The following is a 134,866-nucleotide window of genomic DNA, read 5'->3' as shown; positions in this document are numbered from 1 at the left end:
AGAACGGCCGCCAATTTTCGCTCTGTGGACACGGGGGAGTTTGAATAGAGACATTCCTGAGGACCTAAGGTCTCTGGTTGGGCGGTGGATAGTTAGAAGATCTCTAAGATAGGTAGGACCTTTGTTATGGGCAATCTTATGGGCATAGCAGAGGCTCTTGAATTTGATTCTCTCCCTAACAGGGAGCCAGTGCAATTTGGACAATGCCACCTTGGATGATGTTCTTTTGGGAAGGCCCAATACCAAGCGAGCGGCCGCATTTTGTAAGCATTGAAGCTGGTGAAGATGTTTTTGGTTCAGTCCCAGAAGGAGAACATTCCCATAGTCCAAATGAGATGTGATAAGCGCATGTACGATGGTTTTTCTGGCTTCAGTAGGGATGAGATCGATGATTTTTCTTAGAATTCTTAGCGTACCGATGCATTTGCCTATTATTTTGTTGACTTGGGATTTTCCTGACAGATCAGAGTCGATCATAATCCCTAGGTTTTTGACCTTCTCAACGGGGCGAGGGCAATCGCCCAAGGTTGTGGGCCACCATGCCTGAGACCATAATGAGGTTTTATTCCCTATCACCAGCACCTCTGTTTTATCTCCATTCAGCCGTAGGCAGTTGCTATCCATCCACCTGGCGACAGCAGCCATGCATTCCGAGAAGTTGGAGGCATATTTCTCGGTGTCAGGAGTGAGCTTAAACATGAGCTGGGTGTCATCGGCGTAGCTGACAATGCCCACCCCGAAGTTCTCTACGACCTGAGCCAGGGGCTCCATATAGATGTTGAACAATGTGGGGCTCAAGCTAGAGCCCTGTGGAACCCCATAGCTCACGTCTCGAGAAGATGATTTGAAGGGTGGGCAGTGTATCTGGAAAGATCTTTTTGTAAGAAAAGATTTAATCCATGCCAGAGCATGGTCTCTCACTCCGATGTCTGAAAGACGGGACAGCAGCGTGGCATGTAGCACAGTATCAAAAGCTGCGCTTAAGTCTAGCATGACCAACGCTGCTGTCTCACCCTCGTCCACCATCTTGCGGATACATTCCGTGGAATACAAAACAGCTGTTTCCGTGGAATAATTAGGTCTAAAGCCGGATTGAGTGGGGTGGAGAATGTTTTCTGATTCTAAGAAGGCCATGAGTTGTTTATTAACTATTTTTTCAATTATCTTGGCGCATTGAGGCAGGAGGGATATCGGCCTAATATTTTGAAATTGGGTAACTGGAATGTTGGGTTTTTTTTTAAGAGGGATGACTTGAGCAGTTTTCCAAGCCTCCGGAACATAACATTCTTTGAAAGAGAGGGTTATCATCTGACTTATTTGATCCATAAGAGTATGGTCCATGATGTCTTTGCTCTTTTCTAGCGGGCACACATCATTAGGGGAGCCAGAATGGATACTGTTGATTATGCTGGACATGTTTTCTTTGTCGGGTGTATAGAATTGGGTGAGAATGGTTTTTTGAAGGGGGGATAGTTCCTTTCCGGATGTAGAGGGAGTGGGAAAAGTAGCATGAATTTTCTCTACTTTTTTGACAAAGAAGTCCGCAATTTGTTCGCATAAATCATTAGAGTATGTGTCCTGAGTATCCAAGCTAGAGGTGTCTGTAAGCTCCTTGTAGATCCGGAATAGTTCTTTAGTTGGATTTGTAGCCTCTTCGATTCTGTTCTGGTAAAAGAGACTTTTTTCCTCTCTTATTAATCTCTGATAAGATTTTAGTTCCAGTTTATAGGTTTCCTTGAGTTCCATAGAATAGTTCTTTCTCCATTTTCTTTCAGTCGCTTTGCATCGGGCTTTAGCTATTTTTAATTTTTCTGAAAACCACGGTTCAGATTTTGTTCTCCTGGCTGGTGGCTTGCAAGTCCATGGGGCAATTTTATCTAGTGCTTTGCTCAGCCATAATTCATAATTGTTCCAGGTGTCTTGTAAGGACTGTCCTTGGGGCGGGGGGTGAATTTTTAATTCGTTAATCAAACGTTCAGGGGTGTAATTTTTCCAGTTACGCCGCTTAGTGTACAGGGGTTTGTTCACATTATTCTTAGTCCTGTTCATAGGTATGTTAAAGGTGATCATATGGTGGTCCGACCAAATTATTGGGACGGGTGGTTGTATTTCAATACCTTCCCAGGTGGCAAAGATAGGGTCAAGAAGATGGCCATGTTGATGAGTGGGGAGGGTTGTGCATTTATAAAGCGCCTGGTTAATTGAATCCGTGTGTCCCCGCGCTGAGGTAACAGCTGAGAGAAAAGCAGCATCCAGGGTAACCTGGGAACAGAAAAATTAAACCACAGGGAACAAATAGGTCTTCAGCCCGTTCCGAAAGATGGATATGGACACTCCAGCCAGAGACTCTGAGGAAGAGTGTTCCACATCTGGGCCGCCAAGTACCGAAAAGAGCGGCCACCCATCCTGGATCTCATGATTTTGGGGATATGAACCTTTCCTTTTTCTCTCAATCTAAGCAGTCGGGTCTGTACATAGGGAGTCAGAAGGTCATGCAAATACAACAACCACTTCTTCTGTAGAATCCGATGACTCACACACAAGGCCTTAAACTTCACTCTCTCCCTGTTGGGAAAATACACCCAAATACAAGAAATTGCATTAATCCAGGCGAGAAGTCACCAAGGCATGCACCATGATCTTCCTAGGTGCCATGGGAAGGGTGTCAAGGGTCTTCCATAACCCCCATAAGATACCAAAACAGGCGCCTGCCACCTGCATGGTATGGTAATCAAAACACAACTTATTGTCCACCCATACCCCAAGATTCTTTGCCGTTCGCACAGTGTGGGGGTAGAGCCCAGAGTCTGAGGCCACCATGCCGATGATCATACTGACAGAGCCTTCCCTATCACCAACACCTCGGATTTGCTACCGTTCAGCTTCAGACAATTGTTTGCCATCCACCCAGCCAATTCTTGAAGGCAAGACATAAAGTTAGAGGTTGAGTCAAAGAGACCACCAGCTGGGTGTCATCAGCGTAGGAGAGGGCATTAATCCCAAATTTAGCCGAGATTTTTGCCAGGGGGGCGACATAGAGATTGAACAATGTCAGCTCAGGGTAGAACCCTGAGGCACCCCCTGAGTCAACTTGATGTTCCTGGAGGAGTAGTGATTACCTTGCATAACTTGAAAGCTACGCTCGGACAAAAAAGATTCCATCCACTTCAAGCCCTGCTGATGACACCGCCTCTCTTTAGATCCTTCAACTGGGTATGGTGGGCAACAGTGTTGAAAGCGGCACTAAGATGTAAAAGAATTAAGGCCCTGTTTGCCCTTCATTCACATACTTCATGTCTCCTGACCATACCTCTTGTTGTAACCTTCTTTTTCATTACCATTCACTGGTCTTCTTCATGGGACAATCACCGGCCTTATCTGTGAGGGCCTCCCATCAGCCCTCTCCTTGCGGGCCTCTCACAGGTCTTCCTTCTTCATGAACCTCTCACATGTCACCTCTACCTTGACCTCCCACATCTCATCCCTTTGTCGACCTCTCACAGGTCTTCTCATCATCTTCACTTGAGACCGCACTATTGCACCTTAAGGATACGTCATCATAGCAATCTCTCCTTCCTTCACTCAGACAGGGTTTGCCATGTCAGTCAAGCTGTGTGATGACTTTGCCTCTACTTCTCCTTGTGGCGATCTCTTTTGCTCCGGGATCCTGCCCGTGCAGTCAGCTACTCTGGTGTGGTCTTCGGCCGCTTCTGACTTTGCGCCCTCTGTCCTTCACTGTTGCTGTGCATTCTACTTGTGCCTTGCGCAGCTGGTTCCTCCTCGCTTTCGCCACAAGGGGGGCAGTCAGCACATATCTCATAAATGCAGTGGCAGTATAAAACCTCAATTGGCACTCATCACCCACCTATTTCTCATGGGCAACCAGTCTTTGGCTGTACTTGGGAGGATTTACAGTTCCTCTCTTTTAAAAATTCCTGGCAGTCTTCTAGGCCCGACACTGCTGCGGTGCCATTGGGCTATGCTTAGTCACTTCTCTGCCTTAGGCCACAGCAAGCACCCCTGAGTTGCTTCTCCAACTTCAAACTATGTTCTGGGTAGCTTTCTACATTTCATTATACTCTGCTATGTGGGGTTCAGTACTGTGATTTGACAGTCTCTCCTCTTTATTGAGAGAATTTCAGTTCACTTTAGAAACAATGCAGCCCAACATAACATTTCCTCATGACAGTCAAGCTTGGCACCTTAAACTCTACCTGTTGGGGTTTCTTCCATTGGGCCTCCAGCCTTGGGGTCGTTGTGACAACCAGCCGCTAGGGCCGCTGCAGTCATTTCCGGCAGGCGCCGCAGCTGTCTCAATACTGCAGGACTTTTCTCTTAGTAATGGTCCCTGTCCACTGGTGTGGTAACTACCAGTGGCAACTAAGTGGCAGAGTAGCACTAATTGTGGGTCCCAGCAGGTTTCCCATGTCTGCGGGCCTCAATGCTCTCACCAGCAACAAAGCCATCTCTTTCTCCATTCCACTGCAGCTCCTCCCATGCTGTTGCTATCACAACACGCAGGCCGAAAGCTGCTTCTCTGAGGCCGCAGACCTTCCAGCCGATTCAAGTGGCCTCCTGGGGGTCGCTGCAAGCAAGATTCTTTGCCAGCTCATGTCTCCCTTTACCGCTCTCAGACACTGTCAGCAAGTACAGGGGGTGCCCTCGACGTGGGCTACTTTCCCCTCTGATAAAACTAATCATGGAATGACAATTGCCAGAATCACCTGTCATCATAGAGTATCACAATGTTGAAATGTTATGTTATGTTATTTTTATACTTCTATAGCGCACGGCCACTCCACGGAGTATCCCGGCGCTTTATCGAAGGAAACCCAAAACCGAAGAAGGGAGAACATAACACTGAGAGGACGTGCAGACACAGGAAGCAGCATCAAATTAAGGGAAAAGCCATGTCTTAAGGGCCTTTCGGAAGGACAGAAGGCTAGAGGTCTGTCTCAAATAGATTGGGAGGTCATTCCAAGCATGAGGAGCTAAGTAGCGAAAAGACCGTCCTCCTGCTCTAGCACGCTTGATAATGGGAACACTCATTTTTGATAGGGACGAAGATCTGAGAGATCTGGGGGGGTTATACCAGGACAATCGTTTGGAAATATATTTGGGTCCTATGCCATGTAAGGCCTTGAAAGTCGTGGTCAAAGTTTTAAACAGAATCCTTTTAGCAATTGGAAGCCAGTGTAGTGTTGAGAGAAGATCAGTGGCTCTGGCTTTTCTTGGAAGACCAAAGATGGCTCGGGCTGCAGAATTCTGGGCGATTTGCAGACGCCTGACCAGATATTTGGGAAGTCCCAGAAACAAAACATTAGCATAATCCAGCCTAGAGCCAATCAGTGCCTGGACAATGATTTTTCTGTGCTGGATAGAAACTAGAGGGAGGAATTTACGAAGCATCCGAAGGATGCCGAAACATTTCCCAGTAAGAGATGAAATATGCGGTCCGAAAGATAGCTCGTTGTCAATCATAACTCCCAAATTTTTGGCTTTCAAAGACGAACTAGTGGGAGGAAACATATCTTGCGGCCACCAGGGTTTCCAATCAGGCTCAGAGGTACAGCCAAAGAAGAGCAACTCCGACTTGTCGGAGTTGCACTTCAGCCCATGACGTCCAAACCACTCAAAAACAGCGCTCAAACAGCCCTTGACCTGGGCACCGTCAAACAGGCCATCTTTGTTGCTTACATGCATTAATGCATTAAAGAAATCATTGTGGAGACAAGCATGTTGAATACTTGTTTGAAACAGCTGGTATAACATTGTATCTAATCATTTAGTTGAGAAGTTAAATACATACCGCAGTGCACACAGGTGATTCTGCCAATTGTCATTCCTGAATTTGTTTTATCGCATCCACCGAACTTATTCATAAAGAGGCCAGGCTAGAACATTTGACAGATTTAACGGGTTTGAGACCCATCATGGTCTGAAGGTCAATCTGGGCAAAGGATGAAACAGGATTTACCAGGCGAATTATCCAAGACTGTCTTCGGCTGGATAATGTTCGCAAGATCCCCTGGTTAAATTATGTTTTAACGTCCTACAAAGAAATCTTCGATTTGGATATTCTCGATGACCCCCTATGTGCTATTAACTTACCCAAACGGGAGATTAAAGATTTATTTTTGGGGATTAAATCTAATACGCGTAGAGTCCAATGTAGCAACTTTATAACCCATGTTTTTTACCATTCTAACAAGGAGGAAGGTCAGGGCATGCCTAAGTATCTAAAAGCAATCACCAAACAATCACATCAGTTTGTTCTCACTAGGTTGAGACTAGGCATCGTCCATAATTTGGTGGCATTTCCACGGATGAAAATCTATAGTTCAAGCCCTTGTCCGTGTGATGGCACCACCAAACAGAGCACTTTGCACTTTATGTTAATCTTTCCATTGTATTTGCACATTCGCCTATGTTATCTTAAACCTGTTTTTATGAAATACTCTGCGTATACAACTGCCCATGCCATGAAATTATTATTTGCACTTGACACTTTGGATATCTGTTTTTTTACAGCTACCATTATTCTAAAAGCTGTGTCCCATAGGAAAAATCTGGAATTTTAAGTCTGATTTATTGGTTCACCTTTTAATTGCCCGGTCGAATACTTGTCTCCAATTGAATTGCTCCATTTATTGTAACCTTTGTAATTTTTCCTGTTTTGTAATGTATTTTTATCAAATAACATTTTTATTATTGTATGCTTTTATGATTGTTCATGAATAATCGAATAAAGCTTATGAATTGAAATTGTTGTATCGTATCAGTTTAGGGAATCAGGCAGGTTGCTACACCAGTGTTGCACGCACTCAGTGAATAGATAGATTCTCGTAGTGGATAAAGAAAGTGCTCCACCCATCAAATCATTTTTTCAAGCTACTTTCCCCTATGCCACACTTGAAGATGCTGCCGCGCTCATCTCCAGTGTAAGGGATGGGGCCCTGGGCCCCCATGCCCCTAAAATGATCATACAGACACAGTGATATACTTTCTAAAACTAGCCCAGGGCATGTGTGCCCGGCCCCTTTTATTAGCAAGATCAACTGATCGGTGACACCTGTGATAGATGGATGTGGAGTGAGTGTGGAAGCCAGCCCGCAAGGAGTGGCTGGTGGCAACACATTTTTTATTTATTTTAATTTTATTTTATGCGATGTTATATAGTGCGAACATTACCTGAAGGTGTCAGAGCGTTTTACAGAAGAACCAGTTGCGTTACATCACGACATTGGACTACATGAGTTACATAAGAGATAAAAACAGGAAAAGAATTGCAAATGTACAAGTGGAGCGAAAGGAGGGAAAAAATTGCAAATGTACAAGTTGTAAAGTCACTCAAGGAAGAGATACAAATAGATAAACTCTGAAATGACATAGGAATGGTAGTAAGTACAAAGGTCTATTACATATACTTGTAGTTGGAGTTATATAAACAAGTGGAGTGAAAAGAGGGAGAAATTACAAATGTACAAGCAGTAAAGTCACTCAAGGAAGAGACACAAACAGAAACTCTAAAATGACATAGGAATGGTAGTAAGTACAAAGGTCTACTACATATACTAGTGGTTGGAGTTATATAAACAAGAGGAGTGAAAAGAGGGAAACATTGCAAATGTACAAGCTGTAAAGTCACTCAAGGAAGAGATACACACAGATAAACTATAAAAACACATAGGAATGGTGAGAAGTACAAAGGTCTACTACATATACTAGTGGTTAGAGATAAAAAATGTATACAAATTGCATTACTTAGGAACACTAGAACATGACCAGCTGGTCACTACAGCAAGGCTTCCATCCGGCCCATTAAGATCTGCTTTGAGGACAGGACTCACTTTTCTCCTTCAGTGCCACTGCCAGGGACTACTGTTGCATTGTGCGGTGTTGAAAACTAGAAATATTTAGCATTTAGCCAATGTTTTGCTTACAATTTGGAGAAGATACAGCAGTTCCACTATCCGTAACATTTTACAAAGACTGAAATCCACCAAACTCAGGCATATTGGTTTAGCCAAAACTAGTAGTGTTTGGTGTTATGATTGCCTCAAGATTTATTTGCTGTAGACAGATTAAGAACAACACAAGCATAAGCAGACTAAGATTGGCACGCAGAATGCTCCTCAATGTTCCATAGAGATATTTTGTTTGACATGAAAACTGAAAAGAATTTGCATCTGTTGGGTCACAACCCGAAAAGCAATGATGAAATGGCTAGTCTACTATTGCGATGCCCTCAAGCGGGCTTCCTTCTCAGACAGTGTATGTTAAAGCTTCTTTCTGTGTACCCACCTGACCCTTCCCATACCAGTGCCGACAAATGCATTGTATGTCTGCTCTGTGAGACTGCATGCGGGTCTGGACTTGTAAACATCCGCGTGTTGGTCTGTCTATGTTTCTCTGTCTGTCTTTGATAGTTTTTGGGTCGACCTTGGAATCGTGATGGTAGTCTCTGATTCTATGAACATGGCGGGTACCTATAGGCGCGTGTTCAGGTGGCTATATTGGTTTGTTGCTACATACACTTCTGTGGATGCTTAGGTGTCTGGAGATGTGTTGCTTGTGAGTATCGGTGTCTGTAAATTGTCTGCTTCTCCTGAGGTATTTTTTTATATTTATTTATTTATAAAGATTTATATAGCGCAAACTTGATCCCAAAGGATATCAGAGCGCTTTACAATTTGAGGTAAAGGTAACAAATCAGAACATTAGTCTTTACCTGTGACCTGCAGTTTCCGTGGCACTGGCTCCATTAGATTTCCGGCAAATAATGTGGTTTGGGTGTGCATGTATCATTGTGTTTGTGTGCATGCACCATAAAACTCTAACGCAATGGATTAGTGAATGGATCCTAATGAAAATAAGGAGAATTGACCACCTAGCCAATGGCTAGATAGAAATAAAAGCATATTTATGGTGCAGAGGGTCCCCTGAGATCCATGGGCCCGATACCACTGCACCTGCGGTAATGCAGTCAGGCATGGCCAAGGATGGACTGCAGTCATTCTAGCACTGAATTACTCATATTATTGCTGCACTGTGAGCCTGGAGATGGGTATTTTTAAAACACATGTCAGATTGGAATAACACTTATCAGTGGAGCTAAGATGGGCCGCAATGGACACTCACCTCTGCACCGAGCTGTGTAAACGCTCCACCTCTGGCCAGAAATGTGATAAACATCTGCAACCCTTTGTCAAATCACTAAACAATCGGAATCTACGTACTGCTTTTTGGTGTAGTGGCACCGGGCCTCAGGGGATGACGGGCGTACTGGAATCCAATTATATGCTGGATTTTTACTCTTAAAACATGGGAATAGGATGCCACATTTTCTTGTTAAAATTAAGCCAAGGGATACCTTGCTGCTCCACTGCGAGCAGCACTGTAGTGCATTTACAATAAAGCAACATTGCATGGTCACTCAGGGTAACTACATGTGTTAACCATTTCAGACATGCCCATTGGCACCGTAAAGATCTGCTTGATGTGTTGCGGCGATCAAGATTTGTATACAACGAACAAAAAAGGTATGGGACAGAACTTCAAGCCACTATGTTGTAACCATGTAATCTCAAACTCTTTGAGTAAACACATGTGTATTCCATAAAACAAAATCTAATACGCTTTTTAAATATAACACTTTTTTATTTTTTATTTAACAGATATAATTTGAAAAGCATATATTAAATATATCAAACAATTTTGCCTGTAAGCTCAAAAATGTCCAGAGCAAGAAAGAAATCCCAAAAGGTTTACTTGGTTACTCAATTTGAACAGTGATGCATAAGTGCCTGCGAGTGGCACTGGCAGAGCCAAGGGTTGCTTTTTAGAGGCTGTAATACTGATTACAGCCAAGTAGTACCTACTTCAATAATAGGTGAAGTCTGAGGAATCACTGTACACAGGGGGCGCCTGCACCCTGGTCTGCGGCTGCGTGTAGGCCTTGTAAGGGTCCATGGGATACAGGGAAGAGGGCAGCATTGTTGCGTGGGCCGTGCCTGTCGCGTACTGAAACAAGCATTTACAATGCAATGGTCTCTTCTTTGTTGAAGTTAGAGCTATTGGCATTGCAAATGTAATTTTTTTCATTTATTGTTTGTTTTTTTAAACCGATAAATATATGGTATTTTCATTTACAATGACAATAGGTAAGCATTAGAGAGTAGTAGAGATTAATAGCTTAATCTCTCGTACATGCAAGACCTATTGCATTTGCACCCACACACACACAGCCACACACACACACAGAACCCCACACACAGAGTCACCTGCACACACACAGAGCCAACCCACACAGAGCCCCAGACACACAGCCCCACAAAGAGCCCCACACACACTACCAGAGCCACTCACACACAGAGCCACAAACACACAGAGCCACACACACACACACAGAGCCATACAAACACGCAGAGCCACACACACACAGAGCCACACACGCACACTGAGCCACACACACACACACAGAGCCACACACACGCACAGAGACACACACACACACGCTAGCGCTAAAGTAATTGAAGTGAAGTGCTGATCTTCTATACCTAGTTTTGTTATTTGTTTTATATCTCGCATTGACGTACACATGCACTTAGTATTGTCAGAACTGTCTCCAGCTAAGACCAATCTACTGTTTTACATGATTATATTCTTTCACATGCGGAACTACTCAAATAGATTATACTACATATTTGTGATAGGCCGTGCCCGTGTACGTTTTACCCAACCGTGTTTATTTTATGTATACACCCTTGCTCCATTTTTTGCAATCGATTTTAGAGCACAACCAGGGAACAGAGGCAGGAAAAACGAGCATAACCAGGGGGCAGAGGCAAGAAAGGCGAGCTCAAGCAGGGAACAGAGGCAAGAAAAGCGAGCACTACCAGGGAACATAGGCAAGAAAAACGAGCACAACCAGGGAACAGAGGCAAGAAAAACGAGCACAACCAGGGGGCAGAGGCAAGAAAAGCGAGCACTACCAGGGAACATAGGCAAGAAAAACGATCACAACCAGGCGACAGAGGCAAGAAAAACGAGCACAACCAGGGGGCAGAGGCAAGAAAAACGAGTACAACCAGGGAACAGAGTCAAGAAAAATGAGCACAATCAGGGGGCAGAGGCAAGAAAAGCTAGCACACCCAGGGAACAGAGGCAATAAAAAAAGAGCACAATCAGGGCATAGAGGCAAGAAAACAAGCACAATCAGGGAACAGAGGCAAGAAAAACGATCACAATCAGGGAACAGAGGCAAGAAAACGATCACAACTAAGGAACAGAGGCAAGAAAAATTAGCACAATCAGGTTGCAGAAGGAAAGAAAACGGGCAAAACCAGAGCCACACATTATGATGCTTTTGTGATTTAATAAAATCTACTTTCACCGTGGCTTGTCCCGACACTTTTAGAGATATTTATTAAGCCACACTGGAAAATTAACGCAAAATACACCTTTATTTTTTATATCGATGTGAAAACAATAGCCAAAGCAGAAGTGATGGCATGCTCCGCATTACTGACTTCCATCAGGTCAAAAATTCCAGGCATTGTTCCCCAGGGAGCCCCACATTCGCACAGGACCCCAAGAGGTTGTTAGGCCACCTCACCCATCGCCATTGTCCAGACCTCCCTGAGCACGCCCAGCCAAGGCTCTTCACCCACCACCTTACCCTATCACACGGCAGTAACATAAACTCACTAATGCACACCTGCTCCATAGGAAGCGACACAAACATCTAGGGACAGTTAGTGGAAAGTTGTAATAAGACACCTACAACTTTTAACCCAACATTGCAGAGACTCGTGCCTGAAGATGCTACTTCATGGAAATATTATGGAAATAGCGCATCCCGGCAGGGACTAGCCAGAGATAAGGGATTGGCAACTGTGTCTAATTCTCGGCCCACTAGCCACCCGTTTACACCCATTTGGTTTAACAACTTGTTAAAATAGCTACGTAGAACCAACTATGTTCACAGATGTTTGATCAAAAGGCAGAGTTGAAACAAAGTTACTGAATATTTATTTTTTATTTATTTTTGGAGTTTTCTATAGCGCTGGCCAGACCCGAGGGTATCGGAGCGCTTTACATTGGGAGTGACAAGTGAGAAATGGTACAGTAAATATATATGGATTGGTGGGGGAGGGGCGAGAACAATCTGGGGGTAGTACTGAATGACAGGTTCTATAAATTTGATTTGCAGTGCACCCGCAACGTTGTGTTTATTCCAGTCCTACAATTTCGAGGACCCACCTCGTCAGATAGTGTTCCAAAGGTAATGCATTGTGCTGGCCTCTTCGAGGCAGACTAACCGGGTGGTAGGATTTGCCGTGCCATGTTTTCCACAGTTACCATGGAGAGTCCAGTGCAGGATCCGTTCCTGGAGGTGCATAGGCGGCGGAGAGGCACAGGCAGACACAGATGTACAGCTTCATGGTTATGCAACACCTGGAAGTGAAGATACAAACGCAGATGAAAAATGGAGGCCAGAGTAAACAGATAGGAAAGTAAGCGAGGGGCAGCTCATCCAAGAATGTGGGGCCCGGATCATCCAGGAAGGCTCGGTCGGGATAACAAAATGCGGAGTCAGGGCAGGAGAGTAAAGGTGGTTCTTCCACAGAGATCTACAGTTGTTTTAAGGAGGGTCCGTCGTCAGCGGCAATAAGCCCCCCAAAAAACCTCGCACGTGACCCCCAAACTAACACTGAATTCCAACCACCCAACTCTAATTTGTACGTTTTAAAAATTGATCACATTTCTCGCTCCAGTTCACGCTGTGAGTGAACCTCGGCCCCCGATAAAGGTGTCTCAATGTTAGAAACTAGAGCTTCCAGCAACATTTGAAGTGGTATTTGTACCCCATTATTGACCAGCAGTATAAACACTGCGCTACTCAGGCGCCGATGCATGCACATTTAAACTGGAGAGTAAAGGGTTGGGTGGCTGGGGCACGTTTCACTGCAGCTTAAACCATTGACCTGAGTGCCGCTCTTGTACAAGGAACCAACCCCCAGAAGAATGCCACACAGCTCCGCCTAGCAAGCCTGTCTCTGGAACCAAGGGGCAAGCTCTGGAACCAAAGCGGTTAGCCCACCCGCCTGAATCAACTGGTGAGTATGAGCAGAAAACAGTGGAGCACCCCGAGCTAGCAGACAGGGAACGCAGAGACCCAAAGCACATAGTCCCAGCGAATGCCACGCCGAGGGGGACAGAGACCTCGCGCATGACTCCGCACCTTCAGCTGCCTCGGTACAAGGGGGGAGGAGGGGGATAGGCACATGACACGGGGTGGGGAGATACCGAGGTACCCCAGAGTCAACAAGCAGTACCCCCAGAGAACACACAGCACTAGAACCTACCATGGCACCAAAAGGAGGTCACGCTATACTGACTGACTTCCAGTCATTCCAATCAAAAGCCACAACTTCCCATTGGGAGGGCACCGCCGGCCTTTCACACAGTCCTGAACGATGAAAACTACCCTCAAAGTATGGACAGAAACAAGGTTCGCAGACATGGAAACTCCGCTCGTTCGTACGCAAGGCGCCTCACAGCTTCTCTTCTTCTTCCGGCGCCGGGCGCAGTACTTTCTCTTTGGAAATCGGAAGTCCTGCACGCAGTGCCTGACTTCCTGTGATCCCCGGCCGCAATTCCCTGCAGTCCCGGGCTGCGCCGGTGAAAACGGGGCAGATGATGGGTAGGCTCCATCCAAATTGAAAATAAACAGCGGGGTGGGCACCTCTTAGGAATTAAAAATGTAAATGCGGGCAAAGTCGCAGGGTGGGCACCCACGATGATCATATTCAGCTGAACATCGGACCACGTCATGAACACCAACATGTTTCTCCAAGGTCAAGCAGAAATGGATCAGAGAAACGCCCCGTCATTTTCAGACTGGGGGGCGTGTTTTTCTTTCTCCCCTCTTCCCATTGCCTGGAATGTAAACAACGGACGTGTTTTGACTTGTTGTTGTTTACATTCCAGCCAATGGGAAGAGGAGAGAAAGAAGCGAAAAAACACACCCCTCAATCTGAAGAAGACGGGGCTTGAATTGACAAACAAACCTCTTCTCCAATGGCTGGCCAGCATTTAGGAGGCCAGCCAATGGAGAAGAGGGGCGGTTCAAGCACCACTACTAGAAAACGTAAAATCTTGCCAGGGTGACTGCGCAAGCGCAGCCTATGCTAGCCGAGACCTAAAAAGGGTGCACTGATCAGCTCTCCATAAGGTAGCGCCTTACAAAAGGGGGCCACTATATATGGGTCCGGCTGCATGTCCTGCTACTGTCTTTTGGGCTTCGTCCAAAGGTCTTAGAACCAGATCTTGATCTATACAGATACGAGAATCACATTGAGTATCCAAAGCCGGAGAGGACCATCATCTGAACCCCCAGCTAAATACCTCAAGGATACAGGTTACGTAGGGCTGGAGCGACATACCAACCAAACATTCAATACAGTGCCAGGCTCAGCATGTGCTCGCAAAAGCAGGAGAAATAAAAACACACACAAAACCAGACATGACTGCACAATAACACGCCACACAGTCTGTCTATCAGCATATTGAACAGCAGATCTATAGACATTTAAAGTACCTTAAAGCCCTTTCCTACCAACTAGGGAAGCAAGCACCTTCAAACTGTCATACTGCGCTACCCCCAAGCTTACATGTTGATATCGGTAAAGGGTTTTTGGAGCCCAACCCTGGCTGGCCATGGCAGACATCTACCTGCATTTCTGAAAGCTGTAGTTTAGCCACCAACCTACGCCTCTCCTGGGCACTGAGGTACTTTTCCTGCATGAATGTCTTCTGAAGGCTGTTGATCAGCTCACTGTTGAAGACCATCCTGATCCTGTGGCTCAGCCTGCTGTCCATTTCTTTTGTTTTGGCTAAGTCCTGGGACCGCAAGGTCCTCCCCTCTTCTTCGCGCAGACGCTGCTGTACTCCTCGTGGCTGTCACTGTCATCGGGAACACGTGCCGGTCCTCCTGCACAGGCTGAGGAGCGTTGTCCGCAGGGGAAAACCGGCTATCTTTCTGGCTGGCACAGCTCAAAGCACACTGACTGTAGAGCTCCTGATCTCAGCACAATTTATAGGGCTGCAGCCTGCTGTCCAAGGCAGGTGAAACCGAGGGACATTGCCTGCTTTCCGTGTCCTGAGGGGAGACACAGTCTAAGCGGCCAGCTTCAGTCTCCTATCCTGAGTCAATGCCACATGGAACAACCGTAAACATTAGTCCAAGCTGCAAAAAGGCCTGTAACTGACATAGTTTCTAAGTAACACACCACCCGTACCATGTCACAACACGCATACAACAGTTGCAGATGCAACTACAAGCTAAAGTTGTGGCTAACTTGCCGATAATTCCTCACTATGAAACAAATTTTATGTTTATTGCGCGCCACTTATTAGCATTCAAATGGTGCCTCACTGATAATGAAGAGTCAGCCGGCCCCCGGGGATGGGTTCCCCAGGGCCCAAATTTGCATGAAGAGGGGGATCACGTACCCCCTTTCCTGATTATAATTGTCATTATCCCAACAGGACCTGGTGCACCCGCGGGGCATTATAAAACAAAATTGTGGAATCCCACATTTGATTTTTACAAAAAAAATGGTCTCAAATTTGTGAATCTGCTGCGATTTTTGCCGCAAAACGTTTAAAAAAAAGGCTTTTTGCCCCTGACGGGCTCCCTGGTGAACCCCCTCCTATTTTTTAAATGTTTTTGTTTGGAACTCGCAAGCAAAACAGGTGATGGACAGAATGTGGATCAATGTCACACATTCACCCCAGTCCAAAGATCTGGGCCCAAATCTATCGTTTTTTTGCACTCCACACCACCCTGGGTTAGACAATGGCGATATGCAAATCAGCTCTGACCCTGTGCCCCATGGGAACAGTCCAGTCCGAACTACAAAAGCCATGTCCTTCCCAGAACGGAATCAAGCATCCGAGGACCGGACCGGTTTCGAGGTAACACCTCTCATCAGCCCGGCTAGCTTGACTCCAGTGGTGTGGAGTGCCTGGGACCCACGTCTGAGCATCCCCAGCGCACTTATGGAGGCAATTGCAAACAAAACAGGTGATGGACAGAATGTGGATCAATGTCACACATTCACCCCAGTCCAAAGATCTGGGCCCAAATCCATCGGTTTTTTTTTTGCACTCCAGACCACCCTGGGTTAGACAATGGCGATATGCAAATCAGCTCTGACCCTGTGCCCCATGGGAACAGTCCAGTCCGAACTACAAAAGCCATGTCCTTCCCAGAATGGAATCAAGCATCCGAGGACCGGACTGGTTTCGAGGTAACACCTCTCATCAGCCCGGCTAGCTTGACTCCAGTGGTGTGGAGTGCCTGGGACCCACGTCTGAGCATCCCCAGCGCACTTATGGCGGCAATTGCAAACAAAACAGGTGATGGACAGAATGTGGATCAATGTCACACATTCACCCCAGTCCAAGGATCTGGGCCCAAATCCATCGTTTTTTTGCACTCCACACCACCCTGGGTTAGACAATGGCGATATGCAAATCAGCTCTGACCCTGTGCCCCATGGGAACAGTCCAGTCCGAAATACAAAAGCCATGTCCTTCCCAGAACGGAATCAAGCATCCGAGGACCGGACCGGTTTTGAGGTAACACCTCTCATCAGCCCGGCTAGCTTGACTCCAGTGGTGTGGAGTGCCTGGGACCCACGTCTGAGCATCCCCAGCGCACTTATGGCGGCAATTGCAAACAAAACAGGTGATGGACAGAATGTGGATCAATGTCACACATTCACCCCAGTCCAAAGATCTGGGCCCAAATCCATCGTTTTTTTGCACTCCACACCACCCTGGGTTAGACAATGGTGATATGCAAATCAGCTCTGACCCTGTGCCCCATGGGAACAGTCCAGTCCGAACTACAAAAGCCATGTCCTTCACAGAACGGAATCAAGCATCCGAGGACTGGACCGGTTTCGCGGTAACACCTCTCATAAGCCTGGCTAGCTTGACTCCAGTGGTGTGGAGTGCCTGGGACCCACGTCTGAACATACCCAGCGCACTTATGGCGGCAATTGAAAACAAAACAGATGATGGACAGAATGTGGATCAATGTCACACATTCACCCCAGTCCATGGATCTGGACCCAAAGCCATCGATTTTTTGCACTCCACACAACCCTGGGTTAGACAATGGCGATATGCAAATCAGCTCTGACCCTGTGCCCCATGGGAACAGTCCAGTCCGAACTACAAAAGCCATGTCCTTCCCAGAACGGAATCAAGCATCCGAGGACCGGACCGGTTTCGAGGTAACACCTCTCATCAGCCCGGCTAGCTTGACTCCAGTGGTGTGGAGTGCCTGGGACCCACGTCTGAGCATCCCCAGCGCACTTATGGCGGCAATTGCAAACAAAACAGGTGATGGACAGAATGTGGATCAATGTCACACATTCACCCCAGTCCAAAGATCTGGGCCCAAATCCATCGTTTTTCTGCACTCCACACCACCCTGGGTTAGACAATGGCGATATGCAAATCAGCTCTGACCCTGTGCCCCATGGGAACAGTCCAGTCCGAACTACAAAAGCCATGTCCTTCCCAGAACGGAATCAAGCATCCGAGGACCGGACCGGTTTCGAGGTAACACCTCTCATCAGCCAGGCTAGCTTGACTCCAGTGGTGTGGAGTGCCTGGGACCCACGTCTGAGCATCCCCAGCGCACTTATGGCGGCAATTGCAAACAAAACAGGTGATGGACAGAATGTGGATCAATGTCACACATTCACTCCAGTCCACCAGGCACTCCACACCACTGGAGTCAAGCTAGCCGGGCTGATGAGAGGTGTTACCTCGAAACCGGTCCGGTCCTCGGATGCTTGATTCCGTTCTGGGAAGGACATGGCTTTTGTAGTTCAGACTGGACTGTTCCCATGGGGCACAGGGTCAGAGCTGATTTGCATATCGCCATTGTCTAACCAAGGGTGGTGTGGAGTGCAAAAAAACGATGGATTTGGGCCCAGATCTTTGGACTGGGGTGAGTGTGTGACATTGATCCACATTCGGTCCATCACCTGTTTTGTTTGCATATTCCGCCCTAAGTGCGACGGGGATGCCCAGACGTGGGTCCCAGGCACTCCACACCACTGGAGTCAAGCTAGCCGGGCTGATGAGAGGTGTTACCTCGAAACCGGTCCGGTCCTCGGATGCTTGATTCCGTTCTGGGAAGGACATGGCTTTTGTAGTTCGGACTGGACTGTTCCCATGGGGCGCAGGGTCAGAGCTGATTTGCATATCACCATTGTCTAACCCAGGGTGGTGTGGAGTGCAAAAAAACAATGGATTTGGGCCCAGATCTTTGGACTGGGGTGAGTGTGTGACATTGATCCACATTCGGTCAATCACCTGTTTAGTTTGCATATTCCGCCCTAAGTGCGCTGGGGATGCCCAGACGTGGGTCCCAGGCACTCCACACCACTGGAGTCAAGCTAGCCGGGCTGATGAGAGGTGTTACCTCGAAACCGGTCCGGTCCTCGGATGCTTGATTCCGTTCTGGGAAGGACATGGCTTTGTAGTTCGGACTGGACTGTTCCCATGGGGCACAGGGTCAGAGCTGATTTGCATATCGCCATTGTCTAACCCAGGGTGGTGTGGAGTGCAAAAAATCGATGGATTTGGGCCCAGATCTTTGGACTGGGGTGAGTGTGTGACATTGATCCACATTCGGTCCATTACCTGTTTTGTTTGCATATTCCGCACTAAGTGCGCTGGGGATGCCCAGACGTGGGTCCCAGGCACTCCACACCACTGGAGTCAAGCTAGCCGGGCTGATGAGAGGTGTTACCTCGAAACCGATCCGGTCCTCGGATGCTTGATTCCGTTCTGGGAAGGACATGGCTTTTGTAGTTCGGACTGGACTGTTCCCATGGGGCACAGGGTCAGAGCTGATTTGCATATCGCCATTGTCTAACGCAGGGTGGTGTGGAGTGCAAAAAAACGATGGATTTGGGCCCAGATCTTTGGACTGGGGTGAGGGTGTGACATTGATCCACATTCGGTCCATCACCTGTTTTGTTTGCATATTCCGCCCTAAGTGCGCTGGGGATGCCCAGACGTGGGTCCCAGGCACTCCACACCACTGGAGTCAAGCTAGCCGGGCTGATGAGAGGTGTTACCTCGAAACCGGTCCGGTCCTCGGATGCTTGATTCCGTTCTGGGAAGAACATGGCTTTTGTAGTTCGGACTGGACTGTTCCCATGGGGCACAGGGTCAGAGCTGATTTGCATATCGCCATTGTCTAACCCAGGGTGGTGTGGAGTGCAAAAAAACGATGGATTTGGGCCCAGATCTTTGGACTGGGGTGAGTGTGTGACATTGATCCACATTCGGTTTATCACCTGTTTTGTTTGCATATTCCACCCTAAGTGCGCTGGGGATGCCCAGACGTGGGTCCCAGGCACTCCACACCACTGGAGTCAAGCTAGATGAGAGGTGTTACCTCGAAACCGGTCCGGTCCTCGGATGCTTGATTCCGTTCTGGGAAGGACATGGCTTTTGTAGTTCGGACTGGACTGTTCCCATGGGGCACAGGGTCAGAGCTGATTTGCATATCACCATTGTCTAACCCAGGGTGGTGTGGAGTGCAAAAAAACGATGGATTTGGGCCCAGATCTTTGGACTGGGGTGAGTGTGTGACATTGATCCACATTCGGTCCATCACCTGTTTTGTTTGCATATTCCGCCCTAAGTGCGCTGGGGATGCCCAGACGTGGGTCCCAGGAACTCCACACAACTGGAGTCAAGCTAGCCGGGCTGATGAGAGGTGTTACCTCGAAACCGGTCCGGTCCTCTGATGCTTGATTCCGTTCTGGGAAGGACATGGCTTTTGTAGTTCGGACTGGACTGTTCTCATGGGGCACAGGGTCAGAGCTGATTTGCATATCGCCATTGTCTAACCCAGGGTGGTGTGGAGTGCAAAAAAACAATGGATTTGGGCCCAGATCTTTGGACTGGGGTGAGTGTGTGACATTGATCCACATTCGGTCCATCACCTGTTTTGTTTGCATATTCCGCCCTAAGTGCGCTGGGGATGCCCAGACGTGGGTCCCAGGCACTCCACACCACTGGAGTCAAGCTAGCCGGGCTGATGAGAGGTGTTACCTCGAAACCGGTCCGGTCCTCGGATGCTTGATTCCGTTCTGGGAAGGACATGGCTTTTGTAGTTCGGACTGGACTGTTCCCATGGGGCACAGGGTCAGAGCTGATTTGCATATCACCATTGTCTAACCCAGGGTGGTGTGGAGTGCAAAAAAACGATGGATTTGGGCCCAGATCTTTGGACTGGGGTGAGTGTGTGACATTGATCCACATTCGGTCCATCACCTGTTTTGTTTGCAAATTCCGCCCTAAGTGCGCTGGGGATGCCCAGACGTGGGTCCCAGGCACTCCACACCACTGGAGTCAAGCTAGCCGGGCTGATGAGAGGTGTTACCTCGAAACCGGTGCGGTCCTCTGATGCTTGATTCCGTTCTGGGAAGGACATGGCTTTTGTAGTTCGGACTGGACTGTTCCCATGGGGCACAGGGTCAGAGCTGATTTGCATATCGCCATTGTCTAACCCAGGGTGGTGTGGAGTGCAAAAAAACGATGGATTTGGGCCCAGATCTTTGGACTGGGGTAAGTGTGTGACATTGATCCACATTCGGTCCATCACCTGTTTTGTTTGCATATTCCGCCCTAAGTGCGCTGGGGATGCCCAGACGTGGGTCCCAGGTACTCCACACCACTGGAGTCAAGCTAGCCGGGCTGATGAGAGGTGTTACCTTGAAACCGGTCCGGTCCTCGGATGCTTGATTCCGTTCTGGGAAGGACATGGCTTTGTAGTTCGGACTGGACTGTTCCCATGGGGCACAGGGTCAGAGCTGATTTGCATATCGCCATTGTCTAACCCAGGGTGGTGTGGAGTGCAAAAAAACGATGGATTTGGGCCCAGATCTTTGGACGGGGGTGAGTGTGTGACATTGATCCACATTCGGTCCATCACCTGTTTTGTTTGCATATTCCGCCCTAAGTGCGCTGGGGATGCCCAGACGTGGGTCCCAGGCACTCCACACCACTGGAGTCAAGCTAGCCGGGCTGATGAGAGGTGTTACCTCGAAACCGGTCCGGTCCTCGGATGCTTGATTTTGTTCTGGGAAGGACATGGCTTTTGTAGTTCGGACTGGACTGTTCCCATGGGGCACAGGGTCAGAGCTTATTTGCATATCGCCATTGTCTAACCCAGGGTGGTGTGGAGTGCAAAAAATGGATGGATTTGGGCCCAGATCTTTGGACTGGGGTGAGTGTGTGACATTGATCCACATTCGGTCCATCACCTGTTTTGTTTGCATCTTCCGCCCTAAGTGCGCTGGGGATGCCCAGACGTGGGTCCCAGGCACTCCACACCACTGGAGTCAAGCTAGCCGGGCTGATGAGAGGTGTTACCTCGAAACCGGTCCGGTCCTCGGATGCTTGATTCCGTTCTGGGAAGGACATGGCTTTTGTAGTTCGGACAGGACTGTTCCCATGGGGCACAGGGTCAGAGCTGATTTGCATATCGCCATTGTCTAAGGCAGGGTGGTGTGGAGTGCAAAAAAACGATGGATTTGGGCCCAGATCTTTGGACTGGGGTGAGTGTGTGACATTGATCCACATTCGGTCCATCACCTGTTTTGTTTGCATATTCCGCCCTAAGTGCGCTGGGGATGCCCAGACGTGGGTCCCAGGCACTCCACACCACTGGAGTCAAGCTAGCCGGGCTGATGAGGGGTGTTACCTCAAAACCGGTCCGGTCCTCGGATGCTTGATTCCGTTCTGGGAAGGACATGGCTTTTGTAGTTCGGACTGGACTGTTCCCATGGGGCACAGGGTCAGAGCTGATTTGCATATCGCCATTGTCTAACCCAGGGTGGTGTGGAGTGCAAAAAAATGATGGATTTGGGCCCAGATCTTTGGACTTGGGTGAGTGTGTGACATTGATCCACATTCGGTCCATCACCTGTTTTGTTTGCATATTCCGCCCTAAGTGCGCTGGGGATGCCCAGACGTGGGTCCCAGGCACTCCACACCACTGGAGTCAAGCTAGCCGGGCTGATGAGAGGTGTTACCTCGAAACCGGTCCGGTCCTCGGATGCTTGATTCCGTTCTGGGAAGGACATGGCTTTTGTAGTTTGGACTGGACTGTTCCCATGGGGCACAGGGTCAGAGCTGATTTGCATATTGCCATTGTCTAACCCAGGGTGGTGTGGAGTGCAAAAAAACGATGGATTTGGGCCCAGATCTTTGGACTGGGGTGAGTGTGTGACATTGATCCACATTCGGTCCATCACCTGTTTTGTTTCCCAATTCCGCCCTAAGTGCGCTGGGGATGCCCAGACGTGGGTCCCAGGCACTCCACACCACTGGAGTCAAGCTAGCCGGGCTGATGAGAGGTGTTACCTCGAAACCGGTCCGGTCCTCGGATGCTTGATTTTGTTCTGGGAAGGACATGGCTTTTGTAGTTCGGACTGGACTGTTCCCATGGGGCACAGGGTCAGAGCTTATTTGCATATCGCCATTGTCTAACCCAGGGTGGTGTGGAGTGCAAAAAATGGATGGATTTGGGCCCAGATCTTTGGACTGGGGTGAGTGTGTGACATTGATCCACATTCGGTCCATCACCTGTTTTGTTTGCATCTTCCGCCCTAAGTGCGCTGGGGATGCCCAGACGTGGGTCCCAGGCACTCCACACCACTGGAGTCAAGCTAGCCGGGCTGATGAGAGGTGTTACCTCGAAACCGGTCCGGTCCTCGGATGCTTGATTCCGTTCTGGGAAGGACATGGCTTTTGTAGTTCGGACTGGACTGTTCCCATGGGGCACAGGGTCAGAGCTGATTTGCATATCGCCATTGTCTAACGCAGGGTGGTGTGGAGTGCAAAAAAACGATGGATTTGGGCCCAGATCTTTGGACTGGGGTGAGTGTGTGACATTGATCCACATTCGGTCCATCACCTGTTTTGTTTGCATATTCCGCCCTAAGTGCGCTGGGGATGCCCAGACGTGGGTCCCAGGCACTCCACACCACTGGAGTCAAGCTAGCCGGGCTGATGAGAGGTGTTACCTCGAAACCGGTCCGGTCCTCGGATGCTTGATTCCGTTCTGGGAAGGACATGGCTTTTGTAGTTCGGACTGGACTGTTCCCATGGGGCACAGGGTCAGAGCTGATTTGCATATCGCCATTGTCTAACCCAGGGTGGTGTGGAGTGCAAAAAAATGATGGATTTGGGCCCAGATCTTTGGACTTGGGTGAGTGTGTGACATTGATCCACATTCGGTCCATCACCTGTTTTGTTTGCATATTCCGCCCTAAGTGCGCTGGGGATGCCCAGACGTGGGTCCCAGGCACTCCACACCACTGGAGTCAAGCTAGCCGGGCCGATGAGAGGTGTTACCTCGAAACCGGTCCGGTCCTCGGATGCTTGATTCCGTTCTGGGAAGGACATGGCTTTTGTAGTTCGGACTGGACTGTTCCCATGGGGCACAGGGTCAGAGCTGATTTGCATATTGCCATTGTCTAACCCAGGGTGGTGTGGAGTGCAAAAAAACGATGGATTTGGGCCCAGATCTTTGGACTGGGGTGAGTGTGTGACATTGATCCACATTCGGTCCATCACCTGTTTTGTTTCCCAATTCCGCCCTAAGTGCGCTGGGGATGCCCAGACGTGGGTCCCAGGCACTCCACACCACTGGAGTCAAGCTAGCCGGGCTGATGAGAGGTGTTACCTCGAAACCGGTCCGGTCCTCGGATGCTTGATTCCGTTCTGGGAAGGACATGGCTTTTGTAGTTCGGACTGGACTGTTCCCATGGGGCACAGGGTCAGAGCTGATTTGCATATCGCCATTGTCTAACCCAGGGTGGTGTGGAGTGCAAAAAAACGATGGATTTGGGCCCAGATCTTTGGACTGGGGTGAGTGTGTGACATTGATCCACATTCGGTTTATCACCTGTTTTGTTTGCATATTCCACCCTAAGTGCGCTGGGGATGCCCAGACGTGGGTCCCAGGCACTCCACACCACTGGAGTCAAGCTAGCCGGGCTGATGAGAGGTGTTACCTCGAAACCGGTCCGGTCCTCAGATGCTTGATTCCGTTCTGGGAAGGACATGGCTTTTGTAGTTCGGACTGGACTGTTCCCATGGGGCACAGGGTCAGAGCTGATTTGCATATCACTATTGTCTAACCCAGGGTGGTGTGGAGTGCAAAAAAATGATGGATTTGGGCCCAGATCTTTGGACTGGGGTGAGTGTGTGACATTGATCCATATTCGGTCCATCACCTGTTTTGTTTGCATATTCCGCCCTAAGTGCGCTGGGGATGCCCAGACATGGGTCCCAGGCACTCCACACCACTGGAGTCAAGCTAGCCGGGCTGATGAGAGGTGTTACCTCGAAACCGGTCCGGTCCTCTGATGCTTGATTCCGTTCTGGGAAGGACATGGCTTTTGTAGTTCGGACTGGACCGTTCCCATGGGGCAAAGCGTCAGAGCTGATTTGCATATCGCCATTGTCTAACCCAGGGTGGTGTGGAGTGCAAAAAAACGATGGATTTGGGCCCAGATCTTTGGACTGGGGTGAGTGTGTGACATTGATCCACATTCAGTCCATCACCTGTTTTGTTTGCATATTCCGCCCTAAGTGCGCTGGGGATGCCCAGACGTGGGTCCCAGGCACTCCACACCACTGGAGTCAAGCTAGCCGGGCTGATGAGAGGTGTTACCTTGAAACCGGTCCGGTCCTCGGATGCTTGATTCCGTTCTGGGAAGGACATGGCTTTGTAGTTCAGACTGGACTGTTCCCATGGGGCACAGGGTCAGAGCTGATTTGCATATCGCCATTGTCTAACCCAGGGTGGTGTGGAGTGCAAAAAAACGATGGATTTGGGCATAGATCTTTGGACTGGGGTGAGTGTGTGACATTGATCCACATTCGGTCCATCACCTGTTTTGTTTGCATTTTCCACCCTAAGTGCGCTGGGGATGCCCAGACGTGGGTCCCAGGCACTCCACACCACTGGAGTCAAGCTAGCCGGGCTGATGAGAGGTGTTACCTCGAAACCGGTCCGGTCCTCAGATGCTTGATTCCGTTCTGGGAAGGACATGGCTTTTGTAGATCGGACTGGACTGTTCCCATGGGGCACAGGGTCAGAGCTGATTTGCATATCGCCATTGTCTAACCCAGGGTGGTGTGGAGTGCAAAAAATCGATGGATTTGGGCCCAGATCTTTGGACTGGGGTGAGTGTGTGACATTGATCCACATTCGGTCCATCACCTGTTTTATTTGCATATTCCGCCCTAAGTGCGCTGGGGATGCCCAGACGTGGGTCCCAGGCACTCCACACCACTGGAGTCAAGCTAGCCGGGCTGATGAGAGGTGTTACCTCGAAACCGGTCCGGTCCTCGGATGCTTGATTCCGTTCTGGGAAGGACATGGCTTTTGTAGTTCGGACTGGACTGTTCCCATGGGGCACAGGGTCAGAGCTGATTTGCATATCGCCATTGTCTAACGCAGGGTGGTGTGGAGTGCAAAAAAACAATTGATTTGGGCCCAGATCTTTGGACTGGGGTGAGTGTGTGACATTGATCCACATTCGGTCCATCACCTGTTTTGTTTGCATATTCCGCCCTAAGTGCGCTGGGGATGCCCAGACGTGGGTCCCAGGCACTCCACACCACTGGAGTCAAGCTAGCCGGGCTGATGGGAGGTGTTACCTCGAAACCGGTCCGGTCCTCGGATGCTTGATTCCGTTCTGGGAAGGACATGGCTTTTGTAGTTCGGCCTGGACTGTTCCCATGGGGCACAGGGTCAGAGCTGATTTGCATATCGCCATTGTCTAACCCAGGGTGGTGTGGAGTGCAAAAAAACAATGGATTTGGGCCCAGATCTTTGGACTGGGGTGAGTGTGTGACATTGATCCACATTCGGTCCATCACCTGTTTTGTTTGCATATTCCGCCCTAAGTGGGCTGGGGATGCCCAGACGTGGGTCCCAGGCACTCCACACCACTGGAGTCAAGCTAGCCGGGCTGATGAGAGGTGTTACCTCGAAACCGGTCCGGTCCTCGGATGCTTGATTCCGTTCTGGGAAGGACATGGCTTTTGTAGTTCGGACTGGACTGTTCCCATGGGGCACAGGGTCAGAGCTGATTTGCATATCGCCATTGTCTAACCCAGGGTGGTGTGGAGTGCAAAAAAACGATGGATTTGGGCCCAGATCTTTGGACTGGGGTGAGTGTGTGACATTGATCCACATTCGGTCCATCACCTGTTTTGTTTGCATATTCCGCCCTAAGTGCGCTGGGGATGCCCAGACGTGGGTCCCAGGCACTCCACACCACTGGAGTCAAGCTAGCCGGGCTGATGAGAGGTGTTACCTCAAAACCGGTCCGGTCCTCGGATGCTTGATTCCGTTCTGGGAAGGACATGGATTTTGTAGTTCGGACTGGACTGTTCCCATGGGGCACAGGGTCAGAGCTGATTTGCATATCGCCATTGTCTAACGCAGGGTGGTGTGGAGTGCAAAAAAACGATGGATTTGGGCCCAGATCTTTGGACTGGGGTGAGTGTGTGACATTGATCCATATTCGGTCTATCACCTGTTTTGTTTGCATATTCCGCCCTAAGTGCGCTGGGGATGCCCAGACATGGGTCCCAGGCACTCCACACCACTGGAGTCAAACTAGCCGGGCTGATGAGAGGTGTTACCTCGAAACCGGTCCGGTCCTCTGATGCTTGATTCCGTTCTGGGAAGGACATGGCTTTTGTAGTTCGGACTCGACCGTTCCCATGGGGCAAAGGGTCAGAGCTGATTTGCATATCGCCATTGTCTAACCCAGGGTGGTGTGGAGTGCAAAAAAACGATGGATTTGGGCCCAGATCTTTGGACTGGGGTGAGTGTGTGACATTGATCCACATTCGGTCCATCACCTGTTTTGTTTGCATATTCCGCCCTAAGTGCGCTAGGGATGCCCAGACGTGGGTCCCAGGCACTCCACACCACTGGAGTCAAGCTAGCCGGGCTGATGAGAGGTGTTACCTTGAAACCGGTCCGGTCCTCGGATGCTTGATTCCGTTCTGGGAAGGACATGGCTTTGTAGTTCGGACTGGACTGTTCCCATGGGGCACAGGGTCAGAGCTGATTTGCATATTGCCATTGTCTAACCCAGGGTGGTGTGGAGTGCAAAAAAACGATGGATTCGGGCCCAGATCTTTGGACTGGGGTGAGTGTGTGACATTGATCCACATTCGGTCCATCACCTGTTTTGTGTGCATATTCCGCCCTAAGTGCGCTGGGGATGCCCAGACGTGGGTCCCAGGCACTCCACACCACTGGAGTCAAGCTAGCCGGGCTGATGAGAGGTGTTACCTCGAAACCGGTCCGGTCCTCGGATGCTTGATTTCGTTCTGGGAAGGACATGGCTTTTGTAGTTCGGACTGGACTGTTCCCATGGGGCACAGGGTCAGAGCTGATTTGCATATCGCCATTGTCTAATGCAGGTTGGTGTGGAGTGCAAAAAAACAATTGATTTGGGCCCAGATCTTTGGACTGGGGTGAGTGTGTGACATTGATCCACATTCGGTCCATCACCTGTTTTGTTTGCATATTCCGCCCTAAGTGCGCTGGGGATGCCCAGACGTGGGTCCCAGGCACTCCACACCACTGGAGTCAAGCTAGCCGGGCTGATGAGAGGTGTTACCTCGAAACCGGTCCGGTCCTCGGATGCTTGATTCCGTTCTGGGAAGGACATGGCTTTTGTAGTTCGGCCTGGACTGTTCCCATGGGGCACAGGGTCAGAGCTGATTTGCATATCGCCATTGTCTAACCCAGGGTGGTGTGGAGTGCAAAAAAACAATGGATTTGGGCCCAGATCTTTGGACTGGGGTGAGTGTGTGACATTGATCCACATTCGGTCCATCACCTGTTTTGTTTGCATATTCCGCCCTAAGTGCGCTGGGGATGCTCAGACGTGGGTCCCAGGCACTCCACACCACTGGAGTCAAGCTAGCCGGGCTGATGAGAGGTGTTACCTCGAAACCGGTCCGGTCCTCGGATGCTTGATTCCGTTCTGGGAAGGAAATGGCTTTTGTAGTTCGGACTGGACTGTTCCCATGGGGCACAGGGTCAGAGCTGATTTGCATATCGCCATTGTCTAACCCAGGGTGGTGTGGAGTGCAAAAAAACGATGGATTTGGGCCCAGATCTTTGGACTGGGGTGAGTGTGTGACATTGATCCACATTCAGTCCATCACCTGTTTTGTTTGCATATTCCGCCCTAAGTGCGCTGGGGATGCCCAGACGTGGGTCCCAGGCACTCCACACCACTGGAGTCAAGCTAGCCGGGCTGATGAGAGGTGTTACCTTGAAACCGGTCCGGTCCTCGGATGCTTGATTCCGTTCTGGGAAGGACATGGCTTTGTAGTTCAGACTGGACTGTTCCCATGGGGCACAGGGTCAGAGCTGATTTGCATATCGCCATTGTCTAACCCAGGGTGGTGTGGAGTGCAAAAAAACGATGGATTTGGGCATAGATCTTTGGACTGGGGTGAGTGTGTGACATTGATCCACATTCGGTCCATCACCTGTTTTGTTTGCATTTTCCACCCTAAGTGCGCTGGGGATGCCCAGACGTGGGTCCCAGGCACTCCACACCACTGGAGTCAAGCTAGCCGGGCTGATGAGAGGTGTTACCTCGAAACCGGTCCGGTCCTCGGATGCTTGATTCCGTTCTGGGAAGGACATGGCTTTTGTAGATCGGACTGGACTGTTCCCATGGGGCACAGGGTCAGAGCTGATTTGCATATCGCCATTGTCTAACCCAGGGTGGTGTGGAGTGCAAAAAATCGATGGATTTGGGCCCAGATCTTTGGACTGGGGTGAGTGTGTGACATTGATCCACATTCGGTCCATCACCTGTTTTGTTTGCATATTCCGCCCTAAGTGCGCTGGGGATGCCCAGACGTGGGTCCCAGGCACTCCACACCACTGGAGTCAAGCTAGCCGGGCTGATGAGAGGTGTTACCTCGAAACCGGTCCGGTCCTCGGATGCTTGATTCCGTTCTGGGAAGGACATGGCTTTTGTAGTTCGGACTGGACTGTTCCCATGGGGCACAGGGTCAGAGCTGATTTGCATAACGCCATTGTCTAACGCAGGGTGGTGTGGAGTGCAAAAAAACAATTGATTTGGGCCCAGATCTTTGGACTGGGGTGAGTGTGTGACATTGATCCACATTCGGTCCATCACCTGTTTTGTTTGCATATTCCGCCCTAAGTGCGCTGGGGATGCCCAGACGTGGGTCCCAGGCACTCCACACCACTGGAGTCAAGCTAGCCGGGCTGATGGGAGGTGTTACCTCGAAACCGGTCCGGTCCTCGGATGCTTGATTCCGTTCTGGGAAGGACATGGCTTTTGTAGTTCGGCCTGGACTGTTCCCATGGGGCACAGGGTCAGAGCTGATTTGCATATCGCCATTGTCTAACCCAGGGTGGTGTGGAGTGCAAAAAAACAATGGATTTGGGCCCAGATCTTTGGACTGGGGTGAGTGTGTGACATTGATCTACATTCGGTCCATCACCTGTTTTGTTTGCATATTCCGCCCTAAGTGGGCTGGGGATGCCCAGACGTGGGTCCCAGGCACTCCACACCACTGGAGTCAAGCTAGCCGGGCTGATGAGAGGTGTTACCTCGAAACCGGTCCGGTCCTCGGATGCTTGATTCCGTTCTGGGAAGGACATGGCTTTTGTAGTTCGGACTGGACTGTTCCCATGGGGCACAGGGTCAGAGCTGATTTGCATATCGCCATTGTCTAACCCAGGGTGGTGTGGAGTGCAAAAAAACGATGGATTTGGGCCCAGATCTTTGGACTGGGGTGAGTGTGTGACATTGATCCACATTCGGTCCATCACCTGTTTTGTTTGCATATTCCGCCCTAAGTGCGCTGGGGATGCCCAGACGTGGGTCCCAGGCACTCCACACCACTGGAGTCAAGCTAGCCGGGCTGATGAGAGGTGTTACCTTGAAACCGGTCCGGTCCTCGGATGCTTGATTCCGTTCTGGGAAGGACATGGCTTTGTAGTTCGGACTGGACTGTTCCCATGGGGCACAGGGTCAGAGCTGATTTGCATATCGCCATTGTCTAACCCAGGGTGGTGTGGAGTGCAAAAAAACGATGGATTCGGGCCCAGATCTTTGGACTGGGGTGAGTGTGTGACATTGATCCACATTCGGTCCATCACCTGTTTTGTTTGCATATTCCGCCCTAAGTGCGCTGGGGATGCCCAGACGTGGGTCCCAGGCACTCCACACCACTGGAGTCAAGCTAGCCGGGCTGATGAGAGGTGTTACCTCGAAACCGGTCCGGTCCTCGGATGCTTGATTCCGTTCTGGGAAGGACATGGCTTTTGTAGTTCGGACTGGACTGTTCCCATGGGGCACAGGGTCAGAGCTGATTTGCATATCGCCATTGTCTAATGCAGGTTGGTGTGGAGTGCAAAAAAACAATTGATTTGGGCCCAGATCTTTGGACTGGGGTGAGTGTGTGACATTGATCCACATTCGGTCCATCACCTGTTTTGTTTGCATATTCCGCCCTAAGTGCGCTGGGGATGCCCAGACGTGGGTCCCAGGCACTCCACACCACGGGAGTCAAGCTAGCCGGGCTGATGAGAGGTGTTACCTCGAAACCGGTCCGGTCCTCGGATGCTTGATTCCGTTCTGGGAAGGACATGGCTTTTGTAGTTCGGCCTGGACTGTTCCCATGGGGCACAGGGTCAGAGCTGATTTGCATATCGCCATTGTCTAACCCAGGGTGGTGTGGAGTGCAAAAAAACAATGGATTTGGGCCCAGATCTTTGGACTGGGGTGAGTGTGTGACATTGATCCACATTCGGTCCATCACCTGTTTTGTTTGCATATTCCGCCCTAAGTGCGCTGGGGATGCCCAGACGTGGGTCCCAGGCACTCCACACCACTGGAGTCAAGCTAGCCGGGCTGATGAGAGGTGTTACCTCGAAACCGGTCCGGTCCTCGGATGCTTGATTCCGTTCTGGGAAGGAAATGGCTTTTGTAGTTCGGACTGGACTGTTCCCATGGGGCACAGGGTCAGAGCTGATTTGCATATCGCCATTGTCTAACCCAGGGTGGTGTGGAGTGCAAAAAAACGATGGATTTGGGCCCAGATCTTTGGACTGGGGTGAGTGTGTGACATTGATCCACATTCGGTCCATCACCTGTTTTGTTTGCATATTCCGCCCTAAGTGCGCTGGGGATGCCCAGACGTGGGTCCCAGGCACTCCACACCACTGGAGTCAAGCTAGCCGGGCTGATGAGAGGTGTTACCTCAAAACCGGTCCGGTCCTCGGATGCTTGATTCCGTTCTGGGAAGGACATGGATTTTGTAGTTCGGACTGGACTGTTCCCATGGGGCACAGGGTCAGAGCTGATTTGCATATCGCCATTGTCTAACCCAGGGTGGTTTGGAGTGCAAAAAAACGATGGATTTGGGCCCAGATCTTTGGACTGGGGTGAGTGTGTGACATTGATCCACATTCGGTCCATCACCTGTTTTGTTTCCCAATTCCGCCCTAAGTGCGCTGGGGATGCCCAGACGTGGGTCCCAGGCACTCCACACCACTGGAGTCAAGCTAGCCGGGCTGATGAGAGGTGTTACCTCGAAACCGGTCCGGTCCTCGGATGCTTGATTTTGTTCTGGGAAGGACATGGCTTTTGTAGTTCGGACTGGACTGTTCCCATGGGGCACAGGGTCAGAGCTTATTTGCATATCGCCATTGTCTAACCCAGGGTGGTGTGGAGTGCAAAAAATGGATGGATTTGGGCCCAGATCTTTGGACTGGGGTGAGTGTGTGACATTGATCCTCATTCGGTCCATCACCTGTTTTGTTTGCATCTTCCGCCCTAAGTGCGCTGGGGATGCCCAGACGTGGGTCCCAGGCACTCCACACCACTGGAGTCAAGCTAGCCGGGCTGATGAGAGGTGTTACCTCGAAACCGGTCCGGTCCTCAGATGCTTGATTCCGTTCTGGGAAGGACATGGCTTTTGTAGTTCGGACTGGACTGTTCCCATGGGGCACAGGGTCAGAGCTGATTTGCATATCGCCATTGTCTAACGCAGGGTGGTGTGGAGTGCAAAAAAACGATGGATTTGGGCCCAGATCTTTGGACTGGGGTGAGTGTGTGACATTGATCCACATTCGGTCCATCACCTGTTTTGTTTGCATATTCCGCCCTAAGTGCGCTGGGGATGCCCAGACGTGGGTCCCAGGCACTCCACACCACTGGAGTCAAGCTAGCCGGGCTGATGAGAGGTGTTACCTCAAAACCGGTCCGGTCCTCGGATGCTTGATTCCGTTCTGGGAAGGACATGGATTTTGTAGTTCGGACTGGACTGTTCCCATGGGGCACAGGGTCAGAGCTGATTTGCATATCGCCATTGTCTAACCCAGGGTGGTTTGGAGTGCAAAAAAACGATGGATTTGGGCCCAGATCTTTGGACTGGGGTGAGTGTGTGACATTGATCCACATTCGGTCCATCACCTGTTTTGTTTCCCAATTCCGCCCTAAGTGCGCTGGGGATGCCCAGACGTGGGTCCCAGGCACTCCACACCACTGGAGTCAAGCTAGCCGGGCTGATGAGAGGTGTTACCTCGAAACCGGTCCGGTCCTCGGATGCTTGATTTTGTTCTGGGAAGGACATGGCTTTTGTAGTTCGGACTGGACTGTTCCCATGGGGCACAGGGTCAGAGCTTATTTGCATATCGCCATTGTCTAACCCAGGGTGGTGTGGAGTGCAAAAAATGGATGGATTTGGGCCCAGATCTTTGGACTGGGGTGAGTGTGTGACATTGATCCACATTCGGTCCATCACCTGTTTTGTTTGCATCTTCCGCCCTAAGTGCGCTGGGGATGCCCAGACGTGGGTCCCAGGCACTCCACACCACTGGAGTCAAGCTAGCCGGGCTGATGAGAGGTGTTACCTCGAAACCGGTCCGGTCCTCAGATGCTTGATCCCGTTCTGGGAAGGACATGGCTTTTGTAGTTCGGACTGGACTGTTCCCATGGGGCACAGGGTCAGAGCTGATTTGCATATCGCCATTGTCTAACGCAGGGTGGTGTGGAGTGCAAAAAAACGATGGATTTGGGCCCAGATCTTTGGACTGGGGTGAGTGTGTGACATTGATCCACATTCGGTCCATCACCTGTTTTGTTTGCATATTCCGCCCTAAGTGCGCTGGGGATGCCCAGACGTGGGTCCCAGGCACTCCACACCACTGGAGTCAAGCTAGCCGGGCTGATGAGAGGTGTTACCTCGAAACCGGTCCGGTCCTCGGATGCTTGATTCCGTTCTGGGAAGGACATGGCTTTTGTAGTTCGGACTGGACTGTTCCCATGGGGCACAGGGTCAGAGCTGATTTGCATATCGCCATTGTCTAACCCAGGGTGGTGTGGAGTGCAAAAAAGTGATGGATTTGGGCCCAGATCTTTGGACTTGGGTGAGTGTGTGACATTGATCCACATTCGGTCCATCACCTGTTTTGTTTGCATATTCCGCCCTAAGTGCGCTGGGGATGCCCAGACGTGGGTCCCAGGCACTCCACACCACTGGAGTCAAGCTAGCCGGGCTGATGAGAGGTGTTACCTCGAAACCGGTCCGGTCCTCGGATGCTTGATTCCGTTCTGGGAAGGACATGGCTTTTGTAGTTCGGACTGGACTGTTCCCATGGGGCACAGGGTCAGAGCTGATTTGCATATTGCCATTGTCTAACCCAGGGTGGTGTGGAGTGCAAAAAAACGATGGATTTGGGCCCAGATCTTTGGACTGGGGTGAGTGTGTGACATTGATCCACATTCGGTCCATCACCTGTTTTGTTTCCCAATTCCGCCCTAAGTGCGCTGGGGATGCCCAGACGTGGGTCCCAGGCACTCCACACCACTGGAGTCAAGCTAGCCGGGCTGATGAGAGGTGTTACCTCGAAACCGGTCCGGTCCTCGGATGCTTGATTCCGTTCTGGGAAGGACATGGCTTTTGTAGTTCGGACTGGACTGTTCCCATGGGGCACAGGGTCAGAGCTGATTTGCATATCGCCATTGTCTAACCCAGGGTGGTGTGGAGTGCAAAAAAACGATGGATTTGGGCCCAGATCTTTGGACTGGGGTGAGTGTGTGACATTGATCCACATTCGGTTTATCACCTGTTTTGTTTGCATATTCCACCCTAAGTGCGCTGGGGATGCCCAGACATGGGTCCCAGGCACTCCACACCACTGGAGTCAAGCTAGCCGGGCTGATGAGAGGTGTTACCTCGAAACCGGTCCGGTCCTCTGATGCTTGATTCCGTTCTGGGAAGGACATGGCTTTTGTAGTTCGGACTGGACCGTTCCCATGGGGCAAAGCGTCAGAGCTGATTTGCATATCGCCATTGTCTAACCCAGGGTGGTGTGGAGTGCAAAAAAACGATGGATTTGGGCCCAGATCTTTGGACTGGGGTGAGTGTGTGACATTGATCCACATTCGGTCCATCACCTGTTTTGTTTGCATATTCCGCCCTAAGTGCGCTGGGGATGCCCAGACGTGGGTCCCAGGCACTCCACACCACTGGAGTCAAGCTAGCCGGGCTGATGAGAGGTGTTACCTTGAAACCGGTCCGGTCCTCGGATGCTTGATTCCGTTCTGGGAAGGACATGGCTTTGTAGTTCAGACTGGACTGTTCCCATGGGGCACAGGGTCAGAGCTGATTTGCATATCGCCATTGTCTAACCCAGGGTGGTGTGGAGTGCAAAAAAACGATGGATTTGGGCCCAGATCTTTGGACTGGGGTGAGTGTGTGACATTGATCCACATTCGGTCCATCACCTGTTTTGTTTGCATATTCCGCCCTAAGTGCGCTGGGGATGCCCAGACGTGGGTCCCAGGCACTCCACACCACTGGAGTCAAGCTAGCCGGGCTGATGAGAGGTGTTACCTCGAAACCGGTCCGGTCCTCGGATGCTTGATTCCGTTCTGGGAAGGACATGGCTTTTGTAGTTCGGACTGGACTGTTCCCATGGGGCACAGGGTCAGAGCTGATTTGCATATTGCCATTGTCTAACCCAGGGTGGTGTGGAGTGCAAAAAAACGATGGATTTGGGCCCAGATCTTTGGACTGGGGTGAGTGTGTGACATTGATCCACATTCGGTCCATCACCTGTTTTGTTTCCCAATTCCGCCCTAAGTGCGCTGGGGATGCCCAGACGTGGGTCCCAGGCACTCCACACCACTGGAGTCAAGCTAGCCGGGCTGATGAGAGGTGTTACCTCGAAACCGGTCCGGTCCTCGGATGCTTGATTCCGTTCTGGGAAGGACATGGCTTTTGTAGTTCGGACTGGACTGTTCCCATGGGGCACAGGGTCAGAGCTGATTTGCATATCGCCATTGTCTAACCCAGGGTGGTGTGGAGTGCAAAAAAACGATGGATTTGGGCCCAGATCTTTGGACTGGGGTGAGTGTGTGACATTGATCCACATTCGGTTTATCACCTGTTTTGTTTGCATATTCCACCCTAAGTGCGCTGGGGATGCCCAGACGTGGGTCCCAGGCACTCCACACCACTGGAGTCAAGCTAGCCGGGCTGATGAGAGGTGTTACCTCGAAACCGGTCCGGTCCTCAGATGCTTGATTCCGTTCTGGGAAGGACATGGCTTTTGTAGTTCGGACTGGACTGTTCCCATGGGGCACAGGGTCAGAGCTGATTTGCATATCACCATTGTCTAACCCAGGGTGGTGTGGAGTGCAAAAAAATGATGGATTTGGGCCCAGATCTTTGGACTGGGGTGAGTGTGTGACATTGATCCATATTCGGTCCATCACCTGTTTTGTTTGCATATTCCGCCCTAAGTGCGCTGGGGATGCCCAGACATGGGTCCCAGGCACTCCACACCACTGGAGTCAAGCTAGCCGGGCTGATGAGAGGTGTTACCTCGAAACCGGTCCGGTCCTCTGATGCTTGATTCCGTTCTGGGAAGGACATGGCTTTTGTAGTTCGGACTGGACCGTTCCCATGGGGCAAAGCGTCAGAGCTGATTTGCATATCGCCATTGTCTAACCCAGGGTGGTGTGGAGTGCAAAAAAACGATGGATTTGGGCCCAGATCTTTGGACTGGGGTGAGTGTGTGACATTGATCCACATTCGGTCCATCACCTGTTTTGTTTGCATATTCCGCCCTAAGTGCGCTGGGGATGCCCAGACGTGGGTCCCAGGCACTCCACACCACTGGAGTCAAGCTAGCCGGGCTGATGAGAGGTGTTACCTTGAAACCGGTCCGGTCCTCGGATGCTTGATTCCGTTCTGGGAAGGACATGGCTTTGTAGTTCAGACTGGACTGTTCCCATGGGGCACAGGGTCAGAGCTGATTTGCATATCGCCATTGTCTAACCCAGGGTGGTGTGGAGTGCAAAAAAACGATGGATTTGGGCCCAGATCTTTGGACTGGGGTGAGTGTGTGACATTGATCCACATTCGGTCCATCACCTGTTTTGTTTGCATTTTCCACCCTAAGTGCGCTGGGGATGCCCAGACGTGGGTCCCAGGCACTCCACACCACTGGAGTCAAGCTAGCCGGGCTGATGAGAGGTGTTACCTCGAAACCGGTCCGGTCCTCGGATGCTTGATTCCGTTCTGGGAAGGACATGGCTTTTGTAGATCGGACTGGACTGTTCCCATGGGGCACAGGGTCAGAGCTGATTTGCATATCGCCATTGTCTAACCCAGGGTGGTGTGGAGTGCAAAAAATCGATGGATTTGGGCCCAGATCTTTGGACTGGGGTGAGTGTGTGACATTGATCCACATTCGGTCCATCACCTGTTTTGTTTGCATATTCCGCCCTAAGTGCGCTGGGGATGCCCAGACGTGGGTCCCAGGCACTCCACACCACTGGAGTCAAGCTAGCCGGGCTGATGAGAGGTGTTACCTCGAAACCGGTCTGGTCCTCGGATGCTTGATTCCGTTCTGGGAAGGACATGGCTTTTGTAGTTCGGACTGGACTGTTCCCATGGGGCACAGGGTCAGAGCTGATTTGCATATCGCCATTGTCTAACGCAGGGTGGTGTGGAGTGCAAAAAAACAATTGATTTGGGCCCAGATCTTTGGACTGGGGTGAGTGTGTGACATTGATCCACATTCGGTCCATCACCTGTTTTGTTTGCATATTCCGCCCTAAGTGCGCTGGGGATGCCCAGACGTGGGTCCCAGGCACTCCACACCACTGGAGTCAAGCTAGCCGGGCTGATGGGAGGTGTTACCTCGAAACCGGTCCGGTCCTCGGATGCTTGATTCCGTTCTGGGAAGGACATGGCTTTTGTAGTTCGGCCTGGACTGTTCCCATGAGCCACAGGGTCAGAGCTGATTTGCATATCGCCATTGTCTAACCCAGGGTGGTGTGGAGTGCAAAAAAACAATGGATTTGGGCCCAGATCTTTGGACTGGGGTGAGTGTGTGACATTGATCCACATTCGGTCCATCACCTGTTTTGTTTGCATATTCCGCTTTAAGTGCGCTGGGGATGCCCAGACGTGGGTCCCAGGCACTCCACACCACTGGAGTCAAGCTAGCCGGGCTGATGAGAGGTGTTACCTCGAAACCGGTCCGGTCCTCGGATGCTTGATTCCGTTCTGGGAAGGACATGGCTTTTGTAGTTCGGACTGGACTGTTCCCATGGGGCACAGGGTCAGAGCTGATTTGCATATCGCCATTGTCTAACCCAGGGTGGTGTGGAGTGCAAAAAAACGATGGATTTGGGCCCAGATCTTTGGACTGGGGTGAGTGTGTGACATTGATCCACATTCGGTCCATCACCTGTTTTGTTTGCATATTCCGCCCTAAGTGCGCTGGGGATGCCCAGACGTGGGTCCCAGGCACTCCACACCACTGGAGTCAAGCTAGCCGGGCTGATGAGAGGTGTTACCTCAAAACCGGTCCGGTCCTCGGATGCTTGATTCCGTTCTGGGAAGGACATGGATTTTGTAGTTCGGACTGGACTGTTCCCATGGGGCACAGGGTCAGAGCTGATTTGCATATCGCCATTGTCTAACGCAGGGTGGTGTGGAGTGCAAAAAAACGATGGATTTGGGCCCAGATCTTTGGACTGGGGTGAGTGTGTGACATTGATCCATATTCGGTCTATCACCTGTTTTGTTTGCATATTCCGCCCTAAGTGCGCTGGGGATGCCCAGACATGGGTCCCAGGCACTCCACACCACTGGAGTCAAACTAGCCGGGCTGATGAGAGGTGTTACCTCGAAACCGGTCCGGTCCTCTGATGCTTGATTCCGTTCTGGGAAGGACATGGCTTTTGTAGTTCGGACTCGACCGTTCCCATGGGGCAAAGGGTCAGAGCTGATTTGCATATCGCCATTGTCTAACCCAGGGTGGTGTGGAGTGCAAAAAAACGATGGATTTGGGCCCAGATCTTTGGACTGGGGTGAGTGTGTGACATTGATCCACATTCGGTCCATCACCTGTTTTGTTTGCATATTCCGCCCTAAGTGCGCTGGGGATGCCCAGACGTGGGTCCCAGGCACTCCACACCACTGGAGTCAAGCTAGCCGGGCTGATGAGAGGTGTTACCTTGAAACCGGTCCGGTCCTCGGATGCTTGATTCCGTTCTGGGAAGGACATGGCTTTGTAGTTCGGACTGGACTGTTCCCATGGGGCACAGGGTCAGAGCTGATTTGCATATCGCCATTGTCTAACCCAGGGTGGTGTGGAGTGCAAAAAAACGATGGATTCGGGCCCAGATCTTTGGACTGGGGTGAGTGTGTGACATTGATCCACATTCGGTCCATCACCTGTTTTGTTTGCATATTCCGCCCTAAGTGCGCTGGGGATGCCCAGACGTGGGTCCCAGGCACTCCACACCACTGGAGTCAAGCTAGCCGGGCTGATGAGAGGTGTTATCTCGAAACCGGTCCGGTCCTCGGATGCTTGATTCCGTTCTGGGAAGGACATGGCTTTTGTAGTTCGGACTGGACTGTTCCCATGGGGCACAGGGTCAGAGCTGATTTGCATATCGCCATTGTCTAACCCAGGGTGGTGTGGAGTGCAAAAAATCGATGGATTTGGGCCCAGATCTTTGGACTGGGGTGAGTGTGTGACATTGATCCACATTCGGTCCATCACCTGTTTTGTTTGCATATTCCGCCCTAAGTGCGCTGGCAATGCCCAGACGTGGGTCCCAGGCACTCCACACCACTGGAGTCAAGCTAGCCGGGCTGATGAGAGGTGTTACCTCGAAACCGGTCCGGTCCTCGGATGCTTGATTCCGTTCTGGGAAGGACATGGCTTTTGTAGTTCGGACTGGACTGTTCCCATGGGGCACAGGGTCAGAGCTGATTTGCATATCGCCATTGTCTAATGCAGGTTGGTGTGGAGTGCAAAAAAACAATTGATTTGGGCCCAGATCTTTGGACTGGGGTAAGTGTGTGACATTGATCCACATTCGGTCCATCACCTGTTTTGTTTGCATATTCCGCCCTAAGTGCGCTGGGGATGCCCAGACGTGGGTCCCAGGCACTCCACACCACTGGAGTCAAGCTAGCCGGGCTGATGAGAGGTGTTACCTTGAAACCGGTCCGGTCCTCGGATGCTTGATTCCGTTCTGGGAAGGACATGGCTTTGTAGTTCAGACTGGACTGTTCCCATGGGGCACAGGGTCAGAGCTGATTTGCATATCGCCATTGTCTAACCCAGGGTGGTGTGGAGTGCAAAAAAACGATGGATTTGGGCCCAGATCTTTGGACTGGGGTGAGTGTGTGACATTGATCCACATTCGGTCCATCACCTGTTTTGTTTGCATTTTCCACCCTAAGTGCGCTGGGGATGCCCAGACGTGGGTCCCAGGCACTCCACACCACTGGAGTCAAGCTAGCCGGGCTGATGAGAGGTGTTACCTCGAAACCGGTCCGGTCCTCGGATGCTTGATTCCGTTCTGGGAAGGACATGGCTTTTGTAGATCGGACTGGACTGTTCCCATGGGGCACAGGGTCAGAGCTGATTTGCATATCGCCATTGTCTAACCCAGGGTGGTGTGGAGTGCAAAAAATCGATGGATTTGGGCCCAGATCTTTGGACTGGGGTGAGTGTGTGACATTGATCCACATTCGGTCCATCACCTGTTTTGTTTGCATATTCCGCCCTAAGTGCGCTGGGGATGCCCAGACGTGGGTCCCAGGCACTCCACACCACTGGAGTCAAGCTAGCCGGGCTGATGAGAGGTGTTACCTCGAAACCGGTCCGGTCCTCGGATGCTTGATTCCGTTCTGGGAAGGACATGGCTTTTGTAGTTCGGACTGGACTGTTCCCATGGGGCACAGGGTCAGAGCTGATTTGCATATCGCCATTGTCTAACGCAGGGTGGTGTGGAGTGCAAAAAAACAATTGATTTGGGCCCAGATCTTTGGACTGGGGTGAGTGTGTGACATTGATCCACATTCGGTCCATCACCTGTTTTGTTTGCATATTCCGCCCTAAGTGCGCTGGGGATGCCCAGACGTGGGTCCCAGGCACTCCACACCACTGGAGTCAAGCTAGCCGGGCTGATGGGAGGTGTTACCTCGAAACCGGTCCGGTCCTCGGATGCTTGATTCCGTTCTGGGAAGGACATGGCTTTTGTAGTTCGGCCTGGACTGTTCCCATGGGGCACAGGGTCAGAGCTGATTTGCATATCGCCATTGTCTAACCCAGGGTGGTGTGGAGTGCAAAAAAACAATGGATTTGGGCCCAGATCTTTGGACTGGGGTGAGTGTGTGACATTGATCCACATTCGGTCCATCACCTGTTTTGTTTGCATATTCCGCCCTAAGTGCGCTGGGGATGCCCAGACGTGGGTCCCAGGCACTCCACACCACTGGAGTCAAGCTAGCCGGGCTGATGAGAGGTGTTACCTCGAAACCGGTCCGGTCCTCGGATGCTTGATTCCGTTCTGGGAAGGACATGGCTTTTGTAGTTCGGACTGGACTGTTCCCATGGGGCACAGGGTCAGAGCTGATTTGCATATCGCCATTGTCTAACCCAGGGTGGTGTGGAGTGCAAAAAAACGATGGATTTGGGCCCAGATCTTTGGACTGGGGTGAGTGTGTGACATTGATCCACATTCGGTCCATCACCTGTTTTGTTTGCATATTCCGCCCTAAGTGCGCTGGGGATGCCCAGACGTAGGTCCCAGGCACTCCACACCACTGGAGTCAAGCTAGCCGGGCTGATGAGAGGTGTTACCTCAAAACCGGTCCGGTCCTCGGATGCTTGATTCCGTTCTGGGAAGGACATGGATTTTGTAGTTCGGACTGGACTGTTCCCATGGGGCACAGGGTCAGAGCTGATTTGCATATCGCCATTGTCTAACGCAGGGTGGTGTGGAGTGCAAAAAAACGATGGATTTGGGCCCAGATCTTTGGACTGGGGTGAGTGTGTGACATTGATCCATATTCGGTCTATCACCTGTTTTGTTTGCATATTCCGCCCTAAGTGCGCTGGGGATGCCCAGACATGGGTCCCAGGCACTCCACACCACTGGAGTCAAACTAGCCGGGCTGATGAGAGGTGTTACCTCGAAACCGGTCCGGTCCTCTGATGCTTGATTCCGTTCTGGGAAGGACATGGCTTTTGTAGTTCGGACTCGACCGTTCCCATGGGGCAAAGGGTCAGAGCTGATTTGCATATCGCCATTGTCTAACCCAGGGTGGTGTGGAGTGCAAAAAAACGATGGATTTGGGCCCAGATCTTTGGACTGGGGTGAGTGTGTGACATTGATCCACATTCGGTCCATCACCTGTTTTGTTTGCATATTCCGCCCTAAGTGCGCTGGGGATGCCCAGACGTGGGTCCCAGGCACTCCACACCACTGGAGTCAAGCTAGCCGGGCTGATGAGAGGTGTTACCTTGAAACCGGTCCGGTCCTCGGATGCTTGATTCCGTTCTGGGAAGGACATGGCTTTGTAGTTCGGACTGGACTGTTCCCATGGGGCACAGGGTCAGAGCTGATTTGCATATCGCCATTGTCTAACCCAGGGTGGTGTGGAGTGCAAAAAAACGATGGATTCGGGCCCAGATCTTTGGACTGGGGTGAGTGTGTGACATTGATCCACATTCGGTCCATCACCTGTTTTGTTTGCATATTCCGCCCTAAGTGCGCTGGGGATGCCCAGACGTGGGTCCCAGGCACTCCACACCACTGGAGTCAAGCTAGCCGGGCTGATGAGAGGTGTTATCTCGAAACCGGTCCGGTCCTCGGATGCTTGATTCCGTTCTGGGAAGGACATGGCTTTTGTAGTTCGGACTGGACTGTTCCCATGGGGCACAGGGTCAGAGCTGATTTGCATATCGCCATTGTCTAACCCAGGGTGGTGTGGAGTGCAAAAAATCGATGGATTTGGGCCCAGATCTTTGGACTGGGGTGAGTGTGTGACATTGATCCACATTCGGTCCATCACCTGTTTTGTTTGCATATTCCGCCCTAAGTGCGCTGGCAATGCCCAGACGTGGGTCCCAGGCACTCCACACCACTGGAGTCAAGCTAGCCGGGCTGATGAGAGGTGTTACCTCGAAACCGGTCCGGTCCTCGGATGCTTGATTCCGTTCTGGGAAGGACATGGCTTTTGTTGTTCGGACTGGACTGTTCCCATGGGGCACAGGGTCAGAGCTGATTTGCATATCGCCATTGTCTAATGCAGGTTGGTGTGGAGTGCAAAAAAACAATTGATTTGGGCCCAGATCTTTGGACTGGGGTGAGTGTGTGACATTGATCCACATTCGGTCCATCACCTGTTTTGTTTGCATATTCCGCCCTAAGTGCGCTGGGGATGCCCAGACGTGGGTCCCAGGCACTCCACACCACTGGAGTCAAGCTAGCCGGGCTGATGAGAGGTGTTACCTCGAAACCGGTCCGGTCCTCGGATGCTTGATTCCGTTCTGGGAAGGACATGGCTTTTGTAGTTCGGCCTGGACTGTTCCCATGGGGCACAGGGTCAGAGCTGATTTGCATATCGCCATTGTCTAACCCAGGGTGGTGTGGAGTGCAAAAAAACAATGGATTTGGGCCCAGATCTTTGGACTGGGGTGAGTGTGTGACATTGATCCACATTCGGTCCATCACCTGTTTTGTTTGCATATTCCGCCCTAAGTGCGCTGGGGATGCCCAGACGTGGGTCCCAGGCACTCCACACCACTGGAGTCAAGCTAGCCGGGCTGATGAGAGGTGTTACCTCGAAACCGGTCCGGTCCTCGGATGCTTGATTCCGTTCTGGGAAGGAAATGGCTTTTGTAGTTCGGACTGGACTGTTCCCATGGGGCACAGGGTCAGAGCTGATTTGCATATCGCCATTGTCTAACCCAGGGTGGTGTGGAGTGCAAAAAAACGATGGATTTGGGCCCAGATCTTTGGACTGGGGTGAGTGTGTGACATTGATCCACATTCGGTCCATCACCTGTTTTGTTTGCATATTCCGCCCTAAGTGCGCTGGGGATGCCCAGACGTGGGTCCCAGGCACTCCACACCACTGGAGTCAAGCTAGCCGGGCTGATGAGAGGTGTTACCTCAAAACCGGTCCGGTCCTCGGATGCTTGATTCCGTTCTGGGAAGGACATGGCTTTTGTAGTTCGGCCTGGACTGTTCCCATGGGGCACAGGGTCAGAGCTGATTTGCATATCGCCATTGTCTAACCCAGGGTGGTGTGGAGTGCAAAAAAACAATGGATTTGGGCCCAGATCTTTGGACTGGGGTGAGTGTGTGACATTGATCCACATTCGGTCCATCACCTGTTTTGTTTGCATATTCCGCCCTAAGTGCGCTGGGGATGCCCAGACGTGGGTCCCAGGCACTCCACACCACTGGAGTCAAGCTAGCCGGGCTGATGAGAGGTGTTACCTCGAAACCGGTCCGGTCCTCGGATGCTTGATTCCGTTCTGGGAAGGAAATGGCTTTTGTAGTTCGGACTGGACTGTTCCCATGGGGCACAGGGTCAGAGCTGATTTGCATATCGCCATTGTCTAACCCAGGGTGGTGTGGAGTGCAAAAAAACGATGGATTTGGGCCCAGATCTTTGGACTGGGGTGAGTGTGTGACATTGATCCACATTCGGTCCATCACCTGTTTTGTTTGCATATTCCGCCCTAAGTGCGCTGGGGATGCCCAGACGTGGGTCCCAGGCACTCCACACCACTGGAGTCAAGCTAGCCGGGCTGATGAGAGGTGTTACCTCAAAACCGGTCCGGTCCTCGGATGCTTGATTCCGTTCTGGGAAGGACATGGATTTTGTAGTTCGGACTGGACTGTTCCCATGGGGCACAGGGTCAGAGCTGATTTGCATATCGCCATTGTCTAACCCAGGGTGGTTTGGAGTGCAAAAAAACGATGGATTTGGGCCCAGATCTTTGGACTGGGGTGAGTGTGTGACATTGATCCACATTCGGTCCATCACCTGTTTTGTTTCCCAATTCCGCCCTAAGTGCGCTGGGGATGCCCAGACGTGGGTCCCAGGCACTCCACACCACTGGAGTCAAGCTAGCCGGGCTGATGAGAGGTGTTACCTCGAAACCGGTCCGGTCCTCGGATGCTTGATTTTGTTCTGGGAAGGACATGGCTTTTGTAGTTCGGACTGGACTGTTCCCATGGGGCACAGGGTCAGAGCTTATTTGCATATGGCCATTGTCTAACCCAGGGTGGTGTGGAGTGCAAAAAATGGATGGATTTGGGCCCAGATCTTTGGACTTGGGTGAGTGTGTGACATTGATCCACATTCGGTCCATCACCTGTTTTGTTTGCATCTTCCGCCCTAAGTGCGCTGGGGATGCCCAGACGTGGGTCCCAGGCACTCCACACCACTGGAGTCAAGCTAGCCGGGCTGATGAGAGGTGTTACCTCGAAACCGGTCCGGTCCTCGGATGCTTGATTCCGTTCTGGGAAGGACATGGCTTTTGTAGTTCGGACTGGACTGTTCCCATGGGGCACAGGGTCAGAGCTGATTTGCATATCGCCATTGTCTAACGCAGGGTGGTGTGGGGTGCAAAAAAACGATGGATTTGGGCCCAGATCTTTGGACTGGGGTGAGTGTGTGACATTGATCCACATTCGGTCCATCACCTGTTTTGTTTGCATATTCCGCCCTAAGTGCGCTGGGGATGCCCAGACGTGGGTCCCAGGCACTCCACACCACTGGAGTCAAGCTAGCCGGGCTGATGAGAGGTGTTACCTCGAAACCGGTCCGGTCCTCGGATGCTTGATTCCGTTCTGGGAAGGACATGGCTTTTGTAGTTCGGACTGGACTGTTCCCATGGGGCACAGGGTCAGAGCTGATTTGCATATCGCCATTGTCTAACCCAGGGTGGTGTGGAGTGCAAAAAAATGATGGATTTGGGCCCAGATCTTTGGACTTGGGTGAGTGTGTGACATTGATCCACATTCGGTCCATCACCTGTTTTGTTTGCATATTCCGCCCTAAGTGCGCTGGGGATGCCCAGACGTGGGTCCCAGGCACTCCACACCACTGGAGTCAAGCTAGCCGGGCTGATGAGAGGTGTTACCTCGAAACCGGTCCGGTCCTCGGATGCTTGATTCCGTTCTGGGAAGGACATGGCTTTTGTGGTTCGGACTGGACTGTTCCCATGGGGCACAGGGTCAGAGCTGATTTGCATATTGCCATTGTCTAACCCAGGGTGGTGTGGAGTGCAAAAAAACGATGGATTTGGGCCCAGATCTTTGGACTGGGGTGAGTGTGTGACATTGATCCACATTCGGTCCATCACCTGTTTTGTTTCCCAATTCCGCCCTAAGTGCGCTGGGGATGCCCAGACGTGGGTCCCAGGCACTCCACACCACTGGAGTCAAGCTAGCCGGGCTGATGAGAGGTGTTACCTCGAAACCGGTCCGGTCCTCGGATGCTTGATTCCATTCTGGGAAGGACATGGCTTTTGTAGTTCGGACTGGACTGTTCCCATGGGGCACAGGGTCAGAGCTGATTTGCATATCGCCATTGTCTAACCCAGGGTGGTGTGGAGTGCAAAAAAACGATGGATTTGGGCCCAGATCTTTGGACTGGGGTGAGTGTGTGACATTGATCCACATTCGGTTTATCACCTGTTTTGTTTGCATATTCCACCCTAAGTGCGCTGGGGATGCCCAGACGTGGGTCCCAGGCACTCCACACCACTGGAGTCAAGCTAGCCGGGCTGATGAGAGGTGTTACCTCGAAACCGGTCCGGTCCTCAGATGCTTGATTCCGTTCTGGGAAGGACATGGCTTTTGTAGTTCGGACTGGACTGTTCCCATGGGGCACAGGGTCAGAGCTGATTTGCATATCACCATTGTCTAACCCAGGGTGGTGTGGAGTGCAAAAAAATGATGGATTTGGGCCCAGATCTTTGGACTGGGGTGAGTGTGTGACATTGATCCATATTCGGTCCATCACCTGTTTTGTTTGCATATTCCGCCCTAAGTGCGCTGGGGATGCCCAGACATGGGTCCCAGGCACTCCACACCACTGGAGTCAAGCTAGCCGGGCTGATGAGAGGTGTTACCTCGAAACCGGTCCGGTCCTCTGATGCTTGATTCCGTTCTGGGAAGGACATGGCTTTTGTAGTTCGGACTGGACCGTTCCCATGGGGCAAAGCGTCAGAGCTGATTTGCATATCGCCATTGTCTAACCCAGGGTGGTGTGGAGTGCAAAAAAACGATGGATTTGGGCCCAGATCTTTGGACTGGGGTGAGTGTGTGACATTGATCCACATTCGGTCCATCACCTGTTTTGTTTGCATATTCCGCCCTAAGTGCGCTGGGGATGCCCAGACGTGGGTCCCAGGCACTCCACACCACTGGAGTCAAGCTAGCCGGGCTGATGAGAGGTGTTACCTTGAAACCGGTCCGGTCCTCGGATGCTTGATTCCGTTCTGGGAAGGACATGGCTTTGTAGTTCAGACTGGACTGTTCCCATGGGGCACAGGGTCAGAGCTGATTTGCATATCGCCATTGTCTAACCCAGGGTGGTGTGGAGTGCAAAAAAACGATGGATTTGGGCCCAGATCTTTGGACTGGGGTGAGTGTGTGACATTGATCCACATTCGGTCCATCACCTGTTTTGTTTGCATTTTCCACCCTAAGTGCGCTGGGGATGCCCAGACGTGGGTCCCAGGCACTCCACACCACTGGAGTCAAGCTAGCCGGGCTGATGAGAGGTGTTACCTCGAAACCGGTCCGGTCCTCGGATGCTTGATTCCGTTCTGGGAAGGACATGGCTTTTGTAGATCGGACTGGACTGTTCCCATGGGGCACAGGGTCAGAGCTGATTTGCATATCGCCATTGTCTAACCCAGGGTGGTGTGGAGTGCAAAAAATCGATGGATTTGGGCCCAGATCTTTGGACTGGGGTGAGTGTGTGACATTGATCCACATTCGGTCCATCACCTGTTTTGTTTGCATATTCCGCCCTAAGTGCGCTGGGGATGCCCAGACGTGGGTCCCAGGCACTCCACACCACTGGAGTCAAGCTAGCCGGGCTGATGAGAGGTGTTACCTCGAAACCGGTCCGGTCCTCGGATGCTTGATTCCGTTCTGGGAAGGACATGGCTTTTGTAGTTCGGACTGGACTGTTCCCATGGGGCACAGGGTCAGAGCTGATTTGCATATCGCCATTGTCTAACGCAGGGTGGTGTGGAGTGCAAAAAAACAATTGATTTGGGCCCAGATCTTTGGACTGGGGTGAGTGTGTGACATTGATCCACATTCGGTCCATCACCTGTTTTGTTTGCATATTCCGCCCTAAGTGCGCTGGGGATGCCCAGACGTGGGTCCCAGGCACTCCACACCACTGGAGTCAAGCTAGCCGGGCTGATGAGAGGTGTTACCTCGAAACCGGTCCGGTCCTCGGATGCTTGATTCCGTTCTGGGAAGGACATTGCTTTTGTAGTTCGGCCTGGACTGTTCCCATGGGGCACAGGGTCAGAGCTGATTTGCATATCGCCATTGTCTAACCCAGGGTGGTGTGGAGTGCAAAAAAACAATGGATTTGGGCCCAGATCTTTGGACTGGGGTGAGTGTGTGACATTGATCCACATTCGGTCCATCACCTGTTTTGTTTGCATATTCCGCCCTAAGTGCGCTGGGGATGCCCAGACGTGGGTCCCAGGCACTCCACACCACTGGAGTCAAGCTAGCCGGGCTGATGAGAGGTGTTACCTCGAAACCGGTCCGGTCCTCGGATGCTTGATTCCGTTCTGGGAAGGACATGGCTTTTGTAGTTCGGACTGGACTGTTCCCATGGGGCACAGGGTCAGAGCTGATTTGCATATCGCCATTGTCTAACCCAGGGTGGTGTGGAGTGCAAAAAAACGATGGATTTGGGCCCAGATCTTTGGACTGGGGTGAGTGTGTGACATTGATCCACATTCGGTCCATCACCTGTTTTGTTTGCATATTCCGCCCTAAGTGCGCTGGGGATGCCCAGATGTGGGTCCCAGGCACTCCACACCACTGGAGTCAAGCTAGCTGGGCTGATGAGAGGTGTTACCTCAAAACCGGTCCGGTCCTCGGATGCTTGATTCCGTTCTGGGAAGGACATGGATTTTGTAGTTCGGACTGGACTGTTCCCATGGGGCACAGAGTCAGAGCTGATTTGCATATCGCCATTGTCTAACGCAGGGTGGTGTGGAGTGCAAAAAAACGATGGATTTGGGCCCAGATCTTTGGACTGGGGTGAGTGTGTGAAATTGATCCATATTCGGTCTATCACCTGTTTTGTTTGCATATTCCGCCCTAAGTGCGCTGGGGATGCCCAGACATGGGTCCCAGGCACTCCACACCACTGGAGTCAAACTAGCCGGGCTGATGAGAGGTGTTACCTCGAAACCGGTCCGGTCCTCTGATGCTTGATTCCGTTCTGGGAAGGACATGGCTTTTGTAGTTCGGACTCGACCGTTCCCATGGGGCAAAGGGTCAGAGCTGATTTGCATATCGCCATTGTCTAACCCAGGGTGGTGTGGAGTGCAAAAAAACGATGGATTTGGGCCCAGATCTTTGGACTGGGGTGAGTGTGTGACATTGATCCACATTCGGTCCATCACCTGTTTTGTTTGCATATTCCGCCCTAAGTGCGCTGGGGATGCCCAGACGTGGGTCCCAGGCACTCCACACCACTGGAGTCAAGCTAGCCGGGCTGATGAGAGGTGTTACCTTGAAACCGGTCCGGTCCTCGGATGCTTGATTCCGTTCTGGGAAGGACATGGCTTTGTAGTTCGGACTGGACTGTTCCCATGGGGCACAGGGTCAGAGCTGATTTGCATATCGCCATTGTCTAACCCAGGGTGGTGTGGAGTGCAAAAAAACGATGGATTCGGGCCCAGATCTTTGGACTGGGGTGAGTGTGTGACATTGATCCACATTCGGTCCATCACCTGTTTTGTTTGCATATTCCGCCCTAAGTGCGCTGGGGATGCCCAGACGTGGGTCCCAGGCACTCCACACCACTGGAGTCAAGCTAGCCGGGCTGATGAGAGGTGTTATCTCGAAACCGGTCCGGTCCTCGGATGCTTGATTCCGTTCTGGGAAGGACATGGCTTTTGTAGTTCGGACTGGACTGTTCCCATGGGGCACAGGGTCAGAGCTGATTTGCATATCGCCATTGTCTAACCCAGGGTGGTGTGGAGTGCAAAAAATCGATGGATTTGGGCCCAGATCTTTGGACTGGGGTGAGTGTGTGACATTGATCCACATTCGGTCCATCACCTGTTTTGTTTGCATATTCCGCCCTAAGTGCGCTGGGGATGCCCAGACGTGGGTCCCAGGCACTCCACACCACTGGAGTCAAGCTAGCCGGGCTGATGAGAGGTGTTACCTCGAAACCGGTCCGGTCCTCGGATGCTTGATTCCGTTCTGGGAAGGACATGGCTTTTGTAGTTCGGACTGGACTGTTCCCATGGGGCACAGGGTCAGAGCTGATTTGCATATCGCCATTGTCTAATGCAGGTTGGTGTGGAGTGCAAAAAAACAATTGATTTGGGCCCAGATCTTTGGACTGGGGTGAGTGTGTGACATTGATCCACATTCGGTCCATCACCTGTTTTGTTTGCATATTCCGCCCTAAGTGCGCTGGGGATGCCCAGACGTGGGTCCCAGGCACTCCACACCACTGGAGTCAAGCTAGCCGGGCTGATGAGAGGTGTTACCTCGAAACCGGTCCGGTCCTCGGATGCTTGATTCCGTTCTGGGAAGGACATGGCTTTTGTAGTTCGGCCTGGACTGTTCCCATGGGGCACAGGGTCAGAGCTGATTTGCATATCGCCATTGTCTAACCCAGGGTGGTGTGGAGTGCAAAAAAACAATGGATTTGGGCCCAGATCTTTGGACTGGGGTGAGTGTGTGACATTGATCCACATTCGGTCCATCACCTGTTTTGTTTGCATATTCCGCCCTAAGTGCGCTGGGGATGCCCAGACGTGGGTCCCAGGCACTCCACACCACTGGAGTCAAGCTAGCCGGGCTGATGAGAGGTGTTACCTCGAAACCGGTCCGGTCCTCGGATGCTTGATTCCGTTCTGGGAAGGAAATGGCTTTTGTAGTTCGGACTGGACTGTTCCCATGGGGCACAGGGTCAGAGCTGATTTGCATATCGCCATTGTCTAACCCAGGGTGGTGTGGAGTGCAAAAAAACGATGGATTTGGGCCCAGATCTTTGGACTGGGGTGAGTGTGTGACATTGATCCACATTCGGTCCATCACCTGTTTTGTTTGCATATTCCGCCCTAAGTGCGCTGGGGATGCCCAGACGTGGGTCCCAGGCACTCCACACCACTGGAGTCAAGCTAGCCGGGCTGATGAGAGGTGTTACCTCAAAACCGGTCCGGTCCTCGGATGCTTGATTCCGTTCTGGGAAGGACATGGATTTTGTAGTTCGGACTGGACTGTTCCCATGGGGCACAGGGTCAGAGCTGATTTGCATATCGCCATTGTCTAACCCAGGGTGGTTTGGAGTGCAAAAAAACTATGGATTTGGGCCCAGATCTTTGGACTGGGGTGAGTGTGTGACATTGATCCACATTCGGTCCATCACCTGTTTTGTTTGCATTTGTTTGGAACTCGGCGCAAACTAAACCTAAACATGGCTTTCAACACTTGCGGGTTTAAGTGCCGGCAGCCACTCAGATCTCTGCATGAGCTCAGGAGGATTCGCGCCTCTCGATATAATGTTTCTTCTTCATTTAATCACTCTAAAACTACTGAACGGATTTAGACTAAATGACATAAAGTGCACTTTCTGGAACAAAAGCTACATTTCATCAAAATTTGGTATAATTCCATCCAGTTGTTCGGGCTATAGTCATGTTCAAAATCCTTATGGGAATTAAATAGGAAACTCACTTTATTTGTCCCCCTCCCCCTTTTTCTAGGCCCCCTCTTAAAGGATCACCCTGAAATTTTCCGTGCACAATAAGACCCACCGAGACACTTTTTGGGAAAATTTAGTGACGATTCGTTAACCGGCGCAAAAGGTATAGGCAAGTCAAAAAAATATTTTCATTTGGAAACTTGGTCCTACGTAGAACTATCTACCGCCGAATGCCTACGTTATGGGTAGGACCTAGTTGCAGCTAACCTTGACACTTTTCTGGAGACACGTATACCTTGCTTACAATACGTAGATGCCAATTTAGTTTCTGTTTCTATACTGCTGCATGTTACGCACACAGTGTCATTGGCATGAAAGAAATACTGCATAAGGGCACCCTGTAGGTCATTGGAATGCATTTCTCATACATAGTTTTATAATGACTGTGAACACTGCTGCTTGGATAATGCCACAATTGGATGTAAATGTCAATAATATACACGGTGGTTGACATTTAAAGCAGTACTACTAACATTTCGTAACAACTGTATCTTAAGAATCTGACTACACTGCGTTCTGTGGATGTGTCTGCTATTAGATAATATTTACCTTTTTCAGAACAATACATTAAAAACATATCATAAGCTGCTAATGAATCATAATATAAAATACATTTTTTACTGTTACATAGGGAAAGTAAAGGGAAGCACTGGCTGCTGTCTGCCTTAAACTCAGTTTTCTACATTTTTGATTGGCGGTGGTACCACTATCAACTTCAAAACAAAGTTTGAGTAAGTAGGAACAGATTTCAAAGTTAATCTTTGCTTAGCACAGGAATCAGGCAATTCCTCAAGAAAATGTGTGGAATTGAATCAGCACCGAGCATTATTAATCACAAGTTAATAAAACTCCTAAACTAATATAAGAAAATCAATCAACAGTGTCCTGAGTGGAGAAGCACAAAATAAATGAAATTATATTAAGGCAAAAACAGATAAATATTTTTTTAAAAAATTTCAAACTCACAAAGAAATAGCAAAGTGCAGATGGAATTCAGAGTTTGAAGTAGGTCACAAATGTACAGGGGTCAGGTAAACCTAGAGGACCACATTGGTCTAGTATTTTAGCTCAAAATGTTGCTATTGAGAGATATTAAGGTTGGAGAGTCCCAGCGAATTAAGCGAGTACTCGGCCCCAATTGAAGTAACTGTTTTTTTGGCCTGTGGTAACCTAGGGCCACCATACCGTGGACCCCCAAACTAGTAACCCAGTACCCCATTTTAACGCTTGATTCTCAGGGTAATGATACAGAGCAGTTCAAGGTTTACTCTAGAAGAGGTGGTCTGGGTTAGAGACTCAGAATTCAGCAATGCAAAAAAAAACAATTGCTATCCACTCAGTGCATTTTGTTATAAAAAGGAAAATCATTTATTGCACACGAAACTAAATACTAAACTCTATGCACAAATTAACAAATGTATATAAAGAATGGTGTATGTAAATTCCTATGGTGATGCTGTACAGTACCACATATCTTAAATGAGCACGATATAACGAAATGTCACAAAGCTTAAGTAATACCAAGGGGCAGTCAAAGAATGGAATTCTGCGGCCTTGGCTTTTTTTTTGCATAATTAAGGACTTGCCACATTTGTGACATAATCCATCATCTGCTGCAGATTCTAGCTCAAACGGATCAAAAACAAGCCAATACTTGTTTGCTCTTGTTGGAAGACCCTTCACAAAGGTTAACTTGTCATCTTTCCGTTGTTCTTTTATGTATTTAGTTGTTAAACTCATGCTTACAGGGGGAAATCTTTGCCCAGATAATATTACCATGTGAAACAAGCATTGGCATAGCCAATAGATCTCGCCTTTGGGACCTTATAAGTGTTTAGCCAGAGCTATTGGCTTTGGCAATGTGTTTAAGGTATGTTGTAGAACAGTGTGACTGCTGTGCTCAGTACCGCAAACTTGGTGTGTAAGCTGTGCCTAGTGCAGTGATGTGTGGGCAGTGGCATTGCGTGGAATGTAGTTGAGAGTTGTTATATGGTATGTGTAAATACATATATAGTCTGAGAACTGACAGGGCAGTCTCACAATGTGCTGTCCCATGCTGGTGAGGTGTCAGTCGAAATTTATGTGACATGCATATGTGGAAAATTGGAGGTACTGTAATTAGCTGCTGACATGCTGCAGATAGTTTAAATCAGACTTGTTGGGATCATTGGTGAGTGTGTACACTCATTGATACATTGTTATGATTGAGAGACCAATTGAGGTGCACTGATGTTCCTTCAATCAATCAATCAATCAATCAAAGTATTTGTAAAGTGCACTACTTACCCATGAGGTGCTCAAGGCGCTAAGGGGTGACGGGGTGCTGCTACTGTTCGAAAAGCCAGGTTTTGATGAGTGTCCTGAAGGTCAGTAGGTCTTGGGACTGCCATAGGCGGATGGGGAGGGTGTTCCATGTCTTGGCGCCGAGGTGGGAAAATGATCTTCCACCAGTGAACACTCTTCGGAAGCGGGGGACAGTGGTGAGGGCGTGGTCGGCAGAGCGGTGCTGGCGGGTGGGGTTGTAGAAGCTGAGTCGGCTAGTTGAGGTAAGCTGGTCCGGTGTTGTGGAGTGCCTTGTGTGTGTGGTTGAGGAGCTTGAAAGTTATCCTCTTGTCGATGGGGAACCAGTGCAGGTCTCTCAGGTGGGGGTGATGTGGCTGCAGTGAGGGATGTCGAGGATCAGTCGTGCTAAGGCGTTCTGGATGCGTTGTAGCAGTTTCAGGAGTTTGGCCAAGGCTCCTGCATAGAGGGCATTACCGTAGTCCAGTCTGCTGCTGACGAGGGCCTGGGTTACCGTCCTTCTCGTTTTGGTGGGGATTCACTTGTAGATTCTGCGGAGCAAGCAGAGGGTGTTGAAGCAGGAGAAAGAGACGGCATTGACCTCCTTCGTCATGGAGAGAGTTGCGTCGAGGATGACCCCTAGGTTGTGTGCGTTGTCAGTGGGCGTTGGAGCTGTTCCTAGTGCGGTTGGCCACCAGTAGTCATCCCAGGCCGAGGGTGTGGATCCGAGGATGAGGACCACCGTATTGTCTGAGTTCAGCTTCTGGCGGCTGTTTCTCATCCATTTGGCGATGGCCTTCATTCCTTTGTGGAGGTTGGCTTTGGTGGTGAGGGGGTCTTTGGTGAGGGAGAGGATCAGCTGGGTGTCAGCGGCATAGGAAATGATGTTGAGGTTGTGCAGTCAGGCGACAAGGGCGAGCGGTGCCATGTAGATGTTGAACAGCTTTGGGCTGAGGGATGAGCACTGGGGTATGCCGCAGATGATCTCGGTCGCTTCGGAGCGGAAGGGGGGGGAGGCGGACGCTCTGTGTTTTGCCTGAGAGAAAGGAGGTTGTCCAGTCCAGGGCCTTCTCTTGGATCCTGGCGTCGTGGAGGCGTGTTCGTAGTGTGCAGTGGCAGACCCTGTCGAAGGCGGCGGACAGGTCCAGGCGGTGTAATAAGGGCTGGGCCTTGTTGCGCACATTGTTAAGTTAGCATAGGCTTATTAGAAGTTCAAACGTCATTTTATCTTTTGCTGCTTTGCACACAACACTGCATATAATTGTTGTTGTAAGTTAGGCTGCGTGAAATGCTTCACATGAGAATGGCTTGTTTTCAGCATCCTTAGTCTTACCTCTTGACTCTAGTTTGCACATTGAGTTCTAAATTCTCCAAGGTTATCATAACAAGGTAACTTTTGTTCGAGCTGATCGGCTCACGTTTTTAGACATAACATAAATGCAGCTGCAGCCAGGGAAATTCTGGCCCCTTTAATATGACACTGTAAAAATTATTTCAAACACTTGGAAGAAGCCAGTTTTTCTAGAGAGACAGAGAGCCTTCACAGATCCTGATGTGATCCATTCCTGCTGATTCTAGAGGTATGGGGTCCCCCACACAAGCCTAAGAGACCTTTTTTTTTTTTTAAACAAAGTTCCTAGCTAGGGAGAGTGATTCACTAGGCGCTATAGGACCTATTTGCATCATCATTGTAATTTGATTTCTCCCTTTGTGTTTTATATAATTGTAACAATGCTGATCATAATATTTCTAATCATATTTCTCCTTATGTTAGCAAGGATACTGCATCTTAGAGCATGTTGTTAAAATAAATATTTTAACCCATCCTGTGTCTCCTTTTTACTCTTGTTGTGGACTGGTATGAGAGTATAACGAATGCGTGCTCTCGCTTCCCACCATTCCTGAGTGTAACCTAAGTCGCATGTTCTGGGATGTCTAATCATTGATTCCTTTGCTATGGGACGAAGATCTAATGTAACACTAATGCTATCTGGTTAGGGTTTCTAGGCACTACGGTGATTTTTTTGGTACACCATAATTCACTGAGGTCCTGGGTCTCTGTGCACAGTTCTGTGTAGGAGCAGAATCGGTGCGACAGAGGATGAGGGCCGCAGTCTCTCCATTGTCTAGCAGGGTCCTGATGTTATCGGTGGTGCGATGAGGGCAGTTTTGGTGCTGTGGTTGCTGCGGAACCCGGACTGGGATGGGCCCAGGATGCTGTTCTCCTCAAGGAATCTGGTCAGTTGTTTGTTGACGGCCTTCTCGATGACCTACGCCAGGAACGGGAGCAGGGAGATGGGTCGGAAGTTCTTGAGGTCCTTGGGATCTGCCTTGGGTTTCTTGAGAAAGGCGTTGATCTCGGCGTGCTTCCAACTCTCCAGGAAGGTTGATGTCTCGAAGGAGATGTTAATGGTTTTCCGGAGATGGGGGCAATGGTGGTGCCTGCTTTGTTGAAGATGTGGTGTAGGCATGTGTCAGACGGGGATCCTGAGTGGGCGGAGTTCATGGGCTTGCAGGTGTCATCATCGTTAATGTTGGTCCAAGAGATCAGGCCGTTGGTGCGGATGGTTGTCGTGGGGGCGGGGGTCTCAGTGGTTGCTGGGGTGGTCGCGGTGTTAAATGTCTGCAATCTTGCGGGGGAAGAAGGTGGGATGCGAGTCGCACAGGGCTTGTGTAGGTGTGATGTCGTTGGTGTTGGAGCTGGGCCTGGAGAGTTCCTTCACGATGTTGAAGAGCTCTTTGCTGTTGTGTGCTTTGCTGTTTAGGGGGGTTTTTGAAGGAGGCCAGTTTGGCAGATTTGATGAGGTGGTGGTGTCTGCGGGTGGCGTTCTTGTGGGCTGCGTGGCTTTCCTGTGTTCGTTCATGGATCCAGGTCTTCTCTAGCTTTCGGCAGGTTTGCTTGAAGTCTTGGAGGGCTTCAGGAGAACCAGCTCACTTTCTTTCTGGTGTGGCTGTTGGAGGGTTTCTTGAGCGGGGCAAGGGTGTTGGTGCAGTTGTCGATCCACTGTCTGAGGTTGCGGGCGGCGGTGTCGGGTCGGTCGGGTCTGCAGGTGGGCTCCGGTCGAAGGTGGTGGTTGGGTCAGACGGGGATCCGGTGTGTACGGAGTTCATGGTCTTGAGGGTGTCGTCATCGTTAATGTTGGTCCAGGAGATCAGGCGGTTGGTGCGGATGGTTGTCGTGGGGGTGGGGGTCTCAGTGGTTGCTGGGGTGGTCGCAGTGTTAAATGTCTGCAATCTTGCGGTGGAAGAAGGTGGGATGCGAGTCACACAGGGCTTGTGTAGGTGGGATGTCGTTGGTGTTGGAGCTGGGCCTGGAGAGTTCCTTCAGATGTTGGAGAGCTCTTTGTTGTTGTGTGCTTTGCTGTTTAGGGGGTCTTTGAAGGAGGCCAGTTTGGCAGAACTGATGAGGTGGTGGTGTCTGCGGGTGGCGTTCTTGTGGACTGCGTGGCTTTGCGGTGTTCATTCATGGATCCAGGTCCTCTCTAGCCTTCAGGATGTTTCAGAGAACCAGCTCGCTTTCTTTCTGGTGTGGCTTTTGGAGGGTTTCTTGAAGGCAAGGCAAGGCTGTTGGTGCAGTTGTCGATCCACTGTCTGAGGTTGCGGGCGGCGGTCTCGGGGTCGGTCGGGTCTGCGGGTGGGATCCGGGCGAAGGTTGTGGTTAACTGGTCATCGGTGACTTTGCTCAAGCAGTGGCGGGGGATCTGTTGAGTGCGGTGGTGCATAGTGGTCTTCCAGAAGGTGAAGTGGATGCAGCGATGGTCGGCCCAATGGAGTTTGGTGGTGTGGTTGAAGGAAACCTGGGGCTTGGGGTGAAGATGGGGTCCAAAGTGTGGCCGGCGGAGTGGGTGGGTGCTGTGATGAGTTGTCTGAGTCCAAATTTGGCGAGGTTGTCAATCAGGGTGGAAGAGTTAGAGTCTTTGTTGTTCTCCAGGTGGAAGTTCAGGTCCCCGAGGAGGATATAGTCCATGGAGTCAAGGGCCTGTGTGCTGACGAAGTCGGCGATGGAGTTGTTGAACTTTGGTCAGGGTCGGGGGTCTGTAGACAAGGGTTCCTTCGAGAGTGGTGTTGGGGTAGGTGTGGATCTGGAAGTGCAGGTGTTTGGCGGTGCTGAGGGTGTTGTCAGTGTTAGTTGAGATTTTGAGAGTGTTCCTGTGGATGATGGCGATTCCTCCTCCTGCTCAGTTGGTGCGGTCCTTGCGGGTGATCTTGTAGCCTTCCGGGATGGCTATGGCAATGTCTGATGCCGAGAAGGGGTCAAGCCAGGTCACTGTCAGGAAGGCGATGTCTGGGGTGTTGGAGTCCAGTAGGACTGTCTGCATGTACAGGACATTTCCTCTGTCTGATCCAATCTTACCTGTCGTATTAGCTGTACAATATGGTATGGGTGATTGGTAGTGGTGAGTACACCAATCTGGATGGGCATGTCACTAGGCCTAGGTGGTTCCAGGTCATATATGAATATATATGATGACATCTCAACTAAAGTTGAGTAGCATTGTCTCCGGGATACTTTTGTGTGAGAGACACGGGATACATAGCAAAAATAAAATTCTCATCATTATTTGAGAGTTTTGTGAAGAGGACATATGATGAAATTTAACAGTACTTGTGTGAACAGTGTGGGCTGGGCACTTCCTTTGACACATCCTTCTTGGAACTACATATATTGCTGGGAGATCGCTGTTTATGGCTCACAAAAGTGCATAGATAAGTAGGATTCAGAAAACAATAGTGGCGGTAGCAGGTCCTTTTGTGGAATAGGTAGACTGTTGTAAGCATGGCCATGCTAGTTGTTGTCACCTGGTAGCTGTATGTAAAAAGGGGTTAAGAATACAGGGGGATGTCATATCTTGCAACATACATGATGATGGAGTCGAGGCAAGGTGACTCATACAATGGTGGCAGACTGTGGTACAGACATCATTGTGTGCTACTGTTGAATACTCCTGTTGCATACATGCATGGGCTACTGCTTATGTTGAAGTCCATTTAGCCAACCTAGTAGATGTTGTGATAGCTGGACATTTGTTCTGCAATGTGTACTGAGCTGTTCCTTCTCTGTGTCTACATTGCTGGATTTGACCAAGCTCATATGTCATTTTAGCGTCTACCCAGGAACGTGGAGGAGACAGGGCACAGGTCGCTGGCCCAGGTGGGTCCTGTCATGACACAGAAACTGATGGACTTAGGGGCCAAGAGGGCAAGAGTAGTGCCACGGAGGATCCAGACAGCACTTTGTCATCCCAAAAGTTGGACTCCAGTGGCCACTCTTAGGTGGTGGCGGACCCCACCTATCCTGGTACTATGCCATCATTGCCTGCCACCCCTGTACCATCCCTGCTCTCCCTGCTGCTCCCCACCCAGTTTTCCAGACCCGCTACCCTAAAAAGGGAGACGCATTCTCTGCCCCATGCACATCAGACCCTTCCCCAGTGCCCCTAGCTGCCCTTAGTGAGGAAACAAAAGGGGGTGGTGATGGACGGAGCATCTGAATCAATCAAATACTCACACCCAGTCAAAAGATCTGGGTTTAATCCATCACTCTTCTTTAGCCCACTCTGCCACCCCAGTTCAGAAATGGCTATATGCAAATCAGTCCCTCATGGGCCTCATGGGAACAGTCCAGCCCGAACTGCCAAGCCATGTCTTCCCTGGACTGGAAACAAGCTTCCGAGGACCGGCATTTCAGCCGTCTTCAGCCTGGCTTGCTTGAATCCAGTGGCAATGTGAGCAAGGGTCTCACGTTTGAGCATACCCTACCACACTTATGGCGCCAAAAGCGGTACAAAAGGGGGTGGTGATGGACGGAGCATCTGAATCAATCAAACACTCACACCCAGTCTTTTCTTTAGCCCACTCTGCCTCCCCAGTTCAGACATGGCTATATGCAAATCAGTCTGACCCTGTGCCTCATGGGAACAGTCCAGCCCGAACTGCCAAGCCATGTCTTCCCTGGACCTTAAACAAGCTTCCGAGGACCGTTTTCTGGCATTCCAGCCATCTTCAGCCCGGCTTGCTTGAATCCAGTGGCAAAGTGAGCAAGGGACTCACGTCTGAGCATACCCTGCCACACTTATGGCGGCCAAAAGCGTTACAAAAGGGGGTGGTGATGGACGGAGCATCTGAATCAATCAAACACTCACACCCAGTCAAAAGATCTGGGTTTAATCCATCACCGTTCTTTAGCTCACTCTGCCACCCCAGTTCAGACATGGCTATATGCAAATCAGTCTGACCCTGTGCCTCATGGGAAAAGTCCAGCCCGAACTGCCAAGCCATGTCTTCCCTGGACTGGAAACAAGCTTCCGTGGACCGGTCTTCAGCCCGGCTTGCTTGAATCCAGTGGCAAAGTGAGCAAGGGACTCACATCTGAGCATACCCTGCCACACTTATGGTGGCCAAAAGCGGTACAAAAGGGTGTGGCCTTGTGTAAAGCCCTTAGTGAGGAGGCTATTGACCTCCTGAGACAGATCTCTATTGGGCAGACTACACTGTTGAATGCCATCCAAGGTTGGCCCTCAATGGACTCAGATGTTTACCTACCTGGGTTGCATTCACAGTGGTATGTGTGCCATACAAGGATCGTTTTAGGATCTGGCCTCCTCATTAATGACAGACACACGCCCACCCCAGCCTTACACCCCAAGTCCTTACTCTACCGCATCTCAAGACCCTATTCCTCTGCCTGCCCCATAGCACACATACACCTTTGCATTTACTCACCCAAACAGATGCATGCATCACACACAGACCAGAACAGCCTACACTTTGCACAGCCCACATCCTAATCCTACACCCCCACCAACCACAACAGCATTAGCCCTGAGAGTGTGCCAACACCATCTGTAGCATCCCCCACAGCTTGACATTTAGCACACACTTACACACACACACCCATCAACACCACCCACCATCAGCCAAGACAACACACCTGCCACAGCAGAGCAACCTTCACCAGACACTTTCATTCCCTCTTCCTCCCAACCTGACCCCACCTATGATTATCCCACACCCTCTACCTTTGACCAATACTTCACTTTCCTTGGACTTTGCCCTGTTGGATACCTTCCTCCCCTCAACACTGACCCCCTGTTTTCATCACTATTCTCATCCCTTCCACCTCAAGTACCATCCTTCCAAGATCCACCACCAGAAGGAGGTGAAAAGACAACACCCATCCCAAAGCCAAGAAAGCCCCCCTGAGGGAAAAGTCCACGCATACCAAGCCCAAGCCACCTCCCACCCCCAATTGAGATCCTAGTGGTGTCTGGCATACCTAATATATTCCCCTTCCTGGGGAGGATCTCCTGGCAATGTTTAGTAGGCACGCTTGGTGGCAAACCTATTGGTCACCAGCCCCCACCATCACATTTTTAGACTGGTCAATTGCCTGATAACTTTATCAACTTATTTCTGTTTATAATTTATTAACATTTTTTGGGGATACACAGGAGTCCTGTCACTGTTTCAGATCTGAATGTGAAGTAGTTATGTTTTCTGCGATGTGTCACTCCATGTTTGCTCTTACACATAGCTAGGAGTGCAACTAGTGGAGATTATATTGATCCAGTATATGGCACTGGTTATAGTCTATCACAGGAGAAGGCCAACGGTTCCATGGATGTACATATTGGATGCCATGGAATTAAGTAGGGGGATATATCATATGCAGGGTATTTCAACTTCATTTTAAGTATGGGCAAATTTTGCAGATTCGCGGTCCGCAAATTCGCGCGAAATGGCACCTCGAGTGAGCTGTCCATCATAGTGAGGGAAGGGCGGAAAGACGTTACATTACGCATACCCTAGTGTGTGTGTGTCGCAGGGCCAAACGGGCGGGGCTTCTATGCGAGTTTAAATGCCTCTTGTTTATAAAGGGTCAGCGACCGCTCTCAGAGCAGCAGATGAGAAGAAAGCAGCCTCCAGGTCACAGGAAGAACACGGGGATTGCACTCGAGAAACTTGTGGATGCAAAGACCTCCATCAAGAATTACATCTAATTGTAGGCGGTAGATATAGGGAGGAAGCACACCTGCCTTGCCAAGACCGTGCTCACTAGTTGTGTAGGCTGATTATTATTTGAGCTTCATCTCCGGCATGTGCAAAAATCCGCCCACGTGCGAATTTGCGAATTTTCCTGCAATTTCACGCGATTCGCGGATCACGAAATTGCCAGAAATTCGCAAATTCCGCTAGCAGAATGGATTTTGCGCCCATACCTACTTCTTTTGGACAATGTGATCCTCATTTGGGTTAAAGGTCTTGTAATGGTGGAGGCTGGTTATGTATTTGATGTGCTAATTTGACAAACTGTGGATCACTTTACATGGAGGTAAATATGTAGGTCTAATATTGTATGATTTGAAATGGGCATATGTCCACATATGTGTGTTAACCGTTCACCTAACTCATATTCCAATGAAACACACATTCAATTTCTGCTGTTTTTGCTGAGCCAACTAGCACTTCCAGAATTCCAGAATTTACATTACTGTGTGCTTTGATGGTAAAAAGGCCAACGCACAACTACTGAGCACAAGGAGATTGGGAGTCATGTGCCACATTAACTGTGGCTCAAGGGCATCAAGCAGTCAGGTACCCATACCCCCTCACCTTTAGGAAGTCACTGAAAACTTGGTTATTCCAGCAATACCTCACAACTTAGCTAGTTGAGAGCCCACAGTCAGTCACGCTCATGTTGTTTAAGCACAGGGACACTCAATTGAGTACCTGTGTGCTATATATATTCCTAGTAACATAACATAACATATGGTGTAGTGAGTGCTATCATGTATTGGGACTTACTTTTCATAGTGAACAATGTGTTCATGGTTTGCAGGTTTGGAAATGGCAGGTACATAGTAACCTAGGGTCTAGCTATTTTCCAATACTTTCTATAGATGTGGTACACATATTTTGACAAGGACCACAGAGTTTCCAAGAACATCTGTGAGGAGACAAACAAAATATCCCACCTATTTCCTGAGTGACATCATTGTTTTCCATTAAATTACCTATCTGGCCTCCACATGTATGCATTTCAACGAGGTACAGTTTGTACATTCTCCAACTGTGTCATCTACCTTGACCTGTACTATATATTTGTATGTTTTCCACCATTCTTAACAGAATAGCCGTGGTCAATATCATGGTGGAAATGGTGGGGACTTCAGATGGAATGCTTTAAAATGCTATTTGTTAACTGGTAGTTCAAGAGCATTGGTCCACACCATCTGCTGACATGTAATAACATGCTTGTAGTGTTTGTGACTCTATCGATGAAATGAGGTGTACACAATTTACAAACCCCAAATGCCAGTTGCCTGAAGTGGATTATCGGACATTCAAAATTCAACTATCGAGGGCGGAAGTTGACTGTGTGGTAGCCGCCTCCACCAATACTCTTGCTCCTGTGCCAGTGGCGGGACAGCCGGAGGTGGCTCATGGAGGAAGCTGTCGCCAAGCCATCCTAGGTGGGGACACTGCCATGCATGAGTCAGAAGAAAGACTGTACATCAGGGGATAACTCACCAAATTCTGTCCCGATGGTCTCTAACTTTTTGCAACATATTCAAGATGCTTGCGGTGTCCATTTCAGGTGACAGGGCATGCATTGTCGCCTGTTCCATGGGGCCACACTGTCACTGCATGCAGCTCCCATACAGGAGATGGAGTGTACAGTGCTCCCTGTGCTATGGTGCCACAGTGTAATTGCACGCAGTTCCTGCTGCATTACATCACACCATCACGGCTCCACTGCAAAGAGACTACTTGCCCAGCCGAAACCTTGAAATACAGAAGGCGGAAGACCACTGCCATGGCAGGATGATCGTGAGACAGTCTAACTCATATTTGGACCCTAACTACTTCAAAAACGACAAATGCTGCAAGATAATGAAACTCTGCCAGATTCTCTCAGCAGACAATTAAAGAAAAAATATTCATCTAAGGAACTACCTAACCAAGTTAGTAAAACTTATTTTTAAACTAAAACATAATTGTTATTAAACTTAAGAATGTAAATTAGCACACAAATATTAAAACATGTTCCAACTTCTTTCTCTTTTTGTATTTACCGATTCGGTAAATACCGAATCTTAACGATTTGGTAATTTTTACCGAATTTTTAGCTACATAGCATTTACCGATTCGTAAATACCGAATCGGTAAAATTCGGTATTTACGAATCGGTAAATACTATTTACCTACATCTAGCCCTTTCATCCCTAAAGGACTATTTCAAAAACACTTGGGTTGGCAGACTGCTTCTCTATGGACTCAGAAGCAAACCCAAATTCCAGATACTTTGGTGGACAGCACTTTGGCACATGATGCCAAAACAAACAATGCAATGTATGGCTGTGTCTTTAATGATTCCTAATGGGTCACACATTCATGCGGTTGGTCGATGTGCGAATCAATAGGAGTTGCTAAATTAAACTCTGAGTTTTGAACATTAGTGATTTCCTTATTGTAATTCGCAGAGAATCAGAATTAGGTAATTGCTATTCCTAATAGTTATACATCTGGCCCCTAATGATTACACAAGCAATATAATATTACATTTCCTACCCAAAAGAAAGGAAAGAAATAAAACTTACTGGGCCTGATATAGATGGTGGCGGTAATGGTCCCACTGTTGCTATTTCATGGTATTTACCGCCGGCCTTCTTGGCGGTACGCCTGCTGTACTTAAATGTTGGTTTGTCTATGGATGGAAGACTGCCTGAGTCCCGCTCACTCTGCCAGGATTGTTTGTCATCTAAATTCAGGGGACAGGACTGCATCAGCTCTGTGGAGTACTTGAAACGTCTGTCTCATTGGGACAGTGGGAGTCATGTTAAAATCGAAATCAGGCCCATAGTTGGGATTATTTATTTATTTAGCATCTTTGGTCTGTTTGGTTGAAAATACCTGGCCTTGGCCCCAGTCAGGGCTTATGAACCACAGATCGTTAAGGGCTTCTGAAACACAGAGTGCACAGGACTGGGCTTCCCAGAGACAGGCAGCCAGCATGCCCAGGTCTGCATGCCAAGCAGGGTACTAGGCTCCCTTCTCTAGCCAGAGGTGTCATAAAACACCTAGGGCAGGATCCTGCAGTCTTGGGATGCTACCCTTGTTTGGCTGGGTTCTGAAGCTTTGATCGGGCAGCAGCAGGCCCTCGGGTGGAAACCTCCATCCTGGAACCGTCTTTGGGCCTGCCACATAGCAGATTGCATGGGACAGGGTCCCGCAGGCTTCGGGGGGTCTCCCCTGCATGACCGGGTAGAGGAGTTTTGACCGTGCTCCAGACCTTACTGCCCAGGGACGATACCCTGTTTGGCCAGGTTCAGAATCTCTGACCAAGGACGTGGGGTGGGAGCCCCATCCGGGGCTCTGTCCTGGGGCTCTTCACTTGGCAAAGTACCTGGCACAAGGTCCTTCAGGCCTCGGGGAGCTTCAGCTGCGTACTGGGTTCAGGAGCTTTGAACGGGTCCTGTGCACTGCCAGGCCCTGGGGCTTGTGTTCCTGCCCCAGACTCTGTGCTCCAGCCTGTCACATCACCAAGGGGCCAGCAGTCCATTGGGCCCAGAGAGGCTTCCCCTGCTTAGCCGGGTTCCCTGGTGGGCCTTGGGGTGGGAGACCACATCCTGGGCTCTGTCGTGGGACACCTTGGTCTGCTGGGTTCCCATCCCATCCCATCCAAGAACAAGGCACAGTGTGGCCAGATGTATGTCCTTCAAGTTCGACCATCTGGCCGCTCTGAGCCCCTCAGGCATCTGGTCGTGAGCCATGCTTTCTGATGAGGTGTCCAGAAGGCCAGGCATGCCTGGAAGTTCTGGCGAGGGCTCATTTGCCTCCTTCATCCCAGCCAGGGCTCCAAGAGGCTGGGTGCATTCTCACATGTGGTCCCCTCTGTCACTCAGTTAACACAGATTACAGAAAAGGGGGGTACACTTCCTCTGGATTTAAAGGGACAGGGTACTTTGGACCCCCTTGCAGTCCAGCGATTCTCAGCGGGGTTCTACCATGGCCTCGGCTTTCCTGCACGGTACCCCAGAGATCCAGGTCAGCACCTGCCTTCTGGCCCAGCCTGATGGTCCATTCCTCCGAGCCTGCCTTCACCGAGAGCAGACAGGGATGTGAAGCCAAAATCCCTGTGCAGGCCTGCTGGCCAGGGGAGAGTCCAGACAGGCTCAATTCTCTGATTGATTGTGTATGCTTGGTCCATTTTGTGATGGATGGCTTGGCCAGTTTTGGCTGTTGTTTCAAGCAAAGAACTTTCACCTTTCCAGGGACCGTCTGACTCGAGGGACTGCCATTCACAGGGGCTCTTCCCTTCCCAGCAGACCAGAGGTTGAGCAGCCTTTGCAGCTTGCGCCTCCCCACTGATCCCACCAGTGTGGAAGGGGTCAGTGTAACCAGGTCCCAGATGCCACCTTTTTGTCTGTGGCCCCAATCAGGGCTTCTGAACCACAGAGCGCTCAGGGCTTCTGAACCACAGAGCACACAGGACGGGGCTTCGCAGGGACAGGCAGCCAATAGGGCCAGGTCTGCATGCCCACCAGGGTCCTTGGCTCTCTTCTCTAGCCAGAGGTGTCAAAGCACCTGGGATGGGATCCAGCATCCTTGGGATGCTACCCCTTCTTGGCTGGGTTCAGAGGCTCTGATCAGATCCCTGGCAGGCCATGGGGTGGGCTCCCCCACCAAGGAGGACACAACCTAAATCTTGAGGGATAGAGGAAGGGCCAGCTTGGCCCCTCCAAGAGGAAAATGACAGAAAGCACTCCTGGGGCAGAACCCATGATCACCCTGCACTACCCAGTGTGGGCAACGAAATGGCAGTGCCTCCTCAGGCTGGGACCACCCCCAAAGGCCCTGCTGCCCCAGGCTGTGAGAGGACCCCAGCTCCTCTTGGCAGGAGCAAACAGGATGGGGGAAGCAACCCAGCATTTCTATTCCAGCACCTCTGGCCAGGGCAGTGGTGAGTAACCAGCCGGCATGGCTCAGGTCATAGTCCAAGCTGGGGACTCTTGACACCACTGGCATCAAGCCTGGTGGCATGCAGCTGATGTGCCTTGAAGGAACCCTCTCTCATTGTCAGGAACCTATTTCGTCCTGGTCTCAGGCAACTGGACTGAGGGTTTGAAAACTTGTGTGTCCCTCCCGGCCTTCAGGGCTGATTGGCTCTGCCACTCTGGCAGCCCCTACTCCCATAGGGGAGGGACAGGGGCTCCTGGGTCTTGGGCCTGAAAATATTCTTTGAATCATGGAGGCTGACTCTCAGAGGGGGATCCTTGATGGGATAGCAGGTTGTCTCCCCATGAGGGTGGCGGATGAACTGGCACTGTTACCTTTCTCATGCCTCAACTCTGCCCACAGGGGGAAACACTGTAAAACGTTGCCTGTAACTCTTGGTGGTGGATCCCTCACCTAGGGCGACGATGAAAACCGCAGCCAGCTGCAGAAATTAGTGGGAATTGCAGGACACATTGATCAGCAACACTTTGAATGCATCTTCGGGCCATGTTTCTCCCGGGGCTACTCCTGTCTCAGGGTTGCTCGATTGTCAATTGTCTGGGGCTTCCCTAGGGCTTAGCTGGTGCCATTGCAGTATAGGTTTGCTATGCTCTCTTCATCCCCCCACAAGGTCATACGTCTCTATTGTTGCCTGTCACAGGATCTCACCCCTGGTCCTGTCATGCAGATATGGCACCAGTGCACCTTGTCTACTCTCCTGCCTCAGTGGGGCACAGGCTGGCTACCGGTCCACTTCGGACACGGCCAGAGGCACCTAATTATGTGCCATGCATGTCTGTCAGTCTTTGGGGTCTAATGGCTGCCCGTGCATACCCCCTCAGACACCCACCAGCCATGTTCCAGTGACAGGCACTCACCTGCCTGGCCTGCAGGTGCCTGCACACCCCATGGGCCTCAGTCTCCAACCTGGGAAAAAGGGTGGACTACCATGCCCTCAGCACCTGCAGTACAAGGGCTGGTATCCCTGGCTGCCCAAAGCTTAAACTTCCAACTCTGCCCTCTGATCAGACATGGTGACCCACTGAATTTAAGCATGTAATTAAGTGGTGAAAACGAAACTAACCAGAATTTCCTCAGTAAGAGTGAGTAAAGAACAAAGGGGCCCATCGCTGAATCCCCTCCCTAGTGGTGGGTGCTGAAAATTTGGCATACATAAGACTGGCTTCCCGACATCGCTTGGGGGCTCAAGACCTTCTGATCGAGGCTCAACCCACGGACGATGTTAGGGCATGGACCAAAGTGTGAAAGGAAGGGGGCCGCCTCCATTGCCCTTAGTACACCAGATGTTCATGGGGCACCCAATGCCAAATCCCTCACTGTGATCTATTGAAAGTCATCCTCTCAACCAAGGTTTTGCCTGGGTCCACCTTCCACCACTTCCGGGGGTGGGGTACTTTACTAGCAAGGCTGGTGGGAGGTACATGAGGAGGAGCTGTGGGCCCATGGGAGGCCACCTCCTTCATATAGCACTAGGCCTCCCCCTCCTGCTCAGTGCTGCTGGGTGGAAGTATGGGGGCACAATCCCTTGCACATCACCAAGGTAACCAGATGGCCAGAGCTGGAGTCCTACCCTCCCTGGAGTCCTACCCTTCCACATGAGTCTCCAGGAGACAGTAACCTCAGGAAGGGGCTTCCCGAATCCGGCCTCAGAGAGCACAACCACTCGTAGTTGGACTGCAATGTGATTGGTGCCTGGGTAATGGGCCATGGGCCATCTAGTCTCTAGGTCGTCCCAGGGAATCTGGTCGCTGGGTATTCCCAAACCTTATGGTCACTGAGCTGAGCAATCAGATGGCCAGCTGCTCTGCTGGACTAATAGTCACGGAAAATAGGCTCACTAGGCTTGCCCATTGGGAGAGGATTCCTTGGCTATTAAGCCCCCATCAAGGTGGGCTGAGCTTAACCCATATTAGATCCCCGGGATCTAGGAAGGCACTCACCCAAGGAAGCATACTGAGTGCATGGTATGGTGGTGGCAGTTACTACCCAGGGCAGGGTGGCTGCAGACCAGGGAGGACTTGCTTAATCCTCCACTGGGTTTGGCGTAAGGAGCAGAAACCAGAACTGCTTGAAGGACCAGCTCCCGGGGTGCCAAGCTGAAACACAAGCCAGTGAGTGCCCTGAGAAGGCCTCAGCAGATGCCTGGTTCTGTTCTTAAATGGCAGTGACAGTCGATGTCCCATGCCACCCAGGAGTTACAGTTGGCAGGCCCTGCACAAGTCTTACCATTTTCCTGTGAATGAGCGGTGCCTGGCAATGGGTAATTGACAGGCCCAGGAAGTCCTATACTCCTTCTTTGTCAAGGAGGGAGGCTGTAGTCGCGCCTTTGGTAAAATCTCCAGAAGGGTCCAGGCAAGATGAATTGGCCCTCCATGCTGCAAAGTGCACAGGGGAAAATGGGTGGAATGGGTGCTGTGCTCCCGGACTAAGCAGCCTGCCCGACTCTGATCTATTGGGCAATGGGCCTGATTTAGATCTTGGGGGTATTGGTCCTGCAGTAACTTTTCCATTGGATTCCCCACCCACCTACTTGTTGGTGCACGTGCTGTATTGAGATGTCGGCGTTCTATGGACAAAATACCACCCTTGGTCGAGCAGACTCCATAAGCCCTTCAGAGAACTTGTAACTGCTACCACAGAGGAACAGCATAAGTCCCATCAAGATCTAAATCAAGCCCTTTCAGTTTTTTAGCTTCAGAAGCTTTTTTGCGTCAGGTCTTTTTCTGTTTCTACATAGTACATTATAGAAATCCACCAAAATGGGAAAAATGTTGTCCAAAAAGTTCCCTCAAAAATGCAAAGATAAAATGACTCCAACAGAAATCCCACAAAGCAAGCGAAAGTATCTGGGCACCACGAAAGACCTTAGAAAGTATTTGAAAAACGAAACACTCCACAAAACCCCCAAAAAAGGAAATTAAACCAAAAAGCCTTGGATTTTTACAAACTAAAAATTAGTTATTTAAAAAAAAAACGCAAACTCCCAATGCCCATTTACCATGCTCACAGGAAACATCCTGTAAAGTAAATTGCAACACCCACACTCAAAACACATCACATTTCCAAAAGTACATATACTTAACAGTTAATCATCAAAATATATCTAACATAAGACAATTTAACATAACATAGTGATATATTATTGAAATAGTGTAGAAAAAAGCAAAAGCTACAAAATTGAAAAATCAGTAACACTATTACTTTTAAATATACATAAATCCCAAAACATCACCGTAAATAACTTGAATACCTCCCCTTTAAACTTCCTCTACCCTCAAAACCCTTAAAACGTCCTTAAATAAATGTACCAGTTCTGATGAACAGCAGCACCTTACTGCGACCTGTTTCTGGGAAAATAGATGAAAAATAACACAAATAGATTCCAAAACGGAAGGTAGAAGTAAAAAAAAAAGTCTGCTTAATAAAACTGAAATAAGATTATCTCCTCATTGACATGAATGTGAAATATTGTATATGTGTAAACAAATGTAAAAAATGTTTAAACGGAAAACATGTCAAAGAATCTTGTGAACAAATGTAGACATCATTTTAAAGTATAAATTATATGATAGAATAAAATATAATATTAAATTATAATATTAAATACATACTGACAAAACATATGTTAAATAATCTTTGAAAAATATATATTAAAAAGTTAAGAAATGTAAAAAAAACTGTTATGCAGTGGTAAATAAAAGTTGAAAATATACAACATAAAATAATATTGAAATATATGCAAATGTTTTTATTACAAAAATATTAAAACAAATATTTACTTAACTTTAATTAAAGAAATATTTATACCATAAAGTATGTATAATTTAAAATATAGAACTATACAATAAATACATTTTGAAAACATAAAAAGTAAAGTAAATTTGACATGCCTTTTTTCATACCAAAAAATAAAATTCATAATATTATTGGTTACAAAAATCTATTTTAAGTTTTTTTTCTAATCACCAACAATACTACTAAAATAACACAAATTATTTTTACTACACAGAAATAAAGTTAACATAAAAGATTTCAGATTAAAATTCCAAACTTAAATATTCACACTCCAACATGAATAATTGAAAAACAAAATGTTAGACACTAAAGGAGTGAAATTTACAATTCCCATTCCAATCTAACCATAATGGAGGAATGTGTTGGAAAATTAAGGTGTTACATTTGCTAATCCCACTCCAATCTAAAACAATTTGATAAAGGTGCTGGAGAGTGGAGGGGTGACATTTACTATTCGCACGCCAATCTAACCATAATGGGTAACATGTAAGAAACTAAAGGTTTGGCATTTACTATTCCCACTTCAATATGAACCAATTTGAGGAAAGCGCTGGACACTAGAGTGTTGACATTTACTATTCCTACTACAATCTAACCATATTGAGGGAAGGTGTTGGACACTAAAGTATTTACATTTACAATTCCCACTGCAATCTAAACAAATTTGGGGAATGTTTTGGATAGTAAAGGTGTGACATTTACTATTCCTACTCCAATCAAAACCAAGTTAAGAAAAGTGGCACTAAAGGGGTATTATTATTATTATTATTATTATTAATAATAACAATATAATTATTATCATTATTATTATTAATATTATTATTATTATTATTATTATTATTATTATTATTATGATTATTATTATTATCATTATTATTATTATTATTATTATTATTATTATTATTATTATTATTATTATGATTATTATTATTATTATTATTATTATTATTATGATTATTATGATTATTAATATGTACTATTCCCACTTCAATCTAAACCAATTTGGACACTAAAGGTTTGACATTTACTATTGACAAGCAAATCTAAACCTATTTGGGGAAGATGTTAGACTCGAACGGCGTTCCATTTACTGTTTCCACTCTGATCTAAACAAATTTGGGAAACGTTTTGGATACTAACAGGGTGAAATTCACTATCCCCACTCTAATCTAAGGCTATTTTAAGAAGGTGGTGGAAAATAAAGAGGTGAGATTTTCAATATCCACTTCCTCAACTCAATTTTATTAATTTAGATCTGTTCAGAGAGCAGCAATATATACAATTTTAAATGCCTAATAAAATACATTAAAAAAACAATCTCCAAATTAATAAGCTGCTGATATAATAGGCAACAATGATTTAAAAAATGTGTACAAATTGCAGCACACAAATTCATTCAGGGATGATTTTGCTAGGGCAATCAGATCATTAGTTTTAAACACACTGTATTTAAAACATAAAGGGTTTAAAAACCGCTTCTGCACTTTTAGCATCAATTTATAGGGACAGACAAACAATACATGCTTAGTACTAAGTAAGAGCGTAAAATCGGTTCCGCTTGCGGAATTTGCGGATTTTCGGCAAATTCGCAATGTGCGAATTCTCGTAAATTTGCAGAAAATTCGCAAGTTCGCATGCAGGGGATTTTTTTGCTTGGTCGCGCTTGACAAATACAATATTGCGGCACGCGGAGTTCACTTACCGTCATTCAGTGTTTGAAGAGTTGTTTTTCTCGATGTTTGCGTGTGCTGCGCCATTTTGGATCTTGCTGCGTGATCCAGCGGGAGTTTGTCGACCGCGATTACATCATCGCAGCCCGCCACCTTGCACAGCGAGAATTTGTCATTGCGAGTACATCATAAAGGCTTGTGATCACGTATCGTGGGAGTAAACAATTGCGAACACATAGATGCGGTGGGCAGCAACAATCTCGCACTAGCAAAATTGCAAAATTTGCAATTCTGCACAAGAAATCCACCAGCAGGCAGCATAAACCTTCTGAAAATGATGATTTTTATCAGAATAACTCCTCAGGTTGACATTTGCATGCACTTTTTTTGCAAGGAGTCCATTTTGGGAGGGGGTGGGAGGAAGGAAGTGCCCCACAGTCTCCAACTTCCTGTTCCTGTCCAGCAGGCTCCTCCCAGTGCTTTGTTCATGTCCTGGTCACTTTCATTTGGATCTTGTCCTGGAAGGATTACTTTTTGTGGATGCTGCTGGATATTTGGATTTGAGGCCTTTTTGACTTTCCTTGGATCACTTTTGGATTAGAAATTTCACAAGTATGTTGATGTTCTTTGTTTGGGGCATTACAGTTGCTGCAACTACAATTTTGGAACTTTTTCAGAACATTAAATAAAATATATTGTGGCTAGCCACAGTATCCAGTAGGACCAGGGTTCGTTATGGGTGCATGATACAACTGTTTTGTTGAATTTCAACATCATTTAGGGCATGGATGGCATTGGATTGGGGTGATTTTTGTGTATTTTTCGATTTTTGGGATGTTGTTGGGGCCTTGCGCCCAGGGGTACTCAGTGGTGCATGGAGTGAGTCTTTCTGTGGGGTCTCTTCAATGTAAACATCATGGAGGGCATGAATGGCATTGGATTGTGGTGATTTTTGTGTGTTTTTCGATTTTTTGGCTGTTGTTGGGGCCTTTTGCCCAGGGGTACTCAGTGGTGCATGGACTGAGTCTTTCTGTGGGGTCTCTTCAATGTAAACATCATGGAGGGCATTAATGGCATTGAATTGTGGTGATTTTTGTGTGTTTTTCTATTTTTTGGCTGTTGTTGGGGCCTTTTGCCCATGGGTACTCAGTGGTGCAAGGACTGAGTCTTTCTGTGGGGTCTCTTTAATGTAAACATCATGGAGAGCATGGATTGTATTGGATTGTGGTAATTTTTGTGTGTTTTTCGATGTTTTGGCTGTTGTTGGGGCCTTTTGCCCAAGGGTACTCAGGGGTGCATGGAACGAGTCTTTCTTTGGGGTCTCTTTAATGTAAACATCATGGAGGGCATGGATGGCATTGGATTGTGGTGATTTTTGTGTGTTTCTCGATTTTTTGGCTGTTGTTGGGGCCTTTTGCCCAGAGGTACTCAGTGGTGCATGGACTGAGTCTTTCTGTGGGGTCTCTTTAATGTAAACATCATGGAGGGCATGGATGGCATTGGATTGTGGTGATTTTTGTGTGTTTTTTGAGTTTTTTGGGGTGTTGATAGGGCATGGCCTTGTGGGTGCCGGCCATTTTGAGGACTGGTACAGGCAGGGCCTGGCCATGTGGTGTGGGTCTAGGGGCTATTTTGAAGCCAGGCAGTGTGCTTTGTTGTGCCATAGGCCTGCACCCAGTCTGCCATGCTTTCATCCATTATGCCCAGGGGTACTCTGTGGTGCATGGGCCTAGTCTTTCTGTGGGGTGTCTTGAATGTAAACATCATTGAGGGCATGGATGGCATTGGATTGTGGTGATTGTTCTGTGTTTTTCGATTTTTGGGGGTGGTATTGGGGCCTGTCCATGTTGGTGGGGGCCATTTTGAGGCCTGGTCCACGCAGGGCCTGGCCTTGTGGGTGAGGGTCAAGGGGCCATTTTGAAGCCAGGCAGTGTGCTCAGGCCTGCACCCAGTTTGCCTTGCTTTCAACCATAATGCCCAGGGGTACTGAGTGGTGCATGAGCCTAGTCTTTGTGTGGGGTGTCTTGAATTAAAACATCATTGAGGGCATGGATAGCATTGGATTGTGGTGATTTTTTTGTGTTTGGTGATGGGGCCTCTCCATGTGGGTGGGGTCCATTTTGAGGCCTGGTCCACGCAGGGCCTGGCCATGTGGGTGGGGGTCTAGGGGCCATTTTGAAGCCAGGCAGTGTGCTTTGTTGTGCCATAGGCCTGCACCCAGTCTGCCATGCTTTCATCCATTATGCCCAGGGGTACTCAGTTGTGCATGGACCGAGTCTTTCTGTGGGGTGTCATGCATTTCAACATGATTGAGGGCATGGATGGCATTGGATTGTGGTGATTTTTGAGTGTTTTTCGATTTTTTGGCTGTTGTTGGGGCCTTTTGCCCAGGGGTACTCAGTGGTGATTGAACTGAGTCTTTCTGTGGGGTCTCTTGAATGTAAACATCATGGAGGGCATGGATGGCATTGGATTGTGGTGATTTATGTGTGTTTTTGATTTGTTGTCTGTTGTTGGGGCCTTTTTCCCAGGGGTACTCAGTGGTACAAGGACTGAGGCTTTCTATGGGGTCTCTTTAATGTAAACATCATGGAGGGCATGGATGGCATTGGATTGTGGTGATTTTTGTGTGTTTTTCGATTTTTTGGGGTGTTGATGGGGCATGGCCATGTGGGTGGGGGCCATTTTGAGGACTGGTACAGGCAGGGCCTGGCAATGTGGTGTGGGTCTAGGGGCCATTTTGAAGCCAGGCAGTGTGCTTTGTTGTGCCATAGGCCTGCACCCAGTCTGCCATGCTTTCATCCATTATGCCCTAGGGGGACTGAGTGGTGCATGGGCCTAGTCTTTCTATGGGGTGTCTTGAAAGTAAACATCATTGAGGGCATGGATGGCATTGGATTATGGTGATTTCTATGTGTTTTTCGATTTTTTGGGGGTGTTGATGAGGCATGGCCATGTGGGTGGGGGCCATTTTGAGGACTGGTACAGGCAGGGCATGGCCATGTGGTTGGGGTCAAGGGGCCATTTGGAAGCCAGGCAGTGTGCTTTGTGCCGTAGGCCTGCATCCAATATGCCTTGCTTTCATCCATTATGCCCAGGGTTACTCAGTGGTGCATGGGCCTAGTCTTTCTGTGGGGTGTCTTGAATGTAAACATCATTGAGGGCATGGATGGCATTGGATTGTGGTGATTGTTCTGTGTTTTTCGATTTTTGGGGGTGGTGTTGGGGCCTGTCCATGTTGGTGGGGGCCATTTTGAGGCCTGGTCCACGCAGGGCCTGGCCTTGTGGGTGGGGGTCAAGGGGCCATTTTGAAGCCAGGCAGTGTGCTCAGGCCTGCACCCAGTTTGCCTTGCTTTCAACCATAATGCCCAGGGGTACTGAGTGGTGCATGAGCCTAGTCTTTCTGTGGGGTGTCTTGAATTAAAACATCATTGAGGGCATGGATAGCATTGGATTGTGGTGATTTTTTTGTGTTTTTCGATTTTTTGGGGTGGTGATGGGGCCTCTCCATGTGGGTGGGGGCCATTTTGAGGCCTGGTCCACGCAGGGCCTGGCCATGTGGGTGGGGGTCTAGGGGCCATTCTGAAGCCAGGCAGTGTGCTTTGTTGTGCCATAGGCCTGCACCCAGTCTGCCATGCTTTCATCCATTATGCCCAGGGGTACTCAATGGTGCATGGACCGAGTCTTTCTGTGGGGTGTCATGAATTTCAACATGATTGAGGGCATGGATGGCATTGGATTGTGGTGATTTTTGAGTGTTTTTCGATTTTTTGGCTGTTGTTGGGGCCTTTTGCCCAGGGGTACTCAGTGGTGCATGAACTGAGTCTTTCTGTGGGGTCTCTTGAATGTAAACATCATGGAGGGCATTGATAGCATTGGATTGTGGTGATTTATGTGTGTTTTTTGATTTTTTGGCTGTTGTTGGGGCCTTTTTCCCAGGGGTACTCAGTGGTACATGGACGGAGTCTTTCTATGGGGTCTCTTTAATGTAAACATCATGGAGGGCATGGATGGCATTGGATTGTGGTGATTTTTGTGTGGTTTTTGAGTTTTTTGGGGTGTTGATGGGGCATGGCCATGTGGGTGGCAGCCATTTTGACGACTGGTACAGGCAGGGCCTGGCCATGTGGTGTGGGTCTAGGGGCTATTTTGAAGCCAGGCAGTGTGCTTTGTTGTGCCATAGGCCTGCACCCAGTCTGCCATGCTTTCATCCATTATGCCCAGGGGTACTCTGTGGTGCATGGGCCTAGTCTTTCTGTGGGGTGTCTTGAATGTAAACATCATTGAGGGCATGGATGGCATTGGATTGTGGTGATTGTTCTGTGTTTTTCGATTTTTGGGGGTGGTATTGGGGCCTGTCCATGTTGGTGGGGGCCATTTTGAGGCCTGGTCCACGCAGGGCCTGGCCTTGTGGGTGAGGGTCAAGGGGCCATTTTGAAGCCAGGCAGTGTGCTCAGGCCTGCACCCAGTTTGCCTTGCTTTCAACCATAATGCCCAGGGGTACTGAGTGGTGCATGAGCCTAGTCTTTCTGTGGGGTGTCTTGAATTAAAACATCATTGAGGGCATGGATAGCATTGGATTGTGGTGATTTTTTTGTGTTTGGTGATGGGGCCTCTCCATGTGGGTGGGGTCCATTTTGAGGCCTGGTCCACGCAGGGCCTGGCCATGTGGGTGGGGGTCTAGGGGCCATTTTGAAGCCAGGCAGTGTGCTTTGTTGTGCCATAGGCCTGCACCCAGTCTGCCATGCTTTCATCCATTATGCCCAGGGGTACTCAGTGGTGCATGGACCGAGTCTTTCTGTGGGGTGTCATGCATTTCAACATGATTGAGGGCATGGATGGCATTGGATTGTGGTGATTTTTGAGTGTTTTTCGATTTTTTGGCTGTTGTTGGGGCCTTTTTCCCAGGGGTACTCAGTGGTACATGGACTGAGTCTTTCTATGGGGTCTCTTTAATGTAAACATCATGGAGGGCATGGGTGGCATTGGATTGTGGTGATTTTTGTGTGTTTTTCGATTTTTTGGGGTGTTGATGGGGCATGGCCATGTGGGTGGGGGCCATTTTGAGGACTGGTACAGGCAGGGCCTGGCAATGTGGTGTGGGTCTAGGGGCCATTTTGAAGCCAGGCAGTGTGCTTTGTTGTGCCATAGGCCTGCACCCAGTCTGCCATGCTTTCATCCATTATGCCCTAGGGGGACTGAGTGGTGCATGAGCCTAGTCTTTCTATGGGGTGTCTTGAATGTAAACATCATTGAGGGCATGGATGGCATTGGATTATGGTGATTTTTATGTGTTTTTCGATTTTTTGGGGTGTTGATGAGGCATGGCCATGTGGGTGGGGGCCATTTTGAGGACTGGTACAGGCAGGGCATGGCCATGTGGTTGGGGTCAAGGGGCCATTTGGAAGCCAGGCAGTGTGCTTTGTGCCGTAGGCCTACATCCAATGTGCCTTGCTTTCATCCATTATGCCCAGGGTTACTCAGTGGTGCATGGGCCTAGTCTTTCTGTGGGGTGTCTTGAATGTAAACATCATTGAGGGCATGGATGGCATTGGATTGTGGTGATTGTTCTGTGTTTTTCGATTTTTGGGGGTGGTGTTGGAGCCTGTCCATGTTGGTGGGGGCCGTTTTGAGGCCTGGTCCACGCAGGGCCTGGCCTTGTGGGTGGGGGTCAAGGGGCCATTTTGAAGCCAGGTAGTGTGCTCAGGCCTGCACCCAGTTTGCCTTGCTTTCAACCATAATGCCCAGGGGTACTGAGTGGTGCATGAGCCTAGTCTTTCTGTGGGGTGTCTTGAATTAAAACATCATTGAGGGCATGGATAGCATTGGATTGTGGTGATTTTTTTGTGTTTTTCGATTTTTTGGGGTGGTGATGGGGCCTCTCCGTGTGGGTGGGGGCCATTTTGAGGCCTGGTCCATGCAGGGCCTGGCCATGTGGGTGGGGGTCTAGGGGCCATTCTGAAGCCAGGCAGTGTGCTTTGTTGTGCCATAGGCCTGCACCCAGTCTGCCATGCTTTCATCCATTATGCCCAGGGGTACTCAGTGGTGCATGGACCGAGTCTTTCTGTGGGGTGTCATGAATTTCAACATGATTGAGGGCATGGATGGCATTGGATTGTAGTGATTTTTGAGTGTTTTTCGATTTTTTGGCTGTTGTTGGGGCCTTTTGCCAAGGGGTACTCAGTGGTGCATGAACTGAGTCTTTCTGTGGGGTCTCTTGAATGTAAACATCATGGAGGGCATTGATAGCATTGGATTGTGGTGATTTATGTGTGTTTTTTGATTTTTTGGCTGTTGTTGGGGCCTTTTTCTCAGGGGTACTCAGTGGTACATGGACGGAGTCTTTCTATGGGGTCTCTTTAATGTAAACATCATGGAGGGCATGGATGGCATTGGATTGTGGTGATTTGTGTGTGTTTTTCGATTTTTTGGGGTGTTGATGGGGCATGGCCATGTGGGTTGGGGCCATTTTGAGGACTGGTACAGGCAGGGCCTGGCAATTTGGTGTGGGTCAAGGGGCCATTTTGAAGCCAGGCAATGTGCTTTGTTGTGCCATAGGCCTGCACCCAGTCTGCCATGCTTTCATCCATTATGCCCTAGGGGGACTCAGTGGTGCATGGGCCTAGTCTTTCTGTGGGGTGTCTTGAATGTAAACATCATTGAGGGCATGGATGGCATTGGATTATGGTGATTTGTATGTGTTTTTCGATTTTTTGGGGTGTTGATGGGGCATGGCCATGTGGGTGGGGGCCATTTTGAGGACTGGTACAGGCAGGGCATGGCCATGTGGTTGGGGTCAAGGGGCCATTTTGAAGCCAGGCAGTGTGCTTTGTGCCGTAGGCCTGCATCCAATGTGCCTTGCTTTCATCCATTATGCCCAGGGTTACTCAGTGGTGCATGGGCCTAGTCTTTCTGTGGGGTGTCTTGAATGTAAACATCATTGAGGGCATGGATGGCATTGGATTGTGGTGATTTCTATCTGTTTTTCGATTTTTTGGGGTGGTGTTGGGGCCTGTCCATGTGGGTGGGGCCCATTTTGAGGCCTGGTCCAGGCAGGGCCTGGTCTTGCGGATGGGGGTCTAGGGGCCATTTTGAAGCCAGGCAGTGTGCTTTGTTGTGCCATAGGCCTGCACCCAGTCTGCCATGCTTTCATCCATTATGCCCAGGGGTACTCTGTCAGTGGTGCATTTTATTGGTCTTTCCATTTTGGGGGTGGGTTTAATAAAAATGCTTACTTGCAAACTATTAATTGAAGTGCTACATATGCAACATTTATTTAACTGATGTTCCTCTCGCTTCGTTTGCTTTTAGGTGCAGAAAGACGAACCATCAGCCTCATCGTTCCTCATCAGTGCCAGGAACAAGTCCTGCTGCGGTGTGTGCAGCACAACGTCACGTGTGGCCACAGACAACTCTGGAACTTGTGCAACTGCGGCCTGCTGTTCTGACATCTGAAGAAGATGGCCCCAAAAGAAGTTGCCCGTAGCTCCTCTAGCAAGAAAGTTGCCAGTAAGGAGCAGAAGAAGCAAGTGGCGCCACTTACCAAAGAGACTGGTGTGTCGACCGCCCCATTTTTTGGGGAAAAAAAGTACGTCTGCAGCAGCAGCGGGGTCTGCTGGGGACCAAGCTGGGAGCAGCATCTCCGCTCCATTGGGCTCAGTGCCACCACCACCACGCCAACTTCGGTCCAAGCCCTTGAGTGCTGCAGAGGCAGCCAGTATAGTCGTTCAATCACCATCAACCAGTGATGTTGGCTCATCGCAAGAAAGTAGCAGCATCCCTCAATCAACACAGGTTGTTGTAACTCATCTGACGAGTGTTCAACAACCACAGCTGCAACAACAACCACATGTGCAAGTACAAGCCCAAGTACATGTGGAAGGAGAGGCGGCGCAAGGAGAGGCGCAAGCAGAGGTGCATGGAGAGGCACAAGTGCCCACAATAGTTGTTCCTCCTGAACTAGGGGCACATCAGGAAATCGACATTCAAGCCAAGGTATCATTTGAGGAAGCCACTCCTCCTGATGATTCATTATCTTCCAGATCCCCAGCAAGGAAAAGATCAAGAATGGTGTCTACATCTTCTTCAAGCCCCCTTCCTTCTGATGATATGGATGAAAATTGGGAACCACCAGCGCCGTCTGAGAGTGAGGCACACCATGATCTGACAAAGGTAGCTAAGCGTAAAAGGAAGGTCCCCGAAAGTCTCATAGTTATGGAGTGTGATGATGATGCTGAACGAGAAGTGGCGTATATTCCTGCTGATGAAGATTCTCACGACGACGACGCAGTCATTATAGACGTCACTCCAGCCTCAGCGGGCATGCAGGCAACAGGCATTTTTACCCTATCCCGAAATGCTGCTGAGCATGATGTTGGCGACGTGTCAATGGGACCACCACCAATGCAGTTAACTAGTACACCACCACCTACAGCTTCCATATTTTCTCGCCAGAAGGGACCTCCATCCACCTCGACCTCCATTTCCTCAATTAGTGGTGCTGTAAGTGCACAACATAGTACATTTCGGCAACACACATCCTCCACTTCATCTGGCATTAGCATTCCCAGTATCGCCTCCTCCGCCCCCCACAGACATTTGAAGTCCGCAGTTTGGGACTTCTTTAGTGTTAGCCGAACAAGGGAAAACATAGCCTTTTGTACCATTTGTAAGGTTCGAGTTAGTCGTCGTAAGCTTGGTACCAACTATGGTACCGGAGGCCAGAGAGGTCATCTTGAGAGACAGCACACTGTCAAATGGCATGCGCACATAAGGGAGATCAAGGCAGCCCGAATTGCAAGTCAACAAATTGTATCCGTTGATGTTTCATCTGATGATGAGGAAGAGGATGAAGCGCCAAACATTTCTTCAGTTACACCCAGTACCCCTGTCAGCAGCACACCCCCTGCAAGATATATGAGCCACACTAAGAGTGTGGGAGAGAGTGAGACACCAATGCAAAAAAGTTCATCATCACTGAGCATAACTGGGTCGAAGAAGTCATCATCATCCTGTAAAATGGTCCAGCCCACCGTTAGAAGCATGTTGTTTTCAGATGCGCCATTTGAACGCAATCACCCAACGGCGCGTCTGTATAACACTAAGCTGGCTAAAATGCTAGCGCTGGACCTTCTCCCTTTTTCTTTTGTGGAAGGGGTGGGTTTTTTTGAAATGGTGGCAACACTCTGCCCTAAATGGAAGGTTCCTAGCCGGTTCTATTTTGCCAGAGTTGCGGTTCCAGCACTACATGAAGATGTGCTGGAGGTTATTGGGGCAGCTTTGCAGAAGAGTGCTGTTCCCACTATACATCTGACAACAGACATGTGGACCAGTTGCCAAGCCCTTGATTACATGTGCATCACTGCATACTGGGTCTCTTTTTCAGGGGTTGCAGCAAAGCTAAACGCAGGTGTTGACTCGGACAAAGTTTATAAAGCTGCTCAGCGCCGAGACACCCCAGGGTATTCGTTGCGCTATAAAAAAAAATCGAAAATAAACATGCAACACTAGCCATGTTTGCTATGGAGAAAATTCATACAGGAGAAAACATTTTGCATGAGTTTACCACAAAGGTCTTTCAATGGCTGTCCCCAAGAAAATGCATGATTGGTTATGTTTCCACAGATAATGGCGCCAAATTAGTTAAGGCCATGGATAAGGGTAATTATTTCAAAGTGCTGTGTTTGGCGCACTGTATAAACCTGGCTGAGTGAAGAAAGTCCAGTCTACAAGTTACTGACTACCTGCCGAAGAATGTGCACACATTTCAACCATTCTTTTAAGGCCCGGAAGCAGCTGAGGTGTCTGCAATATGAATGTAAAGTGCCAGTGAAAGCACTCATCCGGGAGGTGGTAACACATTGGAACTCAACCTTCTACATGCTTGAGCGTCTCTATGAGCAGTATGCGGTAGTCGATCAGTATTTCTTTACACTGGGTACACCTTTGATTGACCTGAGGATACAGGTGGAGCAATGGCAGCTAGTTAAAAGCCTGACAGACATGCTTCGTCCTTTTGAGGTCTTCATGCGTGCAATCAGCAGGGAGGACTGTATTTTGGGAAAAGCTATCCCATTGTTGCGCATGCTAGAGCACCAACTGAAGGCGGTGTCTTCTACGTATCAAAAAGATGGAAAGCAAGAAGCATTTGAGTTGGCGGAGAAGTTATTACAGCGCCTACTTCGCGATGAACATCTTGAAAAGATCCACACAGAACTGCTATATTCTGGATCCACGGAACAAAAAGGCAATGGCAGGCAGAGTATTCTTTCCTTTTGATGACGCAGATGTTACAAAGTACAAACATTGGCTTGCTGTGTCAGCCACTCGGTTTGAAAGAGAACGGCAGGAAATTTAAGGAAAAGGCAGTATATCAGCATCAGCAGGCCATCCGGAGTCAAAAAAATGCACTTCTGCATCTGTGGCTGTGGTAGAAGTGAGTGATTTTCCCTCTCAGCTGTTAACGATACCAGCAACTGTATCATCTGCACGAGACACTACAGTAATATCATGTGAAGAAGAGGATTGGCTAACTCAGCTTGGGTTTGCTTCTCAAAAGGTCCAAGAAAAAAGTAAGCAAAGTGGAGGAACCCTGGAGAACCTTGAGTCGATGGTGCAGGCCTATCTGAATGACTCAACAGAGGTCTATGTTCATGATGACCCATTGGCGTATTGGCATGGGAAAAGAGATGTGTGGCCAGAGATCACCAACCTGGCTATAAATCACTTGTCTTGCCCACTTGCAAGCGTGTCTTCTGAACGTGTTTTCAGTGCTGCTGGTGGCATTGCAACTTCCAAAAAGACCTGCCTCTTGCCCAAAAATGTGGAGAGGTTAACAATGATCAAGATGAATCAGCACTTCATACCACCAGATTATAAAATACGAGAATGCAGGCAGGAAGAAGACAAGGAGGACACCAACTTAGATGACGGAAGTTCTTCTCTGTTAACTGACCTACCCCTGTCTGAATTCGCAGAGTTTGAGGACTAGCTCTTCTTCCCTGACAACGAGCCCTGAAAATGAGTCAATGAATCACTAACTTTCTTTTTCGTCCATATTCACTTTTATTCCTGTGTGTCTGTCTTTCTTTGTTTTGCAAAATCTATATAAATAAAAACTTTAATAGCCTAATCACAAAAACAAGCCCATCAGCAGAACTGTCTTCACTTATTTGCTTATTGATTTGAAGGTGCCGCAGTCTGCATACCTCAGGTTCACAAGTTCACAAGAACATGCTCCTCTATCCTCCTCCTCCAGACTCCTATTTCGCTCAAAGCAGATGGCTGGATTACGCCAATGAAGAAAGACTCTGTACTTGTGGGGGTGTTCTACTTCTTTGCGGGTGAGTTGACGGGTCTGGGGCATTGCTGTGAAGGTCTAATACCGGATAAAAGTGGTTTGGAGAAAATCGGAGCAGAAAAAGTTTTTTTCGTTTTTGCTCACTTGCCTGTCTTTGGGGTGCTGTTTGGGGGGCTTCCAGGTTTTTGTGGGTGGGTTTTGGGGTCTGGGAGCACTGCTGGCACAGTCTAATGTTGATTGCATTTGTTTTTCAGGAAATCCATGGTGGAAAAGGGGAGTTAGTGCCTAGCTGCACAGCGCATTTGGACAGAATTAAAGGTAGGCCCATTTTTGTTTTTTGCCTGTTTGGGGGTGTTCTGCTTTTTTGCGGGTGGCTGCAGGAGTCTGGGGGCTTAGCTCGGAAGGTCTAATATCGGAATCAAGTGTTTTGCACCAAATCCATGGTGAAAAAGTTTTTGCGTTTTTCTCACTTGCCTGTCTTTGGGTTGCTGTTTGGGGGGCTTCCAGGTGTTTGTGGGTGGGGGTTGGGGTCTGGAGCACTGCTGGCACAGTCTAATGTTGATTGCATTTGTTTTTCAGAAAATCTGTGGTGGAAAAGGGGAGTTAGGGCCTAGCTGCAGAGCTCATTTGGACTGCATTCCAGGTAGGCCTAAAGTTTCCTAAGTGTGGCTTTTCCCGGTTTTGCTTTTCGGCTTTTTGGGAGGGTATAACTTGTTTTTGCCCTGGTTCACGGGTCTGGGGGCCTTGCTTGGAAGGTGTAATACTGGCTAAAAGTGGTTTGGAGAAAATCGCAGCAGAAAAAGTTTTTGCGCTTTCGATCACTTGCCTGTCTTTGGGGTGCTGTTTGGGGGGCTTTTAGGTTGTTGGGGGTGAGTTTCGGGGTCTGGGAGCACTGCTGGCGCATTCTAATGTTGACTGCATTTGTTTTACAGGAAATCCATGGAGGAAAAGGGGAGTTGGGGCCTAGCTGCAGATCCCATTTGGACTGAATTCCAGGTAGGCCCAAAGTTTTCTAAGTGTGGCTTTTCCCGGGTTGGGCCTTTTGGCTTGTTGGGGGTGTTAAACTTGTTTTCGCCCGGGTTGACAGTTCTGGGGTCATTGCTGGGAAGGTCTAATACCCGAAAGAAAGTGTTTTGAAGACAATCCCTGGGGAAAATGTTTTTGCATTTTCTGAGATTTCGCTCACTCTACCGTTTTCGGGGGGCTGTTTGTGGGGGTTCCTGGTGTTTGTGGGGGGGTTTGCAAGTCTTGGAGCAATGCTGCGTATGGATACATTTGTTTGCTTGCAAGTGGTTTGAATACAATCCATGGTGGGTAAGGGGGGATTTGGGCCTACTTCACTTTCAAAGTACGTTTTGTCACCATTTTCTACTAGGCCTCGTTTTTTGAGATCTGATTGGGGGTCTTATACATTTTTGTGTTTAGTAAGGGTCTGGGAGCACTGCTGGGAAGGTCTAATTTTGTTCTAAAACACAGTATACAGTACACCTAGCTTGAGGGGAAAGATCCGCTAAATTAATTCGCCCATACTTATTTATCCTTCAAAAGGAGACTCAGACAGAGTACGCACTTTCAAAAATATTGTACTGTTTATTAGGAAACTCAAAGTGTGACTTTTTGCACTACAGAGCGTACATACCTTTTTTTTATTTGTCAGTGGTGTTCTAATATCACTTCCTGTTTTTCCATCAATAATTACAGGCCGGGTTTCAGCCTGTGCAAAGGGGAAAAAGGATGAAGTCAGGCTTCACATTAGCGAGCCGCAATTCAGCATCCGCCAGGTAGGCAGTGGACAGTGGGTCTTCTGGTCACCAACATTGATGGACGGAGCGTTAGATGAAATGGAGGAGTCCCGCTAATAAGAGGAATGGTTGGATGCATGCAACTTCTCAAATTTAACAGGGCAACTACAACAACAACGTACAGATAAGTAATGTTATTGCTGTGAACTTCTATGAGTGCATTTCTTTGATCTCTGCTTCTAAATTCATCCCTACAGCCATTGTATAGGTTTTAATTCTGCTATTTTTCAAACCTAATTTAATGTACGAAGTGTTTCTCTGAGTGAGGAGATATGCAAGTGAAAACGCATAATTATTACTGCAGCCCTGTACTGTCGCATTCTTTCATTCACGGTTGTCGAAAGTACTACTTACTTTTCAGTAACCCTGCATGCAGTAGTGCATGCACTTCCTTTATGTCACTTAAAAGATTTATGGATAGCTTTGTACCCAAAGATTTGTTTATCTTCAATTATTGTTTGTCCATGCTGTGCTTTTTTTTTCTTCTCTCAACAAAACTTTCCCAAAAAACCCCATTCCCATCCAAAGCAGCAGGCTCGTGAAGGAATCTGAGGATATATTCTTACTCAGCTTGACACAGACCCATGACTATTGGCAAATGAAAGCAGATTTTCATGTGCGCCATCAACTTGATTGATCATCAAGAACATCCTCCTCCTAGACGTGGCAAACGATTATGCTGCTGTGTCCTTCACCTTCAGTACCATTTCTTGTAGTAGTAGCCAATGTCAAAGAAATTCAACGCAAGTAGTAGTTATACTTTCAATAATTTACCATTTGTTAGGCTACATTGTGGCACTGTTCTAGTGTACTGTCACCTGCTATATTCTCTATCGTACCGTTCTAATGCTACGGTAAGGACAAACAAGGTTTAATTTTCATTTTTTTCATATGCTGCAACTGCCACTATGTAACACCACTCGTACCACCGCAATGATGACATTTCATCCACCCGGTATTGCCAACCTTAATCACCATTTCCCGTGCAGCCAGCCCTGTGCCTAGCCCTATTTCCAAACACAAATTACAGGTAAGATAAGCATTTGGGGGGAGGTAGTATCGTGGAGTATTAGGAGAGACGAGAGACTGACGATAGTACTAGTAAAGTCCTAGGACTATTGAATTCACTTACTCTGTGAGAGGCACTTAGTTTTGAAAACATTTGGGCAATTACTTACACAACTTCAAGATGCCACTTAAGTTTCAGGAAAACAAACTTACTGTTAAACCCCCACCCACCAGCCTCAAAAGCAGTAAAAAAACATGTATGCTAAGATAAAGTTTAAAGTATATTTATATCCCTAACATAAATAATCTCCCGCAAGACCCAACCAACCCCCACTCCCTAACCCCAACGAATGTCTGTGAAAAGTCCAAAAAACCTAACTCCCAATTCCCAACCCCCAGAAGTCTTTAAAAAAAGGGCAAGGGACAGTCTCCTCCTACTGCTGGCTGCTGATCAATTTTCAGGCCAGGTCGGCATGTTCCTTGTGGAGGGTCTCGAGCAGGGTTTTGGTGTTCAACAGCTCCTGCTCGAGATAAGACACCCTGAGTGAAAGGCAGTGCAACCTTTTTTTGGTACTGCTGTGGGGGACAGCTGATTTTTTTGCTGCTCGGCGGTGGCGGGTGGCTGCAGTACTCCGGCTCCATGCCGCTGGAGCCCTGCTGCGCTGACTGGGTGACCCAGGGAGCGTGGAGGAGGATGCAGCTGTCCCGGTCGATGTTGTGGTGGACTGCTTGTCCCCCTCCTCCTGGGCCTCCAGCCGCCGATATTCGGCGACAGTCGCCTCCAGCCTCCGTTGCCGGGCCCTTTTAGCCAGGTCCTTCCTTGATGGTTTGGAAGAAGCATCTATGAAGAAAGAAAGACATAGTCTGTAACCAATGGTCTTTAAGATTAACACAAAATTATTCAGCAGAAAGTTGTATCACAGTAGAAATAGCAACTTGCAAGCGCAGTACATAACTATTGTGGCCAGTATCTATCTAACCTCCCACTTCTTCATCCTTACTCTAACATTAGTGGGAGTTTAAGGAATCAATTTTACGAGCACTATGACAGTACACCAGTCTTATTCTTCTTCTTCTCTCTTGTTTAGCAAAATTGGTACGTTAACTTCTGCAAGCCGGCATAATGCCAGCGCAGTCAACTTGCACCGGAGAAAAACAGATGCCCGCCATGATGAGTGAGACAGACTTGCGTTACTGTACCAGTCCAGTACATGCAGGTGGTGATGCTCTTACTTTTCTATTACGGGTGGCACTGAGAATACTCTGTTACAAGGGCTACTGCTTAATTGATTTAACTTTCACCCTACAGTGCCAATGAATACTAGAAAAGGAAAATGAAGAAGATAAATAATCTGATTATCTATCACTGCACATGGCATGTATTTGCTTACATATGGGATGACTTTAGGAGCTTTGCTTTTTATTGAGTGAACAGTAATACATTCACACATGAAAGATCGAGTTCTACTACGCCTATTAACTGAGGTAGTGAGTGGCCATCGTAATAGCCGGATATATGCTGTGCTTGCAATACAAACTACTGCTACTATTCATGGTAGTATTCAGACAAAATTAAAACTTCTTTCCCTTGCCTTACTTACACTGGAACGGACGTGCGGGTGCAGTGTTACATGCTCTTCAAAGTAACACTTAGTTCATCCAGTGACCGTCTACTCTCTCTAGATACACATATGCTATCTAAGAGTCAGATAGTGCCATGATCCAGGCATCCATCCATTCAAACTATATGTCAATCATTCTTCTTCATGTCTCTCATCTGGACAAACCTTACGTTTTCTCACGGGAAAACAACCTTTTCCTTTTATTTGGGAAATCGCAAGCCATACATCCTGCTTGACTTTCATTTGAATTTCAACCAAAGGATATGTTGAGCACACATACAGTTTCTGTTTCACCCACCCAGGCTGTTCTCCTTCCACCCATCCTTGCTTCATCCTTCACCCAGCCATGCATCATATTCCTTCCCAGCCACCTCGGACACCAATCAAACATGTATCATTCTTCTTTGTCAGTCATCATTACTTTTAACTTGCTCGTCCTTCCACACTTACTTACACCCTTCTTTCGCTTTTCATTCATCCCATCCATCAAGTTCATCTCAGATCTGATTTGGGTTCTCCAAAAAAAATTCACTGCTGACTTGAAGTAAATTTAGGGGAGGCTACTACCTGGTTGATAAAAACTTTTTTCTAAATTTGAAAGTCTTCTTAACAGTATGGTAACTTAACTGTACAACATATATACTACACCCATCCAGAGAGCACACTCTGCAGTCTGCAATCTCAATAAGTAAGGAATTTAAGAGCTTACCACTGCCCGCCACTACCGTGGCAACCCTCACAGCAGTTTTCTCCAGCACTTGCCCCGCCTCCTCCCCAGAAGTGTCCTCCTCCACCTCCGCGCTGGTACCCGGCACCAGATGTTCCACCTACAAAGTGCATTTAAGAATGTTAGATGTCATGGACATACACCACTCACTAGTATTTTGTCTAGGAATGAAGAAATGTGAATACAGAAACCAATCTAAAAATTTGTGACTGTCTACTCCAAGGTAAAAATGTCCCTTTTCCAGGGAAAGGTGTTGTCTTGCTGCACTTTTTGGCACAACTAATGAATGCTTGCTTTTTAACACGCACCATTTTTCTCATAACAGACAGAAGCTTCACTTCTAAGAACAAGAGCAAGATCAGATCATCATCACTAGGACGGAGTGACCAACGATTCAGCACCAAAAAGAAAAATTAAAGTTCAAACCAGGTGAGGGCTCGGCTCGCCCACAATAAATGTGTGAAATAAATCACTAAGCACTTTTCCATTTTTAATCAACCGTTTATGTTTTATGACAACCTTGATTTTAATAAATGTTTTTACTTTTAATAAAGCTTTAAAACTTAAATAGAATCTGTGGTTTTTGGTCAAGAGTGACTGAGCAAAAGGTTTTGCAATTTGCAAGCATGAGTCCGTGCCTCTGACACTTCTGGACTCTGACTCCGTACTCTTGTCCTGCGTTGGATAATCATCATTGGGGATCAATCATCGATGAATTTGGGAGCTATATGACTCTGCCACACTATCTAGTCAGTAAGGAGATTGGGGGTTCTTCAAAGTCTGTTATCACTGAGGTATGTGGAAAATCTACCTGTGCCTATTATAATTGATAAACAATGCACTATTTAGTGTCCATAGTTCTGTTTGTGCAGACACATTTTATTGTTGGTAGTTGTCAAAGCATAAATATTTAGAAGACTTGAAAAGACATTATGGAGGATCCCAGAGGACTGCACTCAGTGCATAGAGCTATTGCTGACTAGAATGGGAGTTTCGTTTAACACCTTTTGCCAAATGTGCAATCTTAGTTAGCTACACAGACAGACTAATAAGAATAATCTAGTAATACCACAGGGAGTCATAGTAGAGGCAGGATAAGAATTTAGATACAGTCTACAAGAAGATCAAAGACGATTTAGAAAAAATCGAATGAGGAACGCTAGGAAAAAATAGGTACTCTATATTAAAATGAAAACTTACCGGGCCAGCAAAGGAGCCCTCGCCTGACCAATCCTGGCCTTTTACAGCAGCAGCAGCCGATATCACCTCCTCCTCTGTCCTCTTGCCCCGAAAAAATGGATGATTGTTGTCAACCAAATCAAACATTTCAAAAGAACAATAACAAAATATTTTGGCGAAATAGCAAATAGACAACTATTCCACGGGATATATTGACCTATCTCATGTGGTCTACTACGATATATTAGTATTGCTTGATTTGCAGACCGTCGACTTGGAAAGTTATGTAACTCACTAAACAAACTACTAAAAAGGTTCGCCTAAGACTGGCAGGCAGCAGTCCGCAGTACGCGAAGTGACAGACAAACTCTATTGTGATTGCAGATCAGTGACAACACTAACAAGTTTCCTACTACATTAACTAGTCATTAAAATACTCAAACTATCAATCAACCACCACTATTTCTTCCTTTTGCCAGGTGTACAAAGGAAGGACTGGACTTGAGTCGTAAATACGGCGCATCATGGGTTGTGGTGGCGTGGCGCACAGTTACTGGTGCATCCCTGCTACTTTGCAGGGATGCGCCGGTAATTGCAAATTTGTCTAGCATTACGCAGTTCTGTAAACTACACACATACATAATTTCTCAGGCCAATGAAATGAACACAAAATCGAAAACAAATAAGCATAGTAGCAACGCTACTGAGAAGGAGAGCAGTGCACCTGAAATGCACAGAAGATTTTGAACATAATTTACCTACAATGTAATCGGCAGCATTATTGCTCTTGGTAAAAAACAAAAATGTGTACCATAATAACACACAGAGCAGGAGAAAACAGAGTAGTGATGAAATAGCTGCTCCTACTCACCAAGCCCGGGGATCTCGACGCCGAGCAGGTCGCGTTCCCGGTCCAGGAGATCTGTCCAACGGTGGGTGGGCTAGTTGTAGTTGCACCGGACCCGAGAGTGTTCATACATGGCCTGGCACACCTTCTCCCACCGCTTCCGGCGCTCCCGGAGCCCGTAGCCACTTGCGATCCTGCCGCCTGCTGCGATGGTCCTGGTGAGGCAGCGCTGTACATAGTACACTAGTGCGGCCACCTCCTCCGCGCTAAACATCTCCTGTGGCATCACTAGCTCCCCCTTCCCCTTCTCGGGCTACTTCCTGGCTCCATTTACCATGTTCTGATCAGAAAGTAAGGTAAATAATAAATAAGAAACAGAATAGGGAAGAAGAAAGAGAAGAGTTTAAAAAAGTAGTTTAAAATTAACCAAAAGTAGCAGAAAACACAAAAATATAGAGCTAGAAAATAGAGGGATAGATAATAAGTAAATTATATAAAAAACTTCAAACAAGCAAAGGATGGCAGAGATTGAGAGAGGATACAGAAAGCATGCCCAGAACCATAGCAATGAATGAAAAAGAAGATGGCCACGCCCGTTCACGACCGCGTGGGTAAGCTCGTGCGAGATTTCCCCCGCAATCACACGTGAACTTGTACTAGCGAGCCGCAAACTTTGTGAGATTACACATAGCGCCCGGAAACGGAAATACGTCACGCAAACAAGATGGCTGCGCCCATGTACGACCGCTAGGGTAACTTCGCATCGTTGCGCTACGAGCGGCTCGCGAAAATGCAAAAAAACACGCGAACTAACACGCCGCAAAAAAACAAATCGCATATTTGCACGAATTCGCTGCTTCCGAATTCAATCTCGCGCAAATTTGCGCCCAGCAAATCCCACGAAATTGCAGAAAAACGATTTTTGCAAAACTGAAAGCACTCAGCAGGTGCAAAAGTTCAAGCTCATCATTAGTAACCATTCCCTGTAGTGCTTCCTGTGGGGCCCCTCCAGAGTTCAGTTGCCTACTTGCAAGTATTCTATGACCCTGCTCTGACCCTCACAGCAGGCTCAGAGAATAGCTACAAGTATGCCACAAAGGTCCTGTTAAAAAAAAATTACACTGAAACAGAAAGCAATTACAGATAAGGAAGCAGGTGCCAGACTAGAAGATCAAATTCAGTGACACATTAATCAGCCCCTAATACATTCATGTCAGTTGAGGCAGGGCAGGTGTGCTAACGAATTTTGCAAAACTGAAAGCACTTAGCAGGTGCAAAAGTGCAAGCTCATCATTAATCAGGAAGCACTTACAGCTAAGGAAGCAGGTGCCAGCTCAAATTCAGTGACACATTACTCAGCCCCAAATCAATTCATGTCATTGAGGCAGCGCAGGTGTGCTTTTCCCCTCATAATCTACAGTGATGAACCAGAGGGTGGCAGTGATGTACCAGAGGGTGGCATGGGTGAACGAGAGGGTGGCAGTGGTGAAACAGAGGGTGCTGTGATGAACCAGACGTACAAAACAACATGGTCGCGACCGTTGCGACCCGACAAGTAAGTTTGCGTTTGCAAACTGGCAGAAACCCTTGCGAACACAAAAAAAATCAGCAAATTCGCGAAAGTTTGTGAATTTTGCAGATTGCAAATTTATAAATACGCAAATTCGCGAATCGCGAATTTGCAAAATTCGCCCATGCTTACTTAGTACCTGATTACTAGTTTGGTGGTCCTACAGTGGCCGGTGCCAGATTAGGAGTTAATTCTGGTTGGCGGTACTGCGGCGGTTTGACAGCGGTTGTCTGGTAGGCCCATAGAAGACCCTACCTTGCAGACTGCTGCTCTCAGAGTTCCACCTGCACCTTCATGCATGGAGTGGCATACATGCCACACCGTGCTGAACTGGGGGGGGGAATCGAGGGGGGCACTACATTTGCATCCCCACCAAGCACTCCTGGGTCCTGTGGCAGCAGGTCCTATTAAGACCCCTTTGTTGCTTCACTACCACCCTTTTCATGGTGGGCTCACCATTATGAAAAGGGAGGTGGTGAGGCAAGTCGAAATATGCTTAGCAGTGCTGCTGCAGCACCGCCAACATATTTCTGTCTCTGTCCATGGGGTCCTGGATACCTGGCGGATGCAGTGGTCCTGGGGCAGTCTGACACTGTAATCTCAATACTGCGGGTGGTCCTATGGTGTGGCGATGGTCAGACAGCCACCATAGGTTCGGCGGTCAACTCATAATCAGGCCCTTAATATCCTGGCTCCCACTCTTAAATAAATCCCATATCATTCAGTGGTAAGATGCCATGATTATGAAATGCCTAGTACTATAGTTCAATGTAAACCTCAAGTATCCTTGATTCATCTTAAAAGAAAGTCTATCAAAATAGGGTTTGTAAATTTCCAACTGGAAGCAATGTGTAGTGTACCGTAAATAGCTTAATCTGGCCATCACATTTTTCAAGAACAATTTTAGTTGTGCTGGAATGCACAATTGAAAATGGGTGAAAGAACTTTGAAAGATCAGCAGTGCAGTCTCAAGATTAATGTTAAAAGTGTGCATATCCTCTTCTTCCTTAAAGGTTTCGTTCTTCAGAATTGCTCTCTAAGTGCCTTCAGATGCAGAGAGAAGGTTATATGCCCATCTGATCACATTAACTAAGGGTCTAGAATGGGCCCTAAGAAGGGAACACTAAACATAATGCCGGGACGAGGATTGCTTGACTCAGGGATACTATCTTCCGAAGGATTCTTTCTTCGAGCACATTTAAGACGTACCACCTACTTGGGATATATTCAAGTGCATAACAAAGATTAGAAAATATTTGTACCTGATAGATATCAAAAATAAATGTCAAATGACTCTTACCCAAGGAACTGTGTCATTTTTTTAAAGCTCCTAAGTGTGCTGATGCTTGCTCCCTGATGCTTTTCCCCCTAAATTGGTAGAAGGCATGGTGCTTTCTAAACTTTGGGGAAAATGCCCTTACTAAATATGTATATGTTATGACCTCATCCACAGACATACCACTCAGCATCCAGTCAAAAGGACAGTATAATGTCTTCCCATAGAAAGGTACCACTTTGGCAATATTTATTTTAAAAGTATTTGACTCTACATATTCAGAGAGCGCATCATAATTGTGCTGGAGGCCTATGGTAGTAAGGTAAAAAACTACCACATCTAAAGTGCAATTTTAGGTGGAAAATTAATAATGTCAATAAAACAGGCAAGGAGATCACTTAGGAAAAGGTCAAACAGAGTGGAGCTAAAATACATCCCTGCTTCAGGACATTTTGGGTTCGAATATTTGGAGTCAGTCCCTTATCTCTCCAACCAGAACTCTGCACCAATTAGATGTATGAAGTGCAACAATACGTTTTTAGCTCTATTTATGAGTCTGGCAGTCCATGGACTTCTAGACTCATGGTGGCAATCTCCCAACCACACTATTACTTCTAGGGTGGTCCGGCCTCCATGGGACACCCACAACTGTCACAACTGCCAGGGAACCGCCGTTCCCTGGCAGTTGCGTGGAGACCCTGAGACCGAAATATGCTTGGCGGGACCACTGTGGTCCACCATGCATATTACGAGTATCCTCTCTGCCACGGGATTCGTTGTGGTGAGCCAGCCATGAAAACCGTGGTAGAGAGGAAACAGAGAGGGCCCTGCAGGGTCCTCTGGTGCCTCACACCATGTGGATGGACATAGGGGGGACAACATGTACCCCGTGTGAGCATGCACACCAGCACCTGCATGGTATGGACTGCAGCATTCCATGCCGTGCAGATACTGCCTTTGATGTTCCCAATGAGGTGCCTATTTCATAGACATTGCCTACAAGTGACAAGAGAATACCCAACTTTCTTCAAATAAATGGTGAAAGTGAGATCACATGACTGCTGTGTTCTACCTGGATAGAAATTGCTTACAAGTGACAAGAGAATACCCATTTCCTTCTGTTAGTGTCCAAAATTACGTTAGTTGTACTTGTAATTACAGAATATAATATAGCATGGTCACTACCTAGTACATGCTCTGCTTACAGAACAGATATTTCTGATACAGATTATGACTGGTTGTGATGTAATCAGTAATAGAGGAGCTAGTGACTCCGTTTCTGGTGAAAGAAGCAGGTTCATCCCCATCATTTCTTTCGGCGTCAGGCCAGGCTAAAAGGATGCTTTGCACATCCTCCGATGTTGTCTCCAGAGTCCTGGCACTGCACCCCAGATGAGTTTTCACCCAAATTGTCATCCCTCCCGAGGGCCTTCCCCTTCCCCCCCCATTTTGCAGGTATAGAGAAGGAAGCAAAACCGCTCCTGAATTGCTCCCCTCTTGCCCAAGTTTCCTGGAAGAAACAAACATCACTTGAGTCGATAAAGGTGCCCCACTCTGGGCAAGCCGATTTGCTATGGAGCCCTGCAATGTTCCATGATATAATTTTTAAAGATAGTTTCCCAGCCATAGCCTCAGTAGATGACATAATGGGGTCCGTCTCCCCGTTTATCAGGAGCACCAGGTTTTTTCATGCCGTCCCCCCTTTCTGAGGATACAGAGGCCATCCCTCCCAGTTCACCCTGCAATTCCCCCTGAGCGGTGTTCAGCCCATTCCTATCTCCCCTGGTGAGCTGGGGATTTTGTTGATTTACTTGGCTGACTCGTCTACCCAGGTTAGTTCCCGAACTAAGTCAGTCCACCAGGTCTAGGGAACTGAACCTGTTGACATGAAGATAGTTAGGGTAGATGGGTGTGGGGAACTGGTTGAACTTATGCCCTCCGGTGAAGCTCCTAGCTCCAACCCTGCCATCCCTCTTCCCCCCATCTTGGAGCTGGATTACTTGGTGGTAGATAAAAGAAGGACAGTGGGTGGGCCTGAATTGTGGTACCAGCTGTATCGCCCACCCAATTACAAATGTGTGAAACAATGCCCGGATGCCTAAAATTAACCAGGACACAGTCCCCCTGTATGTGTTTGTTTAAGGGGCCCACCCATGGGACCCTTATGACCATAACAATTTCAGCTGCCTGTTGAGGTGGAACCGGTCTGTGAATATTCAGCCAGCAGGCAACTTATTTTTTAGGGAGGAAAATGATTCGGGGGTAGTGCCACTAAGTTCAGGAACACCAGTTAGTACAACTACCAGGGGGGCCGCCTCCGGGGGCAGGTTGATTACCTTACTCCACATAACACGGCCGCCATCTGGTTTGGAATGCTCAACCTCCGCGTGACCTAGACCTGTAGAGCTAGGAAAGTTAGCACTGAGTGCGCCCGAAGGCGCCTGAGTTAACACCGGATTTGCTACTGGGGCCACGTTTAAATTGGGAGCAGACACAGGGGCTGGAACTAGGTCTCCCCCGCCACCAACCTGGCCCTGCTGTACAGTTAGAGCTTGTTTAAGATGGTTCATAATCTCCCTAATGGCCAGTTCAATAGTTAAGAGTCTGTTCTCGATGGAATTTAATCTGTTCACTAGAGGGTTAAGCAAAGATTTCAAGGTGGAGCACAGTGCAGGGATCAGCTTTTCGATCCCTGCCTGCGCCTTCTCCCCAAATATGAATGCAGTGGGTTGGGTTGGCTCCAAATCCTGGGGGAATGCATTAGTGACAGCAGTGGTTAGGGGGTGATCTTCCCTACTGCCAGCTGGGGTCATTGTATGATTTGGTTCTGTACCCTTGTCAAGCTTAGCCTTTTTCCCACCCCTCACTTGAGAGCCGCGTTTCCTCTTGGGGACCGCCCCTTCCCTCGCTCCCTTTGCATGACTATACGTGGATGTTAACCCACCCTCTGATGCCCCCATGTTGGTAGTAGCTACAGATGGTGGTACAATTATCACTTCAGGGGAGATTGGTAAAGGAGCCCTAACCGCTATTGGGCTATTTCCAAGGTCATGTAAGACAGCCGTAATAGTTTGATCAATACTGTCCAATAGGGGCGTTGGCAAAGCCCCCCCCCTTTTCAGGCATTTTAGCACTAGCTATTAGACCTATTAGACCTAAGGAGGATCTCCTAAGACTATCAATGCCTTGTGACAGGCAACTCTCAACCACAGCAATCTCTTTGGAAACAACCGAGTTCGCTCTAGATAGAAAACTGTCCAATGTACCTGCAATCAAAGTACTTGAAGCAGTAGTCTTGATCCTTGTCTCTCGACCCGCCATGATTTATGGGCACGCGGGTCCTTGTTTCCGAGTCAAAGGTAGATCCCTCGGTCAGAACGAAATATTCAGGGCCAAGAGGGATGGCCCGGTCCGGTCCTGCACGGTCTCTAACCTGCTACAATGGGCCCGCACGCGTCCCAGCTGTGGCCAATGATGACACGCAAGGCCTGCTGGTCCTCGCAGTCCCGACACAGCTGTTGATCCAGGCGTACTCTGCCCCTCGGTCGTAGAAAGTTCCCTTGCTCAGCCTCCGTTATTCCGTGAACCACAGGGAAGGAAAGTTCAATCTGCCAAGGGTCTACTCCTGTCCACGCCTGCGACCGGCACTTTGTATTTCGGGCCAGGCAGGACACGTATGTTAAAATATATAAAGTGAATGAGTGCTTGCTTTTGGTAGACTTATTTTAATGCACTATATATAACATTAATATTGCTCTGAATATGTATTATTTCAAAGTCCCATCACTGAAAGGCCACCCTTAGCATGATCTTTCTTAAACTTTGTCGCAGTAACATCAATGAAAAATAATTGTCCCAGTCAAATTAAGACATGGGGCTCATTCCGATGTCAGTTGGACAAGCGTCTGACCGACATCGCAGTGGAAGTGAAACCTGACTAGTAGTTAGCAGCTCCACTCCCATTATTCCAATGCGACCACCCGCACAGCGGTCAGAAATATGCCTTTTCCAATTGCAGCCTGTGTCACGGCCTGAAAAAGGGCCGCAGCATGAGCTTCAATTGAAAAAGGCATATTTTACACATACATGCCCCTTGTGAAAGGCACAACATAGTACCTGGCACACTGCGCATTAATGTCTGAGGGTGCACCACATGTGCCCCCTATGCCCGTAGCAGAGGCCCAGGAGGGACAGGGGCCATTCCAGGGGCCCCTAAATCCCTTTCTGTCTGCCATTTCACGACGGTTGGACTACCATGAAAAGGCCGAGGGAAACGGGCACTGTAATCCCTACTGCAGTGCCTGAGAAGGCACCGACCCTTTTGTAGGGATTACTGTCCATCTGTTGCAACGGAAAATCAGTGGTCGGAGGTCCCCGCACATGGCCTCTAACCACCAGATCAGAATACGGCCGTTGTGTTACGTATGTAGATAAGTTGCGTAGTTTATACAGCTATCATCTGTTTTGAAAATACTTGGTGGCTTATACCAATGCCGGAGGGCCCGCCACCAACAGGCCATCGGTGGCTTACCAACCGATATCGGCATAAGTCACCAAGTATTTTGAAAACAGATAATAGCTGTGTAAACTTCACAACTTATATGTTTTTAAACCAGTCATGTTCCAGGGGATAATCACCAAGTTACCGCTAAAAGGGAAGTTTGAGTATAATTTATTTCCATTCAGATTCCTATAGAGCTATGGCCAGAAGACATCAGTTTTGGACTAATCCACTTTGAGCTGGCTTTGATTCCCTATCTGTCTGCTTCCTCTATAAATGTGTACTGTAAGTGTATGCATAGATTCACAGTAATGCTTGTGATTATTATGGTTAAATGACATAATCAAATGGTTTACTCCCTTAGAAGGTGTCTGCGTAGACTGTGATGGGACTGCGGGGCAAACGATTTAAGATGTATTCTTATTACATCAAAACAATTTATTTGGAGTGTTTCACTTTCATGTAGCACTATAGAGTGAATTCCATTTGACCTAAATTCTCCATGTGCTGTTGAAAAGTTTTTATTATTAGGAAAGTACACCAACTTTCTTCCAAAAGAAGAAAGGGAGTGAAGATGCAGTAGGCTAAAAATTCTTAGCCTATTTAGTGGATCTTCCACATTTGAAAGAGGTCTGATATCTCGAGGGCTTAATCAGGATTTAATATTGGTTCTGCTGAGGATAACCCACGGTGAGAGTTAACTGCGTGTGAGGGAGACCGGCTTTTCGTTTGAAAATGGTGCTTATAAAATTGGGGCCAATGGATTTAATTGCTCATATATATCATTCGCAGGAAGGAGGAGAGACAAGTTCGAAACTTGAGCATCCTGTAAGTTTGCAAAGTCATTTTTGCTGCTGCTTTTTCCGTTTTCCACAGCACTGCTATGGGTGTCAGTAAGAGCAAACTTTATTCTCCAAGACTTCGTCTTGGCGATTCTATGGATTGCTCTTTTCATTTACCTCACAGACTTTTTGCCTTATTCATAGCTTTCTTAAAGTCGGGGTCTAGTGTTGTAAGAAGTGAAGCAGTCGCAGGAGGATCTTACAAAGAACCTGTTCTTTGAGAGCAATGAAATAGCAGATAAAGGACGAGCAGCCTGCTCTTTACCTGTCTCCTGCACCGACGTTGATTCTACAAATAACCTACATAAGGAGTGGACTCTTCCTGCTCCTCCTCCATTCTTTTCTGTTCCTTTTGGCATTGTGTTGCCTTTTTGAGATGGACTTGACTTATTAAGACTATTCCACAAAGGTAATACATTAACGCCAACGCCTTTTTCGCACGTTTGGGTTCCCACTCCAATTTCTGCCACTCCGAAAGAGGGCAAGCTATTTTGAATGGTTGGAGTTTTAGTTTTGTAGTTTGAATTTCTGATGTTTGGTCAAAATTAATTGTAGTTATTTCCAAAATAGACCATATAGACTTGAGTATCCTCTAAGGAGACAGAAAGTATTCAGACATCATTGCATATCAATTTGATATCTGACATTATATTAATAACGGAAAGTCATGAGAGCAGAATACATTTACTTGAATGTCAGATTATTTGGCGTATTATTCAAAAAGTATAATGTCTCTTTCAGTGGTTTACTCCCTGCTGTATAAGGGAGTTGAGTCACATCAATGTCAGGTAATGGAAAGCCAGTTGGTGAAACTTGAATAGGTACAGCGTCTGGAGTTGCCAGCTAATTACTTATTGTAATGATGTGGGCAAAGCTATTTATTTCTATACTATTGACAGCTTTAGATGTTGATCTTCGTCAGTGAGCATCATAATGTCACTTAGATCTGCATTCAGAGTTGCATTATCTCGTTTAGATATATTCCTGTTTCCTGACATTGTAGGGGCTAGCAATGGGAAGAATTCCTGTATTGACGTTAACCCTTCTAATGCGCCTATATGTGCAAACTAGCATCCTGCCCCGGCGTTGCCCGGGGCAGAAGAGGGCTGGGGCAGCATTTTGTGCTTTTGTTTAGTCCCGGCCGGGCCCCCGCCCGCACACCCGCCCGCCCCGACATTGCCTATCTTGGCCCCCGCCCGCCCCGACATTGCCTATACCGGCCCCTGCCTGCCCCGACATTCCCTATACCGCCCCCTGCCCGCCTGCCCACCCGCCTGCCTCCCGCCTCTGCCTTACCTCAGCCGTGCTCACCGCCACTTCCGGGCCCCCGCCCCGACATTGCCCAGACCGCCTCCCGCCACCCGCCTCGCCTTACCTGAGCCGCCGCGCCACTCCTCGCCACTCCTCGCCGCTCGTCGCCACTCGTTACCGCTCCTCCCCACCTGTCGTCATCACGCAGGTGTAGGTCGCGGTCAGCGCTTCGTCTCGGCCGGCGCTAGTTTTGGGGACTACTTTGTTTTTAAAGTTTAATTTTTTAATTTACGTTTTTTTAAAATGTATGCAGCCTATGTCCATCTACACACCCTGAGGATTACAACAATGTATTGGGTGTGTGGATTGGCGCTGTGGTTCCCGAGTTTACCTTGCCAAAAGGTTTCTGTTCTCTCTTTATAATAGTAGTATAGATTTTTCCTTACTTCATTTAACTGTGTGAACCATTCCTTGCCATCTCATTACAATGGATTTAACCCAGATCTCTTGAGATCTGTTGACTGGGGGTGAATGTTTAATTTGCTTTGTATTCCGTCCATCATTTGTGCTTCTTTTGCTTTCTCATCCTAAGCATGCTGGATATGCCCAGACATCGTTCCCTGGCTCACCGTGCCACTGTATTCAAGCTAGCCTGGCTGATGAGGGGTGATGCCCCAAAACCAGTCCCAGGACATTTGTTTCTGGTACAGGTAGGACCTGGCTTGGCAGTTCAGGCGGGAATGTTTGATGTTCTTTGCATTCCAACCATAATCTGTGTGTCTTATACTTTTAGAAAGTTGTCATTTTCTTTCCTTAGACATTTGGTATCTGCTGCCTCTATCCGGTCACATGATTGGGTGTAGATGGCAGTTGGGCTTTGTGTATTCCCCCTAGACAGCCACACACAAATGGGAGCTTAGGTGTGAATGGATGAGCCATCACTTGCAGGATGGGAAGGCGGAGCTGGTCCCAGCATCACTTACATCTAGTAGGCTGTGTACTGTCTCCACACAAAGGGCTGCATACCCCCTGTAGTTGGGCTAGGGCCAGGGCAGTGCATCTGCATTTCAAAGGCATGCCTCTAGAAGCTTCTCGCCCACTTCAAAGGCACAACTGGGTTTAAAAAAAGGACCTCAGATAGCACCACTTCTGTACAATTCTGGACCTCTGAATACTCTGCGAGGAACAAGGACTGCTGGACTGCTGTTGTATAACAGAACCATGCACGCAATTACTTCATATGCCTTAACAGTGCTGTCATTACCACAACCATCTCTTTACTATGCATGCCTTTACCGTGCATGCCTCTAAAATAATTTAGTTGTAAAGGCATGATTGTTAAAGGGATATACGTGGTAAAGGTTACACCCTAGCCTACGCCCTGAGCCCTAAAACCCTGCCCCAGCCCTAAATACTAATCCGACCCCATGCCCCTGTCCCTGCCCCTGCCCCTGCCTAAGCCCTAAAACCTGGCTCTAGCCCTAAAAATGACGCCAACCCTGGTCGTAAAAAAGGAACCCCTAGCCCTGATAAGCACTCTGACCCCAGCCATAAAAACAACAGAAAAAACTACTCACCGATCTCTGATTGACTTTACCATGCTTATGCCTTTACTGCCTTTACAATGGAACTCATAGCAAAGACATGTGTGGTAAAAGAATTTGCATGGTAAAGGCACGTGTGGTAATGCTTGCGTTGTAATGTCATGCACGGTGAAGACCATATTGTTAATGCTGTTTCCCCTGGACAGGTACTCTGCTGAACTTCTGCTTTACTGACCTTCTGCCTGCTACCCTCTTGACTGGGTGAACAGGACTGGACCTGTATCTCTTGAACCTAGAACCAGAGTGACTCCAAGGGCTAGTTGACTGTCCTCCTGATTTGAAGCCATGCAATTCTCTTCTTCAGCTCCCTGAATTTGCTTTGGCAAGTCAGAAATTAATTGTCCCTCTTAGAGTTCCTACATTCTTTTTGTGTATATATCTGATGCTATACCATTTTGTATTGGGACTTCTTAGTTGGTAGATTGTGTAGGGTAATGGCGCTCGTGGTAAATACGCAGTGAGTATGTACTAGTGTACAATTATGATTGCGGTGCATAAGGGTGTTCCTTTGTTGAAACAGTTACTTCAGTTTAGTCTTGAGATCCTTAGCCAATACGTGCTTTGTCGCGCTTAATTGATATGCGCAGCAACTTCTTCAGGGCTACAAAACAAACAAGTGTATAGAAGTTGGGAGTAAAAGATATCCTTCACTGACATCAGATGTCCGTTACCCTTTTTGACAGTATGTTTATCGCAGAGAATGCCTCAAGTATAGTCATTGAGCCTGAGGAAACCCATGCTGTTTTACTAGAACATATCAACATTGTTGTCTCTGGACACATTTGTGCAGTTAAAAGATGATCGCTATTCCAAACAGCGCCAGCAAACGAAAATAAGCCAGTTTCTGGGGACTTATTTAGTGACATCCAATCTCCATCTAGTAACTCTCCACTCCCTAATCAATGGCAAAAAAGTTCTCAGAAGCAAGCCTACATACTTTTATAGTACATTCTATTTGATACAACCATCCTACACTGCATCATTCTAAGTGAAATCTAAGATAGCACAGACTTTCTCAATCCAGGCTACCACAATGCCAGTCTAGGTCAACCACAAAATTTGCTAAATTGACCTGTACTTAAGTCTCTACTACCTGGGCACAAAAGTAATCAGCCTTAACTTAGAGGCAAAGGATAAAGTATTTATTCAGAACATAAGCAGTAACAAAGAGAAAACACAACACAAAAAATCACACACTAATTTAAAGAAAGCTAATACAAGGTAATACATAATTTGACACCAAAATAACTAAATTCCAATCAGTAGAGGAAGAGTTATGACTTTTTAAAGTGTAATGTAAAAACTACCAACTAAAAGATGAAAGCACATGGATGTGAACATCTAGTTCAAAACCATGTCAAATTAAAAAAATATGGCTGACCGCAATGAAGGATACAAGAAGTGGTTTCGGCCTGCTTGGTGCTTACCTTCTGATGTAGAAGCAATTTTGAAGGAAAAGTTCTGACAATGTGGGGCAAGACAGCAGGTGATGTCTTAGGCGTTTGTGTGTTCTTCAGGGAGCTGCTGGACAAATTTGTAGTGAAGTTGTTTATATTTAGGCTCAGTCTCCTAATTCATCAGTGGGATGACACCTGGGGATGTAGCCAATGAGAGTTCCAAAGAGACCGGATACACCTTTGCTGAGGAACCACTGAACAGGGTTTGTTGCTATGGAGTAGAACGCAGCAAGACCTACCATGAAGTCAGGCTGACTGGACAAGCAGGTTGGCCCCTGTCATCCCTTGGTTCTCAGAGCAGTTTTTAGCCAAAAATGTTTAAGTCCCAAGTTTTGGGTTTTGTCTACCTGGACAACTTTAACACCACAAGCAAGGGTCCAGGACTAAAGAGGCACCACTTGCCGGTTCAGGATTCACTCAGGCTGGGCCTAGGTGCAGGTATGAGTTGATCAGAGTCTTTTTTGTCCATGATGCGCTGAAAAGGAGGTCAGCAAATTAGCCCTTGGCAACACTCTGGTTGTCCTGGGTTCAGGTGTTTGAGAAAGGTCCACACAGCAGGGCAGGACTCTGAGGTTTAAGAAGGCAGGCTCAAGGCAGCAAAGTCCTTCCAGGGGCATCAAAGCAGTCTTGTGGAGTACACATAAGGCCACAGCAGCAGTCAGGCCTCTAAGGGTCCTTTTGTAGGTCCAGAAAGTGGCTCAGAAGTGTGTCTGAGGGTCCTATTTTTATACCTTGTGCCTTCTTTGAAATACCAGATGTTTCTGGAAGTTTGTTTGAAGTGTTTGGAATTTCCTGACTGTCTTGGAGGAATTATCAAAGTCCAACTGCCAACTACACCCAGTTATGTGATCTGGGCGAAGCTATCAGCACCAAATAGCAAATGGCAGAAAATGACAACTTGCTGAAAGTGGCATTTTCTAAATTATAATTTACATTTCAACTTTTCCATTAAACAGGATTTTTAATTACAATTTCATAGATACCAAAATGCTTACCTGTTCCCAAATCAAAGGTAACCACTTCTTAAATGTAACATGGCAGCCCAATATTTTCAAATGGGAGAAGTAGGTCTCACAATAGTAAAAAAAAAATATTTAGAAGTATTTACTACCTGGACACGCAAAACCTAAAAGTGCATGTCCCACCATGCCCTATGAGCTACGTAGGGGACTTACGACTTAGCAAGGAGGTTATATTGCCAAGTCGAATTTGCAGGTTAAAACAGCATTCAGACTGCAGTGGCAGGACTGGGACATCTTAAGGGACTTCATAAGTGGGTAACACAATATCTGCTGTAGGTCCGCTTGCAGCATTTAATTTAAAGTCCCTGGAGATATGGTATGCCACTCTACAAGGTACATATAAGTAAATGTAATATGTCAATCAGGTACAAGCCAATTTTACCATAGCTAGGGGAGTAGGCACAAGCACTTTGGCATTGGTTAGCAGTGGTACAGTGCAGAGTCGTAAGGCCAACAAAAATTAATTTCTGCAAAAAAATGGAGGGAAAAAGGCAAACAGTGTGGAGGAAGCCACCTTACTTCTGACTGGTGTAACATAAGTCCCCCCTGCTGAAAGTAGGGAAAACTACCCCCCCCCCTGGAAAACACTGGACAGGCTATGAGCACTGGAGTGGTCTGACCCAAGTGTGTTCTTTCATCAAGTTCATTCTCTGTCGGGAGATGGCCCATCTCAACACTTTTGGATTCCAACCCCTCATTTTTATGAGCCATTTGAGGGGCCTGTGGTCTGTTTCAACTTGGAATTTAATCCAATACAGATATGGTCTCAGTTTCTTCAGTTCACATACCACAGCAACGGCCTCCTTCTCAATAGCTCACCATCTCTGTTCCCTGGAAAGTAGCCTCCTAGATATAAGAGATACAGGTTGGTCTAGGCCATCCTCACTGAGCTGTGTTAAGACTGCCCATATACCATGCTCTGCGACATCTGTACAATGAAATCTTGGGAAAAATCTGGGGCTTTAAATACAGAGGCTGTGCTCATGGGCTGTTTGGAGGAGTCAACGGCTTTCTGAGAGGCATCTGTCCAAATCACCTTCTTGGGCTGCTTCTTGGAAGTTAGCTCAGTGAAGGGGCCAACAATAGTTCCGTATCTCTTGACAAACCTCTGGTATTAACCAGTGCAGCACAGGAAGGAAGGTGTGGAAAAGGCTGACTTCTCTTTAGTCACCCCAGTTAGAGCAATTAGTCAGTACCCTCAAGTCAAATAAAAGGTACTCAAGAATTTGTCAGCCCCATGTCTGTCACTGAGCTTGAATGGTTGAGCATCAGTCTCAGTGACTGATGTTAGCCCCCTGTAGTCCACACAGAAGCTGAGTTCTTGGGTGGCACATGGTAGAGCAGCTTCGGGCTGAAGCACCACAGGGCTAGACCAGGGAATACTGAAGAGTTCCATCACTTCCAAAACCAGCATCTTAGAGACTTTCTCCAACAGTGAGGCAAACTGCCCCAGCAACTGGTGAAAGTCCTTCTGCTGTTCTCGGGGCAGGGTAGGGGAGAGGTTGACACCCTCCACTGCCCAATCTTTTTCTTTAGAACACAAGAGGTCAAGCAGTGTTCACTCTCCTCTTCCTCCCCATCATATGTCACCTGCAGGATTTTGACCTCAGACCTCTTATAGTGGTGTTTGAGGCAATTGAGATGGAGTATGCTTAAAGGGTTTCTAGGGGTCTTAATATCCATGAGGTAGGTGGCCTCCCTCTTTCACTCTACTACCGCACAAGGCTCAGTCCAATTGTCTTAGGGAGCCCTGGAATTCACTGGATCCATCAGCCACACACTCTGGCCAGGTTGAAACTCCATCACAGCATACCATTGCTTCATGATTTCCTGGAAGGCCTCTAAGTTCTCAGAAGCTTTCTTTCAGAACATGAACATCTGGTTCCTGAGGGCTAGCATGTAACTAACTACATCTTGGAGGGGGGCTTCTTGTGCACTTGATTCCACCCCTCCTTTAACAAACTGAGAGGCCCCCTATCAGGGTGACCATGAAGAAGTACAAATATGCTAACCTCTACTCCCTTCTGTGGCATTTCCCTCTAGGCAAAAAGCAGGCATGGCAAAATAACTTCTGCCTCATGTACTCAGATAGGCCCATAATTATGCCTTTAAGAGATTTGTTGGACCTTTCTACAAGACTTTTAGATTGTGAATGGTAGGGTGTGGAGAACTTGTAGGTAATTCCACATAGACTTCATGTCAGCGGATATGAAGGTGGTGTCCCTGACAGTCACCAACTCTTTGGGAAACCCCTCCCACATCAATTCACGTCCATCAGGACCCTAGCCACTACAGGTACAGTGAAAGTATTCAGAGGTATAGCCTCTGGGTACATAGTGGCATGGTCCACCAAAACCAGGATAAACTATTGCTTAAGGCAGTGTTGTGGTCCAAGGGACCACCAATGCGGATACCCAACCTTTCAAAGGGGGTGCCAGTAACAGGTAAGGCATTCGAGGGAGCCTTCATCTTTTTCTCTCTTTTCCAACTTGCCTGGTAGGTAAGACAAGCCATGCAGAATGTATCTGAGGATATCTTTATCCTTGTACAATAGAACTGGGAGACAAGCCTGGCAAAAGTCATGTCTTGCCCAAGGAATTGTATGGGCCATCCCCAGTAAGAAGGCCCTTTAGCATTGGGAGACTACCAACATACATGTTGCCCCATGCACAGGTGCCTTAGGCTCACTATGTGGAAGGTCATTCTCACAGTATGTAAGGTGATCACCGGAGGTGTCCTTAGCTGCCTGTGTTTCAGCCTAACACTGCATGCTCTCTAAGGTTGGGCACTCCTTCTGTGCCTTACAAAACTCCTCCCCTTTGGGGCACCCTTCTACTTGCCATCCAGCAAGTTCAGGGAGCGCACCATGGAAGGCAATGTGCTCATCAGTAGGCTCTTGGGCGGCATCTTCTGAGGCCCCATACACCTGTACCATGTAAGTTTCAGAATTTCAGAGACTTAGAAGGAATTTTTAAGAAAAAGTTCTGAGAATTTAAAGTTCAGCATAACAAGACTGCATGCAATATCTGAATAGGAAGGCAGGTCTCTCAGTGTTTAAGGTGGCTCCAGTTCTAAAATCAGTCCTTCCAGGAAGTTTCTAGAGGTTTTCGTTTGAAGTTCTTGGAATTTCCTGACTCCCTCACCCTGCCCTGGCTCCATGCTGACTGCAAGGACAATGCAGCGGTCACAAGTCTTTTGTTTGAAGGCAGAGCACGCCTATTCAATTGCAAGTGGGGCTGTGCAGCAGCTCAGCCCCCATCCTGCCAGCAAATGTCCCATTCAAGCACACCTAATACCTCTATTACCAGCCTGTCTGGGAGAAATGAACAAAGTTCAACTGCCAGCTACACCACGTCATGTGACCTAGGACAGGCTGCCAGCACCAAAGAGCAAAGTGCAGGAGAGTGGCAACTTTTTAGATCTGGCATTTCCAAAATTGTAATATGAAATTTGACTTTACCATTAAAGAGGATTTTTAATTACAAATCCATAGATACCAAACACACATTGCTTGCCCATTCACAATCAAAATCATGTATTTAATGTAATAATTCAACCCAATGTCATCCTAGGGGAGAGAGAGGCCTCCCAGCAGTGAGAAACAAATGTTGGAGTTTTTCACTTCCATGATATGTAAAACCTAAGAGTGCATGTCAACCCGTTTAATTACAAGGCACCCTCCTATTTGGACTACCTAGGGTCTACCTTAGGGGTTATATATGCAATAAAAGGGAAGTTTACGACTTGGTTAGGTGGTTATATTGCAAAGTTGAACAAGCAGTTTAAAGCTGCATTTAGGCTGTAATGGCAGGCCTGGGACATGTTTTAAGGGGCTTCTTAAGTGTGCAGCACAATAAATACAGCAGGCTAACTAGTAGTATCTAACTAACAGGCCTTGGATATAGCTGTACCTCAGTATATCTTTACCCTCCTCTTTTTTGCAGAATTTGTTTTTGCTGACCGTAGGAATATGTGCACTTTACAAGTGCTAAAGTGCTTGCGCTCGCTCCTTAAAACATATAATATTTGACTTACACCTAGTTGTATATTTAATTTACTTGTATATCCCTGGTAAAGTGATAGTACATGTGCCTATTACTTGTAAATTACATGCTACTAGTAGGCCTGCAGCACTGGTTGTCCCACCCACTTAAGTAGCCCTGTAAGCATGCCTCGGACCAGCCATTGTAGCTGTGTTTGCAGTTTTAAATTTCCACCCAACAATGTAAATGTTTGGCAAGGCCCAAACCTTCCTTTATAATACATGTAAGTCACCCCTAGGGTATGTCCTACATGGCCCACAGGGCAGGGAGCCATGTATTTAAAATGGGTGACATGTAATTTTAAGTTATCCTGATAATGAAAAACTCTTATATTCATTTTTCATCATTACAAGCCCTATCTGTCCTATACGATAACATTGGAGTAACCATATTACAATTAGTAAGCTCTACAAGTTTGAAAATGCCACTTTTAGAAAGTTGTCATTTTCTTGCCCTAGCCATTTAGTGCTTTCAGCCATTCCCGGGCCACATGATTTGCTGCAGTTGGACTTTGCATATTCCTCCTAGAAAGCCACAGGCAATAGAGGGCTTAGTTGGGCCTGGATGGGCTATCACTAGCAGGATGGGAGGGTGGAGATGGGCACAGTCCTACTTACACCTGAAAACCCTGTGTCCTGTCTCTACACAAAGGGCTGCAGACCCCCTGTTGCTAGTCTGGAGCTAGGGCAGGGAGGCAGGAACCCTGCACTTTAAAGAGAAACTTCAAGAAACTTCACCCACTTCAAAGGAGAAGCCTGGTATATATATATTTGACCTCAGACACCAACTAATGACTACACTTCTAGACCTGAGGATACTCTGCCAGGAAGAAGGACTGTTTGCTACTGTAAGGCCTGCCACTCAGCTGGACTGCTGCCCTGCTGGACTACTGCCCTGCTGGACTGCTGCCTTGCTGGTTTGCAGCCCTGCTGCTTAAGTCAGAGAAATTGGAGCTGCACCCAGGAATACCAGAGTGACTCCAAAGGCTAGTGTGCGGGCCTCCTGTTCAGAGCCACAGGTACATACCAGGCTCCAAACCAACCGAACCAACAACCAGACCCAGATAGAAGAAGTCCCTGACTCCCCCAAGTCAAGCCGCTCAGGTCATGGACCCTTGTTGTAGCTTTTGGGGAGCTGAATTGAAGTTTTTGGGCTTTTCATGATCGGGCCCATTGTCTCTAAAACATTGCCACTTGCATAACTGATTATGCAAAACTTGGGGGCTCATTATGATGGCGGACGGAGGCACAACCATGGAGGAGGTGGGGGAAAATGACCTTTTCCGCACTCCAGCAGCGGTCTTCACACCGGCCATATTCGCACAGGCCATATTACAATGGCCAAAGATAGCCCATTTTCCGTGTGCCGCAGAGCTACATAAACTGCCAGAAATTTCCGCCCGCTACCGTGGCAGAGAGAGCCAACAGAGACACACCGTATTGCGGAATTACCTCCTGTGGGCTGTACAAATCACGATTTCCCCAAATAGCCTATCACACCGCAGCGAAGAATCCACCCAACCTGGTCCCCTCCACCCGGTCCGGACCGCAATGGATCCAGCTCTTTAAGCCTATCAGATGCTGTACCTCATCCGCTACCAGCAAATAATGCACCATCACGGACAAAGCTGCAGGTACGCAAATACACAACTCTGCATACAACCACAACACACAACTCCTGTGCTGATATACGGTTCCTGTCCACAACAAACACTCTTGTGGAGACAGGAACACATCCCCAAGTGTACCCACACATGTCCTACCTGTCAGAAACTCACCCCTCCACATCCGGGTCACCCATCAACTGGGAAATCCCTGTATGGTCCCGGTCACGTCACTGCAGCAGTGTAGACGCAGGCAAGCCAGCGTATAATATTGTAGGCAGGGCCTGTGCCAGGCATGGGCACTTCACAAAGATTTACAGGGCTCCACCTCCACCCTTCACAGACTACGCTTCCCACACCAATTTGGGAACGTGCAGTGTGCTCCTCCTGTGCCCCCCCTGCACAATTCATCTGCCAGGTGTAGCCAGACCTTGCACCACACATTAAAGGACAAGGGAGCCTATCTTGGAAGGTGAGTGTTGGAACTGGGGGTCTCTAGTTGGCTAAGGTTGGTACCTTAGGCCAAATAGGGACCAATGCTTCTAAGTCAGGGAAAGGAAGGACACCTTCACAGATAGCCCCTACTCACACCCTCCATGGCTTGGCACAAACAGGCAGGCTTGTCTCCAAGGCAAATGTGTAAAGTATTTGCAACCCCGCTCTCAGTAACCCAATGATTACACCACAAATGGACTCCACACGAGTTTCATAAAAAAACAACTATGAATTGATATAAAAAGATATACGATGAGACCACATGATAAAAATCCAACATATGCGTATTTGTAATATTTCGGCCTGACCGGTTATTAGGCCAGCACGCTCTTGTAGGTTCTTGCAGTATTAATGAGCAATTATAGATAATCCAATGCAGTCCTAATGCAATGCTATGCAGTTTGTAATGCAAGAATCAGGCACTTTGTATTGTAGAAATAATGCAGTTCGTTATGCAACAATCAGGCAGTTTGTAAAGACAAAATAATGCAATCCGTAATGCAACAATCAGGCAGTCCACTATGCAAAAATAATGCAATGCTTAATGCAACAAACAGGTATTCCGTTATGCAGAAAGAATGCAATGCGTAATGCAACAATCAGGTAGTTCGTAATACCAAAATGATGTAATGCAACAATCAGGTAATTTGTGATGCCAATATAATGTGCTCTTGCACCGATCACGGTGCTCTGGACGGTCTCTACGCCACTCCTGCTGACTTGTGGTCAGCTACTGACAAATTATGCCCCCAACACAGGTATGGTGTAAAACAAAGTGTAGCTCCACACTCCAGCCCCGGTTATGCCACTCCCCGGCAAGTATGGACCGCAATACAGACTTCAGCGGAGGCTCACGCTGCAAAGTGAGGAAAGGTCGAGAGCTTTTCTCACATAGCCCTCACCCCATCCCAGGCATGACACACGCACGCTCGCTGAGCGTTACCGGAAGTGCGATCTTACTCTCCTCTCCTCGTGACTCGGGCCTCCGATGTGAGTTTGTTGATCTTGGCCAGTGGAACACGGGTCCTCCTTGGCAAAGTCAGGCTCAGGCCAGCGGCACAGCTCCTCTGGGGATGCCGGTCCGGGCTATTGGCAATGACGAAGGTCTCAGGCTGCAACAGGGCACACGCACAGCATCGCTTAGACTCACTTAAGCTCCGGGTGTCCACAATCACAGGGCAATCCTCACGAAGGTCTCAGGCTGCACGAAGCACACACACACAGGGTCGCTGAGACTCACTTGAGCTTCGGGTGTACACGATCCCAGGGCAATCCTTACGAAGGTCTCAGGATGCATGTAGCACATGCACACAGCATCCCTGAGACTCACTTGGACTCCAGGTGCCCACGATCACAAGGCAATCCTCACAAAGGTCTCAGGGTGCACAAAGCACACGCACAGAGCGTCGCTGAGACTCACTTGGACTCCAGATGAACATGATCATGGGGCAGTTCTTACGGCGGTCTCAGGCAGCAAAAAAAGCGCAAGCACACAGCACCGCTGAGACACCTCTGGAAACATTTATATTCCTAGGTTTACACAAGAGGGAGCCAGCTCTACTTGGGCCCTTGGGGACCAGTTACTTCAGGGCACAGCACACAGAAAAGTCCTTTCAAGTAGGGGGACATAGCACACAGCAAAGTTCCTTAGCCTCTTCTCGGTTAAATCAGCAAACTGCAATCCAGCCCCAGAAGACACAGCAAGAGTCAGTACTTAAATTCAGTCTCTTCAGCTGCTTCTTCCTTGGCATAGGTTCCTCTTGACCACAAAATAGTTTTAATCCTTTTCAGTCTTGATCAATCCATTCCAACGTTCAAGGGTTTCAGCTCTCTTAGTAATACCCCTACACGTCTTTTAAGTCTTTGTGTTCGGTGGCGGGGGCACTGACCCCTGTCCAAACCAGTTCCGGGTATCTCCCTGCCAGTGACACCTTCTTCCTTTGATTAGTGGAGGTCTAGATCCTCAATTACTCTACAGCGGATGGTGCCAAGATTCATACCTGGCCTCCGGATTCCCCAGGAGCTGAACGGCTGAAGATCTACCCTGTTGATACTCCCCAGCACCTCTAACCCAGAGAACTCTGGACTTAGAGACAAGGGGGAAAGGGGAATTGGAAAACAAGAGAGACTGCCACACCGGTGACTTCACTGCAATTCTTCTAAATGCGTGGATGCACCTGCAACAATATACAAGCAAGAATTTACTAAAGAATTTACTAAACTTCTATAAAACTACACAAACTCTAAGTATCTACTCTAATGTGTATTACCTCTATGAGTGTGTGGAATTTGTCTCTGTCCTAGACTGGTTAAATGAAGTGTAGGAAATATAAGAAAAAAGTTCAACCACACTTTAATCCTGCTTAACTAGTAAAAATTATAATCAAAGGTTCATTACAGTTTTTTCCACGTCATTTCTTTATGCAGAATCAGCGGGAATAGAATGACAACGAAGAACAATTTAGGTAAGTACAAATATATATATATATATATATATATTTATATCTACTTGAAGATACAAAGGTGGATGCTCCTACTAGAAGGTCTCTATCCAGCTGTGCTCTAATATAGAAATAGTCTTTGTAAACTGCATCAAAAATAAGTAGTCTCTTTGAATAGCATCAGCAGAAAGGAATGCAGTTGCAGTTAATATTGAAAGTCTAATGAAATAATTCCAAAAAAAAAGGCTATTCAGTTCTTAGAAGAGGCAGATGACTTCACTGACGCTTCAAATACAAATTAAGTATATGTAGTATGTGAAGTTGAAAAATTGAATGCCTGCACATAAAAAACGACTCTACACAAAGAAAGCAAACTTGAAAATAAGAAATAAATTAGAGCGCTTACCCCAATTGAAGACCTTGCTCTAAACCTACTGCTGAGGCTGGAAATACGGAGCAGAGATAATTCAAAGGGTTACCTGAAAACTGCTGTCTCAAAATATATAGGACCTCGCAGAAAGAAATGTGAACAACCTTTACAGCCATGAAAATGGGCCTCCGACCTCTGAAAACTGCTGACTGGAATCTTCGATACAAAAAAAGTGCCAGGAGAAATGACCATTCCCCAGCCAAATACCAGTTAAAGTGCGCAGAGCACTAATTGCCCACACCTGATACTGCTGAGCTCATAGGTGTGCAAAGCAAAACACTAGAACGCTAACCTACACCGTGTTGTCCCTGTTAGGTGTCTAAACAGGTAACAAACTGTGACATGATCTGCCAACCCTATCTCTCCAACTAAACGGAGTATGTACAAACATGTAACCCCTTCAAATCTTGAATGTCGGGCGGGACATTTTTATCTTAGACCTGCTCTTATGCTCAATCCTGACAGTACCCCCAACTAAGACCCCCTCTCTAAGCCTCAGAGGATGAGTCTTGTGGAATTCTTTCACTAACCTTGGTGCGTCAACATTTGTACTGGGTTCCCAGGATCTTTCTTCAGGACCAAAACCCTTCCAATCAACCAAATATTACAACCTCCCTCCCTTAATCTTAGAATCAAGGATTCTTTTAACTTCAAACTCTTCTTCCGATTGAACTTGAAGGGAGCGGGTGGCAAAACCTGTCTGAGATTTGGAGGATTTCGTTTGATCAGAGAGACATGAAAAGTGGGATGTATATTCAATTTATTTGGGAGCTCAACCCTGACACATACTGGATTTACCATCCTGACTACAGGATAAGGACCCAAAAATGTAGGCTGATTCTTCCTATTTCCTCTCAACCGCATATGTCGAGTTGAAATCTAAACCTGATCTCCAGGCTCAAAAGTTGGATTTTCTCTTCGACCTTTGTCGGCCTGTTTCTTGTAAGCTTTCTTGGCTTTAGAAAGATTTGTGCAGATTCAGTATGACTTCCCCTGCCGCTGGTGTATCTACATCAACCTTTCCAATTATCATGTTTGGATGTCTGCCCGAATTTAAGTAGAATGGTGAGTACCCTGTAGCGGAATGAACCGAATTGTTATAGGCGAACTCTGCAGCACCAAGTAAGGTTGGCCACTCAGCCTCTTGATCCATTAAATACAGACGTAAGTATTGCTCAAGGTCCTGATTTACCCTCTCAGTTTGCCCATCTGTCTCCGGGTAATAACTGGTGGACAAACGAGAATCTACTCCTAACCCTTGCAAGTAAGATTTCCAGAATCGGGACACGAATTGCTGCCCTCTGTCTGAAATCACTACTTTTGGAATTCCATGCAATTTCACAATGTGCTGAATAAATAATGTGGCCAATTGGGTAGCATTTGGAAGAGTCTTTAAGGGGACAAAATGACCCATCTTTGAAAATTGATCTACCACAACCCAAATTACAAATTTCCCCGACAGGAAGGAAGATCAACAATGAAGTCCATGGAAACATTATGCCAAGGATAAGGGGCCACAGATAATGGCATAAGGAGACCATGTGGTGAATGGCAAATTACTTTTCCCTTGATACACGGTTCACAAGTGGCTACATACTGCCTTACCTGAGTTTCCATGCTTGGCCAATGAAAGGTTCGCTTCAAGAGCTCAAGGGTATTTTTCACACCCTTGTGCCCTGCCAAATGGCTATCATGAAACAATTGAATGACTCAATTCTTCAGTAGGGACAGAAAGCCTACCTTGAAAGAACGGCCTTCCATCCCTAACCTCATGATCTGGTCCTTCCATTTTGAAAGCTTCAAAATCTTTTTCTTGAAATTCCTTTCCTATCTTGTCTTCCACTTCTTCAAATACTGTAGTTTCCACGATTTTTTCTTCTGGAATGATATGGCCTCAATCTTAACTTCTTTCCCAAGACCAGTATTCAGACGAGAAAGTGCCTCAGCCTTCCCATTTACAGTACCGGGCTTATAGGTGAGCACAAGATAATAAACTGCAAAGAAGAGTGACCATTTGAGCTGTCTTGGTGTCAAAGTTCTGGCCGATTTCAGGAACTGCAAGTTACGATGATCTGTAAAAACAGTGATTACATGCTTTGCACCAAGCAAATAGTGCCTTAAATCTTGGAACGCATCTTTTAGAGCTAATAGCTCTTTATCTGCAATTGAGTAATTGACCTCTGCAGCAGATAATTTCTGCTAACGATGAGCTACCGGATGCATCTGACCAGTGTTCTTATGCCGTTTAGAAAGAATTCCTCCAATTGCCAGATTTGAAGCTTCCTCTTCAACAAAAAAAGGTACGTTCAAGTTTAGATGGTGCAAAACAGGTTCTGTAATGAGGTTTTCTTTTAATAGTTGAAATGCTTCTTCAGTTTCCTTACTCCAAACAAACTTTTCATTCTTGTGTGATGGAACTCACTTTCTCAGAAAGATTTTGAATGAATCGCCTGTAAAAATTCGCAAAACCCAGGTAACTTTGTATTTCCTTGACGGACTGAGGAGCGGGACAATCCTTAATTGCTCTCAACTTTGAATCATCCATTGACACCCCCTCAGGAGATAAAATAAAGCCCAAAAACTCAACCTGTGTGGAATGGAACACACACTTTTCTACTTTTACAAACAGCTGATTTTCCAGTAATCGCTCCAGATTCGCTCGTACATGTTGAACATGTTCTTCCTTATCTTTAGAAAAGATGAGAATGCCGTTGATATACACCACTGCACAACAATCCAAAAACTCTCGTAGAATATCATTCACAAAATGCTGGAAGGCGGACAGGGCATTACACAAGCCAAAGGGCATGACTTGATATTCAAATAGGCCAAACCGAGTTCAAAACGACGTCTTCCACTCATCTCCTTCTGCCATACGGATCAGATTGTAAGCCCCTCTCATATCCAACTTCGTGTAAATGTGGGCATCTTTAACTTGACCCAGAAGTTCCAAAATGAGAGGTAACGGATATCGATTCTTCTTGGTGACTAGGTTTAAAACGCGATAGTCAATACATGTTTTCAAACTCCCATCTTTTTTAGGAATGAAAATAAGAGGAGAGGAAACGGATGACTGTGACGGTCTAATAAATCCAATGGCCATGTATCGGTCCAGATATTCCTTTAAGTGTTTGTTCTCAGATTCCGATAGCGCATAAATGCAACTACAAGGTAAGGATGCTCCAGGTTCCAATTCAATCTTTTTTTTTTTTCCTCATTTGCCACAACCTCCATCCACAAAAACACGCCAAGCACCACGCGTGTCTGCTTTAAGGTACTTTGAAAGGTCTTTCCACCTTCATTACCTTTCCCAGGCACGATTTACTAGTTGGCGGGAGACTTGCCTCTAAAGTGGAAAACAGAGAGACTCCAGTCAACAGTGTTATTCCCACTTGACAGACCCGGGATTTACATCTCGAGAGGGGCTATTGCCCAAGGACTCTGGAGACTTATCAGCATAATCATAGGACCCGGGCGGAAAAAAAAACCCCGGTGATCCTATCTCCAGTTAATTAACAAATCCCAAAAGGACAGATTTCTATTGCTACACGATCTAGCCAAATCAGTCTTTGGGGTTTCGTACAACTATGTTAACCAGGCTGCGTGCGATGGAGATTTAGCCTCAACCCAAAATTTACATATATGTCACCTGGCCAGGATAATAGAATAAAAAAGAAGGTACTTTGCATGCCCAGTTACATTTTCCTCCAATCCAAAAATTATTAGCGGAAGCGTGATATTCAAAGATATGCATAAGATCGAATCCATAGTGGGGGAAAACATGGCGGCAGTCGGCTGACTGCAGCAGTGCTCCGCTCCGTCTCGTCCCCTGATGCCTGATCTTTAGCGTTTTCGACTCGCTCATCGCGTTTAAATTATGCGGCAGCATTGAGCAGGTTTTGCTCACAACTTAATACTTCCCTTTTTTGTGCTTCATGACAAAGGTTAAATCAAGCTCTTTGTTCCTACCTCGATGTGCCTTGATCAGACGGTAAGCCTCGGTGCTCTTGAGGGAGGGCGCGGCAGCTCCAAGGAGTCGACCAGCTGCAGCGGAGGTGAACGCCCTTCCCGAGGCAAGCCCACACCTGAGCTGTTACGTTGGGAACAAGACGCCCTGGAGCTCCGCAAAGCCAGGCGGATTCGAAGTCTCCGCAGGGATTCCTGTACAAAAGCAAGTCGACATTTGGATTTAGTGTTTCACCGCCCATAAAATCAGATGGCGGTTTTGTTCTGCTGCTCACAAGAGCCTCACATGAGGGCGAAGATAATGCATCTGCCATTGTAAGTGAATACTACGCTAAGGAGGTGATAAATACCAGAAATAATCAGAAATTCACAAGCTCAACTTTGGCACACATGAGCACTGCAGAGTCTGCTAGGAAGTTAAGAGGTAGGAGCGCAGCAAAGGGCTTGGTGGGGACCAGTATATCCCGTAAAAAGAGAGCTAAAGGCGCGCTACAAGTTTCTGAGGAGGAGGCTGGCAGGGTGGTTTTTGAGTTAGGAAAAAGCCCTCAAACCGGTGCAAAATTTAACTCTGATCAGGAAACATCCTCTTACCTTTCAACTGAGGTTAAAGCAAAAAGGGGTAGGAAGCGCAGTAAAGCAAAATCCCCTACAGCTTCCATACCTAAAATCACTCCATCTCTGCGCTCATACTTTAAGGTAGTTCCCCAAATCTTGGAAATTGGGAAAGAACATCAGCAACTTAGCTACAATATTACGGAATTCGAACCAGGTTCAGAGATCATGCCAATTAATAGGCAGGTTCTGTCCCCTGTGACAGAGGCCACAGAGTCCGCCTCAGCTAAACCTTTAGACAATCAGCTTCAAATGGCTAATACTGACTCCTCTCATATATCATGACTAGCAGAGAGGCCATCTAATGAGGCTGATGTAGAGAGTTTAATGCTTAAAAATACTGCAGACCTAGCTACACAAAACTCTGATGTGTCAAGGGCAGTGGATGAAACAGTACTACCCTCTGTACTAGCAGATGGCTGCAGTGATCCTATTAGTGACCTGATCAGTGTAGATACAGTTAACATGGAAGACAATTTTGAGGCTGGAATATTTTCTGAACCCCCTTTGATAACATCCCAAGAATCAAGTGACGCCGTAGGGTCATGTTCAGAAACTATCTCTGTAGCTTCAATACAACTAATGTTTGCAGCACTATCTGCGGAGATTAAGCAAGGCTTTGCTGAGTCAGCCTCCAATCAGAGGGAGATAAGGAGTTTCTGCGAGTCTCTTGATGAGAGAATAGGCACCTTGACGCTGAGAACCCAAGCACTGGAAGAAACTGTGGGTCAAATATCGATGAGGGCCGAGGGCACCACGGAAGACATCACAAGATTAAAAAAAGATGATCAAGCCCTCTCGGAGAGAATGGAACTCTTAGAAAACAATGCAAGGCGTAGTAATATACGAATTTTGAATGTTCCTGAAGGAAGCGAAGGCACGGACATCAAGAGTTATATAATCACTCTATTAAAGGAAACTTTAAATCTTTCCCATTCTATTGAGGAGCTAGCAACAGACATTCAACGCATACATAGGGATCCTTTTAGACGCAACCCACAGCGGACTAAACCCAGGAAAATTCTTGTAAACTTTCATACCTACTCCTTGAAGGAGCATAACTTAAATCAAGCACTTAAGCTAAAGTCACAAACATTTAAAGGCTTTAACTTTCAGATTCGCTCGGATCTGTCCCGGTTTACTTTAGATAAACAATGGGAGCTGGGCCAGAGGATGGACGCATTTCGTAAACTTGGCGCTACAGTACAGATGGGTTTCCCTGCATCCCTCAAGATAATGCTAGACAACAAAATGTACAATATTAGATCAGTGCAGACAGCAGATGATCTCCTACTATCTTTTGGCAGCAGGAAACAGAGGGAGTAGGACTGAGATGAGATGAAACAGCTAATAAGAGCGCCATCAGCTGTGAATGCCTGAGTGCCTAAAATTATCAAATCTTCATTAATCAAGTAGGGTGGATAAAATATAGCATGAAAAAAAAGGGTGTGAAATCACCTTGGGTAATAAAAAAAAAAAATATATATATAATATTAATACTTGCCCATAAGATAAGCAGTATATTCAAAGGCGAGTCACACTATAAATATAAGAGGCATATAAGAGGCATACAGGGTCGAGATGGGGAAGAGCTAGGGGCACTTACTTCCGGAAATCTTTCCGGGTGGTGAGTTCAGGGTTTTCCCAGGGTAGGAGGGGGGGTGGGGAGGGCACGGGGGGTGGTGGGGCACAACCACATTCTTATGAATGAGCTCCAATCTTTCTATGTAAATAAGTTTTTGAATATAAGGTTTTTTACTCATCTGAAGCCAAATAACATGAATTCATACAAATTGTCACAAAATGTATTAGTCTTATTGTCAGTCTTACCAAATAACCCAAACTCACAACACAATGAGTAAACTCAAATTATTATCCTGGAATGTTAATGGTCTCCGCACCAAGCCTCGTGCTAATAAAATCATGCAATATCTACGAGATACCGATGCAGGGATCATTATCCTCCAGGAGACACACTTAATTGATAGTGAGATACTCGAGTTGGTCCGAAGGAATAGATGGATAGAATCCTCGATTTCAACAACACAAGGATCTAATACACGGGGGGCTCGATCTTCTTCAAGAAATCCGTAAGGTTTAAGATAAAACAACAGAAAGTGGATTCTGGAGGGAGATGGGCCATCGTAGCAGTAGAGTTAGGAGAAATGAAGTTAACACTAGTGGGCTATTATGGTCCAAATATTGACGACCCCTCTGCACTGAAAACCCTTTTCAACCACTTGTTAAGTTTCCCAGACCCGGTGATTATAGCTGGGGATTTCAATATTACTCTAAACCCACTTCTGGACAAATCCCCTAACAGCAGACAAAAAATTATCTCTAAATCCAGAAACTCTCTTTTAGGTTTAATGAACCAGTATGATTATATTGACATCTGGCGGGTTAGAGAGGGTCAAAGGCAAGACTTCTCATTCAGGAACTCGAAGTATAGACATAAATCTAGAATTGATTTTATTATTACTAGTAGAGCTCTGGCTGATGACATTACCTCAATACACTACACTTCAATGCATCTCTCAGACCACTCCGCAATTGAGTTAGAATTAAAATTGGCTATGGCACCTCCTACAAGAATGTGGTCCTTTGACAGGCCTTTACTCTCATCAATAGAGGACATTGAATTTTTACAGTTAGAAACACGTTACTTCTTTAACGCTAACAATGGTACAGCCTCAACAGGAATTATATGGGATGCATTTAAGTGTACATTAAGAGGCCTCATCAAAAATAAAGTAGCCTATAGAAGAAGGCAGTATACGGAGGAAGTAACCTCTATTGAAAATAATATTTTATCAGTTCAGTCTGATATTGACAATACAGGTTTAATAGACAATCGCAACCTTGTCGAAAAACACGCTGAGTTGGACAGGCTAAAGCATACATTATCGGCAATTCTAGAGAAACGTGTCTTGCAGAGATGGGAGGCAAGTAAGCTTTCGCATTTCCAATATGGGGAGGGGGCAGGGAAATTACTTGCCTGGAAAGCAAAATCTGACCGGGTCCGTAATAATATCTCTTATGTTACATCCGCGGAGGGCACCTTTTCCAGGGACGATGAAATCAGAGCAGCTTTCAGAAATTTCTTTCAATCCATATATCAGGACGATCTCAATGTTACTCAGAATGACATCATGAGTTGGCTGGAAGGTATTTCTTTACCATCTTTAACATCAGAACAGAGCCACTCTTTGGATGAGGAAATAACCACTACAGAGGTAGAAGAGGCTATAAGGAAAGCAAAGGGTGGAAAGGCTGCAGGCACTGATGGGTTGCCGTGTGAAATATACAAAAAACTCATCACAGAGGTCTCTCCAGTCCTAGTTACCCTTTTTAATCAAATTCTAAGAGACGGTGAATTGCCACCCGAATCATGGGATAATGCCTCCATAACTCTTATCTTGAAGCCTGGCAAACCCCCCTCAGATTGCGGCTCATATCGGCCTATTTCTATACTAAACGCCGACTATAAAATCTTTGCCACTATACTGGTTGGGCCGGGTAGCGCCTGATATAATAGCTCAGAACCAAAAAGGGTTTATAAAGGGGAGACAGCTCTGCGAGCTCACTTATGAATTACTAGGCTCTATAGATATTGCTATAAAAGAGGCTATCCCTTTGGTTGTCCTCACGTTGGATGCTACCAAGGCCTTCGACAGGGTGAATTGGCTGTACCTGTCGGAGGCCTTGAGGAAGTTCAACATAGGGGACAGATTTCGGAGAACGATAAATTTGTTATATCGGTGCCCATCTGCTTCACTTTTGATAAACGGGGGTTTGACAGAGCCCTTCAGGGTTACGAGAGGAACTAGACAGGGTTGCCCCCTGTCCCCCCTCCTCTTTGATGTATACATCGAACCTTTTGCTCAAACCTTAAGAGACAGTTTACTCATTAAACCTTTTATTTTTGGTGGCTGGGATAAAAAGGTTGCACTTTATGCGGATGATATTATGATTTTTACTACGTGTTATGATGAAGCATACCCAGAGTTAATCGATCAAGCTCTCAAATTTGGCAAAGTGTCAGGGTATGAGATTAACGCCCTAAAGACAGAGTCAATGTCCTGGAATATTAATGCAACTGACAACAACGGGACATCCAAAACTCAAATTCGCTATCTGGGGATAAACATAATTAAAGACATCAACTCAATTGCTTCTCTTAACTTCACTAAAGTAGCTGCAGAGTGCCGGAAACTTATGAGAGACTGGTCACATCTCCCGCTCACTGTTTTGGGTAAGGTTAACCTGGTGAAGATGAGTATCTTACCGAAAGTTTCTTTTTTGTTTAACTCAATTCCACTTTTTTTTAATTCAAAATTGATCTCAAAGTTACAGAGCGCGATTACCAGCTTTATTTGGAATAGTAAGAGCCCAAGAATCTCGTGGAAAAAAATCAGGCGGCGCAGGGAGAAGGGAGGGCTGGCTGGCCCAGACCTTCAAATCTATGCATGGGCGTTCCAGCTCTCGCACACGCGTATGTTGCTTAAAACTCCTACATCAACAGGGATGGGTCTTCTTTTTTCCACATTACTCGAATGTGAAAGAGTAGACCAATCTGGTTTTTTGTTTAAATTTGGCGACCCCAAATTCTTTAAGAAAATAAATTTGAAAGTTTTACAAGGGATTGCATCTACTTGGTATAAAGTGAGGCAAGCGACAAATGTTGGCTACTATTCCGGGAAGGCTCCTATATGGAACTTACCCGCCCCCCCTCATGGACAATAGACGCCCTTACTAACCCGCTAATAGAAGCTGGTATCAATAGTTGGGATGACTTGTTTATGGATGGGTCATTACTTCCATGGGACTATTTAATGAATAAAGTAGGCACAAGTTTGTCGAGATTTAAATATATTCAGATCTCCAGCTGGTCACAGTCATATAAAGAGCAGCCAGCACGGATTAGTAAGCTGCCTATAGGTGGTTATAGTGATCTGGCAACTTGCCTCTTGGACAGCCCAGTGGAAAAGGAATAAATTTCACGTTGGTACAATAAAATAATCGATGAAATAGATGTCAACTTTCATCTACCGACATCACTATGGGCTGAATTAATGCCAGGCTTAGATGTGGAAGAGCTTTGGATAGCTTCTTGCTCAACGCTCTGGGACCTAGTTAAACCCGCGTGGCTTCGTAGGAACCACCTCTTTACTATACATAGGACATACTATTCCCCCCATAGGTTGACTACGTTCTCTCTAACAGGCCCAGTTTTATGCCCAAGATGCGGGTTAATCGCAGCATCGGACATCCATATGTTTTATGAATGCCCAAATGTATCCGCTTATTGGGAAGCCATTAGGAATAAGCTATCACAATCTTTAAGTGAACATATCTCTATAGACCTCGCTCTTGTTATCTTTGGTCTTAAAAGTAAAACCCGCAACGCCGCAACCAATCTGCTATTTTATTCCATTCTAGCGGCACGGGAGATATGTAGACATTGGAAAGATGCTCAACCGCCTACAGTGCATGAATGGCGAGCGTCACTTCTTCAAATTTCCAAACTCGATCTCGCCAGAGCAGGAAATCCCAATAGGAGAGCTTTTTGGGCTATGCTTGGATAGCAGTGACAAACCTGGGTTTTTATTTTCCCCCAGGTCCCATGATTAATGCGCGCATTGCTTATCCTTGCTACTATGACTAACAGTCTTGGTGTTATGGGGGTCTCGATAACTCGGGCACTATCTACTAAGGCACAGCCCCAAGCAAAATCAAGTCTGACCTGTGTGAATCGTGCTGATGGGAATTGGTCTTCCTCCCTCCCGAACGAACTCTCTCACCAGTTACAAGCTGAGACAGCACAGAACACGACCATTCGCCTTTTTGCTCTGTGGCGGTCTTTTGGTTTTGATAGATTGGAGCTATGCACGCAAATGAGGACAAAAAAAAAAAAAAGATCGAATCCATAGTGACTTTTACTTCTTCCCAAAACAGTTTAATGTCAGGACACTCCATGAACATGTGTATGTCTGAGGCTGCCGCTAGATTACATTTATTACATTTCTTCCCTGGCAGAAATTTTGAGGGTGAAAAATAAGCACGGTGCAGAGTAAAGAAGTGGTTACGTCTTAACCAGGCTGGCTTCACTATTTTATAGAGAAAAGAGAAAGATCTCATCCATAACTCCTCGCATTGGAGGGCCGTCTCATTTCCCCATAGCTTATCAGGCAAAGTGAAGTCCCCATCCGCCTCCTCCACCATGTTCCAATACCAAATTGCCACCTCTTTTCCCCCTTCTTGCTTTTATACTAGTTGTTGTTCGAGCTGGCTGTGTTTCCCCAGTTGGGGGCCCCTCCTGTTTACTGCTCGAGCCCAACTATCTAACTGTATATATTTAAACCTAGAAAGGGCCAAGCCCACCTTTTCCCTCAGCAGCTCCCAGTCTTGTATCCTCCCTTCCACCAATAGCTCGCCCCATCTCATAATCCCTGCCTCCTTTAAAGGGGTTGCCAAACTGTCCTGCATACATGGTGGCAGCCCTGGAGAGTCCCACACCGGGGCAAAGTTGGAGTAATAGTGTAACCCTACTTTCTTTTTGATCTGCACCCAGTCTGTTAAAATCCGCTAATCAGCGGGGACGAATTTTCAGCCAAGCAAGGGTTACAGCAGCAGGTGCAAAAGTTGAACCTAATTTCTTTGTAACCTTTTACAAAAGGGTTACAAACAAATTAACTTCAACTTGGACACCTGCTGCTAATTGCTTCCTGGCGCCTACTTGCAACTATTCTCTGCCCCTGCTTTGACCCTTGAAGTAGGGTCAGAGAATAGTTACAAGTAGGCAACGAGGCATCTGTCCAAGGAATTAAACCTCATCAGGAAGCACTTACAGATATAAAAAACAGGAAGAAGGGAGAGGATGGCAAATACACCCATTTTGAGTTGTCAGAAGGGGTTAAACTAAAAGAGACCTTTACAGCACAATTTTCATATGCATTTTGCTAGAAATAAAAAGCTGTATGTTCTGTAGGGGCAACTCAGGAATCTGGCCCTTCAGAGATCCGGCCTCTCTTTCTTTCTCTTGTTCTCTCTCTCCCTCTCTCTTTCCCTCTCTTTCCCTCTCTTTCTCTATCTATCTACCTATCTATCTATCTATCTATCTATCTATCTATCTATCTATCTATCTATCTATCTATCTATCTATCTCTCCCTCTCCCATAAACGACTGCATGGGTAACTTCGCTATGCAAGCTGCTCGCGAAGACGCAAAAAGCCCAGCGAACACGCAAAAAACCCTGCGAACACGCAAAAAAACAGCGAACACGCAAAAAAACTAAAATCCGCAAATTCGCACAAATTCACGAATTTTGCGGATCGCAAAATCACAAAACCGCAAATTACCAGATCGGGAATGCGCAAAACTCGCCCATGCTTAATAAAAAACTTAGTTCCAGAAAAAGCTTTGCCTCCCATAACAGAAAATTTGTCTCCTCCTCTTCTAATAGGATCGTATGGTCAATAGACCAGGAGGATTCTTTGTTATAATTAACATTTTGGAGGACGAATGTAATAGCCATATGATCTGACATATGTGAGGGGAGGTAAAACCAACTTTGTAAGGGAGTATTTTAAGATATAGGTAAAAAAAGCGTAATCAATTCTTTTTTTTTTTAAACCTTTATTGATAAACATGGATATACAATAGCAATCATACAGCCACATTCGGTCGGCTGGCAACATTTCCAATGGTCATAGCAGGATGAATGAATACACAGCCCTTCAGCCGACAACCCTAGGGCCCGGCGGCAATTAAACAAACATGTCATACATTACATCACAGGAGGAATAAGGTCTTTGTTTTATGTTTTTTGAAAACCAACCAACCAAGAAGTAAGAAAAATAACTGCAGAGGCTAAACGCAAGGCAGATACATAAGTAATCCTTCTGGGGAGGGAGTACCACATCTATAACTGTTACATAACAACAAGTGAAATTGAAGCTATAAGAAGAGCAGACAGGAGGGGAAAGGAGGAAAGAGAGCAAGCCAGCAATACATAGACAAAAATACAGACTAGAAGGAACATCACGCTAAGGGGAGTGTAACACCTCCAGTGGAGGCACAAAAGGGGGAGTACAAATTTCACCACGATACTGGTTCCACTGATTCCACACCTTCCCCACTTCTTGGGCCTGCCCCGAACAATGTAGACTATTTTTTCATGAAACATGCACCAGTCCATGTTTCTAGACCAGGCCGACAGAATTGGTCACCCTCGGCGATCCCCACAATTGCGCAATGTCACGCTTAGCGATCATATTACCCAAGGTGGCCCACTGCGTCTGTGCTACATTATAATCATTGGGCTCCCACACATTCAACAGACACCTTCGGGCCTCAGGCAAAAGCGAAACACTCGTCACCTCAGTCATAACACCATGCACACGATTCCAAAAAGACACTACCGCCGGACACTCCCACAGAATATGAAGGAATGTACCTTCCATTCCACACCCGCGCTTACACAAATCATCTGAAGCATACCCCATATGTAACAAGCGAGGACCCGTCATGTACACTCGGTGTAGGATTTTCAAATGCACCAGTCTCAGACGGACCGAGATTGCTACCTCCTTCGGGGAGGAAATCGCCGCCTGCCAGTCCTCATCATAAAGTTCCAGTCCATCGCTGGTCCAGGCCATACGGAGCTGTAGTAGAAGGTCCGCTCGGTCATTTATCAGCTTTTTATATATAAGCGAGATCGTACTGTCCGGGACATGACCGTCGAGTACTCTGTCCTCCAGGGGTGAGAATTCTGGAATGAGCGTGCCTGCCGGAAAAACAGAGGAAAGGGCGTGTCAGACCTGTAGGTACCGAAAGTATTCTCGATTGCTGAGTTTGAATTCAAGTTGCAACTCTTCAAAAGACTTTATCTTGTCTTTCCGCCAAAAGCCCCCCACCCTACTAATCCCAATGAGGTCCCATTTTTCGAAACCCTTGGTAGTCCACAAATTGCCTAACCTCTCGGCTGCGTAGAGTGGAGTCGCTCGAGTGAGAGTGTCCGACCAGCCCATAGCAGCATTAGCGTTGTACCAGACCCGCACCGCGACTCTGGTGGGCCCCGTCAACGCTACATCAGACCGTTTGGAATAAAGTGCCCTGTTATAGTCCCCGCCCGGCAGCAACCATTTGTCCATAGCAAAAGCCGGGTTAGGAGCTGGACCATACATCGCATGATTAACTGAGCTCAGTTGTGAGGCCCACTGATATCATCTTATATCCGGTAAAGCTATACCACCATCATACCAAGGCAGCGTAAGCTTAGCCAAGGCAATCCGGGGACGTCCGGCCCACAGCAGTTTTCTTTGTAGGCACTCGATCTCGTGGAAGTAGCTGGAAGGCACTAGATCCAGTGGGTTTTGGAGCGCATATAAAAATCTGGGGAGGGACATCATTTTGAATAAGGCTGCTCTGCCCACCAGAGACAGCGGCAGTCTGCTCCAGGCTTTCACGTCCGCTTTTAGGTGAATAAGCGGGGGGAGTAAGTTGCGCTGATACCTGACAGCTGAATCACCCGAAACATAGAGACCTAAATACTTGAACCCGGTGGATGAAATTTGTATTGGACAATTGCGCGGTACAAGTGGAGTATCGTCTGTGAGCGAATAAACAATTGATGACCAGTCCAGAGTTCCTCCCAAAGGAATTAAGAACGTCAAACAATACCCCCAGAGATTTCCGAGGGGAGGTGAGGTAAAGGAGAATGTTGTCCGCATAAAGTGAGATGGGATCTTCAAAACCGGGAGTCCACCTGATACCCTTGATGGACGGCTCCCATCGCAACCAAGCGGGCAAGGGCTCCAGAGCCAAGGCAAAAAGCAGCGGAGACAGCGGGCACCCCTGTCGCGTACCCCTCCCCAGAACAAAGGGAGCCGACACTCGACCGTTAATGACTACCTGGGCTAGGGGCTCCTCATAGAGTAACTGGACCCATCCGATGAACACCGGTCCGAAGCCGAACTTCGCCAGAGCTGCCCATAGGTATGGCCATTCCACTGTGTCAAATGCCATAGTGGCATCCAAAGAAAGCAAAATGGCCGTCTCACGTAGTGTCTCCGCCCTCGCCAGCACGCCATGAAGACGGCATAAATTCAATGCGGTATTGCGGGCCGGAATAAAACCAGACTGGTCCGGGTGCACCAAATCTCCGATCACTTTAATCAGACGGTTAGCTAACATTTTTGCCAAGACCAAGATTTTAGGCTCCACATTAAGAAGTGAGATTGGTCTATAGGAGGTACAGAATTCACAGGGTTTACCCTCTTTAGGGATCACCACAATGGACGCTAAACGCTGGTCACGGGGAAGCGAACCCCTCTCCCTGGACTCCAAGAACCTCGAGCGAAGATACGACGCCATTTTGTTTGGACACAACTTGTACAGCTCGATGGGTATTCCGTTCGGGCCTGTGGCCTTTCCAGAGCAGATGGAGCAAATAGCGAACGCTACTTCATCAGTGGAGAAGTCCGCCTCCAGTAGCTCTCTGTCAGATTCGGACAAGCAAGGCAAAGCGATATCCCTAAGCAAAAGATGGGAGTCTTCCTCCGGCCGGTCCGAGACCGGCGCATACACCGTTCGGAAGTGGCAAGCGAACTCCTCCACAATCTCCAACAAATCCGTCATACGTACACCATCCACTTGCTCAACCACCGGTACCACTCGATTCAGTCTCTCCCTCTTGTCCAGCCAAGCTATCAACTTCCCCGCCTTGTCGCCCACATCATGCAAACGGCCCTGTTGCTCTCGACTCATGGCATTCGTGACCAAGGCTTTATAATCGGACTGCTTCAGTTGCAAAACATGCACCTTTTCACCCGTGACCCCACACTCAAGATCCCTCTCCAAAGCCACTATATCAGACTCCAGCTGCTCAACCTCTCCATTGTGGCGCTTCTTAGAGCTGGCGACTAGCGACAGCGTCTGACCCCGTACCACAGTTTTAAAGGCCTCCCATAGGGACACAGACGAAGACACCGATCCCACATTTTCAACGAAGTAGTGATCTATCGCTTTAATCACCCCAGCCCTGGTCTCCAGAACACGGAGATGCCAGGGATTAATTGGGGCGACCCGGCCCCCTGCGTCTCAATGGAGATCTATATGGATCCATAGCGGGGAGTTATCCGAGAGGCCTCTAGGCAAATGTCAGGCCTCTCGCACCAGTGTGGCCTGGGCTGCGGGCACAAGAATATAGTCAAGTCTAGCTAAGCTCCCATGGGCCCCGGAGTGGAAAGTATATTGAGCCTGCCCTGGGTGAAGCATCCGCCAACAATCCACCATACCAAACGTTTCCAAGAAACTACTCAGGCAGGACTGCGATGGTGTAAGAGCCCTGGGAGGATGTCGATCCTCCAGGCCGTTAACCACCGAGTTGAAGTCCCCTCCAACCACTAGGATCCCCTCAGGAAGCCACAACACCAGTTTCCCCAGGTCGACAAACGTGGTGGCCTGCAAACCCGGGGGGACATATATCGAGAGGATGGCGACTGTTCTCCCCTCCCACCTACCAACAATCGCCGCATATCTTCCCCTATCATCCAATATCGTTTCATCAATCTCCAGGGGAAGGGAACTACGGATCATAACACCAGCCCCTCTAGAGCCCGAAGTGAATCCCGAGTGTGCCACCAACCGATAGCCCCTCCGGTTCATTGCATGGAACGTGTTCCCCACCAAGTGTGTTTCTTGCAGTAATACAATGTCGGGGAATGGCTCTTCACATATTGGAGTACAATTCCCCGTTTTATTTTGTCCCCAAGCCGTTGACATTCCAACTCAAGACTCTCAGCCCCCTACCCCCCATCCCGAGAAAGAGTAGCAGGGTCCCCCAAACCCCACGAAGGAAACACAGAATAAGCCATACAACAATACGTAGCCTCGAGAACAATGCAAACAGTAAAAAGAAAAGACCCCCCCATCCCCCAAAATACCAGAACAACAACCCCCCACCCTGCACCCCTGCGATAAAACCAGAAAACCACCCCATTCTGCAGTGTTCCTGTCGCCCTACCCCAGAAAACTAAACTACAAGTAGAAAAGGAAACACCCCCGGAGGAGGAAAAGTCCCGAACTCCCCGCCGCCCCAAGGTTTGTCTGTTAGAGTGTCATTGACCCAAAAAAGGATAACAATCCACCGCAGCACGGTACGATGGTAACACACGCCGGTGCCCCTACTCCTACTGGTCCCATTGGCTGCCTTCATCATCTCTGGATTGTTCCGCATTGTCCCGTGGCATAGATAGTGTGTCAAACCAGTCAATGACCACCTCTGGCATATCAAAGAACAGCACCCGCTCATTATGTTCTATGCGCAATCGGGCAGGGAAAAGCGTAGCATATTTCATGCCCAGGTCTCTTAGTCTCCGCTTCACCCCAGAAAATCCCAGTCTCTGCTTCTGCACTGAAGGGGTAAAATCAGGGTAGAAGTTGATGGACGCATTCTCGAACTTGGTGGGGCCGCTAGTCCTCGAGGCCTGCAAAATGGCGTCTCTGTCCCTATAATTGAAGATCCGCGCAATGATGGGTCACGATGCAGCCCCCTGTTTGAGTCTGCCGCCCGGGACTCTCCAAAAAAAGGTTACTCAGGCCCTTAGGGGCGAGGTGGTTGAGGATCAGATCTTCAATGAGTAAGTCCGTTGATTGATTGGCTGAGGACTCCGGAACTCCGACTATGAGAACATTATTGCGCCTAGTGCGACTTTCAAAATCCTCAAGCCGGCAGGCAAACTGGTCACTCGAGGTCCGAAGAGTCCGGATCTCAGTCTGGAGGTCGGAGAGATCGGTGGTGAGACTGGCTGTTTTGACATCCAACAACTTGACTCTCTCGTTAGTCTTGGGCAAGTCCGCCGTAATCAAGCCTACATCCACCGCCACCATGTCGATCTTGGCCGCCAAAGTTTCGTATTGTTGGCCCATCGATGATTGTATACTCGCAATGGCGCCCATCACATCTTGAAGAGTTGGCTCTTCCGACTCAGGGGGGCCACCACCAAGGTCCTCCGGTGTTTTGCCAGTCCCACCAGGCGAGCCCTTGTTGCGCGCAAATCTGTCCATAATGGTGGTCTGAGTTACGCCACTGCGAGTCGCGTTCTTGAGGGACCGCTTGTCACTATCAGACTTGCCCGCCATCCTTGATTTAGATGAAACAACAGCTCTTGACTTAGAGGACTTATCTAATAGAGGGTTAAGCAAAATATTAAAATCGCCGACCCACACAACTGGATCCTGAAAAAGTATAAGATGGTTATGGATTGCTTTCAAATGGGAGGGGTCATCTTGATTTGGCCCATACTATCCCACCAGCGTCAAAAGTGTACTCTCCACTACTATTCTCGCGATTAACCATCTCCCGCTATTTTCTTCCTTACAGTCCAGAATTTGAACTTATACCGGTCTTTTGAAAATTGATAGTATCCCTCTAATATTAGCTGTTTGGTCCGTACATAGAAACTTTTCTACCCATCTTTGTTTCCTTAACATCTCACCAACCTCTACTTTAAGTAGCTGTGTCTCCTGAATGACAATGACCTACGCAGGGGAGTCTCTCAAATATTGTAGGATTTTATACCTTCAGCTCCTTACACACAGGCCATTGACATTCCAGGATAAAAATGTAATGCAGATAATCTATTTTCTTCCCTTCCTTCATTCTCCTTTTTGGCCGTCTCCCTACATTTTTTTCCCAGTCATAACAACAGCATTGTCAAGAACAACTATGTACCAATTATCTACTTTATAGGACAGACTAAATTTCTAGCCTTTAAGAGGTCTGGCTCCTGAGGAATTTTATTGCTTTCCCCCTCCCCCCTGTGCCCCCCTACTTCCTCCCCCAGCCCTGGAAAACCCCTCCTTCTTTACTCTTGCCGAATATATGGCAAGGCTTACGTCTCCCCCCCATCCTGCTCCCTCCTACCCAACTGCACCCTGTTTTCCTCACAGTTTAAAGTAATTAGTAGTAGTAAATTATGGTCAATAATATATGCCGGTTCAAACTCTTCTCCCTTGGACCCCCCTTCCTGCTACAGAAACTACATCCAAAAAGAAAAAAAAGAAGAAGGAAACAGGGAGAGCTACTCCATCAAAAGAGAAATTAAAAAAAAAAAAGATAAATAAATAAACAAACGCATTGAGCTGATACCGTATAGATAAATACAGTTTCTCTTACCGTCTCATCTCTCTCTATTATGTGTTATGTATTATACATTTTGTTTAGAGCTCAAACTAAAATTCTGATAGTGATCTAAATATGCATGCATATATATATATACATTTTCTTTTTTTTTCTCTTTTTCTTTTTTTATAGGTGATGCTTAAACTCCAAGAGCCCTTTAACCCACCCGGTGCTTTACCAAATGTCTATGGAAAGAGAAAAAATTCAAAAAATGCAGAAACATCCAACTAGCCCCGGGCTATTAGCTCCCCCCCTTGAACTCTCCTCCATTTTCCCTAGAAATTTGTCCGCTTCAAGGGGGGATCGGATATTGTGCATTTTATTATTGTACATTACCCGCAGAAAGGTGGGGAACCGCATCTGGACCGTCGCCCCAGCTGCCCTAAGCTTTTCTATCCTCAGACCCAGCTCCCATTGCCGGTCTACTGTGACTTTGGAGAGATCTGACCTGATTTCGCACAGAACGTCGGGTCCCTTAAGTGTCTTTGCCTTTAGAGCAAGATTCAAAATGTTTTCTTTCAATGTATAAGTTTGAAAATTTACCAAAATCTTTTGTGGTTTAGTTCTCCCAGGATTGAGGCGGAAAGGCTCTCAATGGATCCGTTGGATATCACTTTCCAATATCTCGACCGTTTCATCCAATTTTAAAGAGTCCTTCAGTAGCGAAACCACAAACGCTTTTAAGTCACCCCCCTCTCTTCCCTCGGGGATTTTCAAAATCCGCAAATTGTTCCTTCTTGAGAAATTCTCAAGCGACTCGACCCTCTCCTTTATAGCTTCACCTTCCCTCTGCAATGTTTGGATCTTAGTCTGAGCCGCCTCCAAATTCGCTTTGATAGACCCAACCTCTCCCTCCAAACTCTCTGTTCTCTCGAACAGTCCATCCACTTTTCTTTCCAATATTTCACAAGCAGCTCTTATTTCGGTTTGGTTTGCCTTAGATATTGCGAAACCACTCCTAATCTCCTCCCTCATGGCAGACATAGCAGTCAGGATAGTTTCAATGGAGTTGTTTGTTTGTCCCCCATGCGAATATCTGGCATAGAGTTTATACCCCCCTTATCCTGGGCGTGGTCTACTTCGATATTGCCATTGATTGCACTGGGAGGGGCAGAGGTAGAGGTATAATTGGGGGTTGGGATAGAAGTGGGGGTAGGAATAAGAGAAGTAGAATGAGAGGGGTGAGCATGGGGGGCTGGGGAACCGGTGCCCCTGGAGCAAGAACCTGCAAAGGCGAGGGCAGTATTGGGGTAAGAGACTTACTTATAGGTCCCCCGTGATTTGATACCGCAAAAGGATCAGACTGACTGAGTTCAGCCATACTTGCCCGATTTATTGGGATACCAGGTTTCTCTGAGTTGATAGCCAGGACCTGGGGTAGCACTTTGAAGAAGGAGCGAAGTGAAGGGGTAACACGTGCTGCGCTATTTAATGTACTCTTATCCATGCCCTTCCTTCTTTTTCCAATCTCTTTATTCACATGACCACCCTTACCCTTATCGCTGGGATTATCTAAATCACAACCACCCTCAGCCTTATCTTTGGCTGAACTTGATTTCTTAGGAGGGTTCAACACCTCAATATCTCTTTGGCCTGTATTTGCGTCTGTTTTTGCGCCACGTACGCCCTTTCCTCTTCCCTGTCTTTTCCCTTTATTTTTTGCAAGTGAGCCCCCGGATACAGTCGCTTTTTTATAGATTTAGCACCTATTCTCCCCTCCTCCGCCTCTCCATCAACCTCACTGTCCCCCTCTGTATCACTCAGCCCTTAATTAGTAACAAGTATTGTGGGGCCTACTGTGGGGTCTACTTTACTTTGGAGGTCCACCCCCCGTCAAACCTCTCTGCAGGAGCCCGCGAGCCGCCGCCCTGCGACCTCTCCTTAGCTCCACGGCTGCTTGTCTCCACTTCGGCAGGCAGGCGGGGGGGTTGGAATCTCCCCATCGAAGCCCAGCACATCAACTCTCTCGCTAAGACCCGCTGGTGAAGGATCCGCCACACGGCCTGGATAAAGCAGGATCTAACTCAGCCAAAATCTGAGTCCCAATGCCGGGTTGCTGGACGCTGTTGCTTCGCTTTGTAAAAACTGAGTACTTACAAAAAACCTAATTAGTAGGTAAAGATATGTATCAACAGAGATATTATGCATTTTTTTGATTGCTTATGCCCACATATAATGCAAAGGTGATGGGGGGAAGTACCGTGAGGGGATTCAGTGACAAAACTGAACAGTAACAAAGTTCTAATTTATCAAGTAGAAAAAATTCATTAATCATTCCTTCTCTATACAATCATGAAACGTGGTCCCCTGAAATTAGGGCCACATGAGAAAATAGCACAAGTCATTGCAAATCATTTTTAACCAAACAACCCATATAGCAGTACAATTCTTGCTGGCGCTGGGAGCTAGCGAATGTGGAGGAAAGCTCTACCTTTCATTCCAGTAACATGTAGGGAAGCTTGCCCTTACAGCGCGGGTCTTCTTCAGGACAATGGGGGAAGGTGGGCAGACCTCCTTGAGGAGCTGGCGCGTCGGGAGCTGCGCACTCTAAATCAATGAGCCTCGTGGTATTCTCATCAGTCGTGCATCAACTGACCACTTCCTGGTTACGGGCTCAGAAGAATGCTTGCATCCTTGGCCCCTGGCGTCGATTTTTTTCCGTCTCACCATATCCAGCAAATCGATATTGACTGATTTCACAAGTCCTGGAGGACGTTATTGTGCCTTCGGTACATTGAGCCTCTTCTGTAATCCACTTTTGCGACCCTGCCCAGGTTTGGATAGATAAGGATTTCCTTTTTTCTGGACAGTTGATGCACGACTGAT

General features: G+C 47.9%; 2 pseudogenes; one reads left to right on the top strand and one right to left on the bottom strand.

Annotated features, from left to right (window-relative positions):
• Positions 1 to 14,195: 14,195 nt before the first annotated feature.
• LOC147733724 (uncharacterized) lies at positions 14,196 to 116,082 on the bottom strand (annotated as a pseudogene).
• Positions 67,159 to 67,310, top strand: LOC147733725 (5.8S ribosomal RNA; annotated as a pseudogene).
• Positions 116,083 to 134,866: the final 18,784 nt, after the last annotated feature.

The sequence above is a fragment of the Lissotriton vulgaris genome, chromosome 2_1 (genome assembly GCF_964263255.1).
Source record: "Lissotriton vulgaris chromosome 2_1, aLisVul1.2, whole genome shotgun sequence".
Classification (NCBI taxonomy): Eukaryota; Metazoa; Chordata; class Amphibia; order Caudata; family Salamandridae; genus Lissotriton; species Lissotriton vulgaris.
This window is presented reverse-complemented; position numbering and strand designations above follow the sequence as displayed.